We start from the raw sequence: 132,648 nt of genomic DNA, 5'->3' as shown, positions 1-132,648 counted from the left end.
GCCAACATCTGCTGGATCATGGAAAAAGCAAGAGAGTTCCAGAAAAAACATCTATTTCTGCTTTATTGACTATGCCAAAGCCTTTGTGTGGATAACAATAAACTGTGGAAAATTCTGAAAGAGATGGGAATACCAGACCACCTAACCTGCCTCTTGAGAAATCTGTATGCAGGTCAGGAAGCAATAGTTAGAACTGGACATGGAACAACAGACTGGTTCCAAATAGGAAAAGGAGTACGTCAAGGCTGTATATTGTCACCCTGCTTATTTAACTTATATGCAGAGTACATCATGAGAAACACTGGACTGGAAGAAACACAAGCTGGAATCAAGATTGCCGGGAGAAATCTCAATAACCTCAGATATGCGGATGACACCACCCTTATGGCAGAAAGTGAAGAGGAGCTAAAAAGCCTCTTGATGAAAGTGAAAGAGAGCGAAAAAGTTGGCCTAAAGCTCAATATCCAGAAAACAAAGATCATGGCATCCGGTCCCATCACTTCATGGGAAATAGATAGGGAAACAGTGGAAACAGTGTCAGACTTTATTTTTTGGGGCTCCAGAATAACTTCAGATGGTGACTGCAGCCATGAAATTAAAAGACGCTTACTCCTTGGAAGAAAAGTTATGACCAACCTAGATAGCATATTGAAAAGCAGAGACATTACTTTGCCGACTAAGGTCTGTCTAGTCAAGGTTCTGGTTTTTCCTGTGGTCATGTATGCATGTGAGAGTTGGACTGTGAAGAAGGCTGAGTGCCGAAGAATTGATGCTTTTGAACTGTGGTGTTGGAGAAGACTCTTGAGAGTCCCTTGGACTGCAAGGAGATCCAACCAGTCCATTCTGAAGGAGATCAGCCCTGGGATTTCTTTGGAAGGAATGATGCTAAAGCTGAAACTCCAATACTTTGGCCACCTCATGAGAAGAGTTGACTCACTGGAAAAGACTGATGCTGGGAGGGATTGGGGGCAGGTGGAGAAGGGGACGACCAAGGATGAGATGGCTGGATGGCATCACAGACTCGATGGACATGAGTCTGAGTGAACTCTGGGAGTTGGTGATGAACAGGGAGGCCTGGCGTGCTGCGATTCATGGGGTCGCAAAGAGTCAGACACGACTGAGCGACTGAACTGAACTTGAAAAACAAACTATGATAGGAGAAAAATCCGAAGAAACAGTGGTTGCCTAGGGGACTGGGATGGGTGAAGCAGTGATTGACTGGGAAGGAGCATGACAGAATTTTCTGGAGTGATGAAAATATTATCTTGATAAAGGCCTGGATTTCACAGATGTGTGATTTATAAAAAGTTCATTGTATCAAACACTTTAAGATTTGTGCATCTCATCACACGTAAACTGTTTTTTTTTTCTAACAAGAACCTTAAAAAAATAATGAACCTTTAACACATACTAAACTGTAGTTAACAATATGTATGCTTAAATGTTTAGTGGGGAAATGTATTTAAGTCTGCAACTTTCTTTGTAATTATCAAAAAATAGGATTTATAGATGGGTACGTAAAAAGGTAAGTGTATTAAAATGTTAATTAAATAATCTAGGTGGGTGAATATATACATGTACACTGCACAATTATTTCAACTTTTCTGTCTAAAATTTTCAATAATAGAATGCTGGAAAAAATAAGCAGCAATTCAAGAAAAGAACTAGGTTAATAAAAGCCAAATCTACACCATGCTTCAAAACATTCAAAACAATTAGGAGGAAGAAAACTTCTTGAATAATTGAAGCTATTTAAGCAAAGTTAAAAGAGAGAAGGAAAACTAAAAGTTCAACTGCTGATGCAACCAAAACACCTGAATAGAATTTTTTTTTTTTTGGTAGGGATACATGTGGTAGAACATTCATTGTGGTAAGAACACATATCATGATATTTCCCTCTTAGTATTTTTAAGTGTACAATACAGTTTTGTCATCTATAGGCAAATGTCATAGAGTGGATCTCTGGAACTTCTCTTGCGTTACTGAAATTTACCAAGAAAATAAATTGTTACTCGGATCTGGTTAATACACTAGCAAAGAAATAAAACAGTTTAAGTCAATAAATTTAATACCTTAGTATTATGGTAGAATTTTTTTCTATGATTCTGCAAATTATTTTAAAAACCTGTATTAAATTTTTTAGAAAAAGCCATAAGATCTGCAAGAAAATGTTTACTAGTTGATTAGGAAAAGGGGCTGAACATCCATATAAAACCTATTATTAATATTTGGCATAAGAAAAAGAAATGCAAAAAGGCAAAATGGTTGTCTGAGGAAGCCTTACAAATAGCAGAGTGAAGAGAAGCTAAAGGCAAAGGAGAAAAGGAAACATAGACCCATTTGAATGCAGAGTTCCAAAGAATAGCAAGGAGAAATAAGAAAGCCTTCCACAGTGATCAATGCAAAGAAATAGAGGAAAACAACAGAATGGGAAAGACTAGAGATCTCTTCAAGAAAATTAGAGATACCAAGGGAACATTTCATGCAAAGATGGGCTCAACAAAGGACAGAAATGGTTTGGACCTAACAGAAGCAGAAGATATTAAGAGGAGGCGGCAAGAATACGCAGAACTATAGAAAAAAGACCTTCACGACTCATATAACCACGATGGCGTGATCACTCACCTAGAGCCAGACATCCTGGAATGCGAAGTCAAGCGGGCCTTAGGAAGCATCACTACAAAGTTAGTGGAGGTGATGGAATTCCAGTTGAGCTATTTCAAATCCTAAAGTGCTGTGAAAGTGCTGCACTCAATATGCCAACAAATTTGGAAAACTCAGCAGTGGCCACAGGACTGGAAAAGGTGTTTTCATTCCAATTCCAAAAAAAGGCAATGCCAAAGAATGCTCAAACTACTGCACAATTGCACTCATCTCACATGCTAGCAAAGTAATGCTCAAAATTCTCAAGCCAGGCTTCAACACTATGTGAACAGTGAACTTCCAGATGTTCAAGTTGGATTTAGAAAAGGCAGAGGCACCAGAGATCAAATTGCCAACGTCCACTACATCATGGAAAAAGCAAGAGAGTTCCAGAAAAACATCTACTTCTACTTTACTGACTACACCAAAGTCTTTGACTGTGTGGATGACAACAAACTGTGGAAATTTCTTAAAGAGATGGGAATACCAGACTACCTTATCTGCTCCCTAGAAATCTGTATGCAGGTCAAGAAGTAACAGTTAGAACTATCTGACACAGAACAACAGACTGGCTCCAAATTGGGAAAGGAGTATGTCAGAGCTGTATACTGTCACCCCACTTAACTTATATGCAGAATACATCACACAAAATGTCAGCTTGGATGAAGCACAAGCTAGAATCAAGACTCCCAGGAGAAATATCAATAATCTCATATACACAGATGACACCACCCTTACAGCAGAAAGCAAAGAAGAACTAAAGAGCCTCTTGATGAAAGTGAAAGAGAAGAGTGAAAAAGTTGGCTTAAAACTCAGCTTTCAAAAAACTAAGATCATGGCATCTGATCCCACCACTTCATGGCAAACAGACCAGGAAACAATGGAAACAATGATAAATTTTGGGGGGCTCAAAAATCACTGCAGATGGTGACTACAGCCATGAAATTAAAAGATGCTTGCTCCTTAGAAGAAAAACAGTGATAAATCTATAGACAGCATATTAAAAAGCAGAGACATTATTTTGCCGATAAAGGTCCGTCGAGTCAAAGCTATGGTTTTTCCAGTAGTCAGGTATGGATGTGAGAGTTGGGACTATAAAGAAAGCTGAGCACTGAAGAATTGATGCTTTTGAACTGTGGTGTTGGAGAAGACTCTTGAGAGTGCCTTGGACTTCTAGATCAAACCAGTCAATCCTAAATGAAATAACTCTGAATATTCATTGGAAGGGCTGATGCTGAAGATGAAATTCCAATACTTTGGCCGTCTGATGCAAAGAACTGACTCATTGGAAAAGACCCTGATGCTGGGAAAGATTGAGGGCAGGAGAAGGGGACAACAGAGGGTGAGATGGTTGGATGGGATCACTGACTCGATGGACATGAAGTTGAGCAAGTTCCGGGAGTTGGTGACGGACAGGGAAGCTTGGCATTCTGCAGTTCATGGAGTTGCAGAGAGTCGGACATGACTGAACGACTGAACTACTATGACAGCATCTCTAAAATCTTGTTTCTTTTCAGGATTCAAGGCAAAATATTTAAAAATTTGAACTTTGACTAACTGTATCATTCACTCTCTAGATGGTCAGTTTCCAAGGCAGTTTTTCTTCAACTAGTAAGAAAGATTTCAAACACAAAAGTAGAGAGAATAGAACAATGAACTCAAGTTTCAGTAGTTATAAATGTGCAGTTTACCTTTTATCTTTAAACCCCATTCCCCAGATTATTTTGATGTGATACCCAAAATACTCTAAAGCAGTTTTACTGCTTTGTGCTTTTATAGGTCTTAAAGCTTTTTTCCTGTGGTCATGTATGGATGTGAGAGTTGGACTGTGAAGAAGGCTGAGTGTCGAAGAATTGATGCTTTTGAACTGTGGTGTTGGAGAAGACTCTTGAGAGTCCCTTGGACTGCAAGAGATCCAACCAATCCATTCTGAAGATCAACCCTGGATTTCTTTGGAAGGAATGATGCTAAAGCTGAAACTCCAGTACTTTGGCTACCTCATGCGAAGAGTTGACTCATTGGAAAAGACTCTGATGCTGGGAGGGATTGGGGGCAGGAGGAGAAAGGGACGACCGAGGATGAGATGGCTGGATGGCATCACGGACTCAATGGACGTGAGTCTGAGCGAACTCTGGGAGATGGTGATGGACAGGGAGGCCTGGCGTGCTGCAATTCATGGGGTCACAAAGAGTTGGACACGACTGAGTGACTGAACTAACTAACTAGATACTCTAAAGCAGTTTTAGTCACATGGTAGGTAGTTACCTAATCTCAGGTCCATCCTTTCCCCAAACTTTATCTCCCCATATACTGACATCCTACACATCCCTGGAAATCCCTTTGATAACTGAGGCAGGAGAGAAGACAAGTGTTTTAAATCAAGTTGCTCAAATTGAAATTTAACATTCTAGGTAAGATTGGGGAAACAAGAGGTTGCCTTTTGCTGTATGAGTTCTCCCGAATTTTCATTATAAATGGAAATATAAATGGCTTCAAAGAGGTTTCCTGTAAAATGGACTAAGTCTGCCCCAGATTTAGAAAAATCTAGGTTAAGTTCACCCTCCTCCGATGGACCATTTCCTTATTTATGGAGACTTATATCTAAATTAAGTTCTGAATATATGCTGTTTGCATTAAAATCATAATGTCTGTTTATACCTTTATTTCTAAAGCTAATTAAAAGGTTATGCCTTGTTTTAGGCTCTAAGGAAATGAAAGATGTTTTAAATTCACAAGTCTTGAATTTCACCAGCAAAACAGATTCAATCTTTTCATCTGCTCTTAATCAAGGCAGAAACCCACAATTAGTTTTAAGAATAAATATACACTGCATAAAAATGAATTCTAATGGTTTTTCCTCACTATGGAAATGATACAGCTTTCTACTTCTGGTGTAAATCAAATTTATCTCAGGAAAGGGGTGAAAGTAAAGGGTCCAGGACAAACCACAGTGCCTTTATATCCTCCTTACCCTAATAACTCTAAATGGATGAAATCCGGGTATAACAGCCGATAAAAGACAGGATTCCTTTTGTAACATTAATCGTAACTAAAGAGGCAATATATAAAAAGTCTACCACAGTAGTAGACTTATGTTGTATATAAGTATACAACTTATGTTGCATATACTTATATATACTATATATACACTATATATACTATATGTACTCTATATAATATATATATACTTATATATACTATATGCTTATAATATATGTTGATCAAATATACATCTTTTATTTTTGTTCAGTTGCTCAGTCATGTCCAACTCTTTGCAACCCCATGGACTGCAGCATGCCAGGCTTCCCTGTCCTTCACTGTCTCTCAGAGCTTGCTCAAACTCATGCCCATTGAATCAATGATGCCATCCAACCATCTCATCCTTTGTTGCCCCCTTCTCCTCCTGCCTTCAATCTTTCCCAGCATCAGGGTCTCTTCCAATGAGTCAGTTCTTCACATCAGGTGACCAAAGTATTGGAGTTTCAGCTTCAGCATCAGTCCTTCCGATGAATACTCAGGGTTGATTTCCTTTAGGACTGACTGGTTTGATCTAGCAGTCCAAGGGACTCTCAAAAGTCTTCTCCAGCACCACAGTTTGTAAGCATCAATTCTTAAGTGCTCAGTCTTCTTTATGGTCCAACTCACACATGGTCCAACTCACACATGACTACTAGAAAAATCATAGCTTTGACTATACACACCTTTGTTGGCAAAATGATTTCTCTGCTTTTTAATATGCTGTCTTGGTTTATCACTGCTTTTCTTCCAAGGAGCAAGTGTCTTTTAATTTCATGGCTGCAGTCACTGGACCCAGTGATTTTGGAGCCCAAGAAAATGTCTGTCACTGTTTCCATTGTTTCCCCATCTATTTGCCATAAAGTGATGGGACTGGATGACATGATCTGAGAGTTTTGAATGCTGAGTTTTAAGCCAGCTTTTTCACTCTCCTCTTTCACCTTCATAAAGAAGCTCTTTAGAGCCTCTTCACTTTCTGCTACCAGGGTTGTGTTATCTGCATATTAGAAGTTATAGGTATTTCTCCCACCAGTCTTGATTCCAGCTTGTGCTTTATCTAGCCCAGCATTTCACATGTAATCTGCATATAAGTTAAATAAACAGGATGACAATATACAGTCTTGATGTACTCCTTTCCCAATTCTGAATCAGTTTATACAGCCTTGATATACTCCTTTCCCAATTTTGAGCCAGTATGTTGTTCCATATTCAGTTCTAACTTTTGCTTCTCGACCTGCATACAGGCTTCTCAGGAAGCAGGTAAGGTGGTCTGGTATTCTTGTAGCTTCAAGAATTTTTTTTACAATTTGTTGTAATCCGCACAGTTAAAAGTTTTAACATACTCAATGAAGCAGATGTTTTTTCTAAAATTCTCATTTTTTTCTATGATCCAACGAATGTTGGCAATTTGATCTCTGGTTCCTCTGACTTTTCTAAATCCAGTTTGTACATCAGGAAGTTCTCAGTTTATGCACTACTGAAGCCTAGCTTGAAGGATTTTGAGCATAAATTTACTAGTCTGTGAAATGAACACAATTGTACAGTAGTCTGGACATTCTTTGGCATTGCCCTTCTTTAGGACTGGAATGAAAACTGACCTTTTCCAGTCCTGTAGTCACTGCTGAGTTTTCCAATTTTGCTGGCATACTGAGTGCAGCCCTTTAACAGCATCATCTTTTAGGATTTGAAACAGCTCAGCAGGTATTCCATCACCTCCACTAACTTTGCTGGTAGTAATTCTTCCTAAGGCCCACTTGACTTCACATTCCAGGATGTCTGGCTCTAGTGAGTGGTCACACCATCATGGTTTTCCAGGTTAAGATCTTTTTTGTATAGTTCTTCTGTGTATTCTTGCCACTTCTTCTTAATCTCTTCTGCTTCTGTTGGGTCTATATTAGCTTCTGTCCTTTGTTGTGTTCATCTTTGTATGAAACGTTCCCTTAGTATCTCTGATTTTCTTGAAGAGATCTCTTTCTCATTCTACTGTTTTCCTCTATTTCTTTGCATTGTTTACTTAAGCAGGCTTTCTTTTCTCTCCTTGCTTTTCTTTGAAACTCTGCATTCAGATGGGTATACTTTTCCCTTTTGCTTCTTTTCTCAGCTATTTCTAAGACCTCTTCAGACAACCATTTTGCCTTTTTGCATTTCTTTCTCTTGGGGATGATTTTGTTCTTTGCCTCCTGTAAAATGTTATGAACCTCCATCCATAGTTTTTCAGGTACTCTATCAGATCTAATCCCTTGAATCTATTTGTCACTTCCATTGTATTATCATAAGGATTTGATTGAGGTCATACCTGAATAGCCTAGTGGTTTCACCTACTTTCTTCAATTTAAGTCTGAATTTTGCAATAAGGAGCTGATGATCTGAGCCACAGTCAGCTCTAGATCTTGTTTTTGATGACTGTATAGAGCTTGTCCATCTTCAGCTGCAAAGAATATAATCAATCTGATTTCAGTATTGACCATTTGGTGATACCCATGTGTAGAGTTGTCTCTTATGTTGTTGGAAGGGGTTGTTTACTATGACTGAATTCTCTTGGCAAAACTGTTACCCTTTGCCCTGCCTCATTTTGTGCTCCAAGTCCTAGGTTTGGAGCTATTACCAGAAAGACCTTTTCCTTTTTACCTGGAAGCTGCCTTCAAAATCCACTGCTGATTTCTGCAGCAGTACAGGTTACCTTCATTTCCCTGGTGGCTCAGATGGTAAAGAATCTGCCTGTAATGCATTAGACTCAGGTTCAATCCCTGGGTCAGGAAGATTCCCTGGAAAGAAATGGTGACCCACTCCAGTATTCTTGCCTGGAGAATCCCATGGACAGGGAAGCCACATCGGCTACAGTCCATGGAGTCACAAAGAGTGAGTGACTTTCACTTCACAGGTTACCTTCACTGTTCCAACTCCCAAAACAGTATAGGAGGGTCAGGGCACACTCCTTGATTATCTCTTAGGGAAGTCTGAATGTAAAGTATAAACTAGTGGACTATACTTGTATGACTTATAAACAGAGCATATATACCATACCATTGATTTCAATTGATAAAAACAATTAGGTTGATCTTGGGTTTCTAAGTTAATAACAAGTATTTCATTAAATTGCATTAAATTAGTAATGGAAATCAAGGCAAGGCAACAACCTACAAGTTTAAAATATAAACAAATTAACTGGAAGCCTAAGGCAAACATATTTATCTCAAAGTTACATAATTTCCAGACCCACATTCTCAAGACACACTACAACCTTCTAAAACACTGCTTAGAAGCTAATTAGTGAATCACTGACAGTTGAAGATATAGGAAAATCACTTGCTATGGGCTATATACATTTCAGAAATGCTGCATATTTGAAAAACACTGGAGAGGGGTTGTTCTAGATTTGAAGCTTGACTATAATCAACATTTACTTAAAACAATCTGTAGGCTGCACAAATTGTGAACCCAGGAGGTTAGTAGAGAAAAGCTGATCAGGCACTACTGCCCATCTTTCTTTATTAAAGTTGTCAGATGCCAACATGCAGAGCAAGAATTTCTAAAGATTAAGGATGGAAAACCAAAACACTACCAGTTCCATGTCTATTATGAAGCAGAAGCTTTAACTAGTACACTGATTGATTTGACACTATTATCAATTATCTAAAGAACAGTATATTGAAGATAGGATATCCTCTTTGAATTGGATTCCATTCTAGTTTCTTCAACTGTTCAAGCCCTGAGTCTCAAATGGTTCTTTTTCCCTGGGGTATGGCTTAAGGTGGAAAAGAACAGAATGATTCACAAGCATAAATATCTTTTAAAGGAGGCAGTAAGTTCTGTGGCAATCAAATAGACATTTGTAGGTGAGATAGAGCAGAGCATTGTGATGAATTACACCTCAGAAAACTAATGAATACAGAAAATTTTGTGGTCTTTGGGTAAGTGAAAGGGAGAAGGCAAAAAGACTGATAAGTCTCACAGAAAGCTGAAGATAAGGTAGGCCTGGGGAGATATCAGGTAAATCTAAACAACTTAAAGATTCAACAGGGGCAGTCCTAAGACGGCAGAGGATAAGGAAAGGGAGACCACTTTCTCCCCCACAAATTCATCAAAAGATCATTTGATTGCTGGGAAAATTCCACAAAACAACTTCTGAAGGCTAGCGGAGGACACCAGTCACCCAGAAAGGCAGTGCATTCTCTTCCAAAGAAGGTAGGACAAAATATAAAAGACAAAAATAGAGACAAAAGAGTTAGGGACTGAGACCCATCCCAGGGAGGGAGTTGTGAAGGAGGAGAAGTTTCCAAACACCAGGAAACCCTCTCACTGGCAGGTCTGTGGGGAGTTCTGGAATCTCAGAGGGTAACATAACCGGAAGGAAAAAAAAAAAAAACTACAGAATATGTGCCTAACTGCAACTCCCAGCGGAGAAGTACCCCAATGCTCATGTCCACCAGCAGCAAGTGGGGGCTGAACAGGGAGGCACAGGTTGCATGCTTATGGTAAAGACTGGGCCTGAATGCCCTGAGGACAATCTGAGGGAGATAACATGAGATAGAAACCCAAACTGTTGGTTAATCAGAGAGAGAAAAAAAAGGAGAGAGAAAACGTTCCTGCACAAAGCTCTAACCTAAGGCACACCCTGGTCTGCTCACAGAACAAAGGATTGAGTGAATACCAGAGGAGAGCTAGCCAGCTGCAGACGGGCCCATTCCCCTGCCAGAGGCAGAGAGGCAGGCAGGCAACAGCCAGAGGCAGAAGGCAAGGGGCAATCTTGGCCCCAGAGACAGATCCTCCACCAAATTGTGAGCAGGCTCCCAGTTGCTAACCAAGTCTTCCTTGGATCCTGGATGGTTGACATCCACCAGGAGGTTCAAGGCTTGAGATCAGCTCCCCAGAGGAGACACATGGCACACCTGAGACAGCACTCTCGTTGCACACCCAGGAAAGCAAGCAGCTGGGACCTGCGAGGTGATGAGACACACCAAACACCTGGGACAGCACACTTACCAAGCACCTGGTGCCTGAGCTGCTCGGACCTGGGAAGGGCACAAAACACAGGCCCAACCGAGTCTGTGCCTTTGTGCAGTACCCAAGAACCTGAACCTGAGCAGCTTAGACCTGGGAAGTGGGACAATGTCAAACGCCCAAACATTCGAATCACAGCAGAAGATGATGACAAAAAGAAAGGCATGAGAAAATACTTGAGAGATAATAGTTGAAAACTTCCCTAAAATGGGGAAGAAAATAGTTACCCAAGTCCAAGAACCCCAGAGAGTCCCAAACAGGATAAACCCAAGGCAAAACACTCCAAGACACATATTAATCAAATTAACAAAGATCAAAAACAAAGAGCAAATATTAAAAGCAGCAAGGGAAAAGCAACAAATAACACACAAGGGGATTCCCATAAGGATAACAGATGATCTTTCAATAGAAACTCTTCAGGTCAGAAGGGAATGGCAGTTCAGTTCAGTTCAGTCACTCAGTCATGTCTGACTCTTTGTGACCCCATGAATCACAGCACGCCAGGCCTCCCTGTCCATCACCAACTCCCAGAGTTCACTCAAACTCACGTCCTGAAGAAGCTGAAGTTGAATGGTTCTATTAAGACCTACAAGACCTTTTAGAACTAACACCCAAAAAAGATGTCCTTTTCATTATAGGGGACTGGAATGCAAAAGTAGGAAGTCAAGAAACACCTGGAGTAACAGGCAAATTTGGCCTTGGAATATGGAATGAAGCAGGGCAAAGACTAATAGAGTTTTGCCAAAAGAACACACTGGTCATAGCAAACACCCTCTTCCAACAACACGAGAAGACTCTACACATGGACATCACCAGATGGTCAACATCAAAATCAGATTGATTATATTCTTTGCAGTCAAAGATGGAGAAGTTCTATACAGTTAGCAAAAACAAGACCGGGAGCTGACTGTGGCTCAGATCATGAGCTCTTTATTGCCAAATTCAGACTTAAAATTGAAGAAAGTAGGGAAAACCACTAGACCATTCAGGTATGACCTAAATCAAATCCCTTATGATTATACAGTGGAAGTGAGAAATAGATTTAAGGGCCTAGATCTGATAGATAGAGTGCCTGATGAACTATGGACTGAGGGAATGGCAGGACATATTTAAATGATGAAAGAGAAAAATCTACAACCCAGACTACTATATCTAGCAAGATCTCATTCAAATATGAAGGAGAAATCAAAAGCTTTACAGACATGCAAAAGCTGAGAGAATTCAGCACCACCAAACCAGCTCTTAAACAAATGCTAAAGGATCTTCTCTAGACAGGAAACACAAAAAAAGGTGTATAAACTTGAACCCAAGACAACATAGTAAATGGCAACAGGATCATACTTATCAATAATTACCTTAAATGTAAATGGGTTGAATGCCCCAACCAAAAGACAAAGACTGGCTGAATGGATACAAAGACAAAACTCATATATCTGCTGTCTACAAGAGACCCACGTCAAAACAAGGGACACATACAGACTGAAAGTGAAGGGCTGGAAAAAGATATTTCACACAAATGGAGACCAAAAGAAAGCAGGAATAGCAATACTCATATCAGATAAAATAGACTTTGAAATAAAGGCTATGAAAAGAGACAAAGAAGGACACTACATAATGATCAAAGAATCAATCCAAGAAGAAGACATAACAATTATATATTCACCCAACATAGGAGCACTGCAATATGTAAGACAAATGCTAACAAGTATGAAAGGGGAAATTAACAGTAACACAGTAATAGTGGGAGACTTTAATACCCTACTCACACCTATGGATAGATCAACTAAACAGAAAATTTGCAAGGAAATACAAACTTTAAATGATACAACGGACCAGTTAGACCTAATTGATACCTATAGGACATTTCACCCCAAAACAATGAATTTCACCTTTTTCTTAAGTGCACACGGAAACTTCAGGATAGATCACATCCTGGGCCATAAATCTAGCCTTGGTAAATTCAAAATAACTGAAATCATTCCAAGCATCTTTGCTGATCACAATGTGGTAAGATTAGATGTCAACTACAGGAAAAAAACTTCAAAATACAAACATATGGAGCCTAAACAACACACTTCTGAATAACCAACAAACCACAGAAAAAACCAAAAAAGAAATCAAAATATGCATAGAAACGAATGAAAATGAAAACACAAAAACATAAACCTATGGGATTCAGTAAAAGCAGTGCTAAGGGGAAGGTTCATAGCAATACAAGCTTACCTCAAGAAACAAGAGAAAAATCAAATAAAAAACCTAACTCTACACCAAAAAGAAAAAAATGAAGAACCCCAGGGTTAGTAGAAAGAAAGAAATAAAAAAAATTAGGGCAGAAATAAATGAAAAAGAAAAAACATAGCAAAAATCAACAAAGCTAAAAGCTGGTTCTTTGAGAAGATAGATAAAATAGACAAACCATTAGACAGACTCATCAAGAAAAAAAGGGAGGAGAATCAAATTAACAAAATTAGAAAAAAATGGAGAAATCACAACAGACAACACAGAAATACAAAGGATCATAAGAGACTACTATCAGCAACTATATGGCAATAAAATGTACAATTTGGAAGAAATGGACAAATTCTTAGAAAAGTATAACTTTCCAAAACTGAACCAACAAGAAATAGAAAATCTTAACAGACCATCACAAGCACAGAAATTGAAACTGTAATCAGAAATCATCCAGCAAACAAAAGTCCTGGACCAGACAGCTTCATAGCTGAATTCTACCGAAAATTTAGAGAAGAGCTAACACCTATCCTACTCAAACTCTTCCGGAAAACTGCAGAGGAAGATAAACTTCCAAACTCATTCTATGAGGCCACCATCACCCTAATACCAAAATCTGACAAAGATGCCACAAAAAAAGAAAACTACAGGCCAATATCACTGATGAACATAGATGCAAAAATCCTTAACAAAATTCTAGCAATCAGGATCCAACAACACATTAAAAAGATCATACATCATGACCAAGTGGGCTTTATTCCAGGGATGCAAGAATTCAATATCCACAAATCAATCAATGTAATACACCACATTAACAAATTGAAAAATAAAAGCCATATGATTATCTCAATAGATTCAGAGAAAGCCTTTCACAAAATTCAACATCCATTTATGATAAAAACTCTCCAGAAAGCAGGAAAAGAAGGAACATACCTCAACATAATAAAAGCTATATATGACAAACCCACAGCAAACATTATCCTCAATGGTGAAAAATTGAAAGCATTTCCCCTTAAGTCAGGAACAAGACAAGGGTGCCCACTCTCACCACGACTATTCAACATAGTTTTGGAAGTTTTGGCCAAAACAATCAGAGCAGAAAAAGAAATAAAAGGAATCCAAACTGGAAAAGAAGAAGTAAAACTCTCACTGTTTGCAGATGACATGATCCTCTACATAGAAAACCCTAAAGATTCCACCAGAAAATTACTAGAGCTAATCAATGAATATAATAAAGCTGCAGGATATAAAATCAACGCACAGAAATCCCTTGCATTCCCATACACTAATAATGAGAAAATAGAAACAGAATTAAGGAAACAATTCCATTCACCAAGTAGGTATTCTTTACATTCTTTGCAATGTAAAGAATAAAATACTTAGGAATATATCTACCTAAAGAAACAAAAGACCTATATATAGAACACTATAAAACACTGGTGAGAGAAACCAAAGAGGACACTAATAGATGGAGAAATATATCATGTTCATGGATCGGAAGAATCAATATAGTGAAAATGAGTATACTACCCAAAGCAATCTGTAGATTCAATGTAATCCCTAACAAGCTAACAACGGTATTTTTCACAGAGGTAGAACAAATAATTTCACAATTTGTATGGAAATACAAAAAACCTCGAATAGCCAAAGCAATCTTGAGAAAGAAGAATGGAACTGGAGGGATCAACCTGCCTGACTTCAGATTATACTACAAAGCCACAGTCATCAAGACAGTATGGTACTGGCACAAAGACAGAAATATAGATCAATGGAACAAAATAGAAAGCCCAGAGACAAATCCACTCACCTATGGACACCTTCTCTTTGAGAAAGGAGGCAAGAATATACAAAGGAGAAAAGACAATCTCTTTAACAAATGGTGCTGGGAAAACTGGTCAACCACTTGTAAAAGAATGAAACTAGAACACTTTCTAACACCATACACAAAAATAAACTCAAAATGGATTAAAGATCTAAATGTAAGACCAGAAACTATAAAACTCCTAGAGGAAAACATAGGCAAAACACTCTCTGACATAAATCACAGCAGGATCCTCTATGACCTACCTCCCAGAGTAATGGAAATAAAAGAAAAAGTAAACCAATGGGACCTAATTAAACTTAAAAGCTTTTGCACAACCAAGGAAACTATAAGCAAGGTGAAAAGACAGCCTTTGGAATGGGAGAAAATAATAGCAAATGAAGCAACTGACAAAGAGTTAATCTCAAAAACATACAAGTAGCTCATGCAGCTCAATTCCAGAAAAATAAATGACCCAATCAAAAAATGGGCCAAAGACCTAAACAGACATTTCTCCAAAGAAGACATACAGATGGCTAACAAACACATGAAAAGATGCTCAACATCACTCATTATCAGAGAAATGCAAATCAAAACCACAATGAGGTACCATCTCACATCATTCAGAATGGCTGCTATCAAAAAGTCTACAAACAATTAATGCTGGAGAGGGTGCAGAGAAAAGGGAACCCTCTTACACTGTTGGTGGGAATGCAAACTAGTACAGCCACTATACAGAAATGTGTGGAGATTCCTTTAAAAACTGGAAATACAACTGCCATATGACTGACTGAGCAATCCCACTGCTGGGGATACACACTGAGGAAACCAGAACTGAAAGAGACACATGTACCCCAATGTTCACTGCAGCACTGTTTACAATAGCCAGGACATGGAGGCAACCTAGATGTCCATCGGCAGACAAATGGATAAGAATGCTGTGGTACATATACACAGTGGAATATTACTCAGCTATTAAAAAGAATGCATTTGAATCAGTTCTAATGAGGTGGATGAAACTGGAGCCTGTTATACAGAGTTAAGTATGCCAGAAAGAAAAACACCGATAGAGTATATTAACACATATATATGGAATTTAGATAGATGGTAATCATGACCCTATATGCAAGACAGCAAAAGAGACACAGATGTAAAGAACAGACTTTTGGACTCTGTGGGAGAAGGCTAGGGTGGGATGATTTGAGAGAATAGCATTGAAACATGTATATTACCATATGTGAAACAGATCACAAGTCCAGGTTCAATGCATGAGACAGAGTGCTCTCAGGGCCAGTGTACTGGGATGACCCTGATGGGATGGGATGGGAGGGAGTTGAGAGGGGGGTTCAGGATGGGGAACACATGTACATCCATGGCTGATTCATGTCAATGTATGGCAAAAACCACTACAGTATTGTAAAGTAATTAACCTCCAATTAAAATAATTAATTTAAGAAAAAGATTCAACAACTATTTGAAGAACCCAATAATGAGAAAGTAAATCTAGATTAAAATTCCATGAGGGAATTAGTAGGTTTAAAAAAGGAAAAACAGAAACACAACTTAAAGGAACATTCTCAAGAGAAAAGAACTAGATATGGTAGTATGCACTGCAATATCTTGAGATTAAATAACATTTCAATTGACCCTGCCAGTTCATGCTATAAATTCATGTTTTTTGCCAACCAAAATACCAGGAGAAAACATATGGAAACAATCAAATATCTGGTACTCTTTGTTGCCATGAAAACGTAAAAGAGAAAAACATCTCAGTCATTTTAGCAATTTTAAATGCTGATTTTTATTTACTGCTAACTGTGCAAAGGACATCAATACTGTGCAACAAAACAATTACATAAATCCAATATTAAACAATAGCATATGGGATAAATCTAAAGCAGAGCACCATGTGCCTTCAAAACTGGTTAATATCATAGAATGCAACTCAGGTCAGATGATTCTTAAGAAACCTGAAGAGCTCTCTCTTTTAATATTATTTAGCTACCCAGAAGCAAATGCTCTTGGTTTTGCTTCTTTACCTAGAAAAAAGTAGAAGGCTTTCCAATTTTGCATTAATATGATGTGTGACATCTGAACCAAGGAAACAGTTCGTATGATTTATTCCTTTTATCAGTTGGTACAATCAGCTAATATAAAGCTGACAAGCTGGCTGACAGGAAAACAGCTGAATACAATGAAATGTGCTCAAATATGGGGCTAGTTGTACATTCATCTCAATTTTGTTATTCACAACCCAAAGAAATACTCCTTTATTTTAAAGTACTATTTTAAATCAAAAGATAAAATAATCTTAAAGACAGATATAATAGTAACCACTCTAACCACCCTAAATCACTTAAACACTAACATAAAACACTTTTTAAAGCCAAAATAGCAAGAAAGATGGCAGTGCAATAATCATACTGCTGAATCTTACATATTCTGAGGTACATAATGAGAAGCTGAGGGAGAGGCAGCAATATAGCCAAGTGGCCCAGGATTCATAGCACCATGAATTTGCGGAGAACCACCATACGCTGCACCAACTGGATGCCAGGGAGCAACATAGGGATAATCTGGCACAACATGAAGGCAGGAATTAAAACCTGGCAAAGGTGGCTGCCCATACAGATCTGACATCACTGGATAATAGACTGCTCCATGAGGGACAGATGGAGGGTCAGCATTTAGAAAAGTACCTGAAACAAAGAAAGCACAAAGTACACTTCATATACAAAGATTCACTAAACATCAATATAAATAGATATTCTTGAGGTAAAAATGAAATTTAGCATTAACTCTAAGAAAAGATCCTACAATTGTAGGAGGAAAACTTTAGATATGAACATTAGTGACTAAAACAGACTACTAAAATATAAAAATTTTCTAATTAAAATTAAACATATATGTATATAAAATATATCAAATGTACTCTACATAGACACAGCTACCTTTTGGGGATGAGTTTAGGTATCAACAGACAAAATACACAAAGAAACATTCTCTAGAATCATTTTTGTCAATTAAGTTATTAAAAGAGTTGGTCAGAATTATCAAATATTTTCTTCCATATGACACATGTCATCCAAATAACCATTTTGTATTATTTTAGCAATTAAAAATTCAAGTGTTTTTACAGTCTTGTCTATACTTAAAATTCTGAAAAGCATTCCAAAAATTTAAGAGTCATCTCTTGAATGTCATCAACATGCTAGCATCATTTTAGTTTTATAGCACGTCCACTGCATCAGTTTCAGTGGAAATAAACAGATGCTGTTCTGCCATTATAGTGACTATATAAATAATTTTTTAAAATGGATTCCTTTATTACTTGGGATATAGTAACTTCGTTTTGTGAAATTAAGACAGGCACTGTCTCATATTTACTACAATAAAAATAGCTCTATAAAAGGTACATGGAACAAAAAGGCAATAAAAGTTGATATTTTAATTTGTATTACCATGGAGCACATCATACCACCACATGAGGGACAAGATTTTATAGTCCTAATATTATGACTTAAATCAAATCCCTTATGATTATACAGTGGAAGTGAGAAATAGATTTAAGGGCCTAGATCTGATGGATAGAGTGCCTGATGAACTATGGAATGAGGTTCATGACATTGTACAGGAGACAGGGATCAAGACCATCCCCATGGAAAAGAAATGCAAAAAAGCAAAATGGCTGTCTGGGGAGGCCTTACAAATAGCTGTGAAAAGAAGAGAGGTGAAAAGCAAAAGAGAAAAGGAAAGATATAAGCATCTGAATGCAGAGTTCCAAAGAAGAGCAAGAAGAGATAAGAAAGCCTTCCTCAGCGATCAATGCAAAGAAATAGAGGAAAAGAACAGAGACCTCTTGAAGAAAATTAGAGATACCAAAGGAACATTTCATGCAAAGATGGGCTTGATAAAGGACAGAAATGGTATGGACCTAACAGAAGCAGAAGATATTAAGAAGAGATGGCAAGAATACACAGAAGAACTATACAAAAAAGATCTTCATGACCCAGATAATCATGATGTGATCACTAATCTAGAGCCAGACATCTTGGAATGTGAAGTCAAGTGGGCCTTAGAAAGCATCACTACGAACAAAGCTAGTGGAGGTGATGTAATTCCAGTGGAGCTGTTTCAAATCCTGAAAGATGATGCTGTGAAAGTGCTGCACTCAATATGCCAGCAACTTTGGAAAACTCAGCAGTGGCCACAGGACTGGAAAAGGTGTTTTCATTCCAATCCTAAAGAAAGGCAATGCCAAAGAATGCTCAAACTACTGCACAATTGCACTCATCTCACATGCTAGTAAAATAATGCTCAAAATTCTCCAAGCCAGGCTTCAGCAATACGTGAACTGTGAACTCCCTGACGTTCAAGCTGATTTTAGAAAAGGCAGAGGAACCAGAGATCAAATTGCCAACATCCACTGGATCATGGAAAAAGCAAGAGAGTTCCAGAAAAACATCTATTTCTGCTTTATTGACTATGCCAAAGCCTTTGACTGTGTGGATCACAATAAACTGTGGAAAATTCTGAAAGAGATGGGAATACCAGACCACCTAACCTGCCTCTTGAGAAATCTATATGCAGGTCAGGAAGCAACAGTTAGAACTGGACATGGAACAACAGACTGGTTCCAAATAGGAAAAGGAGTACGTCAAGGCTGTATATTGTCACCCTGCTTATTTAACTTACATGCAGAGCACATCATGAGAAACGCTGGACTGGAAGAAACACAAGCTGGAATCAAGATTGCCGGGAGAAATATCAATAACCTCAGATATGCAGATGACACCACCCTTATGGCAGAAAGTGAAGAGGAGCTAAAAAGCCTTTTGATGAAAGTGAAAGAGGAGAGTGAAAAAGTTGGCTTAAAGCTCAACATTCAGAAAACGAAGATCATGGCATCTGGTCCCATCACTTCATGGGAAATAGATGGGGAAACAGTGGAAACAGTGTCAGACTTTATTTTTGGGGGCTCCAAAATCACTGCAGATGGTGACTTCAGCCATGAAATTAAAAGACGCTTACTCCTTGGTAGAAAAGTTATGACCAACCTAGATAGCATATTCAAAAGCAGAGACATTACTTTGCCGTCTAAGGTCCGTCTAGTCAAGGCTCTGGTTTTTCCTGTGGTCATGTATGCATGTGAAAGTTGGACTGTGAAGAAAGCTGAGCATCGAAGAATTGATGCTTTTGAACTGTGGTGTTGGAGAAGACTCTTGAGAGTCCCTGGGACTGCAAGGAGATCCAACCAGTCCATTCTGAAGGAGATCAACCCTGGGATTTCTTTGGAAGGAATGATGCTGAAGCTGAAGCTCCAGTACTTTGGCCACCTCATGAGAAGAGTTGACTCATTGGAAAGGACTCTGATGCTGGGCGGGATTGGGGGCAGGAGGAGAAGGGGACGACCGAGGATGAGATGGCTGGATGGCATCACGGACTTGATGGACGTGAGTCTGAGTGAACTCCGGGAGATGGTGATGGACAGGGAGGCCTGGTGTGCTGCAATTCATGGGGTCGCAAAGAGTCGGACACAACTGAGCGACTGAACTGAATATTCTAAAATATAATATGCCTTCAGAAACGGGAGGAGAGAAAGAAAATTCACATTCCTCACATGCAATAAGATCGGTATACTTATACATATAAGGTTTCATTTAGTTCTTATAACAAGTCTGGAAAGTCATATAATATATTATTTCCCATTTTACATAAAATCAGACTTAGGGAGGTTAGGTAACTTAGTGGAAATCACATCCATCAAGTAGCAGTTGCTGGAATGGAAAGCAGATTTGGTTAGGTTAGTATACATTGTTCTACCTCCTGCTGATTCTAAGATGGGCAGTCCAAAGATCCTATTCTAAACCCTTCAAAATGCCTCCTGATCTATATTATACTATAAACTGACAGAAAAAGCAAGCATCCTTATGGTCTGGCACAGAGGTCTCAAACTCTTTGGTCTCAGGATCCCTTTACATTCTTAAAAATTGAGGATCTCAAATAGCTTTTGCTTATGTGGGTTATATTTATCAATATTTATCCCATTAGGAATTAAACTAAGTTAAATATGTTATTTCACATAAAAATAAGCCAATTACATTAAACTCATTTTTCATAAAAATCTGTATTATTCGCCCCCCCCCAAAATAACTGTGAAACCAGTGGCACTATTTTACACTTGTGCAATCTCTAATGTATGGCTTAATAGAAGACAGCTGGATTCTCATATCTGCTTCTGTATTTTATCTATTACGATATATCCACTTCAGTATTCTTGCCTGGAGAATGCCATGGACAGAGGAGCCTGGTGGGCTCTCATGTAGCAAAACGTTGGACATGACTGAAGCGACTTAACACACATACACATTGTGATATATTTAGTTGAAATACATGAAGAAAATCTGGCGCCATACAGATATGTGGCTGGAAAAGAGAGAAGTCTTAATAATTAGCCTTTTCAGATAACTGTAGATATTCTTTGATGCTACACCAAAACTAGGTAAGTGGTGATTTCTGAGAGGTCAGTCGCAATGTGGACTTTTCATACTTTGTTAACATTAAAATCCATCATTTTTTCTTGCAGACATCTTTTACAAAATCATGCACAGGTAAGATTATACATGGTAATTGTGAAAATACTATTTCACTAAGTTATACAGATCTCCCACATGTTGACACATTTCATTATACAATGTAAAAAACTATATCATAAATAGTCCCCCATCACCTATTTTATTAAAAGAAATAATTCTGTATTAGCTGTCAAGCTCATGGTTACTAGATAAAAATTAGAATTCTGGATAACTTATATTTGAAAGTTGGAATCTCTATCTTTGACAAAAAAACATACTATCCATTGCCCTTCTTGAAGTTACAGGCTTAGTTGTTCATCTGAGAAAATGTCTGCCAGATCCCCAGTCTGAACAACCACAGTTTGTCTATCATTCTGTCAAGTAAAAGTAGCGTTCCATGAAAGTCAGCTAGTTTAGCTCGAAACTCAAGCTCACAAATCATTTTCTTTTAAATTCAATTGCAGAGAGCTTTCTGAATACTTCCTATTTTGTCATATACAATATTAAATACAATTTTTCAAATATTAAAAATTTAGTAAAATAAGAACATCTTTGATCAAACACAAATAAAGCTGGCATTTTTATATCAAGCATGTGTGAAGATGCTGATTACTAGCACAGTTTGTTGCCCCTGCTTTGATTTGTGCTTAGGTGCCAGCTATTCTACCCACACTGATATTTGCACCCTTAATGCAAATCAAACACAGCAAAAGAGACAAAATCCATGTATTACAATGAATACTTTTAGCCTCATGGATCCCTTGAAAGAGTACCAAGGGACCCCAAGAGGTTCATGTACCATGCTTTAAAAAATGCTGGTATAGGATGAATGGATAACAAAGTCGTGGTACATATTATTCAGCCATAAAAGAATAAATTAGAGTCAGTTGTGAGGTGGATGAACCTAGAGCCTCTTATGCACAGTGAAGAAAGTCAGAAAGAGAAAAACAAATATAGTATATTAACACATATATATGGAGTCTAAAAAATAGTACTGATGAACCTATTCACAGCGAACAAATGCAGATGTAGACGTAGAGAACAGACAGGTGGACACAGTGGGAGGAAGGAGAGGGTAGGACAAATTTAGAAAGTAGCATTGACATATACACACTATCATGTGTAAAACAGATAGCTAGTGGGAAGCTGCTGTATAACAGAGGGAGCTCAGCCTGGTGCTCAGTTGACGACCCAGAGGGGTGAAATGGAGGGGGGGAAGGCTCAAGAGGGAGAAGACATGTATATAAAATTATGACTGATCCACAGTGATGTATGGAAGAGACCACCACAGCATTGTAAAGCAATTATCCTCCAATTAAAAATATATATGGGTGGTTTAGTCACTAAGTCGTGTCCAACTCTTGCTCCTCTGTCCATGGGCTTCTCCAGGCAAGAATATTGGAGTGGGTTGCCATTTACTTCTCAAAAAAATATATATATATGTATGCAAAATTTAAAAAATAAAGCTGATTAAATGAACCGAATTTAGGAAAAGGTGTAAACTGGACTTTCTATTTCTACACTTTTGTTGCAATACACAGTTACATGGTTATGTAAAATAAAGAAATGTTGGTCTAGTATAACATCTGAAGGCTATTACTGTTACACACAATAAAATTCAATTGTCTTTCTTGTAGAAAATTTCTCACTACATGCTTACCATTTGCTGACACTTCTGCCTGTGTGCCATCTTGTCTCTCCACCTCACTGTATAACTGAGGAATGGTTTGATCTACTAGAGGTGGCAGCTCAGAATAGACTGGATAATTCTCTGCATGAAGCTGCTGCTGTTGTATCTGTGGCACATAGACCATGGAGTGCCAGTAGCTGTGGTGGTAGCACTTGGGCAAGAAAGTGGAAAAAAAAAAACACTTTACTATTTCTTTTCTTAAAGTAGTACCATTGTTCACTGAGGAAAAAAAAAGCTAGGCCATGATTTTCAGGTGAGATAACAATGACTTTTGAAATAAATGACATGATATTTAGAAAATCTATTCTCTATAGTAACTTTAAGCTCTTTCGCAGCCTTTGTATTTCATATTTGGACCAGGAATTCTTTAAGGAAAGCACTCTAAGGAAATTAGAGATATATACAATGGTTTGTATATAAAGATATTTGTTATAGCATTATTTTTATAGGCAAAAAAATTAACAGCCTAAATATTCAACAGTAAGAAACTAGAGTGCATTATGATACAGCCATGATGTAATACAATACAGGCAATAAAACAATCATGGCATCAAAAAAAAAAAGTGTCCATATTGTTTAACTTAAAAAGTTTACAAAATTACATAGCCTAGTCCATATTTTATGAAATAAGCTGTAAGGAAATATATCAAAGTGTACATTGATTACACAAGTGATTTCAGTTTTCTTTACACATTAGTATTTTCCATATGCTCCATAATGAATGCTATTACTTTTAATATGAGAAAATATTAAAATATCTATTGTACATAAGAATCTGCTTGCAATGCAAGAGATGTGGGTTCAATCTCTGTGTCAGGAAGATCCCCTGGAGAAGGAAATGGCACCCCACTTCAGAATTCTTGCCTGGGAAATCCCATGGGCAGAGGAGCCAGGCAGGCTACAGTCCATGGGGTCGCAAAAGAATAGGACATGGCTTAGCAACCAAAGAACAATAACAACAAAATGTAGGAGACTATACAACACAGGGAACATAGTCGACATTTTATAATAACTATAAATGGAGCATAACCTTTAAAAACTGCACATCACTATACTGTATACCCATAACATATAATATTGTACAGCAACTATACTTAAAAACACTAAAAATAAATAAATAATAAAACTGCCTCTGCTTTGTTTCCACATGTGACTATAATAAACATAACTGAAGGGGCAAGCATTTTATTTCTCCAATTCTTGAAACTGCATTTAGGAAATACAGTCTCAAGAACAAAAATCCACTCCATTACCCTTAAATTATAGATGTGTGCCTATCGGGGAAGATAGTTTCTTGGAAATGATATGTTCAAGGTTTTAGGGAAATCAGTGTCTTGAGAAATACAAACTAATCTGAGTATTATCCAAGAGACTATCTAATTTAGTATATCATTGTACAAATTTTAAGATGCATCATTCTTTTTCAGAAAATATGCCGTCTTATTTTATCAGAAGTGTATTTCAGGGGGAAATGATCCCTAAAAGAATAAAGTAAAAGAATTCTTACCTGATATCAGAGATACCTTTCAGTGTTATTAAGATATTTGTCAATATTCCCTTTCTACAACTCAGGGAAGTGGTAAAAATCAGTTTTTGGCAAGTATCTATGAACACGAGTGCTTTAAAAATAATACAGTTCTTTAAATGTCTTTGACTTAGTCTAATTACTCTTCACATAAAATACAGAAATAGCCACAAAAATGTTTTAAGTAAATAGAATAATACATTTGAGAAAGAAAAACATAGTGAACAGTCAGCATATGATGTTAAACATGGAAGCCAATATATGCTAAAGTTGTACTGCATAGAGACCCCATTCACAACAATTTAACAACTATTTTATAAGAGAAGCTGAAGCACTAGGAGGTTAAAGTACAAAATTGGCCTGGGTCACCTTCAGAGATATAAAGACAGAAATAAACCTTTTAGGTCACTCAAAGTATTCTTGGGTTTTAAGGTTCAAGAGTCTGATTATCAAAACAGCTTACATTTTTAAGATAGCTTTTTTTAAATCAAAGCAATTTTAATAGGACTCTTACCTGCAATCCCAGATTGAAATAGTACTGCAAAACTTTTGTATCTAAAATTAAATATTTAAATTTTAGTGACTAGATGACATAAAAAATTAAAACTTACCACTTAAAGAGCTCTTCTCTTCGACTATTAATGTATATATAACAAATGTAGTCTTCCCACATCAACACTACCCTCAATCCTCCTTATAGTAAGTGACCATTTACCTACACTAAGATCATGTTCTAACTGAAGGTTTAATCAAGAAATACATATTTTAATTCTACTCAATATTAGGCAGATGTTACAGGAATACTACTATGCAAATACTTAGAAAGAATGTAATAAAGGCATTTTCTTGCTTGTCTCAAGACTAGAATTTTAATACAAATCTACTACAAAAACAATCATACTGGTCTTCAGAGCTAAGACACAGTACAAATTAATGATCTATGAATGCCAGGATCAGTGATGTCCACTAAGATAACTAGCACTGTTTAAAACAATCTACCTTGTTTTTATTTAACATGACAAACATACCACCACTAGAACTCCAAAAAGAGGAGGCAATGAGCAAGGTAACTCAAATTATACCCTAAGGTGATAAAATTTCTCCAGACATAGAACTTAATTAAAAATTTCTTTAAATAAACAAAAACTAGATGTATGAGAGAAGAGGGAATAGCCTTAGCATTTCAATTATAGCTCTATATGCATTTTTACTGATTGATCTGGAATTCACATATATTCTTATCAATATAACGAGTTTTACTAACAAACTCTCAGAAAGCCCCTCCCCTTCTTAAGTTGGAGACTCCCAATACATACAAATGTATTTACTGCCTCTTTAAAAGAATGAGCTTGTATTCTGACTATCATGTGGGAGTACAGTATAAAAGCCTAATACTCAAGCTGAAGAATATGAAAAGATAATAGCAGGAAGTAAACCCACAAATGGCATGGGATTCCACCTCTTGGTATTCACACACATCCACACGAAATTTGCATACAAAATACACACCAGTATTATTCACAATAGCAAAAATGTAGTAACAACCCAAATGTCCATCAACTAATAGATAATAAAGTGTGTCTATATATAATGGACTGTTACTCAGCTGAAAAAAGAAGGAAATAATGACATATGTTACAACATGGATGAACCTTGAAAACACTATGCCAAGTGAAAGAAGTCAGCCTACAAAAGACCACATATTATACGACTCCAGAATAGGCAGAACTGTATGTCCAGAATAGGCAAATCTAGAGATGGAAAGCAGAACAGTAGTTGCCAGGGCCAGAGAAAATGAAGACTAACTGCTAATGGATACAGGGTTTCTTTTGGGGTTATGAAAATGTTCTGGAATTAGACTGTGGTGATGGCTGCACAAATCTGTGAATATACTAAAAAACACTGAATTATATATACTTTACATGAATGACTTGTATGGTATATGAATTATATCTCAAGCTGTCAAAAAATGGCAGGCAAGGACTATAAGAACTGAAAAACATCACTTTGAAATGTAATTGGGGTGGGATCATGAAAATGATAGGATTTAAATAGGAAGTTAGATGGAAGAGTGGGGGTAGGGGGAAGAATGTGAGTAGGTTCACCATGTTAGAAAAGGCTTAGAAGTAGAAAACCAGGTGCATAGAGTTCTTGTAAAAGTAGGAGATAAGGTACAAGTTTGGAATAATGACCAGCAGGTTCTTATAAAACTAAACACACACTTATCTATAAGCCATAAATTTCATTCCTAGGTATCTGCCCAAGGGAAATGAAAACACATGTTCACAAAGACTTTTACAAGTATATTCATAGCAGCTTTATACATAACAGACCCAAATTAGAAATAGTCCAGGTGTCCCTCAACAGGAGAATGGACAAACTGTGGAATACCTATACAATGAAATACTACTTAGCAATACAAACAGACTACTGATATATGAAGCAACATGGAAGAATCTCAAAAACACTGCATTGAGTTTAAGAAGCCATTCATAAAGAGTACATATTGTATGATTATATTCACAAGAAATTTTAAAACAGGTAAAACTAGGGAAGAAAAATATCAGAATAGTGATTATCTCTAAGGGGAAGTAGAGATAGGGGCGGGGAATGACTGGAAAGGGGAATGAGGGAACTTTGTGAGATAATGATGTTCTATACCTTGATGGGTATTTGGGTTATACAATTGCACATACTCATTTGTCAAAACTCAGCAAGTGTACACATAAGTTTTGCTCATTTCATTATAAGTAGGCATCACACCAAAAGAAAAATAGATCCAAACTCTAGTAAATGATACGTATGCTGAAGTTTTTATGGGGAAGAATGATGTCTACAACTTATTTTGAAATCCATCTTTGAAAAGATGGATTAATTGATGGACAGAGAGATGGATGGGGGAAAAAAACAGAAATATATAGTAATGCAAGTATAGTTAAATGTTTACAAAGGAATATAGGTGGTAGATATATGAATATTCATTTTAAAATTCAAATTTATGTTTAAACATTTTCATAATAAAATGTTGGAAAATGCAATAATCAGCATTATGTGCTGAGAAGATCTTGGTCAAAGGGTAGGTAGGTGAAAGGAGAGGAGTAAAGGGATCAGAGTTTAGATCCTGGGTGAATTAGGTGGAAATAATACATTATTAACAAAATAGAAAATCAAGGAGAAGAGTCAATGTTTTACACAGCATAAAGAGAAGAAAGAAGGGAGATAAAGATGAATTTTATTACAGACAGAGTGAATCTGAAATAAAAGAAAGAAAGCCAAATGAAACTGTCTAGCAAGTAAGTAGAAGCCAAGGCCAGACAGATTTAGAAATCATCTACATAAAAGTTGATATCAACTTTTAAGGAAGAGAAAAAGAACAGAATGAAGTTGAAGATCTTGAAGACTACCTTAGGGGCTGAAAAAAAGAACAAAATAAAACAGAGAACCAGTTAAAAGAATCAATGGAAAGTTACATCAAAAAAGAAATGAAAAGAAAGTATAAATAAGCTACAAACAACTTTCAATTACAATTCTCTTGGGATACACTGAGGGGTAACAACAAACTTCCAATGGAAAGCTATCCTTAGTTTAATTAAGGAAATTCAAGGCAGACCAGACGTCCCCAGCAACTCCTCTCCCAAAACCTTTTCCAATTCCTCAAAATTCAGTTGGAATCCTAAATATCAATAATGCAACAATTTCATGTACTTGTGTGGGCATTAAATAAAAGAAATGGAGAAAATTTTGTTATCAACTCCTACTTTTCAAGAAAAATAGTTGAGAATAGATACCCAGCTGCAAATCTTCTTTAGGGCAGACATGTAGCTACCTTAGAAAAGCAGCATGAGTCAGCTCAATCATCCTCTTCTCGATGATGCAAAAGATATTCTCAGCTTTCAGTTGCTCCTTTCCTTAGTCATTTCCCCAGCACTGCTCTCAGTTTCCTTTTGTTCCCCCAACCCTACCCTCATTGGTCAACCAAAGAGAGATATGCTCTAAAATTAAAAAGAGAAAAACAGACCTAAATAACCCTCACCTAACTGTCAAAATCTACTTACCTTGAGGCAGATCACTGCCACTTGGATCACAGGAATAAGGTGGAGGTGGCAGTGCTAAGTTTGAAGCCTCTCCTACCTCAAGAGGAGAAGGAGGAGTTGGTGGTGGTAATGGAGGAGGTGGAGGTGGTAGAGGGGCAGCAGCAGCAGGAATAGGAGCAGAGAGGTATGGATACGATGGTGAAGCAATCACTACAAAAGAAACAAACGAAGTAGGGATGCCACAACTGTAACACCTTATAAGCAGGAGCTCATCTATGTCTTTTGTGTTCTCAATTTCAACAAGCAACTCTCTAAGTCTTAAGGTTTGACTTAAAAACAAAAACTCAGAAGGCAAACTGTCCATATTCTTTTAGACATGCCAACTGAAAACAAGTTCAATATAGGTTATTTTGAGTTAAGGAAATTACTTGACATTAAAAGGAAAACTGAAAACTGGAAGCTACAAGGTTTGACTATTAAGATTTTGAACAGTTACATAAATACTATTAAGGCAAAAATTTTACTTAGCTTAATACAAAGTTAAGGATGTTTTCAAGCATCTGCAAAATCACAAGATGTAGACACTAATAGGAGAGACTAAATTGCACAGATTACAAATTTAAGCAATCCTTGAAGATTTCTACTTGGTAGTATCAGAGGAATATAGAGAACTCTAAATCATAACAGTTCCATTTGTGATGACCTACAGAATCTAAAACAGGCTACATGAAACCACTTTATTTTCTTTAATTTTCTGTAACTGTTACTATAGTTTAAAAACAAGATTCATTTAGGAGTTTCACAGTTTTTGACATAAGAAATTTAAATACAATTTTGTTTAAATATCAATATGTTCCCCTATGATGATAAAGGAAACAATGAAGCTCCAACCTAGTAAAAATAAATATCTCCATATATATATATACACCATGTTAGATAAATCTGTTAAAATTTTTTGAAAGATTATTGATACAACCTTTCAAGTTTAATTGAACATCTTAGCTGACTTAGAAATTCAAGTACTAAATTTTATCACTGTGTTGCTGCTGCTGCTGCTGCTGCTAAGTCGCTTCAGTTGTGTCCGACTCCGTGCGACCCAAAGACGGCAGCCCACCAGGCTCCCCCATCCCTGGAATTCTCCAGGCAAGAACACTGGAGTGGGTTGCCAGTTCCTTCTCCAATGCATGAAAGTGAAGTCGCTCAGTCATGTCCAACTCTTTGTGACCCCATGGACTGCAGCCTACCAGGCTCCTCTGTCCATGGGATTTTCCAGGCAAGAGAACTGGAGCGGGGTGCCATTGCCTTTTCCGTATCACTGTGTTACCTGTATTATAATTTTAACCCTCAGAACTATAGAAAGTTTAGGCTCAGTAGTCAATAAAGGTTTAAATTCAGAGTTTTAGAACACTTAATTTAGTATAAGTGTTGTCCACATAAGCTGAAATTGTTATTCTGGAAATTTAGCAAAAGGAATTTAAGGCCAAGTATCAGAAGTAATAGGTCCCTGTAGGACCTTCTAGAACTAACATCAAAAACAGGTGTCCTTTTCATCATAGGAGATTGCAATGCAAAAGTAGGAAGTCAAGAGATACCTGGTGTTAACAGGCAAGTTTGGCCTTCAAGTACAAAATGAAGCAGGGCAAAGGCTAACAGAGTTTTGTCAAGAGAACACACTGGTCATAGCAAACAACCTTTTCTAACAATACAAGAGATGACTCTACACATGGACATCACCAAATGGTCAATACCAAAATCAGACTGATTATATTCTTTGCAGTTGAAAATGGAGAAGCTCTACATAGTCAGCAAAAATAAGACTTGGAACTGACTGTAGCTCAGATCATGAACTGCTTATTGAAAAATTCAGGATTAAACTGAAGAAAGGAAAACCACTAGGCAATTCAAATAATACCTAAATCAAGTCCCTTATGATTATACTGTGGAAGTGATGAATAGATTCAAGGGATTAGATCTGGTAGACAAGAGTGCCCAAAGAATTATGAATGGAGGCTACATCGCACAGGAGGCAGTGACAAAAACCATCCCAAAGAAAAAAGAAATGGAAGAAGGAAAATGGCTGTCTGAGGAGGCTTTACAGATAGCTGAGGAAAGAAGAGAAGCAAAAAGCAAGGGAGAAAGGGAAAGATATATCCAACTGAATGCAGTGTTCCATAGTATAGCAAGGAGAGATAAGAAGGCCTTCTTAAATGAACAATGCAAAGTAGTAGATGAAAACAAAAAAATAGGAAAGACTGAGATCTCTTCAAGAAAACTGGAGATATCATAGGAATAGTTCATGCAAGGATGGGCACAATAAAGGACATAAACAGTTTCCTGACAGAAACAGGACCTAACAGAAGCAGAAGAGATTAAGAAAAGGTGGCAAGAATACACAGAAGAGCTATAAAAAAAGGTCTTAAGGACTTGTATAACCACGATGGTGTAGTCACTCACCTAGAGCCAGATATCCTGCAGTGTGAAGTCAAGTGGGCCTTAGGAAGCATTACTACAAAGTTAGTGGAGGTGATGGAATTCCACCTGAGCTATTTCAAATCCTAAAAGATGATGCTGTGAAAGTGCTGTGCTCAATATGCCAGCAAATTTGAAAAACTCAGAAGTGGCCACAGGACTGGAAAAGATCAGTTTTCATTCCAATCCCAAAGAAAGGTAATGCCAAAGAATGTTCAAACCATAGAACAACTGTGTTCATTTCACATGCTAGCAAGGTTATGCTCAAAATCCTTCAAGCTAGGCTTCAGCAGTATGTGAAGCGAGATGTGCAAGTTGGTTTCAAAGAGGCAGGGGAACCAGATATCAAGTTGCCAACATTCACTGGATAATGGAGAAAGCAACAGAGTTCCAGAAAAACATCTACTTCTGCTTCACTGACTACACTAAATCCTTGAATGTGTGAATCACAACTGTGGAAAATACTTAAGAGATGGGAATACCAGACCACCTTATCTGTCTCCTGAGAAACCTGTATGTGGGTCAAGAAGCAAATAGTCAGAACCTTACATGAACAATGGACTGGTTCAAACTTGGGAAAGGAGAAAGACAAGGCTGTATACTGTCACCTTGTTTATATAACTTATATGTGGAGTACATCAAGTGAAATGCTGGCTGGGATGAATCACAAGCAGGAATCAAGATTACTGGGAGAAATATCGAGAACCTCAGATATGCAGATGAGTGAGTGAGTGAAGTCACTCAGTCATGTCCGACTCTGCGACCCCATGGACTGTAGCCCATCAGGCTCCTCCGTCCATGGGATTTTCCAGGCAAGAGTAGTGGAGTGGGTTGCCATTTCCTTCTCCGGGGATCTTCCCAACCCAGGCATCAAACCTAGGTCTCCTGCATTGCAGGCAGACACTTTACCGTCTGAGCCACTGGGGAAGCTTGAAGAGCCTCTAGGGAAGGGTTAAAGAGGAGAGTGAAAAAGCTGGCTTAAAACTCAACATTCAAAACACAAAGACCAAGGAATTCAGTCCCATCATTTAATGGCAAATAGATGGGGAAACAATGGAAACGGTGAGAGATCTTTGACTCCAAAATCACTGTGAACGGTGAGTACAGCCATGAAATAAAGACGCTTGTTCCTTGGAAGAAAAGCTATTAACAAATATAGACAGCATATTAAAAAAGCAGAGACGTCATTTTGCCAACAAAGGTTCATCTAGTCAAACCTATGGTTTTTCCAGTAGTCATGTACGGATATTAAGAGTTGGACGATAAAGAAGGCTGAGCACCAAAGAATTGATGCTTTTGAACTGTGGTGCTGGAGAAGACTCCCAAGAGTCCCTTGGACAGCAAGGAGATCAAACCAGTCAATTCTAAAGGAAATCAACCCTGAATATTCATTGGAAGGACTGAGGCTGAAGCTCCAGTTCTTTCGACACCTGATGCAAAGAGCCAACTCACTGGAAAAGTCCCTGATGCAGGGAAAGACGGAAGGCAAAAGGAAAGGAGGGTGGCAGAGGATAAGATGGTTAGATGGCAGAGGATAAGATGGTTAGATAGCATCACTGACTCACATGGATTAGAGCAAACTCTGGGAGATAGTGAAGGACAGGGAAGCCTGGCGTGCTGCAGTCCATAGGGTCACAAAGATTTGGACAGGACCTAGTGACTTAACAACAACAACAATATAACCTCTATATAGCTACAGGCCAACAGTAAAAGGAAATGTAAGTCTTGGGGTGATTAAAACTTGATAACTAACTCTTTGGGGGGCAATGAACTGTTCTCTCTCGGTTTTGGTGGTGGTTGTACAATGCATTGTTAAAACTCATAGAACAGGGCACCAAAAATGAATTTTACTGTATCTAAATTAAACAGTACATTTAAAAAAATTGTTCAAATAACTTTTGATTTTGGAGTTTTGTCATGCATGTAGAAATCTCCACTTTTATAGTTTTAGAAGAGGAATTTAATTTTTAGAACATCTACAAATGCTCTAAGGACTTTATGGATTTGTTTTCTATAAAATAATGGCTTCAACAAAGCCTCACTCATTTCTTCTAGATTAGCACTCAACACCATATTTTTTTTTCAAAAAAAGCAACTGAAATGAGTTCAATTAGCTAAAAAAGAGGAAGTGATTATGATTACAAGGTAAAAACCAACTACTAGACATACCAATAGCTAAATAAGTTCTCATGGGCCTGAGAGAATCAAGGATAGAAGAAATTTGGTGGTTACTTTGTCTGAACTCACCTTTATTTTAAAATGCATATTATAATATACTCCATAAGAAAGAACTTTTAAAACTTTCAGTTGCTCTAGAGATGCATGAGTATCTCATCCACAGATTTACTGGGGCTCCAAAGAGGCTTAACAGGCATAGTTCAAAGAAGGGATCCAGAAAAATGGAAGCAAACTTTTCTAAAATGTGAATGAAAACCAATGAAATGCATTCAGAAAGTTTATTTACTTGTCCATGCAGCTGCAGGCTGCTACAGGACATTTCAGAAGAGAACATGAAGATTTGGATTCTCTAGAGATCAATGGGCAGGGCCAGAACCAAAGTGCAGTGAGGTGCAAAATTTAAAGGGCCACCAAATTAAAATAAAAAAAATCCATGATGAATAAAATATCAAAATTCTAAAAGACAGAATCCAAGCTTGCACTTGCATGACCCCAACAGTGACTGCCTCACTCACCTCATCCTAAGTCTGGCCGAGAGTTCTTGTCTTTTTAAAAATTTTTGATACTTTGTGTATCATGGATTCTTTTTTTTTTTTGCATTAATCTTTTTCATATAGTGCATTAAAGTGTTATTTATCTTGATCGCTATGTGTTTAACACTCCCTTAAATTTTGCACCCAAAGCAAGTGAGTCACTAGTTCTGGCTCTGGCAAAAGACTTGGAAACAGTTACCAAAAAAATCAGTTAACAGGATTTAATGCCTATGAAGACACTCATAATAAAAGCAATCATAGCATCTAGTTACCTGGCAGGTAAGAAGTGACTTAAAGGAAGATGGGATGGGGCTGCCAGACAGACACATGTGAAGAACAAGGGGAAACATGAATTTTATCTAGAGGACTGACAGGAATGATAAAGAACAACTAAAAAGCACTCATTACATATTAGAGTTATAGCTGAGGTTCACAAGAGACACAACAAAAAGTAAAACAAAGGCAGCATACATTTTTAGAAATGTAAAGTGAAGAGGAACTAAAAAGCCTCTTGATGAAAGCGAATGAGGAGAGTTAAAAAGTTGGCTTAAAGCTCAACATTCAGAAAATGAAGATCATGGCATCTGGTCCCATCACTTCATGGGAAATAGATGGGGAAACAGTGGAAACAGTGTCAGACTTTATTTTGGGGGGTTCCAAAATCTCTACAGATGGTGACTGCAGCAATGAAATTAAAAGACACTTACTCTTTGGAAGGAAAGTTATGACCAACCTCAATAGCATATTGAAAAGTGGAGACATTACTTTGCCAACAAAGGTCCATCTAGTCAAGGCTATGGTTTTTCCTGTGGTCATGTATGGATGTGAGAGTTGGACTGTGAAGAAAGCTGAGCACCGAAGAATTGATGCTTTTGAATTGTAGTGTTGGAGAAGACTCTTGAGAGTCCCTTGGACTGCAAGGAGATCCAACCAGTCCATCCTAAAGGCGATCAGTCCTGGGTGTTCATTGGAAGGACTGATGCTGAAGCTGAAACTCCAATACTTTGGCCACCTCATGCGAAGAGTTGACTCATTAGAAAAGACTCTGATGCTGGGAGGGATTGGGGGCAAAAGGAGAAGGGGACGACAGAGGATGAGATGGCTGGATGGCATCACCAACTCGATGGACATGAGTTTGAGCGAACTCCAGGAGTTGTTGATGGACAGGGAGGACTGGCGTGCTGTGATTCATGGGGTCACAAAGAGTCAGACATGACTGAGCGACTGAACTGACTGACTGACAAAAAACACAAATCTGGAATTTACAGAATAGTTTTCAATTATTCTACATAAATGGGGTATTACAATGTTTGATTCATGTATCGCTTGTTTTTTAAGCTTAGACATCTGCTAGAAGCAGGTAGCCAACACTTTCCCTTACTATTATTAGCATGCATGCCTGCTAACTTGCTTCATTCGTGTCTCTGTGCGATGCCATGGACTGTAGCTTGCCAGACTCCTCTGTCTATGGGATTCTCCAAGCAAGAACACTGGAGTGGGTTGCCACGCCCTTCTCTAGGGGATCTTCCTGACCCAGGAATCGAACCTGCAGCTCTTAAGCCTCCTGCATTGACAGGCAGGTTCTTTACCACTAGAGCCACCTGGAAAGCCCAACAATTATTAGCACAAAGTATAAAAACCACTGTCTACATTAACACTTTCAATGGAAAATTTCTGAGAACATTAATGAACATATATATATATATACACACACACACATACACACACACACATATAGAGAATGTTTTGTTCGAGGCACTGGCTAAGCACACAATTTTTACATTATAAATAAAACAGATATAGAAAACAAATCCAACAAATTCGTTTCAAGTGGACACTATTCAGATTAAGAAAGAAAAGTTTGCCAGCCATTTCAGAAACATTCCATACACTCTATCACAATCACCACAGTCTTGAGTGCTGTATGCTAAGTTGCTTCAGTCATGTCCGATCCTTTGCAACCCTATGGACTGTAGCCTGCCAGGCTCCTCTGACCATGGGATTCTCCAGGCAGGAATACTGGAGGGGGTTGCCATGCTCTCCTCCAGGTTATCTTCCCCACCCAGGGATCAAACCCTTGTTTCTGGCATCTCCTGCATTGGCAGGTGGGTTCTTTACCACTAGCGTCAGCTGGGAAGCCACTACCACTCTCTTACCCCACCATAATCAATCATTATCCTGGCTTTCATAGTAATCATTTTGTATTTTTAAGCATTTTGTCACCCAAATATGCATCCCTAAGGAAGTTTTTAAAAATTGAGATCCTGAACATCTTTCAATCTCTTGGTCCTTTTTCCATCCCTGTCATTTCCTTTCAATTTTTCTTTCAAGGAACCCTTGACTTGTTGAGTTTCCCAGTCTAGATTTTGCTGATTACATACTCACTGTGCATTTCAACATGTTCTTGTCTTTCCTGTAAATAGGCAACTAGATCCAGAAGACTAGATCAGACTCAAGATTGATTCCTTTAATAGTTTATAGGTAACGTCTCACTATCTTTGCAGTCTTAACAACTATTGCTGTTTAATGTGCATCCATTCAGTCAGTAAGGACTGCAAGATGAGCATATTCTGCCACTTCTTTTTTTTACTGATCAGAATACTAATATATAGAAATACTTCCTCTCATCTACTATTTGGTTATCCCAGTAGGAAAGTTCATATAAGAAAGGTAGGATAAATACTTGATTCTTTCACTATATTGTCCAGTTTTCAAGAAAACAGAATTATTTCATATCCTCTTGAGAACCAATTTTTGTTAGTTATATATACATATTTCAGATTATTTTCTATTATATGTTATTACAAGATATTGAATAGAGTTCCCTGTGCTATACAGTAAATCCTTGGTTTTTTTTTCCATCTATTTTATGTATAGTTATTTATATCTGTTAATCACAAGGGAATCAATTTCTAAAATATCAGGAACTTTTAAATATATTTGATATGTCCCAACCTATTACAATGATCATTATTCAAGCTCAAACTGTTGCATCTCTGGCTAGTAAGAACCTCTCTAAAATGGCTCTTGAGTCCTTTTGATATGATCCCAGTACTCTTTGGTAGCTTCCTTGACATCTAGCATGACAAGATGATCCAGGCTCATCTTGAACATTTCCTGCCCAAACCTGGAAGCAGAAATTTCTCCACAAAGCTATTTGCTTTGAAGTGAGAAATGGTATTTCAGTGTCACAAACTGAATGCTAAAGATACTCATTGTTTCTAGGCCTTTTCAGTAGACAGAGCTAGGAAATAAATTTAAAGCTAAAATACTTCAAGTTCATATTGATATTTCCAATTGAAATGTGATATAATACCATAAAAGTTTTTCCTTAGCCTTTTTAGTATGTATCTGTATTAACTTTCTTCCATACTGAGTCCTGGAGTGCAAGGACACAGGGAATAAAATTGGAATATCCCATACTCATGTGTAGCTGACATTATAGTCTCTGAATATCAAGTAAGTATAGATTGCTATACAAAACTTCATGTGTTTATTGAAAGCATTAAAAAATGTTTAGCATATTGTCTCTCAATTCTGCTGTTTTTAAAAATAGCTATATCTACATTGTTCAAACATAAGGCTTTTACATAGTGTATCATCAACCTCTCAGCCTTTATTTTGTGTAAATACATATTTAATATTCACAATCAAGTCTTATGTTGATGTCTCTGTTTTGGTGGTCTAAAAGTCAAAATTCATTCTTTAATACTTTGTCCATCCAATACAACTTTCCTTGACAGAAATATTCTGTATCTGCACTGTCCAGTACAGTGCACTAGCCACATGTGGCTTTGAGCACTTGGCATGTGGTTAGTGTGACTGAGCAACTGAAGATTTATTTTACTTAATAGTAATTATTATTAATAAAGTATCCTATGTGGCTAGTGATTACCTTGCTTGAAAGCGTATCTTTAGTAGATTTTTCAAGAAGTACTCATGAAAACAATATTCTCTGAATTCTTATATATTACCCTTTAAGCCTGAAAATGTTCGGTTGGATATAAAATCTTTGGTTCATGTATCCTTTCATTAAATGTCACTCCATTTTCTTCTAGCTGAAGCACTGCTGTCAAAGTTGGATGACTATCATTTTATTTCCTTTATACTCCACAGGCTCTTTTATCTAGATAAACAAAGTACTTTAAGACCAGTTGTTTTACTAGAATATGCTGGTGTTGGTTGTTCTGGCTCAGTATTCTCAGTTATGCTGAGTGCTGTTTCAGTATGTGGTTCTAAAGTTTTTTTAATGTCAGGAAAATTTTCTGAATTGTAGATTTTAGTACTCTTTTCCCTTACGTTGGTTTTCTTCTTCAGAACTTCTATCAGTGCTGGATATCCTTTGCCTAACTTCAATATGTCACTTTTGAGTCTTTTTTTTTTTTTCATTTTAGATTTACCCCCTCTTTTACATCTTTCTCTTAAAGCATTATCTATTGTATATACTCGGTCATGTTCTTTGTAGTTTAGTCTTCATTATCAAAATGACTTTCTTCCATTTCTAATACTTTTCTGAGTTCTTTCACCTCCTCTGAATTTTTCTAATCCTGATTTATTATGTTTTAATATTTTGTATTATTTTATTAATGTCTTTATCTCATTTTGAAATAGTTAAGTTCTGTTTAGTATACACATTTATGACATGCTTTTACTGTCTACAGGGATATCATCATTTTCCCCTTAAAACACCTCTGTATATGTTTATGTAGGGCTTTTCTTTCATTCATTTTTATGTGAAATTATTTTTCACAAACTCTGAAAGGAGATGGAATACAAGAAAGCTCTTCTAACTTCATATGACTCTCAATTGCTTTTTATATAGTGCTTAAAATATGACTACTTTCTAGTATTCCTTGGCTCTGTTCTCCACAACTTCAGTCTGGACTTGCTCTTTTCCCTATCCTCATCAGTTCTGATTCTACTCCCAGGAGTTTCTCCCCAGTGAGGAATACTATCCCAAAAGGTAGTCCTGCCAAGGTCAGTTTTGAGAGTTCTTAGAGGCCAAACTGTTCCAAGCCCTTCAGTCCCTTTACCGTGTACCCAAAGCACTCACCGAGTACTGGAGAGTTCAAATCCCTTTCCAGCCTTAGCTGCTCCTTCCAAATTGGCTGCCCCACTTTTCAGTGAATTCTTATTAGCTCTTTCAGGGTTCTTCTGTTCTCAGGTTCATCAGACAACATCCCCGGTGCTTCTGTCTTCTTGCTCCCATATAGACCCTGACAGCATGCAGGTCTCATGCCTGGTGGTTTGTCCCTACCTGCTTAAATTTTAAGGTTCATGGGGAGACCTTGTCACCTAGTTTTGTTGTTAAGCATTGTCCAATGGGTTCTGGTTTTGCTATTTCCATTTTTATTTGGTGACACAGACTAAAAAGCTATGCTGTGGTTGCCACCACTTTCTCAGAATTCTCTTTAGAATTTTAAACTATATTAACTCAATGAAATTTTACAACAACTTCATAAACTGGTACTATGAGTACCTCCAAGTTTACAGGTAAGAAAGATTCAATAACTTGTCCAAAGTTACATAGCTAGTAAGTTGTAAAACCAAGATTCTAACTTAGATCTCTTAAATTCTAGAGTCAAACTTTTCATTCTGTAAGTGTGTGAAACACCTCTACCTTAATTTTATTATAATAAACCTTAACTCAAAATTTGAAAAACTAGTACAAGTACTCTAAATTTTCAATGGGGTAGCAAAATGATAGCTATGAAATCATATCAAAGCCAAATTTATAAGAAAAAAATTTGAAGTCCTCTCAAATCTCATGGATTCCTCAACTATAGAACATACATTATTAGTAGGTTAAACAAACTTAATACTGGAGATTCAATTTTATCTAATCACTAGAATTGCTGTATGTGCATGTCCCTGAATAGAAAGAGAGGCTTCCAAAGTAAGCAACCACTAATAACCTACCTGGCCTGCCTTGTGTAGGTGGAGATACAAACAGAGGCTGTATAGCATTCTGTGAGGAAACTGAAGTGGTACTACTAGCTTGATTAGCAGCTGCACAGTTAGGTAAGGCTGGAGCTGGAACATTATTGGCACAGGAAGCTGCAACTGCTGCAGAATTTACCATCACCTGTAAGTGTTGAAGAAATTTTAGAACTCTTAAGTTTGGTTTCTCAAATAATATTAGTCTCTTATCTGATCCTAAATTTCAGGAAATAGTATTCTGATAACACCAAGAAGTCAATCTTCATGTAAACCTAATATAGGAAGGTTATTTCTTTTAGAAGATCCCAGATTACTTTGAGAGCTTTACTTTTTAAATATTTTTCTGGAAAGGTAATAATTATTCAAAAACCAAGCATAAACTTGTATATACAATGAAAAATTTCCCTCCAACCCATCTTCTATCTGCTTAGCTCCTCTCTTTAACAAGTAACCTCTGGGTTTCTTGAATATTATCCAGAAATTTATATTGTATTTTTAATATGCATATATATTTCCCCATACAAATACACTTTAAAAAAAAAAAGTGTTCTTTGCTTTTAAAAAAAAAAAAACTCCGTAAGACTGCAATTTGTTTTTCTGATTAGGCCACAGCACCCAATACAGGGCTGTACACAGAGAGATGTTCAACAAATGATAATAGCTTCTTCTTCATGAATACCATCCTTACTTGCAGTCTCCATTTTCTTATTAACCATTGCAATGTGGTTACTACCCTTTCTGGTTCTCAGAAATTATATTCAAAGTCACAATGATCTCCATGACAACAAGTCATAGTAGACTCTTTTTAGTCCTTATGTTGCTTGACTGCTTGGCAGCAACTGACACGACTATTCATTGAAATATTTTTTTCCTGGACGTCCATAATAATACATTCTCCTGCTTTCCTCCCTCCTTGGCTATTCCTTCCCTACCCATTTTTAAATGGTGATAGGCTCTGTTCTAGAAGTTCTTCTCAATCTCTTCCTTTTCCCAGGATGATCTTACTAACTCCTATGGTTTCAGCTACCTTTTTGATGCCAGCTCCCCATTCTATAGGAAAGCTTTACATTTTAATTATCAGGAAATGACACAGACTTGACAGGTAACTGACATTAACTTATTCATTATATAAGAGGTTCAGAGTAGACAGACTATGAATACTTTAGTGTCAGCAGGTAGAAAAGTGTCTGAAACAGTAGATGATCAATTTGCTAATAAATTTACTAAATACTGTGCCAGGCACCAGGAAGTACAAGAATACTTAAAATATGAATATAAGCAGCTTCTCTGAAGTATGATGAAGGGAAAAGAGAACAAAAAGAAAAAATTCATTTTCCTCTGCTCAGGCCACTTCAACTAACTGCAAAATAAAAAAAAAGATTACCTTCTGGGGGTAGTTGTATGAGGTAACTGTGTCCTGAGGAGGCATAGAACATGGTCTTCTAGCCTGAAGAGACTTTAATGAATACACAAATACAAATATGGGGAAATCAAGAAATTAAACAATACACTAATAAAAGATCTGCTTTAATATCTCCTAATATTAAGTGAAACTGATCTGTCCTAAAAGTATTCAGATTTGGAAGTGACTACTATGGTAACACTCCAAAAGGCATCACTCTAGTGCCCGACTAAGGTGACTGTTCTATTAGGTTGGTGCAGATGTAATTGCGGTTTCAGACTGTGAATTTTAAATCATTGTAAGTAGGCTCAGACAAATCTTTATTAATAAAAATAGGAACCATTACAATCAACACATTTTTGCCAATGAGAAATAAGCTTGCTTATTCTTTCAGTGTAAAAATCTGTGCTTTTGGATTTGACTAACTCTGGAAAACACTTTCTGCATACTACTGGTTGTGGAAGTGTTTTCCCTGCAAAACATTGTCAATATGCTTGAAGAAGTGGTAGTCAGTCAGCAAGAGGTCAGGTGAGTATGGGAGATGAGGTAAAGCTTCATAGCCCAATTCGTTCAACTTTTGAAGTGCTGGTTGTGCAACATGTGGTTGGGTGCTGTTGTGGAGAATGCAACCCTTTCTGTTGACTGATGCCAGCTGCAGGCATTGCAGTTTGCAGTGCATCTAATTGATTTTCTGAGCATACTTCTCAGATGTAATGGTTTCGCAAGGATTCATAAAATTATAGTGTATCAGACTGGCAGCAGACCACCAAACAGTGACCATGACCTTTTCTTGGTGCAAGTTTGGCTTTGGGGAGTGCTTTGGAGTTTCTTCTTGTTCCAACTACTGAGCTGGTCATCGCCAGTTATATAAAATCCACTTTTCATTACATATCACAATCCAATCAAGAAATGGTTTGCTGCTGTTACACAGAGTAAGAGAAGATGACACTTCCAATGATTTTTTTTATTTCAGACCAGCTCATGAAGCACCCACTTATCAAGCTTTTTCACCTTTCCAATTTGCTTCAAATGCCAAATGGCCACAGAATGGCTGACACTGAGTTCTTCAGCAACTTCTTGGATTGTTGTAAGAGGATCAGCTTCAATGATTGCTCTCAATTGGTTCTTGTCAACTTCTGATGGCCGGCCACTATACTCCTCATCTTGAAGGCTCCCAACTACTCTGCAAAACTTGTTGAACCACCACTGCACTGTATGGTCGTTAGCAGTTCCTGGGTCAAATACATTGTTGTTGTGAGTTGTCTCTGCTGCTTTACAATCCATTTTGAACTCAAATAAGAAAATCACTCGAATTTACTTTTTGTCTAACGCCATTTCCACAGTCTAAAATAAAAAACAAACTGCACATAACAAGTCATTAGTGAAAAAAAAACTGAGAAATGCACATTAAAATAACGTATAACACAACCACATTTATTTAAGAATGTATTCCAGTACAAAGGCAAATTTCAACAACACAAAAAAACCGCAATTACTTTTGCACTAACCTAATATCTCCTACTGTAGAAATCTTGATCATATCCAAGTCTAGTAGCAATGCAGATACTAAAATGTAACAGAGGACTGTAATTTAAACACTTTCTCAGTGTCCTCTCTTGCCATAAAAACCTCAAAATCAGAAGCACCAGCAACAGTGTTGCTAAAGGAAAGAAGTCCATTTAAAGATACAGCTTGGAACAAGGGTGGATAACTGGTCAGATGCATCCTACAAGCAGGATGTAGTATAACCCAAACATCATTCTCCTTTGGTTCAAGACCTTGTCTTTGTGAAAGCAAAAATGATTTTTAAGGACTCAGGATTATGCATGACAGATTGTCATGACAGGAAAATAAACTAGCAGCAGAAACTGGTACTCATAGTAAGAACACAGAAGAAATCAGGGGAAGTAATTACAGAAAACAAGAGGAACCACAATGTGACAAAGACAAGCACAACTTAACGTGGACCTAAAGAGTGAACATTTCAAAAGTTTGGTTTTAAGTACAGCACAAAGTAAAAGTGTTAGTCACTCAGTCGTGTCCAACTCTTTGCCACCCCATAGACTGTAGCCAGCCAGGCTCCCCTAATCCATGGAATTCTCCAGGCAAGAATACTGGAATGGGCTGCCATTCCTTTCTCCAGGGGATCTTCCTGACCCAGGGATCGAACTCTGGTCTCGGGAAGCCCCAAGTGCAAACCAAATACCTGCCAAAAGTGAACTCAGCCCTGGCTCAGAAGGCCCAGTGTGAATTCCAAACATTTCTAGGGAAGGATTTAGGTGATACTTAGGCATGAAAGTAAGAATAATAAATGCTGTGGTTAGAAGAAGAGTCTGTGCCTGGAAATCTTTAAGTTCTGCAGAGCTCCTCTCCTCTCAGAATGCTGTGGAAAAATTACTTAGAAACTTGGTGACTGGGGGTTGGGAGCAGAACACATCATGAAGAGACTGAAATCTACTGGGAATGTATGATAAAGTAAGTTCAGAGCAAAGAGAAAGATGTAACAAATGAAATTAAACACACAAAAAGAAAATGTCTACTGTCATCCCTGAAGGTGAGATTTTCACTTGCCATTTCAACTTGGGTGGCTATTTCAAGAAATGGTATAAAAAGACTGGGAAAAAAAAGCATGTAATACTGAGAATAGTAATGACAGAGGGAGGGGAAAAACTATTTCTCTAGCAGGGACAAAGGAAGGGAAGGAGAAATAATGGGAAGAGAATTATATATCACAGTTTTATTTACCTTCCTAAGATGTATTTCCTAAACAGTAAAAACAAAAATTAAGTACATGAAGCTATCTATCAAAGTTTAAATTAATCACAGAGAACAGAAGGTAGTCATTCAACTTCTTCACAGATATTCCAATTCTCCTCCTAGGTATATGGGTATGTTGCTCTTCCTGGCCTCATCTAGTTAGGTATGGCCTTGTGGCTTGTTTGGACAATGACATATGAGCAGAAATATTGATACCCAGTGTTTAATTTCCTTATCTTCAGCTCTGCCAAGATGACTATGAAAGTACATGGTCCATCAGCTTGGGTTCTTGAGTGACTCTGATGAACAAAAGCCTGCTACCAACCTGCACTGGACCTATAACATTAGTAAGAACAACTGTGTTAAGCTGCTGAGATTTTGGGGGATTGCTGCCACAGCATAACTTACCTTGACCAAAACAGTAACTGGTAACTAAAATTAGGGTGCTGCTGTAACAGAAACTTGACTTGAGAAGATTACAAACTTGTAGCTCTTAAGGGAAGAGGTTTAGGAAACAGAACATTAGTTTTTTGTTTTGATTACTGCTGGCAGATTTTAGCAAGGTATTTTAAGATGTGTAAGGAAAAGTAGTTTGTAGGCAGGAATAAAAGGGAATAGAATTCTTGAATACTGGGACTTTTAGGGTTTGAAGAGGTAACTGCTTCAACTCAAAACTGTAAAAGATAAAATTGATAAATATTTTGAACAACAAAGAGAAGTTAAAAGCTGGCCTTGAAGCAAGACTCAAATCATTAAAATATGACTGCACTAAGGTATCTCAAACCAGGCGTACAATTAAGGATATAACATCCAGTTAGTCCTTGCACTTGGACAAAATGGCTCATGGGGAAAGTATTCAAAGGTTATGACTCTTCTATCAATGATTGATAAGCTCAAGGTATTTGCACTCAAGTAGAGAAACAGGGATAAGAATGTGATGGAATGTGTGTCTTTGTCGCTCAGCCGTGACCCATGTACTGTAGTCCACTAGGTTCCTCTGTCCATGGGATTTTCCAGGCAAGAATACTGGAGTGGGTTGCCATTTCCTCCTCCAGGGGATCTTCCCAACCCAGCATCGAACCTGTGTCTCCTGCACTGTAGGCATATTCTTTACGCACTGAGCCATGAAAGGAATAAGAATGCAAAGAATTATAGCAAATCTAATGTCAGTATGGCTACTGGCACATGAAACTAACAGGAAGGAATCAGAGAAGCTGTACAATAAATTAATCACACAGCCAAAGAAACCATGAGCAGAACTAAAACTATCCAATTAAGATTAAAACCAGCCTTGGGCTCTCAATTTCCTATGAGTAAGAAGCAGTGTGAGGAAGCTGTTCAGCTGCCAACAAGGATTATTCTCCAATGCCTGCTTCAAACACGGCCAAGGAAGGAAGGGCTGTGGCATAATCAAGAGCCCCAGCAAACAATTAACCAGGGAGCTTCTCCAGGGAACAGTCCCAATGCCCAGGATGGGGGCCCTCAAAATGTCTGTCCAGCATGATGTCAGAAATGCTACAGGCCAGTAACTGTTTCTCCCATTCTCCCTGGATCTGATGGGAATTTCAATTGCAAGTTTTTAGTCCCTGGTCTACCACTATAAATTGGGTATGTAGAGGGTAAATAACTTTGTATCTTTGGTTTTAGGCCTCCAGATCAAGAGGAACCACATCTGGACTCAATACAAAGAGTACTACACATTTTTCAGAAACCTTGGGCTCTGAGTTTAATCACACTGAAGTAGATTTTGGGGTTGCCTCCTTTGATGTGGAAGGAAGTAATTGGTCCATATGAGGGAGTTTGGTTAAATGTTGGAAATATTTTAATAACACTAAGGATTACAAGTGTTTAACTTCCAGGCACAGAGAAGTTAAGAGTCTCAAGGGAAACATGCTCAGTCCAATGAAAAAGAAATGGAAAAGTAAGTAATACATGTCACCTCCACGTGGAAGCTGTAAGAGCCAGCGCACCATTCACTACCTTTTGTTTCCTGTCTTACCAATCATGTATGGAACTTCCATCAGCCTAAGCCCCTAAGCAGAGCCCTCCTAAAGACCTCCACTATGCAAGTAGCATAACCCAGAAACAAACTCTTGCTAAATTAAATACCTGAGATTAATGACCCATGACAAAATCCTCTAAAAAAATCATCACTGCCAATGTTCAAATTTCCTCTTGTATCCACACATATTAGGAACATCTAGGATAAATTCCAAAAAAATGTGATTTTAGATGAGCTAATTTCTGGGTCTCAATTTCATCTACAAAGTCAGAATGATACCCTAATACCTCATAGGACTATTCTGACTTAAACACATTTAAGTGCATAGCTCTTAGAACAGTGCTTTAGTACACAGGAGCTATATGTGTTTGTGACTATAATTAAATACCTACCAAGTTTGCAGTAGATTCAGCTGTGCTATAAACACCTGAAGTGTCATAGTCTGGTTCTAGAAGATATAACCAAAGTACAATAATGAGCATTATTTTATAGTTCAAAATTTTATAAATAATGAATATCAGATCTCACTGACCTGAAAGATAAATATATTCTTCATGATATCCTCCTAAAAAAGACAGAAAAAGTGCATTTATGTAGAGCTTTTTGCTCAGCAGCATCAGATGGCCAGCACTTGCTTTTTCTCAAGTTTTATGGGTACATGTTCAAAACTAAAATGTACACATCCTTGAAACAAGTGATTTAAAGCTTTCATAATAGTCAACAGATATTAGTCAGACTGGCTATAAACAGTACAAATTTCTCCTTTGAAAATTCCCTTGCTTCTTAAAGAGTTCAGGCAGACGTGAAAAACCCAACTCTGTCCAATTCTGGCAGTAGATTATGGTGATTAACTTCACTGGCTCTGGAGTTAGGACTGTCTAGATTTGAATCTTGAATAACTGTATCACTTTAGGCAGGTTATTTAATTTCTGTGTCTTCATTTCTTCACTATAAAACAGGGATAATAGTACCTAGCTCATAGTGGGGTGAAAAGAACATAGCATGATGCTTGACATATAGGAAATGGTGATTATAAAGCAATGTGACTATAATAACCAATAGGTTGCTTAGGTGAACATTAAAGGAATATGTCATACCATCTATTTTTCATCCTGATACAGGTATATAATACATTGAAAATCAGTTTGTTGTCAGAAGATGGCTTAGAGGACTGATGTACTTTTCTCTAAGACTGCTATATCATTGAAATTCAGAGAAAAATCAGCCTTCAGTTGGACCGCTTTCCACCAAATAAAACCCCAAAGGTCAAAAGTGGATTTGATTCTTAAACATGTCACTTATCAAATACACATGCAGGCAGCTCTTCCAGAAAACAGGATTTAAGGTGAGAAAAAATATTTGGTTACTCTAAATATGCCACTATAGGTGAACAGTACATCTGAATGTACCCACCACACTAAAAGAAATAGACAAAGGGTCATCCTGAGTAAAAGAGCCGAGAATATGCATACATAAGCGCAGTCATACACATACATGTACAAATTCTTCAAAGATCATTCTTGGGCTAGATATTTTGTCTTCATTAAATTATTAAAAATATCTATTTTCTTCATCATAAATAGCAGCAAGAAGAATATAAGAAAAGATGCTGACCAGTAAGTAAAATCATTCAGACCTCATACCTCCTTAATCCACCCAATTCCTCCAGAAGTGTTTCAATAGGCATATATCATTTTACAGAAAAACAGTTATTAAAAAAAGCACATTTCACAATGCAAGGCACTCCTAACAACTATTAATGGTGTGTGTATATATACACATATATATGCTTTAAAGTCAGATAAAACCAAGTTCAAAACTGATCTCTGCCAGTCACAAAGGACCATATATTGCATGAATCCTTTTATGTGAAATATCCAGAACAGGCAAATCCATTAAGACAGAAAGCAGACTGATGGCTACGTATGACTGGTAGCAGGGAAGGGGATGCTGGGGGGATAATGGGGAATGACCACTAATAGGTAAAAGTGTTAGTTGCTCAGTCGTGTCTGATTCTCTATGACTCCCTAGGCTGTGGCCTCTCAGGCTCCTCTGTCCATGGAATTCTCCAGGCAAGAATACTGGAGTGGGTTTCCATTCCCTCCTCCAGGGGATCTTCCCAACCCAAGAACTGAACCCAGGTCTCCTGCATCACTGGCAGATCCTCTACTGTCTGAGCCACTAGTGAAGTGAAAGTTGTTCAGTCATGTCCGAATCTTTGGACCCCCATGGACTGTACAGTCCATGGAATTCTCCAGGCCAGAATACTGGAATGGGTAGCCTTTCCCTTCTCCAGGGGATCTTTCTAACCCAGGGATCGAACCCAGGTCTCCCACACTGTAGGTGGATTCTTTAACAGCTGAGCCACTACGGAAGGCCACTAATGGGTACAGGGTTTCTTCTTCCAAAATTGATTGTGATAATGTGTGCAACTTCATGACTATACTGAAAGCCACCATTTTCATTTTAAACACTGAATTCTACATGTTAGGTGAAGTGTACAAATGTGTAAGTTATATCTAAGTAAAGCTGTTATAAATAATCTAATCTCTGCCATTTACCAAGTATATGATTTTAGCTATGTCATTTTCCCTTTGAATCTCAATTTCCTCATATATAAAACAAAGATACACATTCCTCAGAGGGACAAAGTATTATATTAAAATTTAAATATAATTGCTTAGTACAGCATATGGCCATTAGAACTCAATGAATAGTAATGTTCATAGATCAAATAGATTTCTTCAGGAAAAGAAATTATTTCATAGCAGTCTTATAAAATAACAATCACGGGAAAATCTAAAGTAATTATATAAATGGTATGGACAACATAAACAGTTCCTTACTAATAAAGAATAGATATTTCCAATACTGAAATCTCACCAAATCAAAACTCACTGAAGACCTATCAGAGAACTGAACATTTTAACAATGTAGTGGCCTTACAGAAATAGAAGTCTGTCTTTCTGAAAAATATCAAGACATCCTGAAAATCTAGCAAGCTCTGATACAAAAAACTGATAACTTTCAAAATGAGCTGCCAGAACGGAGTGGGACCCTTTCCAAACCAAAACTTTAGCCCTGTTGTGTTCATACAACAAGAATCATCTTTTTTAAAAAACACTCTCCAACATAAATCACAACAGGATCCTTTATGACCCACCTCCCAGAATATTGGCAATAAAAGCAAAACTAAACAAATGGGCCCTAATTAAAATTAAAAGCTTCTGCACAACAAAGGAAACTATAAGCAAGGTGAAAAGACAGCCTTCAGAATGGGAGAAAATAATAGCAAATGAAGCAACTGACAAAGAACTAATATCAAAAATATACAAGCAACTCCTGCAGCTCAATTCCAGAAAAAATAAACGACCCAATCAAAAAATGGGCCAAAGAACTAAATAGACATTTCTCCAAAGAAGACATACAGATGGCTAACAAACACATGAAAAGATGTTCAACATCACTCATTATCAGAGAAATGAAAATCAAAACCACAATGAGGTATCATTTCACGCCAGTCAGAATGGCTACGATCCAAAAGTCTACAAGCAATAAATGCTGGAAAGGGTGTGGAGAAAAGGGAACCCTCTTACACTGTTGGTGGGAATGCAAATTAGTACAGCCACTATGGAGAACAGTGTGGAGATTCCTTCAAAAATTGGAAATAGAACTGCCATATGACCCAGCAATCCCACTGCTGGGCATACACACAGAGGAAACCAGAATTGAAAGAGACATGTGTACCCCAATGTTCATCGCAGCACTGTTTATAACAGCCAGGACATGGAAGCAACCTAGATGTCCATCAGCAGACAAATGGGTAAGAAAGCTGTGGTACATATCCACAGTGGAGTATTACTCAGCCATTAAAAAGAATACATTTGAATCAGTTCTAATGAGGTGGATGAAACTGGACCCTATTATACAGAGTGAAGTAAGCCAGAAAGAAAAACACCAATACAGTATACTAACGCATATATATGGAATTTAGAAAGATGGTAATGATAACCCTGTATGCGAGACAGCAAAAGAGACACAGATGTATAGAACAGTCTTTTGGACTCTGTGGGAGAGGGAGAGGGTGGGATGATTTGGGAGAATGGCATTGAAACATGTATAGTATCATACAAGAAATGAATCGCCAGTCTAGGTTCAATGCAGGATACAGGATGCTTGGGGCTGGTGCACTGGGATGACCCAGAGGGATGATATGGGGAGGGAGGTGGGAGGGGGGTTCAGGATGGGGAACTCGTGTACACCCGTGGCAGATTCATGTTGATGTATGGCAAAACCAATACAATATTGTAAAGTAAAAAAAAAAAAAATAATAATAATAATAAAATAACATAAAAATAAAAAAAAATATTGAACTGTAACTGACTCACCACTGTCACTCTGGCCATCACCCTCCTCTGAATTCAAAGGCTGTTTTCCCGAGCTATGTCCTCGCCTTGCAACACAGAATCTCGAAGAAGCAGGAACCACTGTGGAGGGCCCTCCATGATTCTGTACCAAAGAGATACACACAAACACAATGCCCCTATATAGTCAGAGAAAAAGCTACAAACATTTAAAATGTACTTGAGAATCAAAAATATGTGAGGAAGTAATGATCAAGAAAACAAAATTTTAGCCCATACTTTTATAGGCAAGTCCACCTCTACGCCTCTTCTGTTGCTGCTGCTAAATCGCTTCAGTCGTGTCTGACTCTGTGCGACCCCATAGACGGCAGCCCACCACGCTCCTCCGTCCCTGGGATTCTCCAGGCAAGAACACTGGAGTGGGTTGCCATTTCCTTCCCCAATGCGTGAAAGTGAAGCCGCTCAGTCTGTCTGACTCTTTGTGACCCCGTGGACTGTAGCCTCCTAGGCTCTTCTGTCCATGGGCTTTTCCAGGCAAGAGTACTGGAGTGGGGTGCCATTGCCTTCTCTGATGCCTCTTATGTAAGGACAGCTTAAAAAATTCCCCTCTCTAATTTTTAAAAGCTCTAAGATGAAAATTCATGTTTTCTAGGCAGGGCTTTATTTGGTAATTTGCAAAATAGCTAAAATTTATCCAGATTACATTTAAAAAAATAAAAGAGAAAAGTAAATAGCTTTGTGAGTAAAACTTTAAACTACTTACAGGTAAAGCTGGATAAGCAGTTTCATCCCCTTCTTCAACTTCATAAAAAGTAATGGTTTCTTCCAAGCCCCTGGGCATTTGTCCATTCTCTGGAGCAAAGCTAAATTGGCATTCCTTATTCATACAATGCATCTGGCGGTGACTACGTCTAAAGGAACTTAAGTTTGCAGAATTAGAAGGGGATAAAAAGATAAAATATGATACTAACTTGTTTCTAAATTTCTAAATACTAGTTCAAATGCCTCTATGTTGACACTTTAAAAATATTAGTCCATATATTTATTGCATAGCAATAAAGTCAAACTCACTCATTTTCTCTAACCTTCCACACTTAAAGTTCACTTACCGAGATCTATAGAAGTTATCATAGCTCTGGCAGCACCTTTTACCTGGACCAGGGATAAAACCGACTTTAGGACCTGCCATGTTGTGCCTGTTTATAAAGCGAGATGAATCCCTAAGAATGGGGGGGGAAACAGAACTCTTTTTTACTACTGCTTGAGTAGTCAGTCTTTGTAGTTAAATAGAATTAACATATCTTTCTAAAAACAATCAAATAGAAAGAGCTTTGCTTTCCTCACTACTGACATTAGGCCTATCCATTGTTTTTAATTGAAGTACAGCTGATTTACAATGTTGTATTAATTCCTGCTGTAAAGTGATTCAGTTATATATATATATACACATTCTTTTTTCCTATTCTTTTCCATTACGGTTTGGCCTATTCATTATTGATAGATTCAGTGCCATATACATGGCACTCAGCTTGATGGCATTCTATCTTCTAGCATGTTTTCAACTGCTCCATATTCTCCTAGACTGTGAGAATATGAGTCTTCCATAAGTTTGCCAAGAATTTAAGTATACATCATTTCCATTCTCTATGTTCCTTCAGGTAGAGATTATAAGAGAAATCTAAACTATTAAGATATTTCTAAGTTCCACCGTAATTCTGCCCAGGAATTATTTCCAATGTCTAAACAGAGATGTACATTATCTTCAAAGTTAGTTAACACCTACCTGGGCATCCCATATCCCCGACCTTGTCTCTGAGATGAATGTTGAGGATGAAAATATTCATTCGACATAACATTGCCAGCTGTCTGTGAGTAGTGCATTGGAGGGCCATGCCCATAATGCATACTGTGCTGAAGCCTGGGTGGGAGAAGGGGTTCTTCCCTGCTGTAAGCCATAGTCATATAAACCTCTTTCCCTCTAAATTTCTTGAACATCTTCTTCCGTTGCTTCATGTCCATCTCTGACATAGCTTTCAAGAAAACAAAGCAGTAAGCAATAAGCTTCATAACCAAAGCAAAAGGTCCAAGGTATCCCACAAATGTCTAGAACACGCAGATGTTTTTCTAGGAAATCCATATGAATACAGGGGAAGAAATGTCTGTATTTTCAAAGGATGTACTAGAGAAAAAAAGGATGTACTAGGTGTTCCATTTGGGAGGGCAAAACGAACAAGTAACTTCTGTTATTGATGGACATCTCAGCACTGTCTTTAGTACAGGCAACTTTTGTCATCAAAACAGTTAGTCATTCAATTTCCTATGTTACTATTATCCAATAAATTATGCCTATTAATATCTCTGGTTGCTTCCATGAGATGCTTTCCTAGTTCTTTGAGAAATCTTTTCAAGTTTTAGAGCTTAAAGTCCACCCCAGCTTAAGCTTAAACAAAGTCACCCACACAGTAGTTCTCAGCTAGGGACAATTTTGCCCCTTCCCTCCTTGTGGCACATTTGGCAATGTCTGGAGACATTTTTGGTTCTCATAACTTGGAGAAGAATGCTGCTGGCATCTCGTGAGCAGAGGCCAGGGATGCTGCCAAGCATCCTACAATGCATAGGACAGCTCCCTACAACAAAGTATTATCCATCCCCAAACTTCAGTAGTGTCAAAGGAGGAGCTCTAAACCAGGATAAGACTTAAGTTACAGCTTTAAAAATAAGTGCAATGTAGGTAAGTACAAGAAGAGGACAATAATAAAGCTTTTAGTATACAAACCTATTTCTGGGATGTAGTCCCCAGAAATTTTCTGGTAACTTCTTCCTTTCATACTGGGCATAGCATTCCAGGCAGGAACAGGTGTCACTTGGGTAACTGGTTTTAAGTCAACTAGTGGAACAACATGCCTTAAAGGTAGAGATAACAACATGAAGCCACTGCAAAAGTCAATTCTCATTTTATACACATCCCTCCTGCTTCATTTTCAAGTGTTTTCTACTTAAACCTGTAACCCCTAGCCTCCTTATTGAAGTTTTCTTTGTACATTAGAAAACTAAGAGCAGTTTGTATAAATTCATAGCTGTTTTTTAAAATATAAATTTATTTATTTTAATTGGAGGTTAATTACTTTACAATACTGTATTGGTTTTGCCATACATCAACATGAATCTGCCACAGGTATAGCTGTTTATAGCACATATCACATTAAGTAGGAAAGACTGTGGTAGACAAGTTTACAAATAATTGCTGCCTCTCCTTGGAGAAGGATTATATTTTCTCACCCCACTGACTTTAGGCTTAATTATGTAACGTATTTTAGCCAGTAAAATGTGAGCATATGCTTTAAAAGTCAGCACATGGTTTCTCAAGTTTTCATTTTCCACCTGCCTGTGATCATGGCAGCGTATGTCTGGATAGAGCCCTTGTCAACCTGGGCCCCTTTGTTGACCTACTATGAACATGCTAAATGAGAAAGAAATGAACTCTTTCTTAAGTTTGCTGAGAGTCTGGTTGTTAGGGCAGCACAGCCTAGTTTAATGGTTCTCAAAGTGGACCAACAGCATTAGTATCACCTGGAAACTTATTACAAGTTCAAAATCTTGGACCCCACCACAAACTTCCTAAATTAAACTTTGGGGACAGAACTCATCAATCTGAATTTTAACAAGCTCTCCATGTAATTCTGGGGTATGTTAAAGTTTGAGAACGAATGGACTACCCTAATTTGATATTGGCAGAGGCTCAGTTAGCAAACTAGTTTTCAAATTAGTATAAATTTATATCAGAATTTTGTTGTACTTATTATTTTTAATAAGTTGGCTATTACCTAGGATTTCAAAACTTATGCATAGAGATACTGAACTTTCATACTTCATCACATGCTTTTACAATTCAAAATAAGTCATCTTAGGCCAGTACCAAATATAACTTTGTTCTCTTACTAGCATCCTGGTAGTTCTCAATTTAATACTATAAAAAGGCATCAAGAGCCATAGATTTTAGTTAATTCAACAAATTATTATATTCTTACTTTTCTGCCAGCTCTTCAATGAAGACTGTTACTGAACTGTTTTCATTTCCAACTTCCTGAATATGACCATTATAATATCTTCCACCTGATTCCAAGCGAACCTGAAAGAAGGGAAGAAACAGTAAGAACACATCTAGTCTTGAGTCTATCAGCAGATCTGGCTTTTGCTAAGCAAAAATACTTTCTCCTGAAATGGAGTTCCGTATCTACTTATTAAAGCAGCTGATAATAAACACTGCCAGTCCAGTTCAATGGAGGCAGCACAAGCTGAAAAAGCTTTACACTTTACATATAATCACAAGCTTGTAATTAAAACCTAACATAAACATTAATTAGTTTTGTTAATCACATATTAATGACTAAAACGACAATCTCAGAAAAACAATTTACTGATTCTTTAAAGAAGAAACTAACCTGACATTTGTCTCCCAAATAGTACTGTCTCCCAGCATACTCCATATAATCAGATTTTTGAAGTTCTATTAAAAGAAAATGAAGATTCAAGCTCAACTGAACTGGTTCCTTTCCTGTTTTACAACAGTTCATTTTCTAATTTGTTTTTACCACAGTGTTTTTGACAATGCTACCAAACCCTATAATATAAAATCTGTAGGGAAAATGTCCAGAAGCAGGGTTCCCCAACCTCCGGGATCTAACGCCTGATGATCTGAGGTGGAGCTGATGTAATAATAAAAATAAAGTGCACAATACATGTAACATGCTTGAACCATCCCAAAACCATTCCCCTCCTGGTCCATGGAAAAACTGTCTTCCACGAAATCAGTCCCTAGTGACAAAAAGGTGAGGGACCACTGTCCTGAAAGGTCTTTCCATCACTCTTAACAGGTTATTACTGTGGTCAATTTAAGGAGATTTGCCAGAATAGTTCTGTGCTTTAAGACACAAATAAGTGCAAACTTGGAGATTGTAATCTTAGAATTAGTCATACACCAATAAGGTTCAATTTGAAAGTAACACTTCAATTTTTTAAGAAAAGAAAAAAAAGAAAAAGAAACACTATGCAGCTTCTTCAAAGCAATACAGTTTTCCCCTGAACAACATGGGTTTGAACTGCAGGGATCCACTCATATGTAGATTTTTTTCAATAGTACTACAAATACCGAGGCTGGTTGAATCGGAGGATGTGGAACTGTGGATACAGAGGAATTGGGAATACTGAGGGCAGACTACAAATTATATCTGGATTTTCAACCGCTTGGAGGATCAGTGACCCTAACCTTCATGTTGTTCAAGGGTCAACTGTATTTTTAGCAATTTATTGTGTTCTACAAAGTATTAATCTCATTCTAGATTATTAACTATACCTAGGCTCATCACCAAGGTCCAAGGAGTTGAATACGAAACATTAAAGGCTACACTGATGGCAGAACTTTAAGACCTAATTTGATCATCTTAGTTAATAAGGAGAGAGAAACAATTACCTACTTCAAAGGTTGGCAAATTTTCTCTGTAAAGAGCCAGATAATAAATATTTTAAAGAATGTAGGCCATACAGACTCTGTTGCAACTATTTAAATCTGTCATAAAACCTTATGGTCACTGAAAATTGAATATAATTTTCATGTGTCATAACATATTGTTCTTTTAATTTTTCCCTGCCACTTAAAAATAGAAAACCATTCTTAGTTCATGGACCATACAAAAACAGGTGGCAGATTGGATTTGACTCACATGTCACAGTTTGCTAACACTTGACTTATTCATCTATCATCCATCTTAACACATTAAACTTAAGTGGAATTTATTTCCACTTACAATTCTGGTACTCTTCAAGTTATCTAAGACAGAATCTTTGCAAAGTTGAAGTCCCTGATGAACATCAGACTCTAAAAGATCCCTCACCAATTCTATACCTATTTGCTTCCTCCTTTGGACTTAAATAATGTATTGAGTAGGCTAAAAAGTACCATATAAACATATAAAAGTGTTTTTCATAACCATGGTTTGAAAACATCTCTTATTTTAAAAGAATTTGCAAAATTGTTCTCCTAGATCTGTCAGGATTCAAAAATATCCCGTTATTTCATTACCTTTTCTGCTGTCCAACCAAACATCAAATTCTACATTACGATAGATTTCTGGATCCAGGGATTTGAGCACCTTATAGGGGAAGAGCATCTTTGATGGATTTTCTGGAGACTAAAACAAAAATAATCATGCTACAACTCACCATCCTTAAGTCTTCCTTCTATAAAGAAAGAAGAAAAAAGGTTCTTTTCCTTTTTATAAAACTCTGTACATATAGGCCTTTCCTTCTTTATTAAAAGAAATAAAAACCACAATAAGTTTTACTGTGTATTTTAAAAATCAGGAGTCTAAGTAATATGCAGAAATCTAAAAGGTTATAGATGACAGAAGGGAAATATTTTCTAAAGCATCCAATAACTCAGGACATATATAAACCAATGCAACACAGACAAGAATTAAAGATTCAGTCAGGGCTATTCAACAAGTCTCATCTTGATAGACACACAGAGGTGCAAGTGTTTCTGTACCCTAAAGTCACCTGGACAAATCTGAAAACTACTTCATTCTGAACAAAATCTGTTACAATTTCCAAAGACTTAGCTTTTTCTTCTGCTTTCCTAGAATGTCATGGTATCCCATACTGTTTCCAAAATACCAGCACTTGAGGGCATACACAAAGATTGTTCTAGTAATATTTGCCCTATTTAGCTAGTCTCAAACTGAAGGTCTGCTTGATTTTAGACCTATACAGATGGTAAAATTCCTCTTGCTTCTCTAACTAGGATTACTGCCTATTTTCTCTGAGTGAAACAGGAATAAACATTACTCTCTTTAATGACAAAAAGAAACCTTAGCAACAGAAGACTGACTGCAAACCAAATATCCACCAGGTTTCTAATATTACTTTAACTTGAAAACAACAGCTTCTGAAATTTCTGAAGTGTTCAGAGTAAGCTTTGGAAAAAAATTACAACTCCATAAGAATAAAAATTCAGAGAATATTAAGCACACATTTTACATTTTCAGATCAAGACTTCCACAAAGGAAAACATCAGCTCCTCCCCCACCCTATATAACTATAATGGACCATCTGACCTTTACTAGTTTAACTTATAATATTGCAAGCCAAGATTATGAAATTATTTGCCCTAGAAGATCTCAAACCTTTGTTTCGGCTGTTCCTTGATTGTGCCCCTCTGGTATATTTTCAACATTGCAGCAGGCACCCCACTCTTCAGTCCTAATTGAAAAGATTTAGAACAAAGAGCTTTATATAAATGCAGTAGCTAAGAAGTCTTAAGTCTAATGACTATACCACCACCTAGTGGTAAAGTAGTTCAGTTCTAAAAATGAGGCAAATTTTTCATCCCAACATTTCATCCCAATATCCCAACATTATGCTTCTTTTTCTTAAAGTACGTGCTACATACACCTTCTGTATTTCACTCCTCCTGTGGGGAAAAAAAATCTTAAGATGGTCCATATGGTCCCCACCTCCTGGTGTTCACATGCTTGTACAATTCCCCTCTAAGCCTGCATCTAACGAATAGACAGGATGTATATCATTATATACATGATGTATAGTATTCTTGCCTTGAGAACCCCATGAAGAGTATGAAAAGGTAAAAAGATAGGTCACTGAAAGATGAACTCCCCAGGTCAGTAGGTGCCCAATATGCTACTGGAGATGAGCGGAGAAATAACTGCAGAAAGAATGAAGAGACAGAGCCAAAGCAAAAACACTACCCAGTGCTGGATATGACTGGTGATAGAAGCAAAGTCCAATGCTGTAAAGAGCAATATTGCATAGGAACCTGGAATGTTAGGTCCATGAATCAAGGCAAATTGGAAGCAGTCAAACATAGGAGATGGTACGAGTGAACGTTGACATTTTAGGAATCAGCAAACTAAAATGGACTGGAATGGGTGAATTTAACTCAGATGACTATTATATTACTACTGTGAGCAAGAATCCCTTAGAAGAAATGGAGTAGCCATCATAGTCAACAAAAGAATCCAAAATGCAGTACTTGGATGCAATCTCAAAAACAACAGAATGATCTCTGTTCATTTCAAAGGCACACCATTCAATATCACGGTAATCCAAGCCTACGCCCCAACCAGTAACACTGAAGAAGCTCAAGTTGAACGGTTCTATGAAGACCTACAAGACCTTTTAGAACTAACACCCAAAAAAGATGTCCTTTTCATTATAGGGGACTGGAATGCAAAAGTAGGAAGTCAAGAAACACCTGGAGTAACAGGCAAATTTGGCCTTGGAGTACAGAATGAAGCAGGGCAAAGGCGAAGAGAGTTTTGCCAAGAGAACGCACTGGTCATAGCAAACACCCTCTTCCAACAACACAAGAGAAGACTCCACACATGGACATCACCAGATGGCCAACATCGAAATCAGATTGGTTATATTCTTTGCAGCCAAAGATGGAGAAACTCTACACGGTCAGCAAAAACAAGACCAGTAGCTGACTGTGGCTCAGATCATAAACTCCTAATTGCCAAATTCAGACTTAAATTGAAGAAAGTAGGGAAAACCACTAGACCACTCAGGTATGACCTAAATCAAATCCCTTATGATTATACAGTGAAAGTGAGAAATAGATTTAAGGGAATAGACCTGATAGAGTGCCTGAGGAACTATGGACAGAGGTGTGTGACATTGTATAGGAGACAGGGATAAACACCATCCCCAAGAAAAAGAAATGCAAAAAAAGCAAAATGGCTGTCTGAGGAGGCCTTCCAAATAGCTGTGAAAAGAAGAGAAGTGAAAAGCAAAGGAGAAAAGGAAAGATATACCTATTTGAATGCAGAGTTCCAAAGAATAGCAAGAAGAGATAAGAAAGCCTTCCTCAGTGATCAGTGCAAAGAAATAGAGGAAAACAACAGAATGGGAAAGACTAGAAATCTCTTCAAGAAAATCAGAAATACCAAGGGAACATTTCACGCAAAGATGGGCTCAATAAAGGACATAAATGGGATAGACCTAACAGAAGCAGAAGATACAAAGAAGAGGTGGTAAGAATACACAGAAGAACTGTACAAAAAAGATCTTCACGACCAAGATAATCACGATAGTGTGATCACTCACCTAGAGCCAGACATCCTGGAATGTGAAGTCAAGTGAGCCTTAGGAAGCCACACTACAAACAAAGCTAGTGGAGGTAACTGAATTCCAGTTTAGCTATTTGAAATCCTAAAAGATGATGCTGTGCAAGTGCTGCATCCAATACACCAGCAAATTTGGAAAACTCAGCAGTGGCCACAGGACGTGAAAAGGTCAGTTTTCATTTCAATCCCGAAGAAGGCCAATGCCAAAAAATGTTCAAACTACCACACAATTGCATTCATCTCACACGCTAGCAAAGTAATGCTCAAAATTCTCTAAGCCAGACTTCAACAATACGTAAACTGTGAACTTCCAAAGGTTCAACTTGGATTTAGAAAAGGCAGAGGAACCAGAGATCAAATTGCCAACATCTGCTGGATCATAGAAAAAGCAAGAGAATTCCAGGAAAACATCTACTTCTGCTTTATTGATTACACCAAAGCCTTTGACTGTGTAGACCACAACAAACTGGAAAATTCTTCAAGAGATGGAATACCAGACCACCTGACCTGCCTCCTGACAAGTCTGTATGCAGGTCAGGAAGCAACAGTCAGAACTGGACTTGGAACAACAGACTGGTTCCAAATAGGAAAAGCAGTACGTCAAGGCTGTATATTGTCACCCTGCTTATTTAACCTCTATGCAGAGTACATCATGAGAAACACTGGGCTGGAAGAAGCACAAGCTGAAATCAAGACTGCCAGAAATATCAATAACCATGCAGATGACACCACCCTCATGGCAGAAACTGAAGAGGAACTAAAGAGCCTCTTGATGAAAGTGAAAGAGGAGAGTGAAAAAGCCGGCTTAAAACACAACATTCAGAAAACTAATATCAGGGCATCTGGTCCCATCACTTCATGGCAAATAGATGGGGAAACAGTGGCTGACTTTATTTTGGGGGGGGCTCCAAAATCACTACAGATGATGACTGCGGCCTTGAAATTAAAAGATGCTTACTCCTTGGAAGGAAAGTTATGACCAACCTAGACAGCATATTAAAAAGCAGAGACATTACTTTGCCAACAAATGTCAAAGCTATGGTTTTTGCAATAGTCGTGTGTGGATGTGAGAGTTGGACTATAAAGAAAGCTGAGTGCCAAAGAACTGATGCATTTGAACTGTGATGTCGTGGAAGACTCTTGAGAGTCCGAAGAGAAGGGGATGACAGAGGATGAGATGATTGGATGGCATCACCAACTCCATGGACAGGAGTTTGGGTAAATTCTGGTAGTTGATGATGGACAGCGAGGCCTGGTGTGCTGCGGTCCATGGGGTTGCAAAGAGCTGGACAGGACTGAGTGACTGAATTGAACTGAACTGGTATCATTATACAGCATAACAATGTAGTGCCTGTCTTGCTGATCTCTCTCTCTCTCTTGTTGACTATAAGGAATCAGCCATGTTCACCAACCCCATGCAGCAAGGAGCTGAGGGTTATCTCTGGTTGTCAACAAAAAGCTGAAGTTCTTAGTCCTAGAGCTGCATGGAATTGAATACCACCAAGAACCACCTGGATTTTTCCCCAGTCAAAGCTCCAGATAACTCAATCTTGATCAAAACCCTCATTACATTCTTGTGACATCCTAAGCAGAAGACCCAGCTAAGCTGTGCCCAGATTCCTAACCCACATAAACTATGAGATAAGAATGTTGTTTTAAGCTCCTAAGTTTGTGGAAATATTATGTAGCAGAAAATAACTAATACACCTTGCCTTCCTACTACAAGTTTCTGTAAGCCCCAGGTTTTTTTTTTAATTGGAGGATAATCACTTTACAATGTTGTGGTGGTCTCTGCCATATAACAATGTGAATCAATCATAATTATATATATATATGTGTATATATATCCGCTCCCTCTTGAACCTCCTTCCCTTCCCCCATTCCACCCCTCTACGTCATCACAGAGCACCAGATTGGGCTCCCTGTGTTATACAGCAGCTTCCCACTAGTTATCTATTTTACGCATTGGTAGTGTATGTATGTCAATGCTAATTTCTCGATTTGTCTACCTTCTCCTTCCCCCACCGTGTCCACCAGTCTGTTCCCTAAAACTAAGCCTCAAGTTCTTAGGATGAATAATCAGTGAAGCATGAAGCAACTTCTACCCTGATATAAATGGTTGCCACCCCCCACACCCCTAATACAGTCATCTCTTGGTATCCATGGGAGATTGGGTCCAGGACTGCAGGCAGGTACCAGAGTCAAGATTCTCAAGTCCCTCATGGTCAGCCTTTTATATCCACAGGCTCCACATCTGGATTAGGAGTGCTGACTGTAAGTTTGTTTGTTTGAAAAACAAAAACCTCTTTATCCAAAAAAAGAAAAAACTAAGCATTAAACATTCAAGAAACAGAACTACAAGACAACAAAAAGTTTACATCTGACTAGCAACAAACCTATCTGAATTCCAGACAGAAGAATCAGGAAGAAATATAAAATGACAGCTACTTTATGATCTCAAAGTTTCTGACTAAATCTTTTCAACACAGCTGCTTCCTAAGAGGCCACACAATGTATACTTCTAGTGAGTACCAAAGGCAGACACTCAAAAGCGCCTAAAACTCCCCTTTAGCCTGAGAGATTCTTTTCTGGTAGCTGGATGTATATATCAAGTAACCACTATGAACCTCAGTTACCATCTACAAATCAATGTACTGATTTAGAACTAGTTGTCACCACCTGCCCCCGCCCCCACCCAAAGTGTGGTCATGGCCCAACTGTATAGAGTATTTGGGTATACTTGCTTAAAAAGTAGATTCCTGGCCCTATTCTGACCTTCAATTTTAAAAGGAGGCCCCAAAATGTGCCTTTCTAAACAACCACCCTAAGTAATTTGTATGTAAGTTTGAGAATCATGGGATTAGATAGTTCTAAAGTTTCTTCTAGCAACTAAAAAACTGATTCTGGGGTCAGACTCGAGATTTGTCAGGAGGGGAAAATTCCTCCCCACCCCTCTTGAGTTCTTCTGGCTGGACTAAAAATTGACACAAGACATATTAACAGGAGAAAAGGAATAAAGAATGATTCTGACTTGGATCAAACACCCAAAGTCTGGGTGTTTCACAATGCAACATATCTTTCGGTAAAACATCTCTTCTCCCATTAAAAAATGTATATCCCTGTACACAAGAGCATACATATATACATACATGTGTGTGTACATGAAGTTGGCCCCTTCATTTCAGCAGGTTCCACATTCTCAAACAACAGCAGATGGAATTGGTTTAACCTGTGGATGCAGAGCCAATGGATATGGAGAGGGCCGACTGCACATACTACACCATTTTATATAAGGGACTTGAGCATTGAGCGTTTTGGTGTTTGCAGAGTTCCTGGCACCAATCCTCTGCAAATGTTGAGAGATGACTGTAGAGAAATACTCTAAATCACAAGCCTGCCAGGTCCCTTCCAATTTCCAATGATGCACAGAAACAAGATGATCCTATAGCTGACATCCCTCTTCCCTTTGCTACCTATCTTGAGTTGAACTCTTGTAGTCAATATGGATATCCTCATTGCCAGTCACAGCGTTGTTCCTGTTCTTCTTGGAACCACTTCGAAACAACTCAACTGCAGTCTTCAACTCTTCTTCATCCACAACAAACACATCTTTATAGAGAATTTCATACAATACAGCTAAAGGAAAAAAAAATAATCAAGACTCCAGTTCAAGAGTTTTTCATAACAATGTGAAAATAGCTATAATCCAGTATACAAATTCAACAGGCACCAACAGAGTTTTAGAAGAGCTATTTATTGTAGACCACCCCAATTTGAAGATTGGCAACAAATCATCTGAAAGCACACCCAAACATTTATAAAGCCTTCACATACCTTGACAAACAGCTGCACTTGACTGAAATTGCTTTGAGTACACTGAATCATAATGACCATTATTTGAATAGCAGAGTAGAATCTGGAAAAAAAAAAAACAACACACAGAACAAGTAATGTTAGATATCTTACAACTCTGAAATATTTGAAGCTGCTAATCAGAAATCAAAATTTAAAGTATTTGCTTTTAAAAAAATTTAAAAAGTAACTTTCAGATTCCACATGTGATATCATACAGTATTTGTCTTTCTTTGTTTGACTCACTTCACTTAGCATATATGTCAATTAAATCTCAATAGAGCTGGGGAAAAAGCGAGTTTTAAAATCTAAATACAGATAAATGAAACCTGTATGCCATTAAAAGATTTTCTGGACAGTGACCTTTATTTACTTTTATTTTTTAATAAGTGAAAAGAATCTGAAAAATAAATATACATATATAATATACATATAAATAATATATATATATAACTGAATCACCCCACTGCACACCTGAAACTAGCACAATACAGTAAACCAACCATGTCCATAAAAAAAATATTTTCCAAAGTGGTTATGCAATTTATACTCATACTAGCAGTATACCAGAGAGTTTAAGTTACTCCAGATACTTGACACAATTTTCCATCCTTTTATTCTTTTAACTGTTTTGAAGTTGTTTTTGTAATTTTTTGTTCCTTTCTTCTGTTCTCTTCCCTTATGAGCCAATGACTTCCTCTAATCTTAACATTTGGATTCTTTTCTCTATTATGTGAGTATATTTATTATAGATTTCTGGTTTGTGGTTAGCATTAAATTTATATATGGCAATTTATCTACATATACGTGATGATTTTAAACTGCTGATCTCTTAATTCCAGATGCATCTTATCAACTGCATTTTTACCCTTCTCCCCTCACTACTGTTTTGACATATTTTACATCTATTTTGTGTATCCCTTCACTGATTATGGATATAGATATTTCTCTACTTTGTATTTAACCTTCTTACCATCTTTGTATGTGGTTGATTTCCAAAAAGATGTGGTTTATACACACACGCACACACAACAGACCATTACTCAGACAAAAAAAAAAAAGAATGAAATAATGGCATTTGCAGCAGCATGAATGGACCTAGAGATAATCGTGCTAAGGGAGGTAAGACAGTTACTTTTAAATGTCAAGATTAAAACCACTACTAAGGTAACACTCTGAGCCTCAATAACATTCCTGATAATATACCACACAAGTCCTGATTTATAAATTTGCAAAAGATGGGAACTTTTACAAATTGAGTGAATATAACAGAAAGTGTAACAGAAGTCAAAAGATATAGCTTAGCTTCTAAAAATGGAGAAAACAGGACAAATACACCAAAATCCCAAACTTAAAAGACTATGGGGGAAGAATTTCAATTTATTCAAAATGTTATTCACTATATTGTATAGCAGTGTATCAATATGCTATATAGGAGCAATACTACTAAACCTTCTCTTAAATGCAAATACCGCTTGGGGTGGGTGAAACTTTGCAACTTAAATTTTGTTGTGTTTTACTTTAGCTTGATATGCCCTCTCAGAACTTTGAAATTGATTATACTGATAGAGTTGTGATTTCAAAAAAAAAAGAAGAAGAATAGGGAAGAATAATAGACCTGGGGTCAGAGAACTGGTTTACTGGGAGAAATTAGCCAGGGTAGTGTAGGAAAGTAGAAAAAAAAAAGAGTGCTTACGATAATTTTCTACTAAGGAAACTTGGTGACACTATCCTCTTACAGATCACAGAGAATTCTCTTTGTTACCTCATGTTGGTGATGCCAGAGGTGGCTTCAAAATGAAACAGACTTGATCACTTGGGATTACATCCCTTACACAAGATAGAGGTTTTTGAACAAAAATTCAAAAAGGTCTTAGACAGATTTATATAAACAGATTTCATCATATGGAGCTAGGGAGCATTTTTACTGAAATAACTTTGGCAAATAATTTGGCAAATAATTTTGGCAAATTGGCAAATAATTAAAGGCCAGTAAGCATTTTTACTGAAATAATTTGGCAAATAATCTTGGCAAATTGGCAAATAATTAAAGGCCAGTAAGCCTGGCCTTTAAATTGTTTGAAAAAATTAGAGATTGAAGGAATCCACTAACAAATTAACTCTTGCTTCTATGCCTTTGCATATAGTGTTTCCTCTGAATAGACCGCCCTTCATATTTGTTATACTCATTTTTTGGATATTCCACTTAAATATTACAACTACCAGGAAACTTTCTGTACTCCCTCAAGCACAGTGAAGGGCTTTTTTTTCTATGCTCCTTGCATCTATTTCTATTATAAAATATATCACTGCACTGTATCATTTACATGTCTGTCTTCATAAGAAAAGGGCAAGGATTCTGCTTTATTAATTTTGGTATCCATAAAGCCCAGTCAATTGACTGGTACACTATAGGGGCTTAATGTTTACTGAACAAATTGGCAGTACTACTGGTAAAACAGTATTTTAAATACTATTGATGAAAGAAAAAAGGGAAGTACTTGACTTTCCAGGTGGCACTAGTGGTAAAGAATCCTTCTGCTAGTGCAGGAGACATAAAAGACACAGGTTCAATCCCGGGTCAGGAAGATCCCCTGGAGAAGGAAATGGCAACCCCCTCCAGTATTCTTGCCTAGAGAATCCCATGGACAGAGGAGCCTGGTGGGCTACAGCCCATGGGGTCACAAAGAGTTGGACACAACTGAAGCAACTTAGCACACATTGGTAATTAACATGTTCCACTTTATACTTACGATTGAAGTTATCTCTTGTATCCTATTCAGTCTTTTCTATTCTTAATGCCACTTGCCTAGTTCAGGTCTTCTATCTAGATTAATGTAATATTCTATCTAGATTAATGTAATATTCTAACAATTCTACCACTGTCTAGTCTTTTCTTACTATCAAAATGATGCCTGAATTTTGCTCTATGGTATGAAACAGACAAAACTCAAGTACTGTGTAATCTGTATTCACTAATCAAATCATGTGGATGGAAGGGTGTTCTTAAAAACTCTTGGAAGAAAAGCTGTATGCTGAAAAACAACTTGTTTACCTGCTGAGAGTTCTCAACCAACACAACAACCTCCTACTATTTTTCCAGGCACTTTACTAGACAGTTTAGCACAATGTCCCTATACTTAAGAAACTTTCAGACTAATAAGAAAAACAGACATGAAAACATATATACGGTGATAAACACTATAATTACTTGGGTGATGCTAGGGGAACAAAAAAGGAGGCAATAACTCCAGGGGAGTTGGTAAAGTTTCAAAGAAACTGACATTTTAGATACATAGGAAATCATGAAAGCTGGACACTCTGGCCTCATGATATACTAAGGCTGAAGGACAATGAAGCTGGAGAGAAGGTTTGGGACGCTGGCAAAAAGTGAAGAGGTACTAAAGAGCCTCTTGATGAAGTTGAAAGAGGAAAGTGAAAAAGCTGGCTTAAAACTCAACATTTAAAAAACTAAGATCATGGCATCTGGTCTCATCACTTCATGGCAAATAGATGGGGAAACAGTGGAACCAGTGACAGACGTTTTTCTTGGGCTCCAAAATCACTGAAGATGGTGACTGCAGCCTTGAAATTAACAGATGCTTGCTCCTTGGAAGGAAAGCTATGACAAACCTAAACAGCATATTAAAAAGCAGAGACTTACTTTACTGATAAATGTCTGTAGTCAAAACTATGGTTTTTCCAGTAGTCATGTATGGATGTGAAAGTTGGACCATAAAGAAAGCTGAGCACCGAAGAATTGATACTTTTGAACTGTGGTGTTGGAGAAGACTCTTGACAGTCCCTTGGACTGCAAGGAGATCCATCCAGTCCATCCGAAAGGAGATCAGTCCTGAATATTCAGTGGAGGAACCAATACTAAAGCTGAAGCTCCAATACCTGATGAGAAGAGCTGACTCACTGGAAAAGACCCTGATGCTGGGAAAGATTGATGGTAGGAGAAGGGGAAGACAGAGAAGGAGACAGCTGGAATGGCATCACTGACTCAATGGATAGGAGTTGGAGCAAGGTCCAGGAGATGGTGAAAGACAGGGAAGCCTGGCGTACTGCAGTCCATGGGGTCACAAAGAGTCTGACACAACTGAACGACTGAACAACAACAAGGGCACTGAATGTCTTGCTTCAGAGTTTGATCCTATCTTCTAATCAGTGAAGAGTCAATTAGGGTTTGGGGTGGGTTTTTCCTACTACAGAGGCGTGACAGGATCAGGTTGTTCAGAAAGAAAGCTAAGAATACTAAGGCTAACTGGAGAGGAAAAGGCTTGGTTGTAAAAAATCTTGGCTTTTAGACTGTGCTTATTTTTCATTAATTGGGTTAAAAAAGGATGATTTGTTGATAGCAAACTGGTAGTATCATTCAAGTGTTTATTTTAGTAAACACTCACTTATCTTACCTTGTCTTCATAGCCATTATCTGTGACATAAGTTGGAGGCTTGCCAGGATAGCGATAAAGAATGAAATCCCGACTACATGGGTAGAAAAAAAAGATGGGTGAGAAGAGACAATTTAGTATACACAAGAAATAGTTATAGGAACAAATAGTTGTGCTTTTAAACTGCCTACTTTGTTCATATAAAATAACTCAAATGTTTAAGAGGTTAAATTTTAATTCAGCATAGCTAGCTAACTGTCCCTAAAGTCCTATGCATTTTAAAAATGCTTTTTAATTTGAGGAAAGGAGGAATAAAGAAGATAAACTTTCCACTGTATGAGTATCTGTAAGTTTTGGAGGCTCCTATTTATTTAAAGCAGGGGTTGGCAAAATTTTCTTAGTAAATGAAAGATTTTCTTGGTAAATGACCAGATAACAAACATATGGCTTTTGCAGGCTATATGATTTACTCAACTTTGACTTTCTAGTCTGAAAGCAGCCATAGACAATGTATAGACAAATGTACATGATTATGTTCCAATAATGCTTTATTTATGGACACTGAAATTTGACTTTTACATAATTTTCATATGCCATGAAATGTTATTCTTTTTTTAAAACCATTTTAAAAATTTTAAAAAGCATTCTTAGCTAGAGCCATATAAAAACAAAAAGCAGGCCAATTTAAAAACTGGTCCCTTATTTAAAACCACCATCTGATTAGCTTCCTGCTCGATACCTCTTCTGTATTACTTCTTGCTGGATTTAGGGAAGGACAAGCAGACTGCAAAACACTACCTTTGAACAAGTTCCCATACAAGAGAGTTCTGACTCTATCAAGCTATGTTCCATCTCACATCCTAAGAATGAAGAAGTCATCCACAGATCCAACTCCTTAAATGAACAAGATTCCCTACAACCCACATTTTATAGCTATTTTCAAAAGTCTATGCTTTCAGAAATGCCACTTCAGTTTTAAAGACCTAAACAGAACTTTCAAAGCAATAGAGCAGTGTCCTTCAAATTTTTACACCATTACTGCCTCTCTAAAGAACAAAGAAATACTTTTAATTTCCTTATAAAAATTACAACAAATATACTATATATCTAGTTTATATATATATATACACACACACATACACACACACTATAATCATGTTTATGAACCGTGATCCTTTGAAGGATCATAAACCAATGTAATATCTAGTATTTTTTTGTCCTCAGGAAACAATTTCTACCCTATTGGAAGTGATATTGCCCCACAGAGCATGCATGCACAAGAGGTACAAAGTTAAATATACAAAACTTCTAGAGTATTCTGATTTTCTAAAGGAATAATACTGGCAATTCTTAAAATCCTTTATTATCCCATTCGAACGGACACAAATTTTGTCATTGACTTTGCTTAGACTGCTTCATTTTACTTATCAATATATCAAACCTCAAATATTCTCAATCATTGAGGGACTCTATTAGAAATCTTACACACACACTCACTCTCTCAATAAACAGATTCAACTTACTTATAAATTAGAGAAAGAGCTCTTATTTCCAGCTGGCCAGCACTTTCCTAAACATAAAGAGTACATAAAGTTTTTAAAAACATTCTGTACCTAGGACGTAGAAGTTTTTGCAAGTTCAACAATTATTTTTTAGGCGCTTAACACTGTTTTAGATGAAGAATTTGTACAACACACTATAACTTTCTTTGAGCTTGGGATACTGTGATAGTTACTTATTAACATAAACTTATTCTGAAAAAAAAGTCGACTTAAAGATCTTAGTTTGCTATAAGGACAGTAATATGGGAGATTTAAAAGGCACAATAAAAATGCAATTAGTGTAAGAATAGAAGCTAACAAGGCATTTAGTAAATGTGTTAAGTCTAGAACTATGTAATTTAATCACATAAAATTATTTTTTAATTAAATATGTTTATGAATCTTAGTCACACATAAAAGAAAGATAACTACAAATCAGAGAAATTATTTAATAAAAACAATGAGCTCCTAGTAATATTCATTACCACCCCCCTCCCACATTAAAGTGAAAAGGTTTAGGTCAGTCCTGTTTCCAAGCAGTGTATAATTTCGCTAGTCTATGGATGATAAAATTGTTAGCACACAATTTTCAATATTCAACACAAAACAACAGGTCAATCGCCAGCCTCTCGAGTTTTGCAAGAAGTATCTGACTCAACACAGCTGGCTACTTAAGAAAATAGATTGGCGCTAGCTCAAGTGACACAGCTGAATGATATTTAGGCTACTATTCCAAATACTCTGAAAAGATTAAACCCCATATTTGATCTTACCTTGGGATCTCCCAACCGTTCCAGGTATTTCTCAAAAGATCCCTCCACATACTTCAAAAATAAAACAAACTTGACTTAACCAAATACATAGCATTACTGAAATCTGAGTATATTCTGCAATATAATCCTCCAGTGAGTTTTTGTTCAGCTGAACAATTAGGATATTAAATGACTACTTTGCACAGCACCTCAAGAAGATTTGCACATACACAAAAGTACAGTGGAGAAAAGCTGGACTATTATTAAAAGTATCTTAGAAAATGTCCTGGCTTATCCACATATCAGTGCATTTCATCAAATGGTATGCCTTTGAGTTTCTTTTGAAATGCCAACTTAAGCAACAATTTGCATAAATCAAGCAAGCGTAATAATTATAAGTATTTAAAATTTGACAGCAGACATTCATTTACAAAGTTGAACTGAGGAACTTTAAAGGGAATTTCATTCGTTTCAAAATGAGCAAAAGGGAACTTTTAGATGATGGAAATATTTTTATATCTTGACTGCAGTGGCAGCTATATGACTGTATATTATTGCCAAAACTTAAAACGCTAAAACATAAAATGGTGAATTTTATCGGATGTAAAATATACCTCAATAAAAATTAATCTCAGGGAATATGAGATAATATACATCTAGTTCCATTTATGTGTATCACTAGACTTAAAAAATCATTTCAATTTTTCTCAACCATCTTTTTAAACAGTTTTGAGGTATAACTGACATACAATAAACCATACATATTTAAATGACACAATTAAGTTAACATATGTATGCACCCATGAAACCATCATGACAATTGTGATAGGGAGTATGTCCATCACCCCCATAAGTTTCCTTGTGTGCCTGTATAACTTCACTGATCCCAAAGCAACCAATGATCGATCTGCTGTTTTTCTATAGACTGGTTTGTAGTTTGTATTTTCTAGAGTTTTATATAAAAAAAATCATACAACATATTGGAAAGTCTGGCTTCTTTCACTCTGCCTAGTTAATCTGAGATTCATCCAAATGGTTTTAAAATTTTACCCACATCTTTGTTACTCAAAACGTGGTCCATGAACAACAGAAGCATCACTCAGGAATTTGTTAACTGCAGAAATCTTGGGCCCCAGGTCAGATCTACTGAATCAGAATTTGTTTTTTAACAAGATCCCCAGGTGATTGGTATGCACAAAAATACTTGAGATACACTGCTTTACACCATGGTCTTGCATTTGAAGTAATTTCACGAATAACCCTTTCCCCAGGTGTGGTGAAGACTAATTAACTTCAAGGTAAAATGCTTCAAAATCAAGGCTTCATATAGTTTTACAACTCACTGAAACCTATTGAGAAAATTAAGAGTAAACCTCGAGCAGCAGGCAAATATCCATAGTATAGTCAGGAGAACAAATAGCACTGGAATGGCTAGGAGTGTATTAAAAAAAAAAAAAAAAGAACAACAACAAAAGTAACAGCCACAGGAAAAGGCACACTTCAAATCAGACCTTGATAAAACCTCACTTTGTTAACAAGACTTCAACTTATACTCCAACTTACACTTCAACATATACAAAGCTGTGTTCTAGAAGTTGTTTTAAAGTCAATTAGTGGAAGAGCTCTAATTACCAGTTTGTCACATGAAAAGACATGTTTGGGACTAATTTGTTCCCTTACAGTTAAGTTTTACATGATTCATCAAGTTGACTGATGATCACTGAGCATAGAATTAAGAACAGAAGTTCTCATTTGTACAAATTTTAAAATGCACGTTTAAAAATATTAACATAGCCAAACCTTTTGTGAACTATGATTACTTGTTTAAGAAAACCGTGACATGGATAACATGGTCAAAATGTAACTGTTGGGGTATGAGGGGGATAAATGGTGGGAAGGATAAAGGTAAGCTTTCATAATTTTTAGAGTACAAAACAATCTAGTTCTGGGAGGAGATCCGGAAGTATGCTACCCAGGGGAAAAGAAGCTAACTGAAAAATTAAATATTTGCTACCAAGAGGAGACTGTGGGATACAATATTCATACATAGGTGCTCAAAATCCATTTCCTATCTGCTGCATATTCTACAAACAACTCTTCCTTGGATATATATTCTACTTACAGATTCAAAAGTTTGTTGATTTTCTCTCATATATGACACACAAGCCTTCCTGATTTCCAAGTGATGGACCTGGCTGCAAAACAACTAAAAGAGAAAGACCAGCTCACTGTCAGCAGTCATTTGAAATAGAAGCTTCTAACTTAAGACTATTAACTAGATACTCAAGCCTCCCCCTCCATGCAGAACATATGTAGGAAATTCAGAAATTAAGTCCTGATCTTACTAAAATCTGTTTTTGTCATCTTTAGTGATACTGAGGCGGCATGATTCTGTCATGCTCCCTGCTTCTACTACTTATGGGCACCATCTATAAATTTTTCCTTAGGTACAAAATTTAGAAGAAGACAGAGTTGCTTATAAAGGATCAAGATACATTTCAAAGACTTTTTAACCCCATTATGTTATCTCTTATATTCCAAAGTGGCATTTAGAAAAGACAACAAAGGCACAGCAATATATTTGAACTAATCGGCAAAGACACACACCAAGCTAGTTAAGTACCAGAGAGAACGTAATGTTTTAAATACAAAAAAGAGAAGGGAATTTTGTTTTGGTGGGTTACAGTTCTTTCAATTACAGTACTGTGCCAAGTCTCAAACTCCAAAAACTTAGCATGGGAAAGGTATATTTGTTTTCCTTTTACCTGCTCCGAAATAGCACGAAAGAGGCAAGAGGCATCCTTGGCAGTCAGCTTTCGAAACAGCCCTAAGCTGCCTAAATATTCATCCATTGATGCCTCATTCAGAGGCTTCTGGCCGCAGTACTTTTTCCATCCTTTATGCATTGTGTACAGGGGATAGAGGTGGGCAGGGGGAGAAGGAAACACACGTGTGGCAAGAAGGAAAAAGCAGAGCGCAGGAAGAAATAGGTAGCAGTGACAAGGGCTTGCTTATGCAGGTATCCGGAAAGCAGCCCAAAGTCTAGGCATGAGAAGGCAGTTGGAGTCAGCGCTGCAGAATCTTGGCACTTCTCAGGAGCAGAAGCAACGGGCTGGCTTGCCCAGGTTAAGTCAGGACCCTGTGAAAAGAAGAGGAAGAGCCGATGCTCCTACAAACAGAGAACTTGATTTGAGAAGAAGATATGAGAGGGAGAAGGAACTTGCAGAGCTACCCAGCTGGGGAAGGGTGGGATTAACCCAACCAGCCCAAGGTTGAGAGAAGTATGCACAAGCAGCTGAGCTTTCTGACCAAAAGGAACCTAAGTTTGCAGCTTAATTCAAGGCAACTGCTGCACGAGGTTGCAAAGGAACTGCAATAAGGCTCAGGTGTGTATGATGCAGTGCAGCCCACGTGACACTGCTTTAAGACCTCTGCCGAATTTTCAGTCTCTGGCCAAGTTCCCTGCTCTCTTCATAGTTTCATGGAGATGAGAGGGGAAAAATATCTGAACACAATTAACTAAGTAAGCTTTTGTACTATCTTAAAAACCAAAGAAAGTGGGGTTGGGGTGGCAGACTCCCTTAATCTAAAGTGGTAGAGGTCACAACTTAAGTGCCAAAGCAGTTATCTGGCTATTTCAGGTATGAGATTTAAGTAATCTTATTTAATTCTCCTAGATAATAACCCTATGCTAGGATCATAGAATGGGCTTTCCTCAGCTGGTAAAGAATCCGCCTGCAATGCAGGAGACCTGGGTTGGGAAGATCCCCTGCAAAAGGGAAAGGCTACCTACTACAGTATTCTGTCCTGGAGAACTCCATGGACTGTATAGTCCATGGAATCTCAAAGAGTCAGACACGACTGAGCGACTGCCACTTTCAGGATGACAGAAATTAAATCCATTAGTTATGTTAGGAACTACTGACATAGGTCTTGACTAATGTCTCCAAACTATCGTATAACATTAACAGAAAGAGAAATTGCAAAAAAGGGTGTTTCTCTGAAAATGCAAACAATTAAAATGTAAAATGAAGTGTAACGAAAAATATCTTACCCACAAACTTTCTAATGGGCTACATTTAAAATGCTGTGGCACAGCACTAGAGGCGTGATTCAATGTTTGGGGCACTTTTCTGGAAAAAAACTGCTCTGAATTCTGAGAAAACCAAAGTAAATATGACCTTTGTAAGCCTCAAAAATGACTGGTCACTCACATTACCTGATTCTACTGTCAAGTATTAATTAAATGCCAAAATCTAATTTCATCCTTACTTTTACTAAGTGTTTTTTAAAAATAAATAGATCTAAAGCTGGTTTTGGAGAAGCTGTAAAATTAAGTTGCTTTCAAAATTGTTTTTCTGTTATCTGTGGCTCCAGCAGTAATAACCACTGCCCCTATAGGAAAAGCATCAATAATCAATTTTACAGTTTAGGAATGAAAAGCATGGTAGAAAAAAATAAAACCTTTACCTTCTTTAGCATGCCAATTTGAAATTACCTTGACTAACTTCTTTTTTAAAGAAATCAAAACACTGGTGCAAAGTCCTGAAACATGGTTTGGCAAGAGGGATCACCATCTTTAAGACCCCAAATTCACTGAGAAAATCTGAGTTACAGTGAAAAAGTTATTTCATTTTGGGCATTTCTTACTTGTAGAGAAAATAGACATTCTTCATATTTACTGTCCTTTAAACTAAAAGTATTAACCCATACATTTCATTTTGAGAAAGGAGACAGAAAAAGGGAAAATGGGAGAATCAGAAAAGAGGAGAAACAGAAAGAACAGAAAAAATATTAGAGGCAGGAAGACAAAGATAGAGGAAAGTAAATGTAAACACACAGAGAAAACACACAGAGACCCATAAAAATATGATTTTTGACGAAGTTGCAAGAGCAGCTCAATACAGAAAAAAATCACGGTTTTATCAAACAGTGCTAGAAGACACACTTGACAGCCATATGCAAAATTTAAAAAAAAGATCCTCAACCTATACCTCATATCTTCTATGATACAATTAACTCAAAATGGATCAAACATCGAAATATAGAACAAAACTTTAAAACTTTTAGAAGCAAGGAGAAAATTATCAAGACCTTGAGTTAATAAAGAGAACTTAGGTATAATATAAGAAAAACTGATTAACTGGACTTTACCAAAATTAAGAACTTTTGCTCTGCAAATGACACTGTTAGGAAAGTGAAAACACAAGCCACAGACTGGAAGAATATATCTGTATATCACCTGACAAAAAAGCTTTGTACCAAAAATATATAAAAGAACTCAAAAGTCAACAATAAGAAAACAACTAAACAATTTAAAAATGGGCAAAGATTTGACTACATATATCACCAAAGATACAGGAATGGCTAATTATAGCACATAAGATGATGTTTATCATTCAGTTCAGTCGCTCAGTCATGTCTGACTCTTTGTGACCCCATGAATCGCAGCACACAAGGCTTCCCGTCCATCACCAACTCCCGGAGTTCACTCAGACTCACGTCCATCGAGTCAGTGATGCCATCCAGCCATCTCATCCTCGGTCATCCCCTTCTCCTCCTGCCCCCAATCCCTCCCAGCATCAGAGTCTTTTCCAATGAGTCAACTCTTCGCATGAGGTGGCCAAAGTACTGGAGTTTCAGCTTTATCATCATTCCTTCCAAAGAACACCCAGGGCTGATCTCCTTTAGAATGGACTGGTTAGATCTCCTTGCAGTCCAAGGGACTCTCAAGAGTCTTCTCCAACACCACAGTTCAAAAGCATCAATTCTTCAGTGCTCTGCCTTCTTCACAGTCCAACTCTCACATGCATACATGACCACAGGAAAAACCATAGCCTTGACTAGACGGACCTTAGTCGGCAAAGTAATGTCTCTGCTTTTGAATATGCTATCTAGGTTGGTCATAACTTTTCTTCCAAGGAGTAAACGTCTTTTAATTTCATGGCTGCAGTCACCATCTGCAGTTATTCTGGAGCCCCCCAAAATAAAGTCTGACACTGTTTCCACTGTTTCCCCATCTATTTCCCATGAAGTGATGGGACCAGATGCCATAATCTTCATTTTCTGAATGTTGAGCTTTAAGCCAACTTTTTCACTCTCCTCTTTCACTTTCATCAAGAGGCTTTTTAGTTCCTCTTCACTTTCTGCCATAAGGGTGGTGTCATCTGCATATCTGAGGTTACTGATATTTCTCCCGGCAATCTTGATTCCAGCTTGTGTTTCTTCCAGCCCAGCATTTCTCATGATGTACTCTGCATATAAGTTAAATAAGCAGGGTGACAACATACAGCCTTGATGTACTCCTTTTCCTATTTGGAACCAGTCTGTTGTTCCATGTCCAGTTCTAACTGTTGCTTCCTGGCCTGCATACAGATTTCTCAAGATGCAGGTTAGGTGGTCTGATATTCCCATCTCTTTCAGAATTTTCCACAGTTTATTGTGATCCACACAGTCAAAGGCTTTGGCATAGTCAATAAAGCAGAAATATATGTTTTTCTGGAACTCTTGCTTTTTCCATGATCCAGCAGATGTTGGCAATTTGATCTCTGGTCCCTCTGCCTTTTCTAAAACCAGCTTGAACATCAGGGAGTTCATGGTTCACGTATTGCTGAAGCCTGGCTTGGAGAATTTTGAGCATTACTTTACTAGCATGTGAGATGAGTGCAATTGTGCGGTAGTTTGAGCATTCTTTGGCATTGCCTTTCTTTGGGATTGGAATGAAAACTGACCTTTTCCAGTCCTGTGGCCACTGCTGAGTTTTCCAAATTTGCTGACATACTGAGTGCAGCACTTTCACAGCATCATCTTTCAGGATTTGAAATAGCTCTACGGGAATTCCATCACCTCCACTAGCTTTGTTCGTGGTGATGCTTTCTAAGGCCCATTTGACTTCATATTCCAGGATGTCTGGCTCTAGATGAGTGATCACACCATCATGATTATCCCGGTCATGAAGATCTTTTTTGTACAGTTCTTCTGTTATTCTTGCCACCTCTTCTTAATATCTTCTGCTTCTGTTAGGTCCATACCATTTCTGTTCTTTATCGAGCCCATCTTTGCATGAAATGTTCCCTTGGTATCTCTAATTTAGTCATTAGGAAAATGCCAATTAAAACCACAATAAGACATCACTAATAACAAGTGGTAGCATGGTTGTGGAGAAACTGGATCCTAAGTAAAAGAAGCCAGATGCAAAAGGGGCATGATTCCAAAAGATATGATTCCACCCATATGAAACATACCAAAAATACAAGTCTAAAGAGAAAGAAAGCAGGTTAGTGGTTGCCTACAGTTAGGATGGGAATAAGTATTAAATGCAAACAGGCACAAAGGATCTTTTTGATGGATAAAAATGTTATAAAACTTTCGTGGTGATGTCTGCACAACTCTGCATATTCACTAAAAATTACTGAATTGTGTACTTAAAACTCTGGTGATTTTTAAATAGCTTTATAATATAGTTCACATACTATACCATTCACTCACATGGTACATTTCAATTATTTTTTGGTATATTTACAGTTATACATCCATTACCATAATCAATTTTAGAACACTTTTATTATCCCCAAAATGAAACTCCACATCTCACAACCATCAGCCTCCAATCCTCCTATCCCCACCAACTCCAGGAACCACTAATTTACTTTCTGTCTCTATGTATTTGCCTATTCTGGACACTTTGAACAAATGGTATATAATATACTGTCCTGTGGAACTGACTTCTTTCACTTAGCATGATGTTTTCAAGGAGCACCTACGTATCAGTATTTCAATCCTTTGTATAGTTAAGGTAGATTTTAGTTATCGATTCATCAGTTGATAGCTATGTGGGTAGTTTCTACTTTTTGACAATCAAATGATTGATGCTGTTATAAACATTCATGTGCAAGTTTTTGTCTGGACATTTCTATTCTCTTGGGTAATACTGAGGAATGGAATTGCTTCAGCTGCACTACTGTCATTCTCATCAGTAGCATATGAGAGTTCCCAAATCACATTACTGTCTGTCTCTTGGATTATAGCCATCCCATGTAGGTATGAAATGGTGCCTTCTTTGTGTTTTGCTTTTTTTTCTTTTGCATTCCCCTGATGGCTAATAATATTATCTCTTTATGTACCTATTGGCCATGTGTTTATCTTTAATGAGATAATACTACATACATCACAGAATGACCAAAATATTTTTTAAATGACAATAGCAAGTATTGACAAAGATGAAGAACAACTGGAACTCTCATATGTTGCTGGTAGGAATATAAAATAGTACATCCATTCCAGAAAAATAGTTTAGCAGATTCTTGTAAAATAAAACAGAGTTGTCATATGACCCAACAACCCCACTTCTGGGTAAATATCCAAGAGAAATGAAAACTTAAGTTCACACAAAAACCTGCACATGAATATTTATAGCAGCTTTATTAATAATCATGATTCCTCCCAAGATGGAAACAATCCAAACATCCTTCAAATAGTGAATGGAAAAACTGTGGTATATCCATAAAACAGAATATTCCTCAACAATAAAGAATAATTATGGATACATACAAGATCATGGGTGAATTCCAAATGCACTGTGCTAAGCCAATGAAGAGAGCTTCAAAGGGTTACATACTGTATGACTGCATTTATATGACATACTGGAAAAGACAAAAACTACAGAAAGGGAAAACAGATCAGTTGCTGCCAGTTGTTAGGACTGCAGGAAAGGGTTGACTATAAAGGGATGACAGGAGGGGATTTAAAGATGGAGTGGAAGAGTTCTGTATCTTACATTATACATTTTAAAAAAATGTATAGAACTATACATGAAAATGCTAATTCTGCTATATTTAAATGTAAAAATGAATAAAACAAAAGCAGTAGAAGGAATAGAATTTATAGTCGAGGAGCTCACAAAACAGACAAGGTTGTAGACATGAAAACAAGGAAATTAGAGGATCAATTTAGGAAAGCCAATATCCAAGCAACAGGAGTCCCAAATGAGATGAAGAAAGTGCAGGGGAAGAAATGATGATGACGACATAAGGAAAATTCTCCACTGCAGGGTATGACTGTCTATATTTAGACTGAAGGAGTCCATGAAGCGGTCAGAACAATGAAAGCAAGAAAGATGATCTGCAATGCATGTAACAACATTCCTAAAGTCAGGGAATAAAGATTCTAAAGCTTTCTGAGAGGAAAAGCAGATCTTATACAAAGGATCACACATATGAACAATAATAAATTCTCAACAGAAGAATTATAAGCTAGAAAACAATGAAGTTCAATATTTGAGGGGAAATTATTTCCAACCTTGAATTCTATACCAAGCTGTCAATCAGATGGGGAGACTAGAAGAAGGCATTTTCAAACTTGAAAGATTAAAAAAATGTGCCATCCTTTATCAGAAAGCTAGTGGAGGACATCTGAAACCAAAATTAGTATGTTAAACCACAAAAAAGGGGTGGGGTGCATGGAATCCTGGAAACAGAAGATTCCAAAAGAGAAGCAAAAGAAATTTTAAGGTAAGGTTGCAGGGGAAATTCCAGGAGGACAGACTTTTAAGCAGGACTAGATAGAGAACCACCAGTTGAAGTAAAATAAAACTACAGCACAGACATATTAAAAAATAAATAAGTTACAGATAACCTAGCATGTTTAAACATACTAGGAAAGATGACCTCCTCAGATGGAAAGCTTGAGAATAGTTCTATAGGAAACTGAGCAATGAAAAAAACAAAAATGAAATAGTTTTATAGAAATGTAATCAGTCAACAAAACATGGCTCATATGTGAATATTTACTAAAGAAATCATAACGTCAATGCTGAAAACAGATCTCACCATAATTGATAAACTAAATTTTTGTTTTTTAAATTTAAGTATCACCTATAGACTTCCTGAGGCTTCCCAGGTGGTTCAGTGGTAAAGAATCCGCCTGCCAATGCAGGAGATGCAGGTTCAATCCATGGGTCAGAAGATCCCCTGGAGAAGATGGCAACCCACTCCAGTATTCTTGTCTGGAAAATCCCATAGACAGATGAGCCTAGTGGTCCATGGGGTTGCAAGAGCTGGATAGGACTTAGCAACTAAACAACAGACTTCCTAATATGGAAGAAAGTGAGGAAGGAGATAAGGCCTCTCTTCCACAGAAGGAAGTCTATAGATGATATTTAAATATAAGAAACAAGTTAGAATGTATCATTTACAAAACATATAAAATGTTTACCTGCAGGAAGCAGGGTCAGAGATGAGGAGGAATGGGACACAGAACTGCTGTCTCTTGTTATAAGCCTTGTAGAACTAGAAATGTAGTAGTAGATATTTTACATATTTACATGTATTATCTTAGGAAATAATAAATTAATTCAATAAAGTGAGCAAGAAACAGAACATAATAAACTGGAAAAATGATAAGCAGAATGTTACAGCTAAAAAGAACCTCTTGTTTTAAACAGGAGAAGTTCTTCATTCTTTACAGATGAAGAAATAAGTTTCAAATAATTATAAGACTTGTTCATGTTTTCACATCAAATTGGCAATAGTACTAGGACTGGAACTAAATATTGTCTCCTGATTTTTGCAATTACTATAGAAGGAATGCATTCTAAAGAAGATATGAACTAAGACTCAGAAATGGTAACTACAAGTAATGTTCCCCAAATTAGTACAATAGGACTTTTAAAAAAAGACTTGTAGGACAATACTAAAATTCCTCCTGAATGTAATAGAAAGCAATTTCATAGTAATAAATACTGTCCTTTGAAACATCTATTATATTTGAAATCCCAATTGGCTGACTATTCTTCCGCAGCAAACTACTCCAATACTGCAAACCTCTAGAACAGTGGTTCTCAAGGGAAGGGCTTGGACAAAGATTGCCCCATGCCCAGAAACTCTGATTCAGCCAGGGCTGGGGTGGGTCCCAAGAATTTGCATTTCTAAAGGCTTCCCTGGTGGCTCAGTGATAATCTTCCTGCCAATTCAGGAAATGCGGTTTGGTCCCTGGGTCCAGAAGATGCCCTGGAGTAGGAAATGGCAAACCACTCCAGTATTCTTGCCTGGTTTCCCAGAGGAGTCTAGTGAGCTACAGTCCACGGGGTCGCAAAGAATTGGGCACAACTTAGCAACTAAATAAGCAGTTCTGAGGTGGTGCTAATGCTACTAGCTCAGGATCACACTTTGGGAACCAGTGCTCTAGAACAAGATGTTCCACCAGTTATTAATAAGTGTTGCTGAAAAGAGAGTTTCAAGGCCCTATACTATAATCCTGTCTTTGAAGTTCATATGTCCATTAGCAAAATTAAAGGCTCCAGTTCAGTTCAGTTGCTCAGTCGTGTCTGACTCTTTGACACCCCATGAATCACAGCACACCAGGCCTCCCTGTCCATCACCAACTCCCAGAGTTCACTCAGACTCACGTCCATAGAATCAGTGATGCCATCCAGCCATCTCATCCTCTGTCGTCCCCTTCTCCTCCTGCCCCCAATCCCTCCCAGCATCAGAGTCTTTTCCAATGAGTCAAGTCTTCGCATGAGGTGGCCAAAGTACTGGAGCTTCAGCTTCAGCATCATTCCTTCCAAAGAAATCCCAGGGCTGATCTCCTTGCAGTCCAAGGGACTCTCAAGAGTCTTCTCCAACACCACAGTTCAAAAGCATCAATTCTTCGGTGCTCAGCTTTCTTCACAGTCCAACTCTCACATCCATACATGACCACTGGAAAAACCATAGCCTTGACTAGACAGACCTTTGTTGGTAATGTCTCTGCTTTTCAATATACTATCTAGGTTGGTCATAACTTTTCTTCCAAGGAGTAAGCGTCTTTTAATTTCATGGCTGCAGTCACCATCTGCAGTGATTTTGGAGGCCCCCAAAATAAAGTCTGACACTGTTTCCACTGTTTCCCCATCTATTTCCCAAGAAGTGATGGGACCAGATGCTATGATCTTAGTTTTCTGAATGTTGAGCTTTAAGCCAAGTTTTTCACTCTCCTCTTTCACTTTCATCCAGAGGCTTTTTAGCTCCTCTTCACTTTCTGCCATAAGGGTGGTGTCATCTGCATATCTGAGGTTATTGATATTTCTCCCACCAATCTTGATTCCAGCTTGTGCTTCTTCCAGCCTAGCATTTCTCATGATGTACTCTGCATATAAGTTAAATAAGCAGGGTGACAATATACATCCTTGACGCACTCCTTTTCCTATTTGGAACCAGTCTGTTGTTCCATGTCCAGTTCTAAAGGCTCCAAGGAATGCCAAAGTTACCTACTTAACTTTGACCTGGTCTTTTCCATAAGGGAAAAAAAAGGCCAAGTCAAAGTTAATCCACCTGCAATGCAGGAGACCTGGGTTTGATCCCTAGGTTGGGAAGATCCCCTGGAGAAGGGAAAGGTTACCCACTCCAGTATTCTGGCCTGGAGAATTCCATGGACTGTGTTGTCCATGGGATCGCAAAGAGTTGGACACAACTGAGCGACTTTCACTTTCAAAGTTAAACAGGCAACTTTAGCATTCAAGTTACTAATGGTTTTTAGTGCACTATAGCTAATGCTTTCAAATTTTCAAAGTTTGAAGAATGTTACTCCAGGAATTTTTCTGTGATCTAAATCTAAGGATGTTGGAATAATTACATTAGATACTGTATGTCACGTGCTTACATAACTGCTTAATAAGTATTTGTTGCTGTTGTTGTTTGGTTGCGAAGTCATCTCCAACTCTTTTGCAACCCCATGGACCACCAGGTTCCTCCGTCCATGGGATTTCCCAGGCAAGAATACTGGAGTGGTTTGCCACTTCCCCCTCCAGGGAATCTTCCTGACCTAGAGATCAAATCTGTGTCTCCTGCACTGGCAGGCGGATTCTTTACCCCTGAGCCACCAGGGAAGCCCCCTGTTAACTGCTATCTGCCAAATAAAAAGGTTCACTAAGAAATTATTCTTTAGTCCAAAAAAAAGGTAAGAAACAGAACAATTTCACCTAAATTCTACTGAAAATCAAGCCATAATTCAAATATAGGTTCTCAGAGGCGCTTTCCCAAACCTTAATGCATCTCCTCCCTTTTGACATTGAAAATAGGAAGAAAAACAATTGCCTAAAAGACCTTTTAAGCACTGTACTATGGGTACAGATTAAAATAAATTGAAGAAAATAAAAATAATTAGCAAATCATTTGACCTGTCATAAAATTGATGTGTTTTTACAACTACTTTTCATACCATAATTCAACTTGAAAAAGAGATTTGTTGTTTTAACTGAATTGTCTATTTCTTCACTGATGAAATAGGGAAATTCTCTGTACTATGAAGACTATAAATACTAATAGTTTTAATTCAAAGATAACACTCCTTCATGTTTCTATGAGTAAATTAAATATGTCTGGATTTTTTTTAAAAGCATACACTGTGACATATATGGTATAGTTGTAAATGTATAAAAATGTTGAGTAATTATTTTAATTTCTAAGAGACAATACAGTATCATGAAACGATTATGAAATTTGTTATGCCATTTCAATCTGTCTGCATTGGTTTCCTTAAGTGAAAGTGAAGTCGCTCAGTCGTGTCCAACTCTTTGCGACCCCGTGGACTGTAGCCCACCAGGCTCCTCCGTCCATGGGATTCTCCAAGCAAGAATACTGGAGTGGGTTGCCACTTAACTGTAAAATAAAGTTGACAGGCTATATGATCTCTAAGCTCTTTCAGGTCTAAAGAAGTGTGATTCTCTGCGAGTCAAAAGTAGGTAACAGATATGCCCTCCCTTTAGATGAACAAATTTGTGATCAACATTAACCATAGCTTGTAGGGGGATTAACATATTATCCTGGCAAATTGTGGGGCAGAATGGCCCACATAAAAATAAATAATAAATCTTACCTTGTCAAATGAAATAAATAGACTTGGATTTTTAAACATAACAAAATTCATAACTATGTGTGGTGATGGATGTTAACTAAACTTATTGTGGTAATCATTTTTTGCTATGAAAGTCAAAGTCACTCAGTCGTGTCCAACTCTCTTGTGACCCCATGGACTTACACAGTCCATGGAATTCTCCAGGCCAGAAAACTGTAGTGGGTAACCATTCCCTTCTCCAGAGGATCTTCCCAACCCAGGGATCGAACTTAGGTCTCCTGCACTGCAGGCAGATTCTTTACCAGCTGAGCCACCAGGGAAGCCCTTATTTTTCACTATATATACATATCAAATTACTGTTATACAACTTAATGTTACATGTCAATTATAAGTCAACAAAACTGAAAAAATTAATAGATATATGTATATAACAACATCATTAAAAAAAAAACCAACATCATTGCCTGCTGTAAAGGCAATTAGCATTTTTTTTTAAATTTATAAATCATTTACTTCAGTCATTTTTCAGTATGAAATAACATGGGGCCAATGGGGGAAACTGCTCTGCAATTCTATAGAAACCTGTTATGGTCTTTCATTACTGAAAAATATAATGGTAAACTTTTAAAAAAAAACATTTTTAACAGCACCCTAAAACTAGAACCTGTCACTTCTTTTCATGGTGAACATTTAAGACAGAATTAGCAATGCAAGATTAGTGAAGAAAAGAAATACAATGGTTCTAAAACAAAATCCAGCCATAAGGCCCTATACCAACTCCTCAAAGTTTTAGGAAGGAGGCAATAAAGAAAAATAACTGACTTCCCAGAACAGTTATTCTTGTTCAGATATGCAGAACAGAAGAAACATTATCAGGAGCCACTTGCTTTCATTTCCTCTCTTCCCTAGTTCCACCCGAAGCATTCTAATACAGATTAGAAAAAAAAAGAAAAAGAAAAATAGTATGTTTAAAAATATATTGACAGAGAAATACTGAAGGTTGTTTTTTGTTGTTTTTTAAGCTACTTGCAGTGTCTAATCAGTCTACAGACAGACAGGGGATTAAAGGAAGGGAGAATAAAGATCAGAACATTCTTTTGTTTTGATGCACTGAAGAGACTCATTCCCTTACTCCTCTAAGTAAACTTTAATTCTCTAACCACAACCCCAGCTAGAGACTGAATATGAATTTAAATATGAAATTCAAGGAAGATTTTGCTTTCTTTATTACTTAGGACTGAATTCTAGGAAAGTATCTCTAAGCCTACTCCTACTTCTTAAAACAAAAACTCTAACAAAGAGGAATGTATTATTTCAACATTTTTTTTTAATTTTCAAACATGCCACACATGTCTTAGAAGTCACCTATGAAGGAAGCTAGTTTTACTAGTTTACAAATGGAAAAACTGAAATTCAGAAAACCACTTTGAAACATAAGAATGTTTTTCACTCCTAAATTTGGGGAGTAGGTGTATTATCTACTCTCTTCATACAGTAGTAGAGAAACAATCAGTATATTCTGGAAAAAAGAGGAAATGAACAGAAAAAGATGCAATATATGGCGTCTCACAGACATTCCAACAGTGACTATCAGTTCAGCAAATACCTTAGAAGCATACTTGACAGTAAGTGAGTAAATTACAACACTATGTTGCTTTACATAATATGTTGCTTTACAAATAGCCTAATGTAATATATCCTAAAATAACTACTATAAATGTATATAATTTTCATTTAGCTCTTTTTATCAATTAAAAACTACTACAAAAGTTTTTGGGTTATAGATACTGAGTTAAAGTATTCAGGTTAGTTTCAAAATGCTGTTTGGCATGTTTCAAATGAGAAAAATTTATAATTTGTTTTATATTATAAAACCTGGAAGTCACTAAACTTAAATGTATTTAATCAGAGGGTTTAATTATAAATAAGTCTGTTATCATTAAATATTAATGAACAATGACCAAGGAATCAAATTACTGAAGTTGGCCTCCATCTAGGGATTCTTAACCTAGCACAGCCTCAAGTTACCTGTAAATTCCTTGTAATTCATGGCAAAATGTTAGTACAGAGAAGCAGTAGTTTTAAGTATTTTGAAGGGTTTCATGATCTCCCAAAAGCTTAAGAATGACTGCCTTTGAAAGCAGGACTGTAGCCATCAAAATACAATCATGACATGGGAATTCTCTGAAGGCCTAATGGTCAAGACTCTCTGCTGCCACTGCCAGGGGCATGGGTTTGATCCCTGCTCAGGGAACTAAGATCTAGTAGGCTGCAGAACACTGATCCCCCCAACCCCCGCCCAAAAAATCAATCATGACAGAGTATCAATCTGCCAGGATATAGTAGAAATTCATAAAGACAGTAAGGATCTAGAAATGAAATACCAAAACAGGTAGGACATGATGGTATTGAAAACTGCTCAAAATATTTTTTAAGAATCAATATCAACATCAAGAAACATGTATTTTACCTTGCCGTCTGAAGCTAATTTTTTTTGCTTTTATCTAGCCACCTAAAAAATCATAATTGAAAGAACTATACCAGATTGTACTAGAATATTCATGTAAGGAATGAACCATTTAACAAGGAATTAAGTGTGATTTTGTGGTTATCCTCTGTACTCTCTTACTGGAAAACACTATAGCTACTGCTTTTTATAAATCTCTGATTTTTAACACCATGTTTGTCCAAAAATCCCCAACAGGTATCGTTATTTGACAGATCCTTAAATATCACTAGAACATTACATAGGATCAGCACTGCTATGTTTTAGATGCTATTTCTACAAACACTTGATCCTACAAACTTCACCATATTATGTGATGGTCATCACATCTTCTGAATGAGAGGCATACTAGAGATTTTGAAGTCAAGTCAAAGACAGTGTGAAGTGAAAGTGTGCAAGATGACAATGTTTCCTAGCCCCAATACCTAATCAAGATAATGAGAAAACACTACTAAATTACAGAAGTGCATTTATCATTTACAGACAGCCTACTGTTTTTCTGGCAGAAGACTCATAAATATAGTTCCTCCTCAACCATACTGTAAGAGTTCCTCCAGAGCAGGAACCAAGTCTAGAGTCCTGCTGATACAAAAAGTAGATTTTTATCATGCATTCATGTTTAAAAATTAAAACAAAAAAAAGTAAGAGAACAAATAAACAAGTGGACTTGAAACATTTAGAAAGTAAAGTTAAGAGTATCTGGTAAAAAATCATATATAAAGGATTGGAGATGTAAAAGTTACAGCCTGGAGGGTTGACTCAATGGTGACACCATTAATAGAGATAAGGATCTCAGAAGCATGAAAAGAAGTAAGATTTGTTTAGGGCACATCAAGTTTAGGATACTTCAGAAATTTATGAGACTGACATGACCTATAGGCAACTGGAAATACCATGCAGGAGCTCAAATCACATTTGGGGGATATATATGGGGGACAATAAGAGAAACCCTAGGAGTGAAAATACCAAGAAAAAGTATATAAAGAGGACCAAAAATAGAGACCAAAATATAAACATTTTAAGAGAAAACAAGAGCCTGGCAAATAAGCTGCAACCAGGTAACCAACTGGGAGTTTAGCAATCAGTATGCTTTCAAATAAGCAATGTAAAAACTGAAATAGATTACATAGCTACAATCACAATTCCCAGACCATCTTTTGGATATTTAAGAAGCATAAAACTACTTTTTCACATTATGTTCTGAGGTCAGTCTCCTCACTTGCAAAATGGAACAGTAACTATTTCATAAGGTTATATTATAAATGAGTATGTTTATATAAAACGTTTTAAATAGTACACCATACATAGTAAACAGGCAATGGGTATTAACTGTTACTACTATTTTTCACTCCCCACTCCCCCACAAAAATATGGCATTAACTATTTAGCAGAAAATCGATTACCACACAGCTATCAGGACCACCCAGTCCAAATCGTTTCCAAAACACAATTTCAAATAATCTGCCCATACATCTCATTTTTCAGACCATATGAAGATTTTTCGTCATCTCTGATAATTTCCTATTTTTAACAAATCACAGAGATTAAGTGCTTACATTATTAACATGATAAAGGGCCAAGAAAAATTACATTACTGTTAGTCATTCCTGACATCCTTAGTCTTGAAAAACTTCCTCAAATTATCAAAGTGGTACACATTTTTATATTGCCCTGTTTCTACATGATTTGCTTTTAAAAACATACAAAGCAGTGCTCTGATTCTCGGTTCTAGGTGTCTAGAATCACTAGACAGTACTTTGAGATGATTACTTTTCAATGTTGCAGAACCACACAAGTTCATCAGTTCTGTTTACCTAACACCAAATCCTCTTTTTTCCTTCCAAATTATAAGCACAGTCTATTATAAATTCTTTATTCCAAGCATCCATAACTTCACATCACCTTTCACCTACTCCAACATCAATCAACTTTCTACCATTACCTGCCCACCTCTGAACCTACCAACAACGTGAATTTCTCGAATGCTAAACTTTCTCTTTCACTGCCTTAACCTCTCAATATCTCTCAACATAAAACTGCTAAATAAACTGCACTGTATTTAGGCATTGATTTCAAAAATCTGAAACCCTGTCAGGTAATGAAACTAAACAAATTTTATTTTAGTGGATACATATTTCAAATAGAATTTTGGTTACCATTAATTTCTTCATAAGGATCAATCAGACAAACACTTGGCAATTAATTTATCCTAGCCTCTTTCCTCATCTGTAAAATGAGTGGTTTGTACTAGGTATTTTTAAAATTCTCTACCAATTCCAAAAGTCTAGAATTCTTTGGCTTAAAGTCTATTTGTTCAATCTAGTATCAATCCTATCCATGGCATTTTGCCAGATGCCAAAAACTCAGGAGTAATCGGTTTCTAAGTCCAAGGTAAGGTTGCAGCAACACAAGGAAAACCCAACTTAGTAAATTGTGAAATTCCCACTAAAATAAACTTCTGGAAATGAAGAAAATCTCCCCTGGATGTGATTAAAGTAACTAAATACTAGGCAAACATAAAAAGAAAACAAAAAGCTTCCAACATGTATTATGGTACGGTACAAAGAGCACAGGAATGGGAGTCAAGAAGTTGCTTCTAGTGGCAGCTCTGTCAAAGGCTATTATTTTAGACAAGTTGTAACCTCTTGCCTTCTTCCTCACCTGAGAAATGATGGGAATGAACTAGACGGTCTTGAGGATTCCTGCCAAATCAAAATGATTCTAAGATATTTGCTGATTTTTAAACCCCACAACTGATACAAAATTTCCCACAAAGCTGTAGTCGAGATGTCACTACACACAACTGACACCACTGGTTGAAGCCTCTGCTAAATGAAATAATGAAATCTGGGTTATGTACTCATGTGGGAAAGAAGCAGAGGATTTAGGGCTTTTCAGTTGTCTAATGTTTAAGTAGACCCTTTCATTTATTTCTGATTCCCTATGGCTAATCCTTCATGACATAAGATAATTAAAGACTGAGTGATCAACATAAATTTTAAGCCACAATTTTTCTCAAACTAGAGAAATACATTTAAAAGAAAAGCCCAGAAAAGTGAAACTCTATGGATTTGAATAGGGACTTTCCTATAGCATTTGGTTAACACTAATATACAATATAATTATGATTATGGTGCTGTAAATTCCCAACCATGTAGATATAGATTACTCACTTTTTAGATTAATCTCAGCAAAATTTTAATCCAAGTTGGCATCCTCCTGCTACCCAGAGTACTTCTCAGCCACCACCTTCTACCATTAGTAACAATTTATTTTAGTATTAGCCTAAGTAAAACACAATCAGGAAAATAAATCTACAAAAGCATTATTTAATGCATCCCGAGTAAGATGTTTAGAATATTCAACATCTTGGGATAATACTATCGAAAATAAATCTTTATAGTGAATGCTCTTTTATGGATCAGTTATATCTAAACTTTCTACCAAAAAACTGTCAATATTTATGGATAATCTAGTTTATTTTATAGGTCTTGAGACTTACCCTGTTCATAATTTCTTAAAGTTATCTATTTTGAGCTATGTGACTTTTAAAACCATACATTTAGGCCATTATACACCTCAGATCATTTATTTGTAAAATTAATTTTATAAGGACATAAATAATTCCTCTATGATGCTACAGTAAATGTTTCAATACCACTGTAAGAGGGTGGTCCTTAAAAAAAAATAGCAATTCCTATCGGCACAGATGCTTTTTAATTTACTCTTCTAAAACCAGTAAAGCTTTGACATTGGGTAAGATTATTTTTGTCACTTTTTTTTATCATTGTGTACTCAGTGTTTATTAATAAGGGTGGGATTATACCGTTACAAAATTCCTTGCAATTTTTGTATTTCCTTTTATTTCTCTAACCCTTTTCTTCCCAGACTTTTAATTCACATGAGGTAGCCCCTAAAAATTATTTCTTGATATTTAATTGTCACTTTCTATTTATACTTTATAGGAACAAAATGAATACATCCACTCCACTCTATTCTTCAGGATAATAGTTTCTTGAAGTATAATAGATCAACTGACTCGAAAGTTAATCTTTTTAAGGTAATTACTGAGCTTATATAAATAATTTATTTCACAGAACACAACCCATCATTTTTGTTTTGTTTTAATTTGGTTTCTTGGAGTATGAAGCTAAAGATTCTGACTCAAATGTTTTTTTACAAGTCTGTTACTGTTTCATTGTTTACTCTAAGGAACATAAAGTAACTACATTTGAGGTTTTTGTCAAAGCTTTCATATTTCTTTTTTTCATGATTCCAAGCCCTTTGGGATTCAAGGATAAACTGTGTGAATGTTCACTACATATTTCTTTTACTAAAATATGAAGATTAGGAAAAAATCTAATAAACTTGTGAAACTGCAATTAGAATTTGGACCCAAATGCTAACATTCACAAATAAAATTTTCTATACATTCTACAGATGTAGGAGACTTATTAATTTATATTATTCTATAAACATATACTCTATATTAAACTTGATTTAACCACATTCCACAGGTTGAATTTGAGGGGTGTTTTAAAGTGTTGAGAGTTTAGTGTTTATTTTTGTAATCCAACAACTTTATCCAAAAATGCAGAAAATTTTTCTGGCTGGCCAGGAGGAAAACATTTCAGTGTTGATAAGTCCATTGACTGTAACAGCCCAGGAAGCATGCTAAAACAAAAGAAGAAAAATATTAGGTAACATGGGAGAAAATTTCATAATGCAGTTCTGCCCACTTGATGACTGAATCTAACTTCCAAGAATAATGTGATGCTTCTCAAACTATGTGAATTTTAATGTGTTTTAATATTACAGGTATATACACTAATAATAAAACAACACAAAGAGCTTATGTCAATAGCAATGCAACAGTCACTTTATCTTTTATGTCAACTAAAAGATTTCAGAAATGTTATTTCATGAAAAATGTGGTCATATGGTTTTGGAACACTTCTCAGGACTACGCAGATATAACTTGAAGTAAATTAATTTATGAAAACAGAATAAATGAAACCAAGAGTGACAGCTACAAGACAAGCACAATAAGCTGGGAGACTACTAGACCATGCATGAAGATTGTAAAATAACTTTTTTTGCTAGTAATTTACTATTATAAATCCATATATAATTAAGCAACGTACAATCGCCATGCATGTTGGAAATAAGGTTTCAATCACAACATAAAATTATTACTTCAAGAAATTTAATATTACAGCAGCCACTTAAGTTAGAACAGACATACAGTCATCCAGCCTAGAGTTGCGGCAAACAAATGATACACCTAAAATGAAAATACAACCAATTATTGATTCTTCTTATGGCATTCATGCGTGTGACTTTCTTGAAATTAATACAAGTAAAAAAGAATTCTAGAACTGAAAAAAGATTAATAAACTGGAGACTTGTACAACTGCCCTTTCAGCCTGGAAGTCAGAAAGTGTTTATGAAATCACTGTTTCCCCTTTTTTAATGTACTAACATAAAAATCAAAGCTAATTTAATATTTAGAATGAAAATACTCATCAAAGGTATCTGGAAAAATTAACTTGCATAAACTAAGGAAGATGATTATTTATTCTACTTCAAAAATGGTATTAACTCGTAACAATCTCAACTACCTAAGGACAGCTATGCCAATTATCTGCAGCCCAAGTAATGTTTATTATCTGGCTTTTCCCCACACTCACAATATTGTAAGAATTGCTTCTATATTACAAAGCCACCCTGACATTCCCTCTCCTCCATCATTACAGGGATTAGAACATCAACCATTGCTCCTGCAACATTAATGAATCTGTCTCCTCTCAAAGAAAATAAAAATCTTTGTTTTTGTGTTCAGTGACATATGCCAAGTGTCTAGAATAATGCCTGGCACATAACATGTGCTCAATAAGTAATGAATGAACAAGTATTTGTTGAGTGCCTAAGAGAAAAAAGCATAAAATTAAAAGAAAAGCTTACATTTTAGCCAGTTTCTTCTAGAGTTTAAAGTTTATTTTAAATTTCAACTTTTAATAACATAAGAAATATTAACTTATACTTCCATGAGGTTTTTTCCTTTTAAAACATCAAATTAGGACTATATTTAAAATAAAATAATTGGGAATTACTGACCTGACCCTTTGGCAAGCTTCTAGTGTCTGAAGAAGAATTAATAGAAAACAAACCAGGAATTTTCTTCATCTTTCTATTGTGATGTTGATCAGTTCTTGCTGAATTCTAATATACTTCTAGAAAATACTCCTCCTCATGAAAAAGCAATTCCTCTGCTTGAAATACTCTTTATATTTCTTATTAAACATAGAATAAAACCACAATTTTTATGTGAGCTCTCCCCGCCCAGCTTCAACTTCATATTACAGCCACCCCTGCTTACTATACTTCTGCCACACTAACCCTCTATTCCTCAAACACACCAAACTCCAAGCTCATTCCCAACTTAGGGCCTTTGCAATTTCCACTGTTGCTCTGACTCTAGAGCTTCACATGACTGGCTCTTTCTAGACATTCAGGTTTCAGCTCAAATGCACACCCAGTCATGCCTTCCCTGACCATTCTAATTAATCTTCACCCCAGCTATCACATCACCCTGCCCTATTTTCTCCATAACACATTTCACCATGTGAAATTCTCTGGATTGCTTATTTATGAACTGTTTAATGTCTATCTCCCACCACTGGAACACAGGCACTATGAGAGCAGGGACTTTATGTCATGTTCAGCACTATATCCACAGCACCAAGGGCTTCCCTGATAGCTCAGTTGGTAAGGAATCTGCCTGCAATGCAGGAGACCCCAGTTTGATTCCTGGGTCAGGAAGATCCACTGGACAAGGGCTAGGCTACCTACTCCAGTATTTTTGGGCTTCCCTTGTGGCTCAGCTATAAAGAATCTGCCTGCAATGTGGAAGACCTGGGTTCGATCCCTGAGTTGGGAAGATCCACTGGAGAAGGGAAAGTCTACTGACTCGAGTATTCTGGCCTGGAGAATTCCGTGGACTGTACAGTCCCTGGGGTTGCAAACAATGGGACACGACTGAGTGACTTTCACTTTCCACAACACCAAAACAATGCCTGCTTTGCATTAGGTATAGTTGAATGAATGAATAAATGAGTAAATTTAATTCATGGATTCCAGTGGATTTACTGAAGTCAAAACCTTAACTGAAAATACGCAAATGCCTTCCTTGCATAATGAAAAATAATGAACTCAAAAGTTTATATCCTCAGAGACCTGAACACCTAGATGAACATAAATAGACACATGTGCACACACATTCAGATATTCACATGCAATGAAATAAGCATAGACACTGAAATACAACACAGAGATCACAGTCAAAGTAGAAGACAAACAAGCAGGTTTTACTGGTGAGAAACTCAAAATGTTTGCTAAGTGGGAGAAAGTAAGAAGTCAAAGACACAGCTTGGTTAGGTAGGCAGGTAAGAATAGCTAGGAAGGAATTAAAACAAGAGGTCAACTAATCAGTTTCTAGTATACCTGCAGGTACAGTAGAAGAGATGCCCGTCTTTGTGTAGCTGCTTTGCCAATTCCAGTTGATGATTGTTCATCAGCCTTTCATTTATAACCACTATAAGTGGCTTTCTTTTCTCCAAAGTCTCCAAACAGCTTCCTGCACCTACAAAAATATACCAAATTTGTCAATATAGTTTTAAAAAAAGTTAAGGTGCTTCACCAGGCTTTATAGCTTGAACTCAAGGCAACGCTACAAGCCTTTTAATCATAGAGTCAAAATGACAAAAAATAGTTATGTGTTGCTCTCTAGTAAGTGTTACAAACCTGACTTGAAAAATACATTCTTTATCACTGCCAACAATATTAAGACCTATGATTCAGTGCTTTGCAACTTGCCCACCAGTAGTAGGCCCTGGGCATGGGCCCTGAATACAAATAAGGTTCAGGTTCAACATACTGTACACAAAGCTGTTGTTGTTGTTCAGGCTTTGACACTCCTTATGAGTCTGCCTGTCAAAATAGGATAAATCTCCACAAACATGCACATATACGATATTTGGGTCAATTCAACTTTTAAGTCTGAACTCATTTAGATAGCTCAAATGGGAGCAAGGAGACTGTTAAGTGAAAAATTCTTTTAGGGTAGATGATGCCAGCACCAGACTGCTACCTGCCTACCATTTACTGACTGGATAAGTTACTTAACCTTTTAACAGAAATATAAAAAATCTTCCAAAGCCAGCAGCATCTCAATGACCAACTGCTGAACATTCCTGCAGATCTAAGCCCAGATATTAATTTCAACTGACAACTCTTAACACATGTCATTGGATATATTATTTTGCCTCTCTGTGTTTAGGGTTCCTAACTATAAAGCTGGGCTTCAGTGACTGATTTCCCATTTTCTTATCACCCAGAAATTATAAATCCTCTCCAATAACGTTCTTGGTCTCGACTGTTATATTGAAATCAGTATTATATTCAAAAGGGCTACTGGTGAGTTATCCTAGTGATTTTATTTTACATCAGAAAGGTTCGAGTTTCTGTTCTTATTTATGGTCGATCAAAAACCAAACCGGGTGATTTTAAAGCACTTTACCTGCGTGACTAATAACAAGATCTGCTTTCTGAAGGTCTTCCTTCAGTGACTCCTTATACCTGTAAACATCCAGAGTGAATGACTCAGTACTAAATGGTTCAGGTACCACCTTTCCTCTACCTATTTGTAGGACAAGTCGGTTGTAACCGAGGCTCTGGATTACCTGAAATGGAAAAAAAAAAAAAAGAAAAAGCAGGCTTTTTAAACAGGCCACTGGAAAACAGCAATGACGACAACAAATCCCCCAATCGAAGCACAGGATGCCAACTAGTCGAACTGGAGCCTATTTGCTACTTTTTCAAAAAGCTCCTTTTTCCCGTCCTGGGCCCCAACGTGGAGCCTCACTAACCCTAAACGATCTAAACGCCCCATTTCACCACGTCAGGCAAGAAATGGCCCTGTGAGATAGAGGAAGCAAGGCAAAGACTCTTAAAGAGACGTTGCAAACTAGGGAGGAAGGGTGAGGCACAACGTTGTCGTGGCCTAGAACTGGGGCTACGGGAACACGAGCCCTGAGGAGAGGACGCGCTCCTGGGACGCCGGACAGGAAGGCGCCTGAGGCGGAGGGAAAGCGCAGTGGCCTCGGACCGCGGGCGGCGGGGCAAGGCTGGGGCAGGCGGGGGCGGCGCGCCAGCAGGACCGGTCGGCTGGAGCCGAGCCGGGCCCCACGCTGCGCGTCGAAGGCGCGTCCCTGAGCGGGCTTGAGGAGCAGCCTGCGAGGCGGGCCCGAGGAGCCTGCGAGGCGGGCCCGGGTCCGGGAGGCGGGCCGGAACCCCGGCTCGGGGAGGCGGAGCCGCTGAAAGGAGGGGCGAAGCCGGAGGAAGGGGAGGCGGAGGCGGAGAATCGAGGGGAAAAGCCAGGGGGGAAAGGAGGAGCTGGAGAAGGATGGGGAGGAGCGGCCCAGGAAAGCGGCGGGGAACAGGCAGAGGAGGCGGAGGATTCTGAGGAGCGGGGGAGCGGAAGGAGGGCCCAGTCAGGCGCTGGGAGGAGCCGGCCGAGGGGCGGCGGCACCTGAGGTCGAGCTACTAGGGGTTCTTCGCGAGCGCCGCGGTCAGGCAAGGTTACCGAGGTTAGCGGTCAGGCTGGCGGCAGCGACTGGCGAGCGCAGAGCGGCGAGCCCAGCCGCCGCCCGCCCGCCTCCCCCACTCACTTGCAGACTGTCGTGCGCCGATACACACGCAATGAGGTCGTCAAAGCTGGTGGTCCCTACAGTAACAAAAACGCACTTCATAGCGCGGGTTCCGCAACCCCGAATCGCAAGGGCCGGATGTGACGTATCGGAGGCCACGCGGGCGGCCGCGTTGTGTGCAAGAACCGGAAGTCGGTCATGGCCACCAGGGGGCAATGGGCTCTTGGTCTGTGTCTCCGGGGATGGGAGGAAAGCAACGACTGCTCCTGGCCTAAGTGCTGGCCACTTTTGTAAGCCTTTTGCGTGTAGGAGTTAACGGGACCTTCATAGTAAGGAGGTGGGAAATTGACAATTCTTTTTTTTTTTTTTTTTCAAAAGTGGGATTTAAAATAATAATCATGAAGTCTCACACCCTTATGTTTGCAGGCTGGTTCGGTACCACAGATCTTTTAATGATACAGAAGTTTGGGATTCTTTATTGACTACCTTGTTTTGTCAAGAGACATTTGAGAGATGGTTTTACTTCCAAGTCTGTTCAGGGCATCTGAAAAAAAAAAAAAAAGTCCCTTTTAAAAATCGTTCATTATCTTGGGCACTTACATCTGTGGTTCTCAAGTAGCCGGAGCCCTACAGAGTCTCTAGGAAGCTACAGAAAGACAGTAATCTCAATTAGCAAGCATTGTCTGTAAAATAGAGGCGTTAAGGCCTGGAGCCTATGTCTCCTTCTTGGAACCCATCCATTTAACTATTTAAAACGTAAAATTACCATAAATTTAAATTCTAAGCAAATATAAACTTGTATGTTAGCATCAGTGAATACAACAAATGTGTTACACTTAGGCAGTCGGGTAGAGAGGTGATATTTCAAGACGCTTCTTTGTCCTATGACCATGACTAGGATCATTGCCTGCTTTATTTTATTCTAATGTTTTCTGTATGTCCTACCTAAAATTTCAGTTTAGCTGATATGTATGCTTTACACTGCCTGGTTATATACAGAAGAGATGCTATGAGAAGAAATTCTTTTAAATACCAGAGGAGATTGGAGGTAAATTAGACCTTAAACATGGGCTAAAATTACCTATGAAATGGCAACCCACTCCAGTACTCTTGCCTGGAAAATCCCATGGATGGAGGAGCGTGGTAATCCAGAGTCCATGGGGTCACAAAGAGTAGGACACGACTGAGCGACTTCACTTTCACATTCACTTTCAAGTGTATTTCTAACAAGACTTTGTATCTTGAGACTTGAATAAACGTCTTTTTGAGGGGTGGTATTGAGCGACTGAACTGAACTGAACTGATGCTGCTACCCCTTTCTTGATACCGAATTTCGTGAATTAATAAAACTAGTTTCACCTGGAAGAGGAAATGGCAACCCACTCCAGTATTCTTGCCTCGAGAATCCCATGGACAGAGTAGCGTGGTGGACTACAGTCCAACGCGACTGAAGTGATTTAGCATAGGTACGTACAGTTTCATCATAACAGTAAATAAAGAAAGATCATGGTTAAATAATAAAATATAAGCATAAGCATATTTTCTGCCAAATAAAGGAATAAAGTATGAATATTTATTGGAATATAAAGACAAAATATTCCAAAATATTCTGTAATTCAGAAAGATCTCGCCTTGTGTCTGTGATATTTTTCCTATATCTGGAAGATATAAATTAAAGGGGCACTGTTCTGATGCGCTCATGGAGAGTAATAAGCACATGTAGAAGTAGAATATTCTTAAATTTCTAGAAAATAAAATCGAATATCTAATGAAACAGAGCCTCGCCAAAACTGAGTTTCCATACTGAGTTAGTGACAATTTATCTGAAACTTTTTCCCCTTGCTGTCTCTTCTGGTCCCAATCTCTTTCTTGTCCCCTCTGATCTCAATCCTATGCTAATGGAGCACTAACCAACCAGAGTCAGTCCACTAAAATTGCTGTTGTTGCAGATATTATCATTCTGATAAAATCTCAGGTTATTTCTCCAGGGCAAAATTAGCTCACAGACCCCAGAGCAACGGTGCAGAGAATTCTAAACCAGAGACATTTTGACTCCTGAAATCATTATTAAGAAATATCAGAAATGTCACTTTGTTCTTCCCCTTTAAAACATCCCCAAAACTCAAAGACCAAGAAGGAGTGGACCTGAGATTTGTATCCCACTCCCTTACTGTGCAGTGCTTATTGGCTAACTCAAGTCTGACTCTTTGTGACCCTATCGATTGTGGCAGGCCAGGCTCCTCTGCCCATGAGATTCTCCAGGCAAGAACACTGCAGTGGATTGCCATGTCCTTCTCCGGGGGATCTCCCCTACCCAGGGATCAAACCCAGGTCTCCCGAATTACAGGCAGATTCTTTACTGTTTGAACCCCCAGGGGAGACCCACCCTCCTGAATGCCCTGCAAATAAATCCTTACATTGCTGCAAACTCCTGCTGTCAAGAATTTGGCTTACTGTGGCACAAGTACATGAGCCTTTGCTTGGTTATATTAATACTTTAAATGTGCTAGACGTTAATTAAAAATCTTCTTGCAGAAATTGATCCAGAAACATTTAAAAAACCCAAGATTACATAATTAATGTAAAATTTTGGCAATTATGTCTTTTCTCTGTCTTGTAAGTGTTAAGTATGTATTTTATTTGCTTGGGTGTGTTTTTCTTATACAGGCTTACTGATCAAATAAATTAATATTACTTTAAAATTAATATTACTTCTAAAATTAATAAATTAATATTACTTCTAAAAGATTTATGATTATGAATAATGTAAATTTCTTTTAAACTGCATTAAGTTAATATTCTGGCAAACTTTATTTCACTAGTAACTGTGCTTCCTGGTATGTCAGTTTGAAGGTTATTTCCAAGATCTTTAAGCACTTTTTTTTAATTTTTTTTTTTAAAGAATGGTTTATTTTTGAGAAGAGTCTCACTCAGTCGTGTCTGACTCTTTGCGACCCCATGGACAGTAGCCTGCACCATGCTCCTCCATCCATGGGATTTTCTAGGCAAGAGTACTGGAGTGGGTTGCCATTTCCTTCTCCATAAGCACTTTTAAAAAAAATTGTGTACTGACATTAAATTGAGTTAATAATTAGTGGATGATTGTGGCACAACTAGATACTTTTTAAAGTTACATAGAATACTGAAACTGGTTTAAACTAAACATAATTCTGACTTTATATATTTTTGCTTCTTATTTGAAATGCTATAGAGAAGCTATGTCTTGGAGTTGTGTAATGAATTTGTTCTTTTTCGCTACTTTAGGAAGTTGTCAATAGGATTTCTGTGGCTTGGAGAAGATGTTGTCATGTGTAGTCTTAAATTCTGCTATTAACATGCTTATATGTCAGACAGTTTTCGATTATATCCACCCTGCACTTTTCTCTTTAAATTAGAAATTAGTCACTTTAGTTAAAAATTATAGTTAATATGGGTGGTTAAGACTTCTCAAGAAGTAGCAGTGCAGAGAATTATGACAGTATCTGTGCTTTTGTTTTTCAAGGAAAAAGAATAGTTGTTTTTTTTTTCCTAAAGCAAGTTTTTTATTTCCATAATTCTTTATATGCTTTAAAATTGAGAACCTCAAAGAGCTTGGATTTATGTAGATTATAATGTTAGTTATAACTATTGATATTTATCATATTAGAGATTAAAATAATGAGAACATTTTAACATATTTATTGATTCATTGAAAAGTAGCAATGATGAGCATCTTGGATGTTGACATAAATGACCTATTTTTATGAACAATAACTATTTTTCAAAACAAATATTTTCATGAGAAGAAGAAGAAGAGCATGAGAAGAAGAGCATTTTTGCGAATCTGTTTACTATCTGGGCTTACAAAAGAAAGGAATCTGGGTCCTTTTATCTGCTTTGACATTTAATCCATTGCATTATCACACATCACACAGCCTCTGTAAAACTCCACTATATATTCATGAAAGAACTGGTATGTTGCTAACCCTTTCTTGATACCAAATTTTACCACTTTGAGAGGATGAGAGTCAAACAAAACACACAACATCTTAATATTATTATGAAAATTGTTTTGACCTCACAGATCCTGTAAAGGAATATGAGACTTAAAAAAGACAGAACTTAGAAAATGAATTTATTTAGATTTGTTTATAATACCTGAATCTGAAAAGAATCTACAAAATGTTAAAATGATTAGATTACTGAATTAGTTTAGATGGTGTTACTTCCTTTATTTAGTAAATAATGCTTCCACTTACCATAGAAAAGATTATTCTTTACCTTGCCAGTCCGATCACTTTATGGGAAACAGGGAAAAAGTGGAAACACTGGCAGATTTTATTTTCTTGGGCTCCAAAATCACTGCAGACAGTGACTGCAGCCATGAAATTAAAAGATGATTGCTCCTTGGAAGAAAACCTAGGCAGTGTATTAAAAAGAAGAGACATTACCTTGCCAACAAACGTTCCTTTAGTTAAAGCTATGGTTTTGCCAGTGGTCATGTACAGATGTTGAGAGTTGGACCATAAAGAAAGCTGAGTGCTGAAGAATTGAGGCTTTTAAATTGTGGTGCTGAAGAAAACTCTTGAGAGTCCTTTGGACTGCAAGTAAATCAAACCAGTGATTCCTAAAGGAAATTGGTCCTGAATATTCATTGGAAGGACTGATGCTGAAGCTAAAGTCTTCAGTACTTTGGCCACCTGATACAAAGAACCAACTCATTGAAAAAGACACTGATGCTGGGAAAGATTGAGGGCAGAGGAGAAGGGGACGACAGAGGATGAGATGGTTGGATGGCATCACCGACTCAATGGACATGAGTTTGAGCAAACTCCAGAACATAGTGAAGGACAGGGAAGACCAGTGTGCTGCAGTCCATGGGGTGGCAAAACGCTGGACATGACTTCGCCACTAAACAACAACAAAAATCTGCCTAAATAGCAAAAATTCTGTCTTACAAGAATAATTTTCTATCACTTAAGTTGCCTTTCTTGTATCCTTGAATATTTAAGGGAGAAATAACTACAGAACATAACTCTTTAATTCTAATAGTGTTCAGTTTATTCGCTCCATTGTGTCCAACTCTTTGCTACCCCATGGATTGCAGCACTCCAGGTCTCCCTGTTCATCACCAAATCCCAGAGTTTACTCAAACTTATGTCCATTGAGTTGCTGATGCCATCCAGCCATCTGATACTCTGTTGTCCCCTTCTCCTCCTGCTTTCAATCTTTCCCAGCATCAGGGTCTTTTCAAATGAGTCAGTTCTTCCGATCAGGTGGCCAAAGTATTGGAGTTTCAGTTTCAGTATCACTCCTTCCAATGAATATTCAAGACTGATTTCCTTTAGGATGGACTGGTTGGATCTCCTTGCAGTCCAAGGGTCTCTCAAGAGTCTTCTCCAACACCACAGTTCAAAAGCCTCAATTCTTCAGTGCTCAGCTTTCTTTATAGTCCAACTCATGTATCCATACATGACTACTGCAAAAAACATAGCTTTGACTATTTGGTACTTTGTTGGCAAAGTAATGTCTCTGCTTTTTAATATGCTGTCTAGCTTGGTCATAACTTTTCTTCCAAGGAGCAAGCATCTTTAATTTCACGGTTGCACTCACCATCTGCAGTGATTTCAGGGTCCAAAAAGATAAAGTCTATCACTGTTTCCACTGTTTCCCCATCTGTTTGCCATGAAGTAATGGGACCAGATGCCATGATCTTCGTTTTCTGAATGTTGAGTTTTAAGCCAACTTTTTTAGTCTCCTCTTTCAGTTTCATCAAGAGGATCTTTAGTTCTTCTTTGCTTTCTCCCATAAGGGTCGTATCATCTTCATATCTGGGGTTATTGATATTTCTCCCGGCAATCTTGATTCCAGCTTTGCTTCCTCCAGCCCCGGATTTCTCATGATGTACACTGCATATAAGTTAAATATGCAGGGTGACAGTATACAGCCTTGAAGTACTCCTTTCCCTATTTGGAACCTGTTGTTCCATGTCCAGGGCTAACTATTGCTACCTGACCTGCATACGGATTTCTCAAGAGGCAGGTCATGTGGTCTGGTATTCCCATCTCTTGAAAAATTTTCCTCAGATGACACTCAGATGACCATTATATCTACTACTGTGGGCAAGAATCCCTTAGAAGAAATGGAGTAGCCATCATAGGTCAAAAAAAAAAGAGTCTGAAATGCAGTACTTGGATGCAATCTCAAAAACAGCAGAATGCTCTCTGTTTGTCTCCAAGGCAAACCATTCACTAATCCAAGTCTATGCCCAGACCAATAATGCTGAAGAAGCTGAAGTTGAATGGTTCTATGAAGACCTACAAGACCTTCTAGAACTAATACCCCCAAAAGATGTCCTTTTCATTATAGGGGACTGGAATGCAACAGCAGGAAGTCAAGAAACACCTGGAGTACAGGCAAATTTGGCCTTGGAGTACAGAATGAAGCAGGGCAAAGGCTAACAGGGTTTGCCAAGAGAATGCACTGGTCATAGCAAACACCCGCTTCCAACAACACAAGAGAAGACTCTACACATGGACATCACCAGATGGCCAACATCACCAGATGGCCAACATTGAAATCAGATTGATATTCTTTGCGGCCAAAGATGGAGAAACTATACAGTCAGCAAAAACAAGACCAGTAGCTGACTGTGGCTCAGATCATTAACTCCCTACTGCAAAATTTAGACTTAAATTGAAGAAAGTAGGGAAAACCACCAGGCCATTCAGGTATGACCTAAGTCAAATCTCTTATGATTACACAATGAAAGTGAGAAATAGATTTAAGGGACTAGATCTGATAGACAGAGTGCCTGATGAACTATGGACGGAGGTTCGTGACATTGTACAGGAGACATGGATCAAGAGCATCCCCATGGAAAAGAAATGCAAAAAAGCAAAATGGCTGTCTGCAGAGGCCTTACAAATAGCTGTGAAAAGAAGAGAAGCGAAAAGCAAAGGAGAAAAGGAAACATATAAGCCTCTGAATGCAGAGTTCCAAAGAATAGCAAGGAGAGATAAGAAAGCCTTCCTCAGAGATCAGTGAAAAGAAATAGAGGAAAACGGCAGAATGGGAAAGACTAGAGATCTCTTCAAGAAAATTAGAGATACCAAGGGAACATTTCATGCAAAGATGGGCTCGATAAAGGACAGAAATGGTATGGACCTAACAGAAGCAAAAGATATTAAGAAGAGGTGGCAAGAATACACAGAAGAACTGTACAAAAAAGATCTTCATGACCAAGATAACAATGATGGTGTATTCACTCACCTAGAGCCAGACTTCCTGGAATGTGAAGTCAAGTGGGACTTAGGAAGCATCACTATGAACAAAGCTAGTGGAGGTGATGGAATTCCAGTGGAGATATTTCAAATCCTGGAAGATGATGCTGTGAAAGTGCTGCACTCAATATGCCAGCAAAATTGGAAAACTCAGCAGTGGCCACAGGACTGGAAAAGGTCAGTTTTCATTCCAATCCCAAAGAAAGGCAATGCCAAAGAATGCTCAAACTACCGCACAATTGCACTCATCTCACATGCTAGTAAAGTAATGGTCAAAATTCTCCAAGCCAGGCTTCAGCAGTACGTGAACTGTGAACTTCCAGATGTTCAAGCTGGTTTTAGAAAAGGCAGAGGAACCAGAAATCAAATTGCCAACATCCGCTGGATCATGGAAAAAGGAAGAGATTTCCAGAAAAATATCTATTTCTGCTTTATTGACTATGCCAAAGCCTTTGACTGTGTGGATCACAGTAAACTGTGGAATATTCTGAAAGAGATGGGAATACCAGATCACCTGACCTGCCTCTTGAGAAACCTGTATGCAGGTCAGGAAGGAATAGTTAGAACTGGACATGGAACAACAGACTTTTCCAAATAGGAAAAGGAGTACGTCAAGCTGTATATTGCCACCCTGCTTATTTAACTTATATTCAGATCACATCATGAGAAATGCTGGGCTAGAAGAAACACAAGCTGGAATCAAGATTGCCGGGAGAAATATCAAGAACCTCAGATATGCAGATGACACCACCCTTATGGCAGAAAGTGAAGAGGAACTAAAAAGCCTCTTGATGAAAGTGAAAGAGGAGAGTGAAAAAGTTGGCTTAAAGTTCAACATTCAGAAAACGAAGATCATGGCATCTGGTCCCATCACTTCATGGAAATTAGATGGGGAAACAGTGGAAACAGTGTCAGACTTTATTTTGGGGGGCTCCAAAATCACTGCAGATGGTGACTGCAGCCATGAAATTAAAAGACGCTTACTCCTTGGAAGTAAAGTTATGACCAACCTAGACAGCATATTCAAAAGCAGAGACATTACTTTGCCAACTAAGGTCCATCTAGTCCAGGCTATGGTTTTTCTACTGGTCATGTATGGATGTGAAAGTTGGACTGTGAAGAAAGCTGAGCACCGAAGAATTGATGCTTTTGAACTGTGGTGTTGGAGAAGACTCTTGAGAGTCCCTTGGGCTGCGAGGAGATCCAACCAGTCCATTCTAAAGGAGGTGAGTCCTGGGTGTTCTTTGGAAGGAATGATGCTAAAGCTGAAACTCCAGTACTTTGGCTACCTCATGCGAAGAGTTGACTCATTGGAAAAGACTTTGATCCTGGGAGGGATTGTGGGCAGGAGGTGAAGGGGACGACAAAAGATGAGATGGCTGGATGGCATCACTGACTCAATGGACATGAGTTTGGGTGAACTCCACGAGTTGGTGATGGACAGGGAGGCCTGGCGTGCTGCGATTCATGGGGTCACAAAGAGTCAGGAACAACTGAGCGACTGTACTGAACTGAACTGAACTGAATACAGTTCATGGAATTCTCTAGGCCAGAATACTGGAGTGGGTAGCCTTTCCCTTCTCCAAAGGATCTTCCCAACCTAGGCATCAAATCCAGGCCTCCCAGATTGCAGATGGATTATTTACCAGCTAGGCCACAAGGGAAGCCCTTATTTATTATTATAACTGTACATAATGGCCTGCCTCAGAGAGCCCTGCTTGCCCATCCATCTGACTGACCCTTGGGCCAGGGTGCCTTTGTTTGGCTCATAAGGAGATAGCTTGACCCTGCCCACCTGTGAAGGATTGTAACATTCTTAAGTTCTTTGTGTGGGAAATGGTGCCCCTCATCTGCTGCTTACTGGCATGGCTCAGAAAATCACATTTGGGAGGCCAGAATCACAGATAGTTGTGGCATCTTTGTTTATTGATATGACAGGAGATATTCCATTTCATACACCTGTGAAATGACTGTAAGTAAGTGAAACTGACCATTCTGGGAGATATTTGTAAGAATTAAATGGTCATTTTACTTTGTTTGCTAACCTCCCCCCATCTCTGATCCATAAAGAACCTGGCATCCAAGCCCCAACAAGATAGTTATTTACAGACATTAATCTGCCATCTTCTAGGCCAGTCGGCTCTCTGATTAAAGTTATATTCCCTGGGTGACACTAGTGGTAAAGAACCCAGTTGCTAATGCAGGAGACCTAAGAGACACGGGTTCGATCCATTGGTCAGGAAGATTCACTGGAGGAGGAAATGGCAACCCATGCCAGTATTCTTGCTTAGGAAATCTCATTGGCAGAGGTGGGCCACAGTCCATAGGGTCACAACGATGCAACTGAAGTGACTTAGCGTTTGTTGCCTCAACTCCTGGTCTCTCAGACTTATTGGCCTATCATGTGGTGAGCAGAGTGAGCTTGGACTCGATAACAATACTAGAAATAATTAGGTTTGTTTAATATGTTACTATAGTAAAGGTGCATGGGAAAAGTTGTTAGATCAGAAGGACATTTAGCCTTTACTAAATTAAGTTTGTTTTGGTAAAATATTGGTATAAACATTTCAGAAATTACATGCTCTATGGGAAATCCCTGGCAATTTGTCAGTGCCCTCTGTGATGAATGTGCCCTCCAAAATACTGTTTTACTTTCAGAAATAACCCTCATCAAAACTCCTGTGAAGTAGTTATATACTATGAAGTGGTTATATGCAGAATTTTCAGTCAGTTCAGTTCAGTCACTCAGTCATATCTGACTCTTTGCAACCCTGTGGACTGCAGCACCCCAGGCCTCCCTGTCATTCACCAATGCCAGGAATTTACTCAAACTCATGTCCATTGAGTTGGTGATGCCACCCAACCACCTCATACTCTGTCCTCCCCTTCTCCTCTGCCTTCAATCTTTCCCAGCATCAGGGTCTTTTCAAATGAGTCAGTTCTTCGCATCAGGTGGCCAAAGTATTGGAGTTTCAGCTTTAGCATCAGTCCTTCCAATGAATATTCAGGGCTGATTTCCTTTAGGATTGACTGGTTTGATCTCCTTGCAGTCCAAGGGTCACTCAAGAGTCTTCTCCAACATCACAGTTCAAAAGCATCAATTCTTCAGCGCTCAGCTTTCTTTATAATCCAACTCTCACATCCGTACATGACTACTGGAAAAACCATAGCTTTTACTAGGTGGACCTCTATTATGATAGAATAAACAATAGCAATCAATTAACCACAGCCGTTAAATCTCTTAATGATCTTGTTGTATTCTAAAGCTTACCTGAAGGTTCTACTATAGGCTAGAGTTTGTATCATCAACAAAGAAGAATAATCTCAGAGCCTCATGGAAAAGGACCATACCAGGTACTTTACATGAGTGCCATTTCAAAGAGTAGATTTATGAGCTAACATTACTTGCAAACCAGAACAGTGGACTGAGGCAAAATTTCCAGAATTCTTTTTAATCCAGTTAAAGCACAGAACACTATAGAGTCAGATAACCAGGAAGGATGTGCTAAACAATGCCAAGCCTTCCATAAGATACCCAATAATCCTTTTTCCCCCCTTTCAAAATCTTTCATAGTTTTTCATGAGATATAAAGCCTAGGTTTTCTGACATGCGTTTTAGAAGGAATATCATATATACTTGCTCAGGTAAAATAAACATAGAGCTACTGCTGAGAATCTAAAGAAAATATGGAAAATAAAGTAGCATTAGTTATCCTTATGATAAAGGTGGTTTCATATTGGTTTTATATAACTGAAAGTGAAAGTCACTCAGTCATATCCGACTCTTTGCGACCCCATGGACTATACAGTCCATGGAGTTCTCCAGGCCAGAATACTGGAGTGGGTACCCTTTCCCTTCTCCAAGGGATCTTCCCAACCCAGGGATCGAACCCAGGTCTCCCACATTGCAGGTGGATTCTTTACCAGCTGAGCCACAAGGGAAGCCCCTTATAACCTAGGAGTTATTTTATTTTTTAATAGTTCAGAAGAAAACTGCAATGAATATATGCCATATTTATTCATATTCTTTTTATATTTTTTTGTTTCTCCTCTTCCTGTTTTCTCTGCCTCCCCATCAATTTGGTTAGCTATCCTTCAAGATTCAGAAGACGTGCAATTTCCTCCAGGAAGCCCTTCTCTGACCCTTGTAAGGTATGTTCATTATGTGCAAATACTGCTCTTTGCCTACCCTTGTCATAATTCTTGATGTTTAAATTACCTGTACACTGTTTTCTTCTTCTGGACTGTAAAGTCTAAAAGGAGTGGAGACCAGGTCTAAGTCATCTCTGAATTTCTAGAATTTAGTACTGTCCTTGGAACCTAGAAGATACTCAATGTATATTTATTGAACAAAAAGAATTATATTATTAGGTACCATGCTAGGTCCTATGGGGAATACAAAGATAAATAAAACATAGTACCTTTTCTAACTCAACAACAGATGAATTTATTCATAGGCTGACCAAAGGCTTGTGCACTTTTAGAATTAAGAAACCATGGAATCCATTCTTTTTATTTTATGGACAGGAAACAAAGATTCAAATAGATTGTGATTCTTTCCCCAGTAGCAGGGCTAATAATACTAGCAGTGGGTTGAATCTAAGTCTATAGATGCTTGCCAAGGCATACTACAGTGACTTATCCTTTAGAGATGAGCCTACAGTAATGATATCTGTTTTATAATATAAAGAAATAACAGCAACATGATCTTAAAGTCTGATAAACCAACAATGTTTCTTCTTAATCTAAGTACCACATGTTATAGAATCCTTAAACTACCTGTTGTGCTTAGATTTATTTCCTTAATTTTTCATCATTCATCCAAAATTTCTATATATCCTTTATTATTAAATTAAGTGTCTTTTAGCAAAGCTGAGACATGCTTTGTGGATCCAATGTGTTCTTGAAAATTTGCCAAAACTTGACTCTGCCTTTGTTTCTCCTCCTTCCAAATATTATTGGTGGTAATTTTCTTACTGTTAGGGACACAAAAATAATTATTTCTTGTCTACACTGGTCAAATCAAAGAACTAGAATAGAGTCGATTTTTGGAGAACTATAGAGAAAATGGTTTAAAGAGTAGCAACATATGCCACTGCAAATATGGTACTTTGACATAAAAATTATTTTGAGCTGAAGGTAATTGAGAAGAGGGAGATACAGGAAAAACTCTGCCCTACCGTATTTGCCTAAAAGTACTTATAAAAGATAACTACTCCTTGGAAGGAAAGTTATGACCAACCTAGACAGCATATTAAAAAGCAGAGACATTACTTTGCCAACAAAGTTCCATCTAGTCAGTTCAGTTTAGTTGCTCAGTTGTGTCCGACTCTGCAAACCCATCTAGTGAAGGCTATGGTTTTTGCAGTAGTCATGTATGGATGTGAGAGTTGGAATATAAAGAAAGCTGAGTGCTGATGAATTGATGCTTTTGAACTGTCGTGTTGGAGAAGACTCTTGAGAGTCCCTTGGACTGCAGGGAGATCCAACCAGTCCATCCTAAAGGAAATCAGTTCTGAATAATCATTGGAAGGACTGATGTTGAAGCTGAAACTCCAATACTTTGACCACCTGATGCAAACAGCTGACTCTTTTGAAAAGACCCTGATGCTGGGAAAGATTGAGGGCAGGAAGAGAAGGAGACAACAGAGGATGAAATGGTTGGATGGCATCACCGACTCAATGGACATGAGTTTGAGCAAGCTCCAGGAGTTGGTGATGGACAGGGAGGCCTGGCGTGCTGCAGTCCATGGGGTCGCAAAGAGTCGGATACAACTGAGCGACTGAACTGAACTGAGTTGTAAAGGTGTCCACCTCCCCTCTGTAACAGGATGGGCAGAAGTTAACCATCAGAGACAAGTATAGACCCTTACAGCCTGAAGTCAACATCAGAGGAACCTATATAACAAGCTTTACTAATTAGCTTTTATGGTCCCTTAGTTTCCCCATATATTTACCTTCTCCTAATTTGTCACCCCAAAAACTCAAAGTCCTTTTCCTTCATCTTGTCACTTCTATAAGAATTTGTTGTTATTCAAAACTGCTATATAATGTCAAACTCTAACCATCCCTTTCAGTTACTCATTATTGAATATATGGAGAATGTGCCTGATAAACAGATTAATAAACTTCTGTTTGTTGTTCTCTTGTTAATCTGTCTTTTGTCAATCTAATTTACACAGCCCCAGCTGGAGAAAGGTAGAGGGACAAAAAAGATTTTTTTCCTCCTCGACAGTTTATTAATAGATATTTTTATTTCAACCATGTTTTTAAAATTCCAACTAGACTTCCTAATTTCTTCAAGATCCTATGAATAAAATGAAGTACTTCATTTACCCAAGAGTATACAAGAGGGCTATAAAATCAAGATTCAAAAGGATACCCAAAAAAGGATATGAAAGAAAATACGAAGAAGCAGAAACAATAATTTCAAATAAATCAGATGAAAGTTTTGGCTTAAATTTAAAAAAAAAAACACTATACAGGTATAAAATTGAGGTTTTATTGAACTGTAATGAGTGAGAGTTGGCTGCACCACTACTTGAGTTATCACAGGCAGGGACAAAACTAATTTTTATTGAGCACACTTAATGTGACAAGCAATGTGTTAGACAAATTACACATCTGATCTCTTTTTTATCAGACTTAAATTGTAAGACTTTTCCAAATCCTATCTGTACATGAAATTTCTGCTTATAAAAAATTATACTACAAATCATATCAAAGCTACAATATTACTTAAATAATTAAAATGAACCTTTGTGGTTTTTACTTCACATTCCTTCCTAGGCTACAAAGACAAAGATCAGATACCATGAAATGCTTTCTTTAGGTAAAATCCAATTGAGTATGAAACAAGTCACCTAAATGAAGGATTTAATTCTATTATTGTGACTATGAGACTAATTTATATATCTTATTACCAACTATTTTTGGAAGAAGGAAAAATCATTTATGTGATCCTGATTATATGAGTATATGCTTCCTGTATGGATCAGTGATGTTAATTAAGCCCTGTTGTGTAAAATTATCATAATCAGCCTAACTATAAATGATAAAATGTTTGATTAAAAGAGACTCTACTGAATAAAACATAATTCCAGACATTGCTTAAATCCATTATCTGATAGAAGGCTAGCGCTTAGATGAATCAAAAGCTGTTAAGACTTAGATGTTTTTCAAGAATGCAAGTTTTCTAAAAGATCTGAGTTGTTTTTAGTTAATTTGTTTTTACTTATTTCTCTTTATCTAATTTTTGCTAACATAGCAAAAACTATGGAATATAACATATCATTTTTTATAAATATCAGAGTCATGGTTAGATTGCTTAATAAAAACAAATTAATTCAAAACTACTCATTGAGCACTTAATATATACAATCAATGTATATATCTGCTACACACAGATAGACTAGACAGCTTAGAATCTAGTGAAAACACACAAAGATATTTGCAAATATGTGGTGATAAAGAGCAATAAAGGACTGAGCAATGCAGGGGAGAATAATGGGGGTTGGGGTGGCATGGGAATTTATTTTAGATTCAATGGTCAGAGAAAGCTTCTCTGCAGAACTGACATTTAAGCTGAGGCTCAAAAGATAAGGAGCCAACCAGGAGAAGACTGAGGGAACTCTCACATTCATACATAACTATTGGAAAACCATAGCTTTGACTATATAGACCTTTGTTGGCAAAGTGATGTCTCTGCTTTTTAATATGTTGTCTAGGTTTGTCATAACTTTTGTTCCAAGGAGCAAGCTTCTTTTAATTTCATGGCTACAGTGATGTCCACAGTGTCTTTAGAGTCCAAGAAAATAAAATCTGTCACTTTTTCCACTTTTTCCCCATCTGTTTGCTGAGGAGTGATGGGACAGGATGCCATGATCTTAGTTTTTTGAATGTTGAGTTTCAAGTCACTTTTTCACTCTCTTCTTTCACCCTCATCAAGAGGTTCTCCTTCACTTCTATAAGATTTTGAATTCCTAAGAGCTCTTTCTTGTTCATTTAAAGTTCCCTTTTTATAGCATACTGTTCTTTTATCTTGAATTTAGTATCATCTCATTTCTCTGAAGATATTATTAATAGGTTTTTGTTTTTGTTTCTTTTCTCTTTGACTTTTGTTACTGCTGCTGCTGTTGTTCTGATCTCTGTCTTGCATTTTAGAAACTTTATTCAAATATCTAGGAACTTAGCCTTAAATATTTAAGAGTGATGCACAAAAAAGTTCTGTCTTCATTGTTGGGACTTCACTGTGTAGTAACTGGGAAGAAATTCAGTCTTTTTAATGGGAGACCACAAATATCAGTGTCTGTAGGGCCTTATACTTGTATTAGCTTCTCCAGAATCCTGTCTCCCCAACTGATAGTATCTTAGAAACCAGCCAGCAGAAAGGTGACAGAGGGCAGTCTTAAAATTTATTGAATTGACACTCAATCCCCATTTTCATTAAACTTCAAAATCCAGCCGTCAGCTATGCTTATTGTTTTCAACACTAGAGCTTCTTTTCTGGAAAGATGTTTAAAGCACTATAGAAAATAAAACTTGACTCTTTTTTTTCAACCAAAACCATTGTTTTACTTTCAACTAAATCAACAAACAAGCTTCCTTAACAACAAGAAACACCTGACCCTCCACACAGTGAAAAAGAATATTGCTTTAACTCTTGAATCTTTTGTTGAAATTGATAAGGAACTTTGAGGATCTAATTTTTTTCTTATACATACTTTTGATCAATCCTCTTCTTTTTAGCTCTCCCTTCAACCTGTACCTCAGAGATATCCAGTAACTTTAAATTAAAAACTGAACCTGTCAACATCAACCTTAGGTTTCAGCTTTTCCAGTTTAAGTAAGCTTAACACTCATCTCATCTGTTGCTCTCCAGCTTCCAAAATTTTGTTGACTTCACTTGTCTGCTGTTTTCTCCTCTCCTGTTCTCTTTGTCCTTCTCTATTTATACCTTAAAAAAAATTCCTTTATTGTCACTTCAGTGGAGCTTCATACAGCAGCAGAGATAAATGATGTTTCTAATCTCCCTAGTTTAACTGGAAGTCTTATAGCACACTTTATATGGAGAAATAATGCCATCCAAGCTAATAACATTAAAGGTGGGAGACTGAGAAGCCCACTGGCAAAAATAAAATCTGTTTCAGAGAAACATGAAATAAGCAGTTCTATAATATGTAAGTCATATATATGACTATTTACTGTACTGGAAAAGTCTGTTGCTACAGAAAACTGAGTTATATTAACTTTCAAATACTTAAAATTATAGGTAATTTAACTGGATACACAAATATAAGTTATATGTGCTTTTCTAGTATTTTTTGGATACAGAACACATTTTTATGAAAAACTACCCTTAGACATAAATTGCCCTCGTTGAGGAATCTTAAGAAGCATGTCATTTAGTTACTTGTTGGAGAAGACTCCTGATTTGAGAGACTGAACAGGCATTTTAGTGCTGATTTCATGAAGTGGGTGAATTCAAGACACTATTTTAAAAAATTCATTCAGACAAACCTTAAGTATTAAAAATCAAAATATGTGTGATCCTCCTCTATTTCAACCCTGACCACACACCTGCCTATATGTACATTTGGGAAAAGAGGTCAGGGTAAGAGCAAAGAAATGGGCTTGTACACAGTAATAATAATACTAGTCGCTAATATTTATTAACCTTTGAGTGTTTGCTGTATGTCAGTAACTATGCTAAAAACTTTTTGTGAATTATTTCATAATAAATGGTTAGTGATTATTTGACATGTGAATTTATTATTTTTTCTTTTTTTTTATTTTAATTTTAATTTAATTTTCTTTTATTTTTTATTTTACTTTACAATTCTGTATTGGTTTTGCCATACATTGACATGAATCCACCACGGGTGTACATGCGTTCCCAAACATGAACCCCCCTTCCACCCCTCTCCCCACAACATCTCTTTAAACAGTAAAAAAAAAAGGAAGGATAAGTCTGTAAGGAGAAGGAGAGGGAAAAGAATGCCACCAAATGGTCAACATTCTCATTTCCTTTCCCTATCCCATCCCTCTTTTTCTCAAGTACTGCTGTAGACTTATTTGTATTCCTGGCATAATTTTGTACTCTATCCTTGCTTTTTGCTATTCTTTCAGTGTGTTGATATTAAGTGATTCATCTTAGGTACTTGAATTTGAAGGTTAATGATTTGGAACTTCAAGCAGGAGTTTTGATTGCAATAGTTCACTGTTTTGCAAAATATACCATCAAGTATTTCATAAGAGAGGATATGGAATAAAAATGAGAAAAAAGAGAAAGCCATCAAGGCATTTCTATAATTTTTAAACATTTTTAAAGCAATATGGCTGATATTTCCAAGTGATCAAACCTTTACAAAATAGCAACCTGTGATGATTAATACACATTCAGTCAAACAAGCTACTAAGAATGCATGGGTCTGGAACATGTATAAAATTGGTTTAGGAATAAAGGAAGTAATATGAAGAAATGAGAATTTAAAATAATTCTTCCAATGATTAGTAAAATATATTTCAGCCTTCCAATTGTTTAAGATTGGAAAATTTGTCTTTAAAAAAAAAGACAAGGTAAATTTGTCTTATTTGATTGGTATCTATTGAATATATACTCTGCAAGGCATTGTGATTAGCATTACGGGAGAAAGGATATGAAAATGCCTAAAATGTTGTTCAAGCTGCTCATAATGTAGTGTTGAAGGTAAAGCATATACAAAATACCTGCTATACTCTATATGATATTATGTGACAAATACTACATGAATGATGCAAAATATTTTTATTTTTTCTGTTTTGCCAACTTGCAATGTAATGAATTTATAGGTGACATTCTATATATATGTTTCTTTGTATACTATTCATATATGCTAACCTTTGACAATCACTGCAAAACATCATTAAAACCAGTTCAGGTAGAACAAGTCTAGAAAAAGAACTGCCAGCTAAGGCACGCTTCAGAAAAATAACTGGTTTCAGGGAGATATATGCATGTGTTTCTTACAATGGAATGTATAACTTATTGTTTACTAGAGTCCATTCAGCCAAGTGCATTAGGTATATATTTCATTTAATTTTCACAATAATCCTGCAAGATCAGTACTATTTTTATCCCCGTTTTACAAATGAAGAAACTGAAGATCAGAGAAATAACTTGTCTAAAGTTACACAGCTGATAAATGATAGAATCAGGAGTTGGACCCAGTCTGTTTAACCCCTAGTGTACACTCTTAATAATTTGGTTTTCTGTCTCTTTTGTGGAACATGCTAGTAGAGCTGTCTAGGAGATATTTAGGTATCTGAGTCTGAAGTTCAAGAGGAAAGGTTAGGTTAGAGATACAGATTATATAGTCATCAGCATGTGTTGTTGCTAACTCGCTTCAGTCATGTCCGACTCTGTGCGACCTCATAGATGACAGCCCACCAGGCTCCCCCGTCCCTGGGATTCTCCAGGCAAGAACACTGGAGTGGGTTGCCATTTCCTTCTCTAGTGCATGAAAGTGAAAAGTGAAAGTGAAGTTGCTCAGTCATCTCCGACTCTTCGCGACCCCGTGGACTGCAGCCCACCAGGCTCCTCTGTCTGTGGGATTTTCCAGGCAAAAGTACTGGAGTGGGGTGCCATCACCTTCTCTGCAGCATGTGTTATAGATCCTCAAATATAAGGAGACCTCAATAAGAAGATACCAAAAGGTTTTCTTGTCAACTGGTTTGTAAAAAAGTTTAGAAATATAGATGAATGAATTGAATATCTATTTAGGTCATTTACATTTTAAATTTAGTAAAATAAGTTCTATTTAAGTTCTAAATTAAATACATTAATTTAGCTGTATTGCTTTTCTCCCCTATTTCATGGAATACCTGATTTTTCACATGTGTTTTCAACATTAGTATCTGCATCACCAGAGCCTATTCTTGTCATCTGTTTTCCAGAGCTCATCATCCTCACTTCTACATACAAAACTACATGCATCATCTTACTGTAAAAGTAATTTTATCCAAAGTCACAAATACCCTTTCACATAACATCCCATCTGCAGTGGCAATGTCATATTTCCAAGAGTAGTCACTACATTTGTATTAAATTTGTATTGATATATTTATGTATCTACATATTATGTATTTGCTTGCTGATTTATTTTTTAAACTAACTTTGATGTGGGGCATTTCATGCAGACATAGTCATGTTAATAGAAACATTCAGGATGGAAAAGTAAATAGGACTTCAGTAAAACACACACACAACAACAACATTAACAACTGACAAAAAATACCCATTTCTCATATTTACTGAGATGTATTAAAAATCTACTTGTTAGATGCTCTCATACGTAAAACAACCTAGTACTATTCCTCTAGTGTCATTTCCCCCACTTAATTGTCTTACAGCTGAGAAATGAGTCTCAGCAAACAGATTTTAATCCAGATCCAACTCCAAAGCCCATGCTCTTTTTCACCTGTTCTCCTTTATGATCAATAAATAATAAGTAGTTGTGAAATAGCTGACTAATGGCCATGAGAGAGAATTTAGTTAGCTAACTAGCCTTTGTGTAAGAATGGAAGAAGTAATTGTGGTTTCATAACACATTGTTTTAAGTAACTGTCACACCTTCTGAGGGATAGATTTTATATTTCAATACATGGGAAATGACTTTTGGGTAGTTTCATTAGGGAAAAGAAGAAGAGAAGAGTAAAAGTAGAAACATTAGGTGATGATATCTGAATCAACAGTCATTTGGTATTAGAGTAAATTAGAGAAAGAACCATTCGTAGTTCTGCCATGTATCTTCTCCTGAATCTTCATAGTAAGGCTGTTAGGTAAAGATACACTTAATATCAGAAGTCACTTTGACATTTAAAACAGAACCAATGAGATGTCATAGAAATTACTTCTAGATGTTTTTTTATTATTAACATAAAATTTTGTTTAGCAAGAGTCTGCTAAATTAAAAAATCACATTTATTACTTTTCAAGTCCTCTCTCTTTTCTTTTTGGTTAGTCTAGTTAAAGGTTGTTAAATTTTGTTTATCTTTTCAAAAAACCAACTCTTAGTTTTATTGATTTCTTGATATTGTCATTCTAGTCTCTTATTTCTCTCCTAATTTTTATTATTTCCTTCCTTCTACTAATTTTGGGCTCAATTTGTTCTTTTTCTGGTTTCCTAGAGGTGTAAAGTTAGGTTGTTTACTTGAGATCTTTTTTTTTTTTTCTTAATGTAGGTATTTATTGTTTTAAACTTCACCCTTAGAACTGCTTTTGCTACATTCCATTTATTTTGGTATGTTGTGTTTTTGTTTTCGTTTATCTCAGGATGCCTTCTGATTTCCCCTTTGATTTCTTCTTTGATTCATTGGTTGTTCAAGAGTATGTTATTTAATTTCCACATATTTGTGAATTTTTCAGTTTTCCTCTTTTTATTGATTTCTAGCTTTATGCCTTAGTGATTGCAAAAGATGCTTGATGGGATTTCAGTCTTCTTAAACTTGGTAAGGCTTGCTTTGTGGCCCAACATATGATGTATCCTGAAAAATGTTCCATGTGTGCTTGAGAAGAATGTATATTTTGGTGTTATTGGATACAATGTTTTGTATGTCTGTTAGATCCATTTAGTCCATAGTATTATTCAGATCTGCTCTTTCATTATTAATTTTCTATTTATATGATCTATACAATGTTGCAAGTGGAGTATTAAACTCCCCTACTATTATTGGATTGCCATTTCTGAACTGATCCCTTTATCAATATATAGTGACCTTCTTGTATCTTGTGACAGACTTTGATTGAAAGTCTATTTTATCTGATATGAATGTAGCCACTCTTGCTCTCTTTTGGTTACTCTTTGCATGGAATATCTTTTTCCATCCCACATTGTTTACCTTTTAAATCCAAAGTTTTAATATACTATAATATAATATAAATATGAGGCATTTCTTCCTCATATTTAAGTTATAAAAAACTGGCACCCATTCAGAGCAAATCACATAATGGGCATTTAATAAATGTCAAAAGAAATCAGATGTTTTCTAAAAGCAGCAGCTTTTCCCACCTAGAAAAGGATTATTTTGCTTTATCTATAAATGTTGTTTGGAGAAGGCAATGGCACCCCACTCCAGTACTCTTTCCTGGAAAACCCCATGAACAGAGGAGCCTGGTGGGCTGCAGTCCATGGGGTCACTAAGAGTCGGACACAACTGAGCGACTTCACTTTCACTTTTCACTTGCATGCATTGGAGAAGGAAATAGCAACCCACTCCGGTGTTCTTGCCTGGAGAATCCCAGAGACGGGGGAGCCTGGTGGGCTGCCGTCTATGGGGTCGCACAGAGTCAGACACGACTGAAGTGACAGCAGTAGCAGTATAAATGTTGTTAGCTTTTGGTTAGAGAAAATCCACCAGATGGCAACCTCATCTGCATGTGAAGCATGATGTGCAATCCTCTGCAACCCATAACAGGTCCCTTGAGCCAAATGCTCCCTGATTAATGGCTGATTTCTACAGTGATCCAGTAAATGGATACTAGGTTGTCACTTGGCAGTGATTGGAGGAAGGTGGGGGATGTGCAAAGCTGAGATATATTTAGTATCAAGTGTGAAACATTTTTACTAGCATTCTTTTTTACATTAATATTGAAAACAGAAATAATAGTATCTATTTCCATGTTGCCCTCTAAACATATTTCTAATTTGAAACTAAAGGAAACTGTTCATTTCTCCAGTGTGTAAAGCTGCAGAGAGCATTATTTCCCCATGAATCACACTGTTATTCTAGTTGGATTCCTTGTACTTAATGGCAATTTGGTAGCTTAAAGTATAAACTGTCTTCTCTATTTCTAAAGCTGATAGTATGCAGAGAGTACTGCTAGGGATATTTAACATGTCCCTTATTGTTTTCTGTTTATAAACAACCTGCCCTGAGGTACTAATTAGGTGGAAGATATTGCATATACTTAGCAAATACTGTTGTGTTTTTCCATACAAATAAATCTGTGGTCAAGGTGAAAGTCATTGATGAGTTGGTTATATGAGTTGCAAATTTCTGAAAATATGCACCATAGGAAAAGTTCCAGAAAAAGAAAAAAAATTTGTTGAAAAATTTTATTCCTAAATAGCTAGAGTTGTAATTGCAACTGACATTTCATTAATAAATTTATTTCTAGTGGCATGCTTCACCTACATTAAAATGCAACTGTGTAAGACATCTGTTTGAATTAAATATCTATAATGCCTAACAGACTGCCTTTTCTTATGACTATAATTGACTTTATTTCATATCTGTATATTTTCTAAGCTCCATATTTGAAAAATATGATTTTTCTCAGTATCCTGGATATTTTAATAACATTATTTAGGCATATTTTGCATATCCTATAATTCACCCATTTCAAGTATATCATTCAATGATTTTTAGCAAACTTAAGTCTCTTATACATTTTAAATATGGTGTAGATGTACCTAGATGCTATTCCTCATTATAGACAAATGGTCGGCATTTTGGCAGCTCATCTATCTTTGGATCCTAACATGCCTGCTTTTAGATATTATTTGCATAAGTAGAGGTCAGAAAATCTGACTCTTGTTTGTCTAAAATTTTGTTAGTATCTCAGTGCCCCACCTTCTAGATTGACGAGGACACATTCACATTACATTACAGAGTTGGAATTTGTCTTCATTATCATATAATACTAACAAATCTAGCCTTCAGTACAACCCAGACCACTGGAGCTAGTGAATATTATTTTAATTTGACATCTGTAGAACTGACTCATTTAAAAAGAGCCTGATGCTGGGAAAGTTTGAAGGCGTGAGGAGAAGGGGACGACAGGGGATGAGATGGCTGGGTAGCATCACCGATGCGATGGACATGAGTTTTAGTAGGCTCCAAGAGTTGGTGATGGACAGAGGAGCCTGACGTGCTGCAGTCCATGGGATCACAGAGTCAGACACGACTGAGCGACTGAACTGAACTGAACTTCATAGGAAGGAAACTATTTCATGTTCACATGAACAGGTCTTTGTGATTTACAGAAACACAGATATATGGAAAGCTTATGGCTTCAATTGTACAACTTCTGTCACAGATTAAGAGTAAACAGAAAAACTCATAGGTCTAGATATGAAAGAGCTGTTCTCCTTTACAATGGGCAAAAAGTTCTTAATTGATTTGAGTTCATAAATAAGCAAACAAAAAGTCTAAACAAGCTAGATTCTGTTTCTCATTCAAGAGAGAATAGCTCTCCATCATCTATCCAACAGAAATCACCAAATGGTCAGATAATAAAAACAAATTCTAAATCATTACTACCACCAAGGGTAAATAACTTTTTTCAAATACAAACAAGAAAGAAAAACAGAAAAATCACTAGAGAGGAGAAAATAAAATCTATAGAAACAGAATAAGCAAAGTTCAAGTTCTACTTGAACTTTATTCTACTGCTGCTTGGGATTCCCTCTGACAGCCAAGAAAAATGTATTTGGTCTTAAACAGACTACAGTCTCCCATAATGTAGTATTTTGTATCTACCAGGTGAGTCAATTTGAGCATCTCCATAGAATCTCCCTGATCACTCAGTTGGTAAAGATTCTGCCTCCAATGCAGGTGACCCTGTTTCGATTCCTGGATTGAGAAGATCCCCTGGAGAAGGGATAGGCTGCCCACTGCATTATTCTTGGGCTTCCCTTGTGGCTCAGCTGGTAAAGAATCTGCCTGCAATGCGGGAGACATGGGTTCAATCCCTGGGTTAGGAAGATCCCCTGGAGAAGGGAAAGGCTACCCACTCCAGTATTCTGGCCTGGAGAATTCCATGGACTGTATAGTCCATCGGGTCTCAAAGAGTCAGACATGAGGGAGCGACTTTTACTTCACATGGAACCTCCAAAACTGTCAAAGCATAACTTTCAAGCAACTAAAATGATACTAATCAAGCATATATAAAATGAATACATGTCAAAGATTTTATTTAACTCATTAACTAATGAAGGAACCATTAAGGTGTCATGACTGGATCAAAGACCATCTTAAAACAGAATATTGATAGGAATGGGCTTCCCTGATAGCTCAACTGGTAAAGAATCTGCCTGCAATGCAGGAGACCCCGGTTCAATTCCTGGGTCAGGAAGTTCCCCTGGAGAAGGGACAGGCTACCAACCCCAGTATTCATGGGCTTCCCTGGTGGCTCAGATGGTAAAGAATCCACCTGCAGCAAGTAGACACTGGTTCGATCCCTGGGTCAGGAAGATCCCCTGGAGGAGAGCATGGCAATCCACTCCAGGATTCTTGGCTGAAGAATCCCTATGGGCAGAGGGGCCTGGCGGGCTATAGTCCATGGAGTCACAGAGAGTCCGACTCAGCTGAGTCAACTGAGTCAAGCAGAGCACAGCACGTTGATAGGAATATATGATTACTTAGTTAGATACAAACTGAGTAATGTGCAATTTTGGAGTTATCTGTCTACAGACAGAAATTATTTGCATTTATACAAGACAAAAATCTACAAGTTAACATAGAATGTCACTAAGTCTGGAACCTTGAATCAATAGTGAATAGTGAGCTGAACAAGTTATTATCCTAGGTCCCCTAGATCAGGGGCTGGCAAATTACAGGCTAGGTCCCCCAGATCAGGGCTTGGTCTGTGGGCCAAGTCTGGCCACTCATTTGTTTACAAATGGCGTGTGGCTGCTTCTATGTTATGACAGAGTTGAGTACTTGTATGGCCCAGAAAAGTGAAAATATTTACTGTCTGGACCTCTATAGAAAACATTTTCTGATCATTGCCCTAACAGTTCTTGGATGACCCTCACTTTCTTATGACATTGAAAATATGTGGCCCCAATCTTTTTGCCTTATTTTTAAGTTTTGGATACTTTTCCTAATACTGCTCTGATTCTGCCATGGTGAAAATGCTCTCTTCCTCTTTTATATTCACATATTTATTTGTATCTTTCTTATAATATTATCTGTGATATTATGATCCCTTTACTAGATTTAAGCTTAGTGAGAATATCTCATTCATCTTTGTATCTGCACTTAGCACAGTACTTTGCAAAGAGTAGATATTCAATAAATTTTCACTGAAATGTGAATATGAAAGTTCAAGTAAGGCTGGAGGTTGGGATTACTTATGGAGGACTGCAGGGATGGATGGCAGAGAGGTGAATGAAGTCCTATGTAGAATTATACAAATGCAAAATATTATAAATTCTCCTGCTGAATTTATTATTTCTAAGGACCCAATCAGTTATCTATGATGTTCCACAGTTTCTTCATCTCTATGATATGAATAGTGTTTGCCAGTAACTGACCTATTTGGAATATTCCAGACCCAAAATAAGTAACTTGCATTTTATTAGCACTTGTTCTTACTAGGAACTAACACATTTGGTCAATAAAATCTTATTCAGCATTGACAGTGGCAAAATCACTGAAAACCATACTGTTATGGAATAAGCATTCTATGGTAAAAGGTTTTTTTTTGTTACTTTCATGTATAACACATAGTCTAAGAGATAGTTTGAATGATGACATTTTGGATTTTCCCAGACATCTGGATGATTTATATAGACAAGCAGACTGAATGTTACCTTGATTGCCCTAAAAATTCCAGGTCACCATGCAAATTGAACTCAATAAATATCATCTAAATTAATTTGAAATGTGGTTTTATCCTATCATGGAAGGTTAGGATACGGCTGAGCAGCACATGCTATCATTCTTATCTTATGAATGAGAAGTTCAAGTGTAATTTTTTTGCCCTTAACAGGCCTTAATCCTGGCTCATATGACATTAAGCTAAATCTTTCTGCTAAGAAACCCTCAAAATTTGAAACATACTACTTCATTTGACATATTTAAAATATAAGATTTTCTAGCAGATAGTAACTTTAAGTATACTTAAAATATTCTACTGCCTCTCCAAGTTTACCTGGAGCCTATATTTTCACCTGAAGAATTTTAAAATTTTTTGTTTAGGATTGTTCAGTTAATGTCAGATGACTAGCTCTTCTTAAAAAGTAATTAAATGGACCAATTATTTCAGATATATAAGTGAGAATGTGATTTAGTTGATTTCACAGTTGGCAATTTAACTTCAATAAAAAGTGGTTTCTAGTTTTCTCCATGGGCTTGCCTGAAACAAATGAATACCAGTTAAAGTATTATAATCTTTCCACTGGGGTTTAGACCATCATTTTTCTAATTATGGTGTAAGTCCTTCATTGGAAAAAAAAAAAAAAAACCTTCATCTGAAAAGAAGTAATTCCCAACAGAAATCTTATATATTATAGAATACCAGTTATTATGCATTTCTCAATACCTTTGACAAAGGAGGCATGTACCAGTCAATGTATTAAAATGATGGCAGTTAAGTGAAAGATTAACATTGGGAGCAAGTAAAAGCATTGAGTATATAAAATAACTTATTTGACTTTATATATTCTTGATTTTGCTTCACTAAACATGGAATGTTTTAAAATCTGTTTTTTGCTGTTGGGTAAAATTAAATGAACTTTCTCTATTCCATGGAGAATAATTGTACTATTATTCTCCTCTAATTTGCTATCTGTATGAAATGGATTTATTGCTCAGGATATAATTTGGGTAGCAGTATAATCTAAGCCCTGGACTATTGGTTGGAGAAGGCAATGGCACTCCAGAACTCTTGCCTGGCAAATCCCATGGACAGAGGAGCCTGGTAAGCTGCAGTCCATGGGGTCACTAGGAGTTGGACATGACTGAGCGACTTCCCTTTCACTTTTCACTTTCATGCATTGGAGAAGGAAATGGCAACCCACTCCAGTATTCTTGCCTAGAGGATCCCAGGGACAGGGGAGCCTGGTGGACTGCCGTCTATGGGGTCACACAGAGTCGGACACAACTGAAGTGACTTAGCAGCAGCAGCAGACTATTGGTTAGGCTTAACTGTTATGATTTAACCAGACACTAATAAAGCCATTTAGTTCAGACCGATAGTGATAGCTTACTTATGTGGTGATTTGTAAAAAATTAGTTGGTTAAAATGAATTGATCTTCATGCTGTAATCCATTCATCTCATTTATTTAGACATGGAGTATGACTCCCTCATTAGAATGAAAGTATGTCACATTTATTTTGTGAAATTTAGTTTTAATAAGTATAAATTCAATGTGTACTATAAATATAAAGTCACATTCTAAGTATAATAAGTATAAATAAAATTTATTGACTTACATAAATGATGACTAAAATCTACAGAAATAATAATTCAGAAATAGCAATTCCATATCTTTTTTTAAAGTGAATGTTTGGCATGTCACCATGCCAGACAGTTATTAATTCCCCTTATACATGTCACTGTACTGAGTATTATTCACAGGCAGTAAAATAAAATGGTAATTGCCCCTAGATGTTTATTAACTATGAACATTACCAGGGACATAGACCTGAATGCTTTTTTATATCAAAATGTTATTGTAACATCAGGCTTGGAAGGGAAGTCATCTAGTCTAATTTCTTGCTCATTCCTGAAATCTCACCTATAATTTAACTGATAGGCAATGTCACATAGAAAACAATGGGCTTTGGAGTCAGACTTGAGTTCAAATTCTTTCTTTACCATTCATGAGCTGTATGACTTGTCCACATTACTTAACATGGTTCATCTTCTATCTGTAGAATCTAAATGATGATGATGTCTATCTTGACTGATAATTACTGGAGTGGTCACTATGTGGTAGCACATTTTAGCCACCCTTCCTCATATCCTGTATTTAAAGTTTAAGTCCTAAATATTAATTACCTAGCATAACCTAAATTACTTTGTATTTACCAGACATAGTTCAATAGGACAGTGATTAAAAGATACATGAACTTAAATTTAACAACTCAACTTTCCCTTCTTGAAAACAACAAATGGGAAAAATAATAATTTTGGTCTAAACCAGTGCTCTACAGAGATTTAATTGTAAGCCACTAACCATAAAAAAATACTTTTGAGTACACTTTCCCAAATTTAGTTACAGATAATATATACTTATTGTACTATTAGTCTTTCTCTAGTGGCTCAGCTGGTAAAGAATCCACCTGTAATGTGGGAGACCTAGGTTTAATCCCTGGGTTGGGAAGATCCCCTGGAGAAAAGAACAGCTACCCACTCCAGTATTCTGGCCTGGAGAATTCCATGGACTGTATAGTCGGTCACAAAGAGTTGGGCACGACTGAGTGACTTTCACTAAACTACACTCCCCCAAATTTAGTTATAAATAATATATATTTATTGTATTATTGTTTTTACTATAAAACATATTCAAAAATTATAAATTATATAGAAAAGTTATGAATTTTTGCCTAGCTAAACAATTTATGACATCGTGATTCCACTTGTTTGACTTAGTATGAGTAGAATACCAGATTTCTAATTTATATTCACTTAAAACTTTGATACAGCTTCATGTATTTTGGCATCTAATGTAACTGCGAAAAGGCTAGAAAGTCTATCATCTTAGTGACTTCTTAAAAAAATATTTTGAATGAAACTTAGAACTTCTAATCAAGTTCTGAGAATATAAAGAAATACTATGTTGTAAACACACATACACACACAGGAAATTAATGTATGATACGGTATTATGGTGGCTGGTGCCAGAAGTCTGAGCCAGAAGTCTGGTGGCCCAGACTTCCCTGGTGGCTCATATGGTAAAGCGTCTGCCTACAGTGTAGGAGACCCGGGTTCAATCCCTGGGTCGGGAAGATCTCCTGGAGAAGGGAATGGCAACCCACCCCAGTATTCTTGCCTGGGAAATCCCATGGATGGAGGAGCCTGGTAGGCTACAGCCCATGGGGTCACAAAGAGTCAGACACAAGTGAGCGACTGAGTGACTTCACTTTCACAGTATTATTAACTACAGACTTTGTTCAAATTTCACAAAATTTTATGCTAGTGTCCATTATTTGTTTTCATACCTTATTCAATATTCTACATTGCATTTAGTTGCGTTGAGCAGCTTCAGCTGCATGCAAGAAATTCTGATAAATTCTCTTTTCACTTTTATTTTGTTACAAATATTTCCTAATTTTCCTTGTTATGTCTTCTTAGATACACCCTCATTTAAAAGTGGACATTTAATTTCCTGATACATGGATTTTTAAATTATCTTTGATATTAATTTCTCATTTAAACACTTTCTTCTCTGCAATCATCCTCTGTGTTTTTTCAGTCTTCTGACTTTATTGAGGCTCTCAATGAGTAAGCCAAAGATCTCTCTTGGTAGATGTCACATTGTACTTGAAAATATGTGGGTTATTTTCAGATATCTTTTGATATTGATTTCTAACCTAATTCCAGTGATAAGAGAACAGACTCTATGATTTCAATACCTTTAGACCATGAAATTTTTGCACCTTGTTTCATATCCCTGGAAATATTCCAGTGTCTTCTTTATAGTCTATGGGAACTTGAATAGAATTTGTATCCTGCTATAGTGTGAAAATTGTATAAATCTTAATTATGTTGAATTGGTTCATTGTGCTTTTCAGGTCTACTATGTCCTTCTACTTTTCTGTCTGTTCATTCTATTAATTTTTGAAAGTTTGATATTGAAACTCTAAGTGAAAATCTTAATTTATCTACTTAAAAATAATTATAATATGTAATTGTAATTGTAATAATTGTGATATGTAACTTTGTTCTGTATTTTCCAAGTCTCCTGTAAATGTGTTATTATACTTTCATAATTTAAAAAATAAGAAAGAAAAAATTAGAAATTGTAAACCAAAATACAAAAAGTAAATAAATAAATACAGGAACTAGTATCCAGAATATATAAAGAACTCTTACAACTCAACAATAAAAACAAAATTTTTAATTTAAATTTTAAAATAAAAATTAAAATTTTCCCAGTTTAAAAATGAACAAAGTATATGAACATATGTCCCTCCAAAGAAGACAAACAAATAGCCAATAAATACATTGAAAGTTCTTCAATATCACTAGTTAGTAGGAAAATGCAAATCAAAATTATATGTGATACCACTGCACACAACTAAGTGACTATAATCAAATAAATAGCTAGTGTTAGTGAGAATATGGAGAAAATGGAATCCTTCTGTGTTGCTGATACAGATGTAAAGTGATATTATGGAAAAGTCTGGCAGTTGTTCAAAATATTAGTTACCATATGGTCCACAATTAGTTATATACCCAAGAGAATTGAAAAAGGTATGTCCTCACAAGAACTTCTACATGAGTGTTCATAGCAGCACCATTCATACTAGCTAAAAAGTGGAAACAACCCAAATTTTCATCAGCCAATGGATACATAAAATATGGTACATCTATGGTTTTTTCAGTAGTCATGTATGGATGTGAGAGTTGGACTGTGAAGAAGGCTGAGTGCCGAAGAATTGATGCTTTTGAACTGTGGTGTTGGAGAAGATTCTTGAGAGTCCCTTGGACTGCAAGGAGATCCAGCCAATCCATTCTGAAGGAGATCAGCCCTGGGATTTTTTTGGAAGGAATGATGCTAAAGCTGAAACTCCAGTACTTTGGCCACCTCATGCGAAGAGTTGACTCATTGGAAAAGACTCTGATGCTGGGAGGGATTGGGGGCAGGAGGAGAAGGGGACGACCAAGGATGAGATGGCTGAATGGCATCACTGACTCGATGGACGCGAGTCTGAGTGAACTCCAAGAGATGGTGATGGACAGGCAGGCCTGGCGTGCTGCGATTCATGGGGTTGCAAAGAGTCGGACATGACTGAGCGACTGAACTGAACTGAACTGAACTATACAATTAACTATTTTTTGGCTTTAGAAACAATGAAGTATGATAACATAATATGCTGTAGTTGAACCTTGAAATCTGTATATTAAGTGAAAGAACCTATGGTAAAAGACCACTTATTATACAATTTCATGTATATGAAGTGTCCAGTATAAGAAAACTTATAGAGATAAATATTAGATAAATGATTATCTGGAGATGGGGTGAAGAGGGAGTGAGGATGACTGCTAATGGGTATGAGATTTCTTTTTGGAGTATTGAAAATGTTCTAAAATAAGATTCTGAGGATGATTGCACAAATCTTAATATACTAAAAATCATCAACTTTTACACTTTAAATGGTGAATTTTATGGTATGTAAATTATATGAGATATTATGATAAAGCTCTGTAAAAAAGAAGTGAGACAAAATAAATTAAAAGTCTAAATAAAAATTCTTGTTTTCCTTCCTGTGCCCCATAGATCATCTTGTACATCCCCTTTGGAAACCTCTGGTATTAAGGGCTCTCTCAGTAGTCCTGAATATAACATCGTTCAGTTCAGTTCAGTTGCCCAGTCGTGTCCGACTCCTTGCAACCCCATGAACCGCAGCACGCCAGGCCTCCCTGTCCATCACCAACTCCCGGAGTTTACCCAAACTCATGTCCATTGAGTCAGATGCCATCTAACCATCTCATCCTCTGTCGTCCCCTTCTCCTCTTACCTTCAGTCTTTCCCAACACCAGGGTCTTTTCAAATGAATCAGCTCTTCACATCAGGTGGCCAGAGTATTGGAGTTTTAGCTTCAGCATCAGTCCTTCCAATGAACACCCAGGACTGATCTCCTTTAGGATGCACTGGTTGGATCTCCTTGCAGTCCAAGGGACTCTCAAGAGTCTTCTCCAACACCACAGTTCAAAACCATAAATTCTTCGGCACTCAGATTTCTTTATAGTCCAACTCTCACATCCATACATGACTACTGGAAAAATCATACTTTCTACCATAGCATTGTATTGGCTGCCAGAACTTCAAGTGCATAAAATGTAATCCCTCCCTTTAATGATTGAGAGCCCAAGAGTAAATGGTTGAAGAAGGAAAAACAATAAATTTCCAATCACCAGAAAATACTGATTTGAACCTCATTTGGCCTTTATTTCATTTCTGTTGTGCTTGTTTTCCCAATTGGGAATTTTCTTAATCAACGATATCATCTTAACTGATTCTTTTTTGACCAAGTATATTGAATGTGTCTTGAGATAATAAACCCATGATCAAACTTATGGTTTTTCTAGTGGTTACTTCAAATATTCAGAGACTTTAGAGGATTCTTTAAATGATTCTTACACATATTATTTTTAGTGATTGTCCTCAATAAAATTAAAATTGCATAGCTCAATGTCAATGTAGTATTGTATCATTCTTTCCCAAGTATCTCTCTCTATTATTAATTTTCCTCTGGGTTCACCTCAGCCACAATGTTTTCACACTGAACTTTTCTCATTGCCGTGAATAATACATTGCAAATTGCTGAATGAGTCTATTTATACAACATTGCTACATTATGGAAACATCTACTTAGAGTTCCTAGAAACCCTGGCAAAGTGGAAAAGGGCATAAAAATAGGAAAATTCTATATACTAGTAGTATACTGTTTTATTAAAAACATAACTTCATTTGAGGAAAATATCATGAAATTAATGAATTTCTTGGAACAGAGAACTTTTTAAATTTTACTTACACAGAGAAATAATTGTAAATGTATGATGGTCAGCCATCAAATTTTTATGCAGAGGGAAAACAACTGCTGTCCAGGAGGATTATACTCTACCACCTGTATCCTAACCTAGGTTAGATGCCTAGCCCTTTATTAATTTCTTTCCTTTTTGTTTATCAGTCTTCTTGAAGTTGTAAGACCCAATCTTATCTCCTTGACTTAGGTCATACTCCAACTTCAATTTGGGTACATAAACTGAGGTACTGGCATACGTATGCATATTACTGGCATTTTGACCCTGGACAATTTCCTTAGAGTTGACTTTGCAGTTCAGTCTCATAACAACCCCACCTTATTGCAAGGCCTAAATTCAACAACATACAATTTCATTTATTCTCATGACTATTTTGGGTAGCTTCCCAGGTGGTACTAGTGGTAAAGAACATACCTGCCAATGCAGGAGGTGTAAGAGACGCAGGTTCGATCCCTGGGTTGGGAAGATCCTATGGAGAAGGGCATGGCAACCTACTCCAGTATTCTGGCCTGGAGAATCCCCTGGACAGAAGAGCTTGGCAGGCTACAGTCCATAGGCTACAAAGAATCAGACACGACTGAAGCAATTTAGCATGCATGCACACACATGACTATTTTTAGATACAGGTAATATATTTTAATAATTTATTATTTACAGTTATGCATTGGGGTTCTAACTGTAAATGCATATAAGCAGTCTTTCCGGGAAGTAATATGTTAAGGAAAAGCTAACCAATTGAAATATATCTTTAATTCTTAGATACTTTCTATGTCAGAAAGGTCTCAGATTAACTTTTAGGGCCTTCTCAAAGTTACTAATTGCTCTCACTCACACACTTTTTTTAAGGGTGACTAAATAATGTATTGAGGATCTACTAATTGCTAGTCATTCTTACTTACATATTCTATTTAATGCTCACAAAATTATGCAGAAGACTTTGTTATCACTAGTATACAAATAAAGAAAATTGTTCAAAGAAGTTAAATTAATTATTGAAGGTAAGAGGAAAAAAAGGATTAAGCATAGTTCTTCAGAATTCAAATCTAGTTGTCTTTCTTTTTGTATACCAGGCAATGAGGTACAATGGCTGCCCAGTAGTCAGCTTCCCCATGGGGGTGGTGGGGAAAAGAAGTGAAATACATAAGGGAATTTTCCTACAGAAATTTCCTACACAGAAAATAATCAGCTAACCAACTGAGCATGAGTTAGGTAACAGGGGAGCAAGAAACTAGAAGGAACAAGGCAGGAATTTCACATTAATAAGTAAATGGGATGAAAGTCACAGTAGTGTTTGTGGTAGAACAAAGATTCAACTCAAAACCTTCCTCTTCACCTCAAGGCTCATACATACCTTTGTTCATATTTTTTTATTTCTGGAATGTTATTTCCCTCCAACTTTTCCTGCAAAATTGTTGCCAGTCTATTAAGTGCCAGCTCTAATACAATTCCTAAGTGAAGCATTTCATGATCCACATCCTCTTCCCAGCAAATGGGATCTTTCTTTCAGCTGGGTTATGGTATTCAAAGGCATTAGTACTGAGGCACAGGAGACTGTTGCATCACTGTAATGGGGCTGGAGTCGCCTTTGAACATCATCTTTGGCCAGCTCTCTTGATCAGCTTTTCTGAGATACCAGCATCTTGGTCCAGGATCTTTGCACTGACCCCACTCTCACCTGACAGAACCAAGAGAAGGTTGGGCAAATGTCATGTGTGCAGTCAACCATCAGAAACCAATGCAACATTTCACATCTCTTATTATGTCTATTGCTAAATGTAAATGTTTCTCTATTTCTTAGAGAAAAAGAATGAAAAGCTGTGTTTATCTGCATAAGTCAGTCCCATGCTTTGATGTTGTTAATGTCTGTGCTCAAATGCACTTGGATTCCTGAATATAAATCACATTTAATAATGATTTACTTGACAGAAAGAAATGAGGAGAGGAAGTATCATAAATAATCATTCAGATGCTCCTTTATGGTTCCTACATGGAAGAGTTAGTCCTGAATTATCCACTTTGATAGCCAATAGCTAACTGTGGCTAATGAATTATGAACTGTAGCTAGTATGGCCTGAGATATGCTGTAAATGTAAAAATAAAAACTGCCTTTAAAAGTTTACTATGAAAAAAGAGTGTAAAATATTAATCATCTTCATATTAATTATGTTATGATAGTATTTTTATATTTTGGATTAAATAAGTTATTAAATTTAATTTCAACTCTTCTTTTTACATTTTTAATGTAGCCAGTAGAAAATTTTAAATTACATATGTAGCTCACATTTGTGGCTTTGGTAATATTTCTATTGTGTACTCCTGGTTTAGGCCCTTGTTACTGAAAGTGTGGTCTAAGGACCAGCAACGTTAGCATCATCTGGAAGCTACTTAGGGCTTAGACCTACTGAAACAGAATCCTTGTTTTCTTGTCTGATTGCTGTGACTAGAACCTCCAATATTATTTAAATAAAAGTTGTGAGAGGGAGCATCTGTGTCTTATTCTTGACCTTGGAGGAAATGCTTTCAACTTTTCACCATTGAGAACAATGTTAGCTGTGGGCTTACCATGTATGACCTTTATTGAGGTATATTCCCTCCATACTCACTTTCTGGAGAATTTATATCATAGATGGATATTGAATTTTTGAATTTTTGTCAAAACTGTTTCTGTATCTATGGAAATGATCATAGGGTTTTTATTCTTCAATTTGTTAATGTGGTCTATAACACTGATTGATTTGTGGATATTGAAAAATCCTTGCATCTCAGAGGAATCCCATTTGATCATGGTATATAACCCTTCTAATGTATTGTTGTATTTGGTTTGCTAATATTCTGTTGAAGATTTTTGCATCTATGTTCATCAATGATATTGGCCTGTAATTTTCTTTCTTTGTAATATATTTGCCTGATTTTGGTATCAGGGTGATACTGGCCTGATAGAATGAGTTTGGTACCTTCCTCTGCAACTTTTTAGAGTAGTTTGATAAAGATAGCTGTTAACTCTTCTCTAAAGATTTGGTAGAATTCACCTGTTAAGTCATCTGGTCCTAGACTTTCATTTGTTAGGAGTTATTTATTACTGATTCAATTTTGTTACTGTTGATTGATCTGTTTCATATTTTCTGTTATTTCTTGTTTCTATTTTCTCCCTGGTTCAGTCTTGGGAGATTGTCCATTTCTTCTAGGTTGTCCATTTCATTGATATATAGTTGTTCATAGTAGTCTCTTATGATCCTTTGTATTTCTGTGGTGGCAGTTTTAACTTCTTTTTCATTTCTGATTTTATTGACTTGGGCCATTTCTCTTTTTTTCTCTAGTCTGGCTAAAGGTTTATCAATTTTGTTCACCTTTTCAAAAAATGAGCTCTTAGTTTCATTGACCTTTTCTACTTTTTTCATCTCTATTTATTTCTGCTCTGATCCTTATGATTTCTTCTACTAAGTTTAAGTTTTGTTATTTTCTTTCTAGTTTGGTTGTTTGAGATTTTTCCAGTTTCCTGTGATAAGCTTGTATTCCTATAAACTTCACTCTTAGAACTGCTTTTGCTGCAGCCTATAAATTTGGGATCATAGTGTTTTCATTTTAGCTTGTCTTCATGTATTTTTTAAATTCCTTTTTTTATTTTTTTCAATGATCAATGTTGTTTAGCAGTATATTGTTTAGTCTCTGCGTGTTTGTCTTTTTTGTGTTTTTTTCCCCTGGGAGTTGATGTCTAGTGGTCAATTTTCTTAAATTTCCTAAGCGAGGCTTCTTTTTTGACCTAGCATGTGATTTGTTCTGGAGGATGTTACATGTGCACTTGAAAAGAATGTTTATTCTGCTGCTTTTGGATGCATTGTTTTCTATATATGTATATAAGTCCATCTGATCTTATGTGTCATTTAAGGCCAGTGTTTCCTTATTAATTTTCTGCCTGGATTATCTATCCATTAGTATAAGTATGGTGTTGAAGTTCCCTACTAATATTGTGTTACTGTTAATTTCTCCATTTATTTCTGTTAATATTTGCTTTATAC

The 132,648-nt window shown here is 37.1% G+C and overlaps 2 protein-coding genes across 7 annotated transcripts; both read right to left on the bottom strand.

The window, feature by feature from the left end:
* Positions 1 to 16,465: 16,465 nt before the first annotated feature.
* Positions 16,466 to 89,760, bottom strand: LOC120881399 (putative bifunctional UDP-N-acetylglucosamine transferase and deubiquitinase ALG13). 6 transcript variants are annotated; one of them, XM_040265103.1, is made up of 24 exons: positions 89,353 to 89,442; positions 71,963 to 72,046; positions 69,862 to 69,912; positions 69,071 to 69,117; positions 67,569 to 67,641; positions 63,136 to 63,217; positions 62,775 to 62,937; positions 57,340 to 57,415; positions 56,238 to 56,346; positions 54,601 to 54,665; positions 54,187 to 54,287; positions 52,935 to 53,062; positions 51,942 to 52,188; positions 51,268 to 51,378; positions 50,922 to 51,078; positions 50,183 to 50,303; positions 46,327 to 46,359; positions 46,187 to 46,242; positions 41,018 to 41,089; positions 39,613 to 39,778; positions 28,535 to 28,723; positions 24,994 to 25,034; positions 22,925 to 23,105; positions 16,466 to 17,388 (listed from the first exon to the last, which is right to left on the bottom strand). In XM_040265103.1, exons 2-24 carry the CDS (start codon positions 71,990 to 71,992, stop codon positions 17,123 to 17,125), a joined length of 2,565 nt encoding a protein of 854 aa, XP_040121037.1. In that variant the 5' UTR covers positions 71,993 to 72,046; positions 89,353 to 89,442; the 3' UTR covers positions 16,466 to 17,122. The 6 variants fall into 6 exon arrangements, with proteins under 6 accessions (XP_040121037.1, XP_040121033.1, XP_040121034.1 ...); XM_040265099.1 differs by lacking the exon at positions 89,353 to 89,442 and adding an exon at positions 72,606 to 73,600; XM_040265100.1 differs by lacking the exon at positions 89,353 to 89,442 and adding an exon at positions 72,606 to 73,600 and having other exon boundaries at positions 41,018 to 41,080.
* LOC120881401 (UDP-N-acetylglucosamine transferase subunit ALG13 homolog) lies at positions 88,279 to 96,033 on the bottom strand. Its single transcript, XM_040265105.1, has 4 exons — positions 95,908 to 96,033; positions 94,758 to 94,920; positions 93,683 to 93,821; positions 88,279 to 90,853 (listed from the first exon to the last, which is right to left on the bottom strand). The coding sequence occupies exons 1-4, from the start codon at positions 95,986 to 95,988 to the stop codon at positions 90,739 to 90,741; spliced, it is 498 nt and encodes a 165-aa protein (XP_040121039.1). The 5' UTR covers positions 95,989 to 96,033; the 3' UTR covers positions 88,279 to 90,738.
* Between the last annotated feature and the right edge of the window lie 36,615 nt (positions 96,034 to 132,648).

Source organism: Oryx dammah, unplaced genomic scaffold, assembly GCF_014754425.2.
Source record: "Oryx dammah isolate SB20612 unplaced genomic scaffold, SCBI_Odam_1.1 HiC_scaffold_23, whole genome shotgun sequence".
In the NCBI taxonomy this organism is placed as follows: domain Eukaryota; kingdom Metazoa; phylum Chordata; class Mammalia; order Artiodactyla; family Bovidae; genus Oryx; species Oryx dammah.
Note: the sequence above shows the minus strand (reverse complement) of the source record. Positions and strands in the feature narration are given on the sequence as shown.

Bases quoted from the DNA above. Each gene is read 5' to 3' on its own strand.
- LOC120881399 (XM_040265099.1), bottom strand. From the start codon at position 72,746: ATGCATAAAGGATGGAAAAAGTACTGCGGCCAGAAGCCTCTGAATGAG. The intron at 69,913-71,962 runs GTAAGTAGAATA...TTATTTTTGAAG, and splicing joins ATCAACAAACTTTTGAATCT to TATGTGGAGGGATCTTTTGA. The intron at 41,090-46,186 runs GTAGGTATTTAA...TATTCATTAAAG, and splicing joins CTGAATCTACTGCAAACTTG to TCTCTTCAGGCTAGAAGACC.
- LOC120881401 (XM_040265105.1), bottom strand. From the start codon at position 95,988: ATGAAGTGCGTTTTTGTTACTGTAGGGACCACCAGCTTTGACGACCTC. The intron at 94,921-95,907 runs GTGAGTGGGGGA...TTTCCATTTCAG, and splicing joins CGGCGCACGACAGTCTGCAA to GTAATCCAGAGCCTCGGTTA. The intron at 93,822-94,757 runs GTAAAGTGCTTT...ATATTTTTGTAG, and splicing joins TCTTGTTATTAGTCACGCAG to GTGCAGGAAGCTGTTTGGAG.